Source organism: Hordeum vulgare, chromosome 6H, assembly GCF_904849725.1.
Source record: "Hordeum vulgare subsp. vulgare chromosome 6H, MorexV3_pseudomolecules_assembly, whole genome shotgun sequence".
Taxonomy (NCBI): Eukaryota; Viridiplantae; Streptophyta; class Magnoliopsida; order Poales; family Poaceae; genus Hordeum; species Hordeum vulgare.
This window is the reverse complement of record NC_058523.1, coordinates 280471285-280615463: the sequence shown is the minus strand read 5'-3', so window position 1 is coordinate 280615463 and position 144179 is coordinate 280471285.

Below are 144179 nucleotides of genomic sequence, written 5' to 3'. Positions count from 1 at the left end.
GGGCAAGATGGCTGCAAAGAGAGGGAGGAAGTGAAGTGTTATGACCTATGTAGTATTCTGAGTGTTATGCTATTGTCTGTTGAACTATGAAGTTTTTATCTTCTTAAGTATGAAGTATGAACTATGAACTATGAACTACGTCTGTTGAACTATGAACTATGAACTATGGCTGTTGAACTATGAACTATGATGTTATGGTGACTGTTATGTTGTGAATTACGGTGTTATGCTGTGAATTATTGTGTTATGCTGTGAATTATGGTCTTATGCTATGAATTTACCTGTTGAAGTATAAAAATTCTGATCCTCGATGTTGAGGAGAATCATTCTTTGCAAGGGAGAATCATTCAGATTCTATATGTTTTATTTATGTCCTTACTAACTATAAGATTAGGCTTTCTTCTCTTGCACTTTACCTCATTCTTTTCTTTCTGAAGTGCTATGTTCTTAAGAAACGCCAGCCCCCCTGGCGTTTTGAGGTGAGGCAGAAATGCCAGCCCCCCTGGCGTTTTGAGGTAAGGCAGAAACGCCACACTAGCATGGCGTTGCAGGGAAATGAAAACGCCACAGTAGACTGGCGTTTCAATGGTGGTAAGAAACGCCACACTTGAGTGGCGTTTGGTATTAGGGCTGTAATGCAACGGCTTATAGCGTTTCAAAAAGGGTTAGATCGTGAAATCATTTCAAACTGGGTTGATTTTGTGCTCAACTTCAAACAATAGGTTAGAACAGTGAAAAAATCCGGGGATGAGTAGAGTGCGTACTGTATTCCTTTTTTTATATAAAGATAGAAGCCACATAGACTGCCTCTCCCAAGTCGAAGCAACTTCACCTTCCCGAGACGCACTATAGAGAAACTGCTTCACCATCAATGTGCATCATTGGAATGTAGTAAAATTCATTATAACCGCAGGGAATTGCGGTCACGTGTGCATGTGCACTATTTTTGGGCCTAGACCAACAATGTCATGGACACAAGTGTGGCCCAGCCCCGGGGACTACTGTCGGTGTAATAAGAAATGGGACAATCCCGGCCTCCAACCTATAAGAAAAAGCAACAAGACCAAGCCCCGACAAGTCACCTTATCGGGAGAGAGAAGACTAAGGAGTTATTGCACCCCAGCACGACCCCTCCATATCCTTGCCGCTCCACCTCATCATGATGGTTGTCAATATCAGTGAGGTATGGAACGAGCAGGAGGTTAGGTGGGTCTCGTGAGAGGCCCATGACAACGGTTAGAGACATGCAACAACTTCAATAACACCCGTCCCACGACTTGTAAAGAGAATAAGATGTAGCTGGGTGAACAATACAGAAGGAGAGGCAATCCTTGTATGGGAACATCGCCCGTGCATCACGACTCATTTTATGCGCCTGGACCAGTTTGTCATAGTTAGGTATTTCCCACTATAGCTCGTGTGAGTAGTTTTTGGAAGCTATCGTGTGGACTATTTTAGCCACTCTGGTAACCCCTTGCACTATAAAAGGAGGTCCATGTCGGAATGGGGACTTCGCAGACCCAGAAAGGTTCGAACTCTGGGGTACACTCGCTCTCCTACCCTGTTCTACCTCTCAACTTCACTACGAATCTCCAACGGCTCGAGCTAACGAAAGCAACTAAGAACACACGAGCAGTTTACCGAGGTTCAGGCCACCTTGAAGTGTCAAACCCTACTCCTTTTCTAGAGTGCTTGAGGTGGAAGACGAGTATAAAGGCGGGTTTTGGCCCTAGTGGAGATGATGGATCCTCCCCCCTGCTATAGAGGCCGGGCCTCTCTTTTATACTGGCCTTGGTCCTCTTCCCCCGAGAACACACTTGGCGGGAAGGGTCACCACAACAACTATTTTGAAAGGGGACAGGACTGGATCCTACCAGGACAAAGGTGGTCTTCTCCTGCAAAATCCCTTCGTCATCACGCGCCAGTGGGCTCGGGGATGACCTCCCTCATGCCGAGCCCCGAGACTTGGACATCTTGCACCAATCAGGACACCTTTTGGGGTTTGTTTGGAAACCGCGGGCTGGCTCGGCTCCGTTAACACCAAAGGGGAAATCTTCTCTGTCTGTGCATGTTGGCACCGACCCTGGCACCGTGCTGCGTGGTCACCCCACCCACATGAGGAAGTTGGACCGTGCGACCCTAGCAGGCCGCCCTTGGTAGATGTGGGGACCCCAACTTACGAGTCCATATCGTCGAATGAACGTGCTCACTGATCCCAGAGATCAATGCTCACCGAACATAAAAATACTGAATATTAAGAGTCTTACATCCATACATACCGTTTGATACAACAAATGACCGTTGCGGTTAAGTCTTACATATATAGGGCCTTGAGGGCCAACACACCCAACTGGACCAATAGCGAAAATATTGGTCGAAAGCGTGAACGCATGCCACGAGCCTTAACCTACAAGCATTCTGACTGGGAAGCGTCCTAGCTCGCAAGAACGTCACCGAGTTACTCTTCACCAAATCCTATTCTCTCATACATGGTCAACGAAATAACCAGTGGCAAGCCAATGAGTACTTTGAATGTACTCAAAAACGGCCCATGATATGGATAATGCAGTTTGTATGGGATCAAGTAATATGCAGTATTTGTGGATAGCAGTTTAACTGTAAATAAACATGATCATGGATATGCAACATAAGTTAAATGTTGATTTGAAGAACAGGTTACAGATATCAACATATCTGTCAAGGGCTGAACACTCCGGGTTCAACCTATATGCCAAGTCACCAAACTTGGTCATATCAACTGTTTCATAAAACACCATTTACCACATACTCACACACACTTGGTTTATGCGGAAACGACTGGACGTAGTTTAAGCAGCACCACCCAACTGTCCTAGATCATCGACATGACTTTTCGAATAGTTTTACACTCTAGAGAGGTAGTACGCTCGACCGACCAGATCCGCGAAACTTCCGTGTCATCCACGACTCGTGGTATATACCGTACCCGAGGTAAGTACTCGATCAATGCCTTTCCCCTAACGATACTAGACAAAAAGGTCCACTCGATTGGTACCCAGCCACATGTTGTACGTCTTACGAGCACCGACTCTAGACAGTATCAACCATGCGGGGACCAACTGTGTGCCTGGAACATGTAAAAACGGCATAGCCGCCCTACCTTGCATGACCCCATCATGAGAGTGGCCACACATCACTCCCGCCACTAGTAATGTGGGTCTTTCCTAGCACCAACTAGAGTAATCAATAAAGCCCCGTCCCATAAAGGGGTAACATGGTCGTACATGTAAGGTTGGGACGATCGACACATCATAAATCTAATCCCATTTCCAAAACCATACACACACAAAATACTCGGTGCACCACTTCTCCGAAAGTGGCCACCTAACTCATCATCACCCTCGGGCATTAGTGGCACCCGACGGGGTTTTTATAAACCTTTGATTTTCATACCAACATCGTGCTCATGCTACTATGCTTAGCTCTACTTGTCAACATGATATTAGCATGACCCCCATAGGTGGTAGGATCATGCTCGAAATGCAAGTGCTCCAGAGGAGCCATATGTAACATCACTTCAATGATTTACCGATGCTAATGATCACATGCAAAAGAAACATTTTATCTACTAGCATGCAATGTAACATATGTTCAAAATATGGTAAAAGGGGTGCTTGCCTTTTCTCTCATAGTTCTCGTGGTCTTAGGGGTCTTCCTATCCATCTCCGACAACTCCGTGTACTCGTCAACTATCGTTGGAAATGATCATAGTTAGCCACACAGCTAGCAGAACAAAATTGCTATATAAAATAGAAGTTTTATTTTTCTTGGACCTCTGTGATCATAAGAAAAATACATGAAGATTGCTAGAGGAGAGTTGGAAGATCAACAATTTTGAATGGACGAAAGGAGGAATAGATGATCTCTAAAGATGCCTACAGAAAATATCATGATAAAAATGAGTGGAGGCACTCATTTAATAGAGCATAATTTTAGAAATATTTAGGAAGGTGTTTCACAGGATTTGGAGTTGAATTGAATATACTAACGATTTTATAATATGTAATAAATAGCAAAAGGAAGCTATTTATTTAATACAACAGAATATTGCGTGACAAAATGTTGACCAAAGCTTCAAAAATAGGGCAAGCTATAATAAGGCTTTGGAATTTGGAATCACTCAATTTGGAGTTGATTTGAATGTTGTAGGAATTTTGAAAGGTGGGCTAGGAGCATCTAAATCTACATTTGTATAATAATGCAACAGAAACGTTGCTTGGAGAACTTTGCGAAGCACATATTTGGATAGCCCTGAATTTTAGGAACCTGTAGGAGTTTGAATCTAACAAATTGGAGTTAAAATGAATTTACTAAGGATTTATGAATTTTATCATAAAACAATAATGGAAAGGGTTTTCTTCCTCACGCTATTCTGGGCGCGCACGCGCCAGATAGGCTGATCGGTTGGCCCAATTGCCCTGGCCACTAGTAGGAAGGCCACGGAGGAGGCGCACCGGCCGAGTACCCCTTCGGCGAGGGGGAGGCACAAAGCGCGTGGGCGCCTCTACTTAAACGGGAGGGGCCCAGCTCCTGGCTCGCTGACAAAGGGGCCCCGCCCACAGGTCTTCTCCTACCACCCGCCGGGGAAGGCAGAAGCAGCCTCACCGGCTCTGCGGGCGCTACTGGCCACCGGCTTGACTGCCCGAGCCACTGTAGGAGGCACGGAACGGCGGGGGCTTCACCACCACACGGATAGCCGTCGAGGTCCATGCGGAAGCGCTCACGACGGCGGCAGATGGAAGGCGGCGATGGCGAGCATCGGTAGGGCGAGTCTGCAGGGGAGAGAGGGAGATAGGTTGAGGAGAAGCTTCAGGGAAACGAGGGGGACGCCCAAGTGTTGCAGAACAGAGGGGAGGGGCTCGGGAGAGCTGGGATTTAGGTGAGGCGAGGCGGCTCCTTTGCGGCCATGAGAGGCATGGGGAGCTCAGGAGCTCAAATGGCTCGGTCCAGGGGCTGTTGGGAGGAGGGGAGAAGGATATGGGGACATAAAGGGCTCGGGGGAGAGGATAAAGGAGAGGGGCGACGCGGTGGAGCTCGGGAGCTCTCTGGATGTTCTGGGCGCGGCGAGAGCACGCATGCCAGAAGGGGTTTCGAGGCAAGCTGGCGTCAGGGAGGGGTTGGACTGGTCAAGGGGAATCCCATGGCATGCTGAGATAGGCTGTGGTCGCATAAATCGACCTGTAGGAAGGAGACAAGGTGCAGAACACCGTTCTTGCATGCAAGGGTGGTGGTCACCACCCCACTTAGTTCCCTGGGCCACCCCTTGGCCAGGCTAAGGTGTCAAGCATACAAGGCTTGCATGCCACGAAGCACTGGTGGAGTTTGAACCCAAGAGGACTGGTTCAGATTCGGGTTTGACCGCTGTTAAGTTTGCATCAACAAACTTAGGAGCGATTATGAGGGCACTTACTCGAGAGATAATGGGGGAAAAGCATGTCTAGCAGTCTTAGCTATGGAAGGATTACATTTACACAAAGTTTCAGCTCAAAAGGAGGTGTCTAGCTGGCAGTTGCAGTTCAAAGCTATATTTCAGCCAGAAATGAACTTGTAGATGTGCTGCTCATTTTCTCCACATGAGCATCCACCCCTTGGTTTGAAATGAAGCATTGGCATACTAGAGAGGCTCTGGAAAGAATTGGGGGCCTTAGCTCAAGCAGAGGTGGGGCAAGAGGGGTAAAGATGTGGATCCTAGGGTAAAATTGAGTAATAGCTACAAGGGGTCTCCCTCCAATAATTAACCAGTTGCCATGAAAATTCTACTGGAGTAAAAAGGTAACTAGGGGAGGCTCTGGTAGAAAGTTGAGCTCAAGGGTAAAAGTGGAAGGGGCCAAAGTAGCCACTTTAGTGCGTGCACACAAGGTGTTTGATGACTGTCAGGGCAACCAAATGAACTTCAATGGATACGAAACTTAAAAAGATGAAATAATAGATGAAAATAAGCTTGGACACCGAATTTGGGATTTGGAGGAGAAGGTTTCCAATATAGACTTGGAAAACAAATGAAATGCGAAGAAATAGCTTTCTACTTACAAAACTATTCAAATAAATTCCCACCAATGCAATATTTGGTGTGGGCCATTATTTGAGCATTAAGGCATGCCCGAAAACTTTGGGGTCAATTGGAGAAACTTTATAATGTAAAGTTTCCCTAAGTCAGAAATCAACAGAGAGGGTTTTGAGGGTCTTGGGACACGTTCTTCTATTATCCTTGATGCACCACTTTGGGTGGATGCATTATTGGAGAATGAGAACATGTCTACCAAATTTGAGCACAATTGGAGATACTTGAGAATGAAGAGTTGCTCAAATTTGGATTTGGACAGATAGGGTTTTAGAAATATTAGGGGAATCAAATCAACTTGGATTGAGATGAAACTTGGTAAGATCATCACATATATCACATTAGACATGCTAGAATTTTAGTGGAATTTATGGAGAATATTTCTTATAGAAATATTCCAAAAGCTTGAAATAGGCAGGAAGGATTTTGAAGCGGTTTGCCCAATATTTTGAACAAGACCATGTGTTGAAACTCATATATATGGAATATATATGTCCACTGAGTTTCCGTAAATCTTATTAAATATTTAGAAAACAATAAAAATAACTTTCCTTCATAAGAAACCATTTCTGGCCTCAAAGGAAGGCATTTAAATATAATATAAAAATAATTTTCTAAAATAATAATATTGTGGTTTTGTGAATCTATTTTTATAATTGGGTTTTAAATAAAATAATTGGTGCAAAATAAATTACCTAATTTGAGGACTTGTAGAACAAATCCTATCTCACGGGTTTTGAAAGCTTAATTCAAAGAAATGATTTTTGGTGAAAATAATATTTGGTAAAAATAGTTTTTGGTCTTAAACACATGGCATGACCATTAGGCAGGAGTTTTGGGGCTAAGGAGGTGAGTCTGGAGAGTAACAGGAATTATTGAGGATCAACCACACGCATTCAAGCAAGCAAGCAAACAACACTCACTTCAAGAATCACAAGCATTCACATTTTTTTAATTGGTCCTAATTTTTGAAATAAATAAATTAGTCAAGAAAACTAAACACAGGGTGTTACAGACCTTACCCCCTTAAGAAAATCTCGTCCCCGAGATTTCTAGGCTAGGGGTTGGAGAGATACAAAATCTTGAGTCGCAGGTAGTTTTCATGTCACCATGTTGTTGTTGTGGGTCTTGAGGTGCTTGATGAGACAACTTTGAATGCTTCGCACGTCCTTGCCTGACTGAGCGGGTTTTGGCAATAAGTGAGGCTTGACCGAGGGTCGAGGGCTTTTCAACCATGTTCGTGCAAGGTTCTGGCTTGCAACTGCATTCCAAGGTAGGAATACGAGGTAAGATAGTGTGTGGGTTTTGGTCTCTGGGCTGCTCAAGCCGGTTAGTGACATCTAGATGTCTCGAGTTAGAACATAAGGGTCAAGGCCTTTGTGTAGCTTCCTGTGGACGAGGAAGTCCTTGCCTCCCTTAAGGCAGGCAAGCTATGGTCGTGGATGGTCTTCATCATCGTGGGTGTTGCAGTAGTTTGGGTTCGGTCTCGCCCATGAGCCAAAGCTCGGAGGCTCAGAGTATAGAACATGTCCTACCATCTCGGAGGGCTCGTGTGGGGTTCTGGATGAGCTGGCCACCCAAGGGTATAGACCAGACATCCACTCCCAAGGTTTGCGGCTCGGCAAGAGGGTGAATCACCTTTTGCGGGTTTTCACCCTGATCCAATCAGGACCCTTGTCATTGGTTTGGACCAAGAAGAAGCCGTCTGATTCTCTCTCTGTCCAAGGGCTTCATCTTCTTGATTCGTTGAGGCTTCTTGACATCGTTGATGTAGTTGGTGCAGGATTGGTGGTTGACGTCTTCTACTTCTTCGTCACTGTCGTGGCTTCCCAACCATGGCGGTTCTTCATCTTGTCTCGAGTAGAATAAACTTTCCATGTCTTGAGGTTGCTTCGAGAATCCCACCTTCTCGAGATAACATCTCCTCTCGAGGGGCATAGTGATCGGCGTCCTTGGGGCTCGGCCAAATAGGACTTAGGTGTTCATCCTCTTATTGGGTGAATAAGTATGCCATCCGCGAGGATAACAACGTAATTTCCCCAAGCATGACATGAGCATGGTGCTCATGAGAGAGGTGAGGAGAACGGAGACTTGCTATGGGTGGTTGTTCGCCGAGGGGTTTGTGGTCCAACCTGACCTAGTGCTTCATGCCCATGTTCGACATAAACATACTGGGTGGTGGTCGGGCGGAGTACTGGCCATATTCCAACGACTTAGAGTCATTTTTCTATGGTCGTAATATGACCACCCTATGGCTGGATGAAGCTTTAGGGTCTCAAGGAACTTAGGATGTGGGTGAACCATTATCATCTTATCTCTAAGCACATTCCTTGGATGCCAATAATGTGACCTATTTGTTTGGACAAAATCACTCTATTTCACCGAAGATACCATCTCACATAAGTCAACCCCACACTATCATGCTAAACAACATGAGGGTTGAGGGGAGAACTAAACCCAATCACTACAAGTGTCATACATTGCACATGCGTCCCTATGCGGAAACGTCCGGAAAGCATACAAGTTGCTAAGCTTGAACTAGGATGCCATGGATCCATATGTCCAGGTAGATCATCCAATGGACAGGGTACTGCATTACTATATTAAGGAAACCCGTAGTGTACAAATCCAAGATTTTGTTTCCTTTCTGTGAATACGATCAAGTGGCCCATCAATCCGATCGATCACCACATGACTCATCATTCTACAAATCCAATGTTGATGGGGTTATACACACTTATTATCCACCGACAAACATGGTATCAAGATCGAGAACGTCGGGCTAGATCCAATTTACTCCCAACCATGTGGCCACATACATCATTAATAGCCTGTGGGGCTACCTATTTAAATCCAAAACTCAAATCCCATAAGAAATCTTGCTCGATACTCCAAGTCATTATGGTAAAAACATCAAATCATGTCAACCACTTGAAAAAGTCAATTATACCACCAAGAATTATTATATGTGATCATAATCGTCCTACTGAATCCAATCTTACTCTAGGAATATATAGGTTGTGCTTCTATATCAACATTGTTCCACCAAATTCACCTACCTTTATAAGGGTATTATGATCCACCAAGATAGTCTAGCTATATCCTCAAGACAACTACCATCATCACAACAATCTTAGTCTAATACTCTATATCCGAGAACGGTCCTTCTTATGGCATCAGGGTTATGGTGCTGGCTTAAGGACGAAGGATACCTGTTCACTGTGATCACTCATTCCATAAAGGACCCGGGGCTAAGCGGGGGTTTTAATCGGGGATCGACAGGTGTTGTGGAAAGTCCGTGTATTAGACACGTGACAAGAAATTTCAGCCAGAAAGGCTTGTGGAGGTTAGTCTGGTCTAGAGAGGGTTTCCGATCTTAAGGTAAAAGCATAACTCCTACGGGTGGCGTGTGGTTAAGCATGGTATAGTCCATGTCTTCAGTGTCAGCTATCCATCGAAGTGGATCCCTGGTGCATCTTGTCTTGCTGGTATTCAGTTGTCGAGAGGGTTGAGAGAGAGAGAGAGTAGCACAGAGGGGAGTGACTAAAGTGCTATAGTGCAAGTGAAATCAAACAAGTGTTTGGAAAAGTCAACTCAACATCAAGACGATGCAGGTGATATAACCACATGCTTGTTGCTTAAAGCAAAGGTGCGACTTATATCATAGCACAAACAATAAAACAAACATCATACAAGATGGTCCCATCCGAACTATTTCATGGACTCGACTTCACGTAAGGGATTTACGACTCATCCTACTCTAGGGATTCTCGAACTCGACAGTCGTGCTTGCTTCGTGCCCTGAAGAGGAGTCTGCTAAGTCTTCTAGACTTCTCAAGGTGTTGCTATGTCTCTTGTTGGTGCTCGCCGAACGTCTCGGGTTGAGTTGAAAGAATACTTGATGACTTCTCGTGTGGCGAGTTGCCGATGAAGGTGGTTCTTCATGGCTGTCGTTGACACGGTCCTCTGTTGTCTTCATAATCTTGGCATTATCTTCTTGTCCTCTAAGGCTTCGAGAGTCCCAAGTGGATGACCTTTATGCAATGACATCAGCATGGCATGATAGAGTTCTGACCCGTCAGTCACGTTGATGTGACAGCCTGATGCCGAGGTTCCAAAAGATTCCCCTTCTATTCCGTTTTCGTCGTGTGTCTATTTTCTTTTGTCACATCATCATCGCATCATGCACATCATCAGCATTGCATCAGCGTTCCGTTGCCGCCAGTTTTCAAACTAGCATCCGTTGTTAGATGCCGGTTCTCCTCGTTCTCCGTTCTGAGCCCGACCACACTCGCACGCGCCCGCGACATCGTTTAAATCTTGTTTTTAAAAAGTGCGTGTAAAACTTTCTCTGATTGGGGTGAGATTTGACGTGCGGTGTTATTTTAATATAGGTAGGCCGCCTGTCAAGTTTCGTCGCAATCGGAGTTTGTCTGGTACCCAAACGTTCGTCCATAGTGGCACCGTCTTCGGTTATTCGTCGGACGTTTGTCGGTGTTTTAAAAATCGTTGCCGCGCCGCCCGTTTTCCCTCTCGTCTTCGGTAAACCACTCTTCACAGCAACATACCCGTTCCTGCATGTGGAATCGTTCGAATCTGACCGCACGGTTGGATTCGGAACGAAATTACGGTTAACCTAGCCCCCCATATATCAATAAATAGACCCCCTCGTATTTGTAGACACCCCCCTCTCCTCTCTCCTCGTAAACCGTACCCCCGAAACCCTAATCCACCCACTCTCTCTCTCCTCCCTCCCTCCGCTGGGCAGCCACCGGGCCCGCGAGGCCTTGATCGGACCCGGCCAAGCCCAGATTCGCCGCCGCTCGCGAGCCCCGCCTCCCAGCCGCCTCCCGTGCCTCACCGCTCCTCCCCGTCGGCCGCCGCAGCTTCTCGCGTCGCCGCCGTGCGCCCCGTCTCGCCGGAGCTCCCCTTTTACCGGTGTCCCCGCTGGCCGGAGCCCCACCCGGTTCCCCGCAGCAGCCCTGCCCTTGCCGGGGACTGCAGCGCCGGCCACCTCAGCGCCAAGGTATCCAAGCCCTCGTGCTCGCCGCCGAGTTCCTCGGATGCCTAGATCCGTTGGAGCCCCACCGGGATCTGGCCTCCCTTGCCCCCGCCGTCGGGTTCCCGTGCTCATCGTCGGCCGCCGCCAGGTCATGCCCTCGGGTACGACGAGGAGGACGTTGCCCGTGGCACCACCACCACCCCTCAGCAGCTCTTGGGCCGCGCAGGAGCAGAGAGGCAGGCCGAGCTGGCCCAGGCCAGGGCGGCCCTCTAGGCCCAGCTGGCTCCTTCGCCCGCGGCCGACATCCAGGCCGACCCATGGTAAGCCCTGCCCCTATCCCTTGCTCCGAGTGCCCTTTAGTCATCATTCCCTCCCTGTAGGCCAGGTTAGATTAATTAGTAATTTTGGAATTAATATATATTCCAGAGAATAAACCGTATATTAGAACGCGTGTAATTTTTAATCCGTAAGTCGTATCGCGATGAGTTGTATATGGTTTTGGTGTAGAATTTCGCGTAGAATCCGTATTTATAACTTGCATATTTGTTTGACGTGGTTTGTCGTGCCAAATGTATAGTTTTACATGCTGTCGCAATAGGATATTGCCCGTGTTTATTTTCCGTGTGTGCCCGGATTGCTCGAATGCCTTAGATAAAATGTCCATGTTTTAGGAACCCCTTTGCCATGTATTTTAGAGTAGTCGGTATTATTTGTGCGAGTAGGGATTTGCCGCTAGTTTATTTTCCGTGTTTAGGATTATATCTCGCATTTACGTGTGGCAATATTTTTGTGTTGCAACCCCACATGTTTTATATGTTTTCGGGGTAGAAAAATCCATAGGATTTTTCTGTGTAGTTAGTTTTAGCTTTAGAGCAAGTTATTTCGCGTGATTTTTTTGCATGTTGCCCTCATGTCTATTTCGTAGGATTTATTTCGTGCGTGCTATGATCAAGTTGTCAACTAGGGAGTTGTTCTTTGATGTTTAGTCTAGCCCCTGGTATTTTTAGTTGCAATAGAAATCCATGTTTAGTTGTGCTTTGGTTGATCTTTACTTGCTAGGAAATAGTGATGTTTTAGAGATGCTGAAATATTTCTATGTTTGGAATCTGTTATTTTTTCTTGCTGTCTTTGCAAGAGTGTAACTTGTGATCTGTTGCTCCTTTGAGGTTGGTCCAATAGAGTTAGTTGTAGACTTTGTGTTTACTAGCATGCCGTGAATTTTCATCCCATTTGGAGTCATGTAGCTTATGGTTTTTCTGCTGTCAATATGCCTTCAGATTGAAAACTGCAGCTTCATAAACTGGTATTTTCACAAAGTCTTAAATAGTGTGTGAGAAGCCATTTTGTGACTTCTTTTCCTAGTGATCCATGCTCCCATGCCAGTTGTTGTTGGTTGTATGTTGTAGTGATTCTTGCCCTCTATCGTGTCATGTCTTGGTTGAGTATTTTGGAGTTGTGTAGCTCGTAGTTGTGGGGTGTAGGAAATGCTATGTGGCTGATTTTGGCAGATTGTAGTGATTTTTTGTTTTGCTCGTAGTTGTTGAACCGTAGCTCCGATTTGATCGTGTCCTATATGGTACTTGCTTAGAATCTCGTGTAGTTTCATTTTCCCTTTCTGGTTCTATGTTTTCAAGTGCTCGTGACCATCGTTGCACACATATTGCATTCATGCCATCATATCTTGCGGTGCTTGTATCTTTTGATCCGTAGCTCCGTTGGAGATGATCTCTATGTGTAAATTGCTTGTCATGATGCGTAGAATCACGTGAACCTATTTGATTTTCTGTTTAACAACTAATTAAAGGTGTTAGTTCAGATCTGTACAGAATTGTAAATTAACATGTGAGGTCGTCTCGGAGATGCTATATGTCATTTCCGACCTCATTTAAAATGCCTAGATAGGTAGATTAAATTACGCTTCACCTCTTTCCATGTTTAACCACATTTAATATTGCCGTGTATCTAATCGGGATAGAACTAAATAACTCGTATGTGGAGTTTCGTCAATATGCAACCCGTTGCATATTGAACTTCACTTAATGTGTAGTGTTGAGTGTTGTGAATTGCCATGCCGTGTCTTGCATGTGTTCAGCTGTTCATGCATCATATGTGTTGTGCATCGTGTGGTGAATATCGAGTGTTGATTTGTGTTTTCGGTTTGCTTCGTCTCGATAGAGTTCTGCAGCGTGTCGGATTGTGAGGACCCGTTCGACTACGTCGGTTCGTCTGCTTCACAGAGTCGTTCTTCTTCCAAGCGGGATCTCATGCAAGATGACCATTTCCCTAGATAACATTACTACCATTGCCATGCTAGTTTACCGTTTCTATCGATTATGTCTCGTTGCCTACCACATGTTAAATATCGGCCTCTCAACAATGCCATGAAAACCTTCAACCTGTTCAACCTAGCAAACCACTGATTGGCTATGTTACCGCTTGCTTAACCCTGTGTTAGCGTTGCTAGTTGCAGGTGCAGTTGCTTCCATGTGATTACATGGGTCCCTTGTCATATCACCCTATTAAATGCTATTTAATTTAATGCACCTATATACTTGGTAAAAGGTGGAAGGCTCGGCCTTTCTAGCCTGGTGTTTTCTTCCACCTTTGCCCCCTTAGTTTCGGCTACCGGTGTTATGTTCCATAATTGAGCGCTCCTAACACAATTGGGGTTGTTATGGGGACACCCTTGATAATTCGTTTTAGACTAAAGTTGGTCTGGCAAGGCCCAACATTGGTTCTACATTTGCCCAACATAACAATTTTGATAATATTGAAGTGCATAGGGAGTTAGCGCTACCCCAGGAATAATTCTGCGTAATACAGGGAGGGCCAATGCTGATGGTGCTGGTCCAAAACAGAGCACTATGCGGGGCCAACCCAGGGAAACTTGGGTGATTTCTATCAGGCCACCATACGCATCGCTCATCCGTCGTGTCGTGAGAACGACATACGCGGCTCCTATCGGGATCGTCGACACGCTGGGCGGCCTTGCTGGATTAGTTTTACCTTTGATGCGATCTCTTGTGCATCGGGATTCCGGTGATGCTTTGGGTAATCTCAGAGTTGAGGTTTTCCACTAAGGTGTCCAACGAGATCGCGAGTTTCGTGATCGAGGATTTCTATGCGGCTTGTGGTAATTTGTGATGGACTAGTTGCAGCACCCGTGCAGGGTTAAATATTTTCGGAAGCCGTGCCCGCGGTTATGTGGCAACGTGGAAACTTTGTTTAACACTGGTTCTAGATAACATGAAGTTAACTTAATTAAAATATGCCAACTTTGTGCGTAACCGTGACTATCTCTTTCGTGAGTTCCTTCTCCGATCGAGGACACGGTGGGGTTATGTCTGACGTAGGTAGGTGTTCAGGATCATTCATTTGATCATCAGTAGTCACGTCCGCTATGCGTAGATCTTCCCCCTCTTTATTATTTTACTCGCAAGTTAGCCACCAAATATATGTTTAGCCGCTGCTACAACCTCAACACTTAAACATGCCTCACCCATTAAGCTTTGCTAGTCTTGATACCTTTGGAAATGAGATTGCTGATTCCCCTACGGCTCACATATTACTACAACACCAGTTGCAGGTGCAGGAAAGGTTACTTGGCGCGAGCGCATTGATTGTTCATTTGGAGTTGCTTCTTCTTCTTCTTCTTCATCGATCTAGGATGGGTTCCAGGCCGGCAGCCTGGGATAGCAAGGATGGACGTAGTTCTTATTTTCTCGTTTGTTTTCGTCCGTAGGCAGACCCTGCTCTTATTCATGATGATTATGAATTGTACTGATGGGACTCTGATGTAGCTTGTGGCGAGTGTAAGCCAATTCTATATATATATCTCTTCTTTTTAGTACATGTACATGTAACCATATCCATTCTTGCGATACGACGAGATGCGCTTCTATCCCTGACGAGGCCCTCGTGCCAAATAGAGGATAGGGTTGCATCTTGGGCGTGACAGTTGATCACGATATCAACACCTAGAGCGGGGGATGAAGAGAACCATTTTCCTGCTGACTGAGGTGAGGCAGACCAAATGGCGAGATTCTCATCCACAGGTGGTGTTCGACACAATCCTTAATGTTGATAGGTCGCTCTATTAGCGATGCAGATCATGGCTTGCATATATTACGTCGTGATTATCGCAGGTGTAGGTGGCATGACCTCGGAACAATGTCGAGGGTGTCGCCATCTTATGGGTCTCGATATCCTTGTTCCTCATGGAGATACTTTAGTTGGTGTCGTCTAGTTGTTGCTTGTCATTCGGGTTCTTCAGTACATGGGTGGTTGGTTGGAAAGATTGCTTCATTCCAAGTTGCCCACGAGGACTTTCAAGTAATCCCTTGGTCAGAGGGCATAAAGGTGCTAGCGACCATTTGCAAGTTTTGAAAAAGTAGGTGAGGAGTGTCAGAGAATAAGGGTGGAAGGCTAAAGTATAACCTTCATTTTCTTTGAAGATTTAGGAGAGGCGAGAAAATATATAGGTTTTGCAAGTACTTTTGAAGGGTCTGGGAAGCAGTTTTATCCTAACTAACGTCCATGCTAACTAAGGGCTTCCTACAGTCAGGATGGCTCTGATACCAGCTCTGTGGGGCCCCCGACTTACGAGTCGAGATCGCCGAATGAACGTGCTCGGTGATCCCAGAGATCAATGCTCACCGAACACACAAATACTGAATATTAAGAGTCTTACATCCATACATACAGTTTGATACAACAAATGACTGTTGCGGTCAAGTCTTACATATATAGGGCCTGGAGGGCCAACACACCAAACTGGACCAATAGCGGAAATATTGGTTGAAAGCGTGAACCCATGCCATCAGCCTTAACCTACAGGCATCCTGAGTCGGAAGCATCCTAGCTCGCAAGAACGTCACCAAGTTACTCTTCACCAAATCCCGTTCTCTCATACCTGGTCAATGAAATAACTAGTGGCAAGCCAATGAGTACTTTGAATGTACTCGCAAACAGCCCATGATATGGATATTGCAATTGGTATGGGTTCAAGTAATATGCAGTATTGGTGGATAGCAGTTTAACTGTAAATAAACATGATCATGGATGTCCAACATAAGTTAAATGTTGATTAGAGGAATAGGTTACAGATATCAACATATCTGTCAAGGCTTGAACACTCCGGGTTCACCCTATATGCCAAGTCACCAAACTTGGTCATATCAACTGTTTCATAAAACACCATTTACCACATACTAACACACACTTGGTTTATGTGGAAACGACTGGACGTAGTTTAAGCAGCTCCATCCAACTGTCCTTAACCGTGGACACGACTATTCAAATAGTTTTACACTCTGCAGAGGTAGTACGCTGGACCCGTGAGGTCCGAGAAACTTCCGTGTCATCCACGACTCGCGGTATATAACATACCTGAGGTAAGTACCCGAACAATGCCTTTCCCCTAACGATACTAGACAAAGAGGTGCATTCGATTGGTACCCACATGTTGTACATTTTACGAGCACCGAATCTGGACAGTATCAACCATGCGGGGACCAATGGTGTGCCTGGAACACGTAAAAACGGCATAGTCGCCCTACCTGGCACAACCCCATCACGAGAGTGACCACACATCACTCCCGCCACTAGTAATGTGGCTCTTCGCTAACACCTACCAAAGTAATCAGAAAGCCCCATCCCATAAAGGTGTAACATGGTCCTACATGTAAGGTTGGGATGGTCGACACATCATAAATCTAATCCCATTTCCGAAACCATACACACACAAAATGCCCGGTGCACGACCTCTTCGAAAGTACCCACCTAACTTATCATCACCGTCGGGCATTAGTGGCACCTGACGGGGTTTTCAGAAACCTTCGATTTTCATACCAACATCGTGCTCATGCTACTATGCTTAGCTCTGTTTGTCAACATGATATTAGCGTGACCCTCATAGGTGGTAGGATCATGTTCGAAATGCATGGGCTCCGAAGGAGTCATCGGTAACATCACTTGAATGATTACCGATGCTAATGATCACATGCAACGGAAATATTTTCTCTACTAGCATGCAATGTAGCATATGTTCAAAACATGGTCAAAAGGGGTGCTTGACTTTGCTCTCATAGTTCTCGGGGTCTTCGGGGTCTTCCGATCCAACTCTGAGAACTCCGTATACTCGTCAACTATCGTTGGAAACAATCACAGTCAGCCACACAGCTAGCAGAACAAAAGTGCTATATAAAATAGAATTTTTATTTTTCTTGGACCTTTTTGGTCATAAGAAAAATACCTGAAGCTTGCTAGAGGAGAGTTGGATCATCAGGGATTTTGAATGGACGAAAGGAGGAATAGGTGATCTCTAAAGATGCCTACAGAAAATATCATGATAAAAATGAGTGGAGGCACTCATTTAGTAGAGCCTAATTTTAGAAATATTTAGGAAGTAGTTTCACTCGATTTGGAGTTGAAATGAATATTCTAGGGATTTACTAATATGGAATAAATAGCAAAAGGAAGCTATTTATTTGATACAATAAAATATTGCGTGATAAAAATGTTGACCAAAGCTTCACAAATAGGGAAAGCTATAATAAGGCTCTGGAATTTGGAATCACTTAATTTGGAGTTGATTTGAATGCTGTAAGAATTTTGAAAGGTGGGCTAGGATCATCTAAATCTACATTTGAATAACAATGCAACAGTAAAGTTGCCATGAAAAATGTGCAAGGCACATATTTGGATAGCCCTGAATTTTAGGAACCTGTAGGAGTTTGAATCAAACAAATTGGAGTTAAAATGAATTTACTAAGGCTTTATGAATTTTCTGATAAAAGAATTATGGAAAGGGTTTCCTTCCTCAGGCTATTCTGCACGCGCACGCGCCAGATAGGCAGATGGGCGGGCCCAACTGCCCTGGCCACTGGGAGGCTGGCCACGCAGGAGGTGCAACACCCGAGTACGCCTTCGGCGAGGGGGAGGGGCAAAGCGCCAGGGCGCCTCCACTTAAACGGGCGGGAGCCCGGCTCCTGGCTAGCTGACAAGGGGGCCCCACCTGCAAGTCTTCTCCTACCTCCCGTCGGGGAAGGTAGAACCAGCCTCGCCGTATCTGCCAGCACTACCGGCCACCGGCTCGACTGCTCGAGCCACTGCAGGAGGCAGGGAACGTCGACAGCTTCACCACCACACGCATAGCCGTCGAGGTCCACGTGGGAGCGCTCTCGACGGCCGCAGATGGAAGGCGGTAACGGCGAGCGTCGACGGGGTGAATCGGCAGGGGAGAGAGGGAGATAGGTTGAGGAGAAGCTTCGCGAAAACGAGGGGATGCCCTAGTGTTGCAGAACAGAGGGGAGGGACTCGGGAGAGCTGGGATTTAGGTGAGGCCAAGGCGGCTCCTTTACGGCCATAAGAGGCATGGGGAGCTCGGGAGATCAAATGGCTCGGTACAGGGGCTCCTGGGAGGAGGGGAGAAGGATTTGGGGACAGAAAGGGCTCGGGGGGGGAGAGGATAAAGGAGAGGGGCGACGCGGTGGAGCTCGGGAGCTCTCTAGATGTTATGGCGCGGCAAGAGCACGCGTGTCAGAAGGGGTTCGGTGGCAAGATGGCGTCGGGGAAGGTTTGGACGGGTCAAGGGGAACCCCGAGGCGTGCTGAGACAAGTTGTGGTCACCTGAATTGAGCTATAGGAAGGAGACAAGGTGCAGAGCACCGTTCTTTTACGCCAGGGTCGTGGTCACCACCCCACTTAGTTCCCTGGGCCACAACTTGGCCAGGCCAAGGTGTCAAGCATGCGAGGCATGCGTGGCACAAAGCACTAGTGGAGTTTGAACCCAAGAGGACTGGTTCAGACTAGGGTTTGTCTGCTGTTAAGTTTGCAACAACAAACTTAGGGCTAATGATAAGGGCACTTACTAGAGAGATAATGGGGGAAAAGCATGTCTAGCAGTCTTAGGCATGGAAGGATTACATTTATGCAAAGTTTCAGCTCAAGAGGAGGTGTCTAGCTGGCAGTTGCAGTTCAAAGCTATATTTCAGCGAGAAATGAACTTGTAGATGTGTTGCTCATTTTCTCCACATGAGCATGCCACCCCTTGGTTTGAAATGAAGCATTGGCATACTAGAGATTCTCTGGAAAGAATTCGGGGTCTTAGCTTAAGCAGAGGTGGGGCAAGAGGGGTAAAGATGTTGATCCTCGGCAAGCGTCCCAAGTGCACATCCTTCAAAACTTCGGATGAGATCGTCAAGTTCCACATACACCCAACAGACCCTAATAAAACAACATCTATCAGAGCACAACTGGAGCCCGCAATTGACAAAGCACTATGCGCCTTCTTCCGTGAAAATTGGGGCATATTTGTCTGGCACCCCTCAGACATGCCTGGAATCCCTCGGGAGTGGGTGGAACATAACCCGAACATAACCGTTGGTTTCAAGCCTGTCAAAGAAGCCCTATGTTTTGATTTTCCGAACCAAAGTGTCAAGCTATGGGTGAGGAACTTGCCAAGCTACTGGAAGCGGGGTTCATCAGGGACATTAAACACCCTGAGTGGTTGGAAAACCTAGTCATGGTACCAAAGAAGGACAAATCCTGGTGGCTATGCATCGATTTTAAGGAACTAAAACAAAACTTGCCCTAAGGATCCTTTTCCGTTGCCCCAAATAAACCAAATTATTGACACAATAGCCAGACACAAGCCAGGGGGCGCGGCCTACCACCCTGGGCGCGCCCTGCAGGCTTGTGGGCACCATGGCAGACCTCTGGTGCACATTTTCCTCTATACGAAGGGTTTGACCTGGAAAAAAATCATATGAGAGCTTTTAGGACGAACCGCCGCCATCTCGAGGCGGGACATCGACAAAACCAATCTAGAGCTTCGGCAGAGCTATTCTGCCGGGCAAGCTTCCCTCCCGGAGGGGAAATTGAAGTCATCGTCTTCACCAACAATCCTATCATCGAGTGGGGGTCAATCTGCATCAACATCTTCATCAGCACAATCTCCTCTCAAAACCCTAGTTCATCTCTTATATCCGATCTTTGTCTCAAAATCTCAGATTGGTACCTCGGGTTGCTAGTAGTGTTGATTATTCCTTCTAGTTGATGCTAGTTGGTTTACTTGGTGGAAGATCATATGTTCATATCCTTAATGCTTATTAATACTCCTCTGATTATGAAGATGAATATGCTTTGTGAGTAATTATGTTTGTTCGTGAGGACATGGGATAAGTCTTGTTATAAGTAATCATGTGAATTTGGTATTTGTCCGATATTTTGATGAGATGTATGCTGTCTCTCCTCTAATGGTGTCATGTGAACATCGACAACTTGACACTTCAGCATTATTTGGGCCTAGGGGAGGCATTCGGAAGTAATAAGGAGATGATGGGTTCCTAGAGTGACAGAAGCTTAAACCCTAGTTTATGTGTTGCTTCGTATGGGGCTGATTTGGATCCATATGTTTCATGCTACGGTTAGATTTATCTTAATTCTTCCTTCATAGGTTCGGATGCTTGCGAGAGAGGTTAATCATAAGTGGGATGTTTGTCCAAGTAAGGGCAGCACCCTAGCACCGCTCCACCCACATATCCAATTATCAAAGTAACGAACGCGAATGATATGAGCATGATGAAAACTAGCTTGACATAAATTCCCATGTGTCCTCGGGAGCGCTTTGCTTTATATAAGAGTTCGTCCAGGTTTGTCCTTTTCTACAAAAAGGATTGGGACACCTTGCTTCACCTTTGTTACACTTGTTATTTGCTACCCATTACGAATTACCTTATATAAAAACTACCAGTTACAGATAATTTCAGTGCTTGCGGAGAATACCTTACTGGAAACCGCTTGTCATTTCCATGTGCTCCTCGTTGGGTTCGACACTCCAACTTATCGAAAGGACTACGATATGTCCCCTACACTTGTGGGTCATCAAGACTCTTTTCTGGCGCCGTTGCCGGGGAATGAAGCGGCTTTGGTGAGTGGAACTTCGTAAGGAAAAATTTATATGATGTACTGAAAATAATCCTTTGAGGGGCTTGTTCGGGGTATCTTCACCCGACCGGAAGTACAAAGAGATGCACCTCAACCTGTTGCACTTACTGAAAATATGTATTATGAAATTCCTTCGGGTATGACAGAAAAACTTCTAGCTAATCCTTATGTAGGAGATGGAACACTACATCCTGATTTGCATCTAATCTTTGTGGATGAAGTTTGTGGATTATTTAAGCTTGCAGGTCTGCCCCAGGATGATGTCAAGAAGAAGGTCTTTCCTTTATCTTTGAAGGAGAAGTCATTGACGTGATATAGGCTAAGTGATGATATTGGATCATGGAACTACAACCGATTGAAATTGGAATTTCATAAGAAGTTTTATCCTATGCATCTGGTTCATCGTGATCGGAATAACCTCTCAAGTTTTTGGCCTCGTGTAGGAGAAATAATCTCTCAAGTTTGGGGGAGGCCTAAGTCAATGTTATATTCATGCCCCAATCATGAGCTCCCGAGATAAATTATTATTCAGAATTTTTATGCTCGGCTCTCTCGTAATGATCAATCCATGCTCGATACTTCTTGTGCTGGTTCCTTTATGAAGAAAGATACTGAATTTTTTATTCAAATGGGACTTATTTGAAAGAATTAAATGCAACTCTGAAGATTGGGAACTCGACAAAGGTAATGAGTCAGGTATAAGCCTTAAGTTTGATTGTGTTAAATCCTTTATAGACACCGATGCATTCTGTGGTTTTAGCACTAAATATGGACTTGACTCAGATGTAGTAGCTTCATTCTGCGAATCTTTTGCTACGCATGTTGATCGCCCCAAGGAGAAGTGGTTTAAATATCATCCTCCCATTGAAATTAAAGTGGTTGAACCTCTTAAAGTGGAAGAAGAAACTGTTATTAATAATGCTGATCCTGTTATTCCTACTTCTTATATTGAGAATCCACCCTTTCGTGTTAGGATAAGAGTTGTGCTAGATGTGGGGACCCCGACTTAGGAGTCGAGACCGCCATGCTCAGTGATCCCAGAGACCAATGCTCACCTAACACATATACCGAATAAAAGAGTCTTACATCCATACATACCGTTTGATACAATAAATGACCACCTCGATCGAATCTTACATATATAGGGCCTTAAAGGCCTAGACTTCAAACTGGAACAATAGCGGGATTATTGGTTGAAAGGGTGAACCCATGCCATCAGCCTTATTCTACAGGCATTCTGACTGGGAAGCGTCATAGATCGCATGAACGTCACCGAGTTAATCTTCCCCATATACTATTCTTTCATACCTGGTCAATGAAATAACCAGTGGCAAGCCAATGAGTACTTTGAATGTACTCGCAAACAGCCCACGATATGAACGACGAAGGTGAAGGATAACAATATCTTGCATCTCTAGTGTAACTCATCTGGGTGGAATGATCATGAATATGCATCAAGTTAAAGAATTACTCTTGAAGAACAGGTTACATATATCAATATATCTGCCGATGGCTGAACCATCCGGGTTCACCCTATATGCCAAGTGACCGAACTTGATCATATCATTGCTATTATAGAAACACCTTTCTCTTCACCACCCACACACACTCACTCACGCACACTTGGTTTATGCGGAAATATCAGGACGTAGTTTAAGCAGGATTACCCAACTGTCCTTGACCGTGGACACGGCTATTCGAATAGTTTACACTCTGCAGAGGTAATACGCTGGAACCACGAGATCCGGGAAACTTCCGTGTCATCCACGACCCGTGGTATATCACATACCCAAGGTAAGTACCCGATCAATGCCTTTCCCCTGACGATATTAGACAAAGAGGTCCACTCGATTGGTACCCAGCCCACATGTTGTACGTCTTACGAGCACCAACTCTGGACAGTACCAACCATGCGGGGACCAACGGTGTGACTGGAACTCATAAAAATGGCATAGTCGTCCTACCCGGCACGACCCCATCACGAGAGTGACCACACATCACTCCCGCCATTGGTAATGTGGCTCTTTGCTACCACCTACCAGAGTAATTAACATAGCCCCGTCCCATAAGGGGTAACGTGGTCGTGCTGTCAAGGTTGGGACGGTCGACACATCATAAATCTAATCCCATTTCCAAAACCTTACTCACACAAATACCGGGTCCATCACTTCACCAAATGTGACCACCTATCTCATCATCACCCTTGGGCATTAGTGGCACCCGACGGGGTTTTAGTAAACTCTTGCTTTATGTCAACAACATGCTCGGGATAATACTACTTCTATCTTTACTTGTCAACATGGTATTAGCATGACCCTCAAGGGGTAGAGTCAAGCTCAATGCAAAATACTCCGGAGGAGCCTTCGGTAAAATCATATCAAATGATTACCGACACTTATGATCATATGCAACAGGAATACTTGCTATTTTAACATGCAAAGTAACATATGCTCAGTCATGGTCAAAGGGCTGCTTGCCTTGCTCACGTAAGTCCTCGGGGTCTTCGAGGTCTCCCGCTCCAACTCCAGATACTCCGTCTACCCGTCAACTATCGTGAGAAACAATTACAATAAGCCACACATCAAGCAGAAACAAAAGTATTCTATAAATAAAAGTTTTATTTTTCTTGGACCTCTGTGGTCATAGGAAAAATACCTGAAGCTTGATATAGGGTATTTGGATCATCAGGGAATTTTGAATGGATGAAAGGAGGAATAGGTGACCATTGAAGAAGCCAACATAAATCATTCTGTTAAAAATGAGTGGAGGCACCCATTTAACAGAGAATGATTTTAGAAATATTTAGGAAGTGGTTTCACTGGATTTGGAGTTGGTATGAATATTTTAGGAATTTTCTACTATGGAGTAAATAGCAATAGGAAGGTATTTATTATAAGCAACAAAATGATGCTTGATAAAAATGTTGACCAAGGCTCTAAAATTAGTACATGATATAAGAAGGCTCTGGAAATTTGAATCACTCCAATTGGAGTTGATTTGAATCCTCTAGGAATTTGCAAAGGTGGTGTTCAAAATATCTAAATGGGCATTTAGATATTATTATCACACAGAAGTATTTTGGAAAAAGGTGGAATGCTCAAATCTGGATAGAACAAGATTTTAGAAACATGCAAAATTTTGAATCAATGCATTTGGAGTTAGTATGAATTTGTGATGTAATTTATAAGTTATGAGAAAATAAAAATGAGAAAGCTCAGCCTCTCGGAGGGGTTATCTTGCGCCACCAGCGCCGGATAGGCCTTCGGGCCGGCCCAGTGGCTTGGGCCACCAGCGAGGGGCCACGCAGGACGCGTACTTCAGAGAAGGCGCCACCACGCGAGGGAAACGCCCGTGAGTCGGGGCACGACCGCTCACTCCAGCTGGCCGGCTGGAGTGGCTGACCAGGGGGCCCCGCCTGCAGGGTCGTCCCCTTCCTCTCGCCGGCACGGGAGAGCAGCGGGGTGGAGGTTGCCGCGCGGGCGCCGCATCTCGGGCCACCCCCTGCTCAGGTTAGACCGCCGGCGAGCTCAGGAGGCTGCGCCGCCTCCATTCCCACACACGGCGCCCGCGGAGGGGCTACAATAGGGGAGCCGGCAGCACATCTGTGGGAAGCCGACGACCTCTCCACCTCTGGCTCTAGCAGCAAAGGGAGGGAGATGGAGGCAAGGGGGAGGAGCTTCTCCGGCTAGGAGAAACTCCAGGAGGGCTAGAGGTGAGGGGGAATCCCAGTGGTTGGCCGGCTTTGAGAGGAGGCCTCCGGTGGGGCTTTGGCCATGGCAGAAAGAGGAGGGAAGGAGGGAATGGGGAGCTCGAGGGGACCCGGGATGGATCCCAGGAGGAGAGGAGAGATGCCCCGGGTGCTAATGCTCAAGGGGAGGAGGAGATGATAGAGGGAATGGAGAGAGAGAGAGAGCTCAGGAGCTCTTTGGAGCTTCGATGTACGGCTAGAGCTTGGCTGCTTCTAGGCGTCGGGATGGCTTGGAGTGGTCAAGGGGAGCAATCTGGCGCGCTGGGGCAAGCTGCTAAGGAGGGGACCGAGCTGCAGAAGGAGAAGAGGGTGTAGAGCACCAATACTACAGGCCAGAGTGGTGTTCACCACGTTCACCTGTGCCTACGTTGTCCAAATGGCCAGTCAAACATGTCCAGCACTCAAGGCACACACACAGGAGAATGACTCTGGAGTTTGGTATCTAGTGGAGGTGGTTTGATGAGGTTTGGACTCTGGTTAATTTTGCAGCAGCAAACTTGGGGCTGGCATAAGTGGTTTTCACAGGAAGGGATGGGAGGGGAAACCATGTCCTGGAACATGTGGTATGGAAGGACTACACATCTGCAAAAATTCAGCTCGGGCAAAGAAGTGCAGCTAGCACTTGCTGTACAAAGCTATATTTCAGCCAGAAATGAAGTTGTAGATGTGCTGCTCATTTTCTCCACATGAGCATGCTACCTCTTGGTTTGAAATGAATCCATGACACACTAGAGATGCTCTGAAAAGAATTGGGAGCCTTCTTGAAGAATGGGAAGAAGGGTAAAACAGTGTTGCCAAGGTGAAAATGAGAAGTAGTTACAAAGGGTTCTTCTCCAATAATTGACCAATGGCCATGGGAATGTTACTTGAGGTAAAATATAACTATGTGAGGCTGTGGTAGAAAGTTGAGCTCAAGGAAAAAGGGGGAAGGGGTCAAAGAAGCCAAATTAGTGAGTGCACACAAGGTGTTTGATCTGTGCTTAGGCTACCAGATAGATTCCAATGGCTATGAAACTTAATAGGGTCAAATAATAGATGAAAATAGGCTTGCACACCAAATTTGGGATTTGCTAGAGAAGTTTTCCAATGTAGACTTGGAAAACACCAAAAATGGGCAGAAATGGATTTCTGCTTACAACCCTATTGAAATAAATTCCCACAAATCCAATATTGGGTGTAGGGGCATTATATGAGCATTAAGGCATGCACAAAAAGTTTGAGGTCAATTGGAGAAACTTTATAATGTAAAGTTTACCAAAGTCAGAAATCAACACATAAGGTTTTGAGGGCCTTAGGACAAGTTCCTCTATTCTCCTTGATGTACCACTTGGTGTGGATGCCTTATTGGAGTATTAGAACATGTCCACCCAATTGGAGCATAATTGGAGACACTGCACAATGTAGAGTTCCTCAAATTTGAATCTGGACACATAGGGTTTTAGGATAGTTAGGGGAGTCAAATCAACTTGGATTGAGATGAAACTTGGCAAGATCCTCAATAAATATCATAGACGACATGCTAGAATTTTACTGGAATTTATTGAGAATATTTCTTATAGAAATATTCCAAAATCTTGAAATAGGAAGGTATGGTTTTGGAGGGGTTTGCCCAATATTTTGAACATGACCATGTGTTGAAACTCATATATATGGAATAAATATATCTAGTGAGTTTCCCTAAATTTTCTTAAATATTTTGAAAGCAATAAAAATAACTTTCCTTCATAAGAGACCATTTATGGCCTCATAGAAAGGCTTTTAAATAAAATAATAAAATAACTTTTAAAATAATAATATGGTGTTTTTTGGAAGACATTTTGATAATAGGTTTTAAATAAAATAATTGGTGCAAAATAAATTCCCTAATTTGAGGACTTGTAGTACAAGTCTCATCTGAGGGGTTTTAAGGTTTAATTCAAGAAATGCTTTTTGGTAAAAATAATATTTGGTGAAAGTAGATATTTGTCCTAAACACATGGAATGATCATTAGGTAGGAGAATATGGGATGAGGATGTGATTAGGAGGATCGCAAGAATTAATGGGGAGCAATCACATGCATTCCAGCAACAGGCAAACAATAGTCACTCCAAGCATCACAACCATTCACAAAAAAACTTAATTGGTCCTAAATTTTGAAATAAGTTAATTAGTCAGGAAAGCTAAACACAGGGTGTTACACTAGAACACCTATACCACGTGAACAAATTAAAGTTGAACCTAATATTGCTATGGATAAAGATATCTTAGTTGATAATATTGACGGGCATGTCATTCATTTCTGTGATGAAGCTGCTAGAATTGCTAGACATCATACTAAAGCTAAACATGGACATATTATTGGTGTTCCTGTTGTTTCTGTTAAAATAGGAGATCATTGTTACCACGTCTTATGTGATGTAGGTGCTAATGTGACTGAAATCCCCTTTACCTTATACCAAGAAATTATGAATGATATTGCACCAGCTGAATTAGAAGAAATTGATGTTACCATCAAGCTTGCTAATAAAGATACTATTGCACCAATTGGGATTGTTAGAGATGTTGAAGTCTTGTGTGGGAAAATAAAGTATCCTACTGGTTTTCTTGTTCTTAGTTTCCCAGAAGATGATTATTCTCGCATTACATTCAGTAGACCCTTCTTGAATACTGTTAATGCTAGGATTGATTGTGACAAAAAACAGTTACTGTAACTTTTGGGGATGTGTCTCATGAGTTCTATTTCTCTAAATTTCGTAGACAACCCCATGACAGATAATTGCCTAGTAAATATGAAATTATTGGTCTCGCTTCTATCGCTGTGCCTCCTACTGATCCCATATAACAATATTTGCTAGACCATGAAAATGATATGGATATGAATGAAAGGAATGAAATAGATAAGACTTTCTTTGTTCGGCAGCCTATTTTGAAACACAACTTGCCTGTTTAAATACTTGGAGATCCTCCTCCACCCAAGGGTGAACCTGTGTTTAAGCTTATCTTGATGAAAAGGATATATATCCTGTTATTATTAGTGCTAACCTTCTAGAGCATGAAGAAAAGAGATTATTGAAAACTTTCAGGAAGCACCATGCCGCTCTTGGATATACTCTTTGTTGGAGAAATCGACACCTATGGGAAACTCGAGGAGTACCTTGATTGTTCGGCAGGGAGAGAGAGGTACGGCGTCGAGAGCAGAACTAGCGATCAACACCGGCAAGGCCTTTTTACCCATGTTTGGGCCGCTTGGTGCGTAAAACACTACTCATGCTTAGTTTGTATTGTGTGATTACTGTAGGGTGGTTTGCTACAGTAAATTAGTAGGTCTTTAGGGAGTCTATGATCCCAAAAAGTCCAACCCCTGAGAATGAGCTTTGGGCCTCCTTTTATACGCAAAGGGGTCACCAACAGTGTGCTCACGGGGTGCACAGTGAACAATGTTCACCGCTCTACTTCTTCGGTGGTGTCAGGGGCAGTAGATGCCTTGTCTGACCCCTGACCTTCCGCAAGGTGGTCACGACACGTACCCAGGTGAATTGACACATGGGTCTTGTCCTAGCACATGAGGGATGTGCCGGCACGGTCGGATTGTGGTAGAAATGGGGGAGGACACATGGCAAGAGGAAGGGGCTTGCTAGGCTGGAGTCTGTGTCGGATGACTTGGTCAGCTTCCCGGTAAGGAGGGCTTGCCGGGGGCTTGAACACTTTCCCGGCAAGGAGGGCTTGCCGGGGGCTTTGCCAGTCTGTGCGAGCCTCCCGGGCAAGGGAGGCTTGTCGGAGTCTTGCTAATCTTCAGGAGTCTTGCCGGTGCAATGAGCTTGCCTGGGCCTTGGGAATCTTCCCGGCAAGGAGGGATTGCCGGGGCCTTGCATCTAGAACCCTTTTACTCCACGCCCATGGAGAGATGGAAAGGCGTGGCCTTGGTGGGTCTTCCGTTGCCTTCCTGCAGTTCTCCCCTGTGTACTGCTATCAGGGGCGTCGCCGATGCCCGTGCACAAGTCTTGGGCACGAGGGACCCCAGTCTCTAGTGCACCTATAGGAGACCCCGGGACTGGGATAGACATGCGCGTGGGGCGTTGCTTGGCCAGGTCCAAAGTAGTACACGAGTTTCCTTGGCAAGGGACTCTTTTTCTTCGGAGCCGTAGTAGACGGTCCTTCCCCACGTCGTGCATCCCGCGTGAGGTGGACGAGTGCGCGCACAGTAGCCTCCCCACCTCCTGACGCGTTACTGCCACGCATGAAGCATGCCCAGTAATGGTCAGGCAAGTGGCGTTCGTGGCCATAAAGGATGCAGTCGTGGCACGGCCCACACCCACATGCATTGGTGCACCAGGGCGATTCCCTATTCACCCGTGATCATGGGTGATTGGGCGAGAGGGGCAGCGGTTTTGGAGTGAGGAGAGCTAGCCCGCCGCGCCTCGTCCTATAAATTAGGAAGTTTGCGAGGGTTTTTTCTCATCCATCAACTCCTAAAACATCCACCACCCCTAGCTTGCATCTGCGGAATCTTCTCTAGTTCCGGGTGGCGCTCGTCCCTAACCATGGATAGGGGACGAGGGAGGACGCCATTGGCCGCCAGGACGGCAAGGGGATCCCACTCAGATCAGGCCACAACATCAGGGGCCGCATCTGCGGAGGGCGGCACGAGCGCCCGTGGTGTCGGAGGGCGAGGGGCCGCGGTCACCGCGGAGGTTGTGGCTGGGGGAGGCGGAGTGCTACTCCAGCACCTCCGCCTTCTCCTTCGCGGGACCGACACTCGGACGGTACGGCGCTGGAGTTCGTCATGGAACTGCACGACATCCCTCTGGGCCATTTGCACCTCCCTTGCCCTTTTGCTAGAGTGTTGGAGGCCGCCAAACCCCCCGTCCTTTGGTTGCGGGCGTACGGTGGCTCCCATGACGTTATGAAGGTGCACATGGAGTACCCGAAACGCCGCTCCATGTTGCTCGGGCGGGGCCGGAAAGCCTTCGCCCGTGCCTACAACCTGGAGGATGGGCATATCCTCCGCTTCAATCTAGCGGGGGATAATATTCTATCCGTCAAATATTATGGGCGCTCAGGTGTGCGTCTCGGCTGCTGCGAAGAGAGATCGAGCGGTGCCGAATGTCCCTCCTCGAGCGATAACGACGAGGAGGGCAGCAGTGGCAGTGGCGCTCTTGGCAGCTCAGGATCTCGGGGCGTCAAGTCGGAGTACGACTCCCCGAGCTCCAACTGACTGCTGGGCCTGCCGCCGGGGCCCGCCCACACCTCTCCCCCCTGGCGGGGTTATCTTGCCGGAGCTTGCGTCTGTGCCTCCTGTTCGAGAGGGAGGCACCTCCGAAAGCTCTGACTTCTCCATGCCCTCTGCTTGGGCCACCTCACCGGATTGGGTGTTGGTGCCCCGGCCCCAGGAGGAGGCGCGCTCGCAAGCTCCGGCTCCTTCGCCCCCTCCTATGCCCTGCCTCTGGTATCAAACCAGAGGGGGAAGGCAATCCTTGTCGGGGCTGATCCCGTTCTCGTCGGCACAGTGCTGGTCCTGGGGGAGCCAGCCGTGACCTCGTCGTGAGCTCCACCTTTTTGTATTCTTGAACTTCTGTCTGGCGAGCATGTCCCTCGCCAAAATACAGTAGCATATGTTAGAGTAGCAAAAATCATCCATGTAATATGTCTAAGTTTGCTTCAAACAAATGAATGAAATATTCTTTCCCTTGCGACTAGTCCTTCTCCTTGTATGATACGCCTTTTGCATTTTGCGGATGCTTGCCGGCATGACTGGTCCTGCTGCTAGTGCTTTGAGGAACGGATCCTTAGCAGTTCGCTTGAGGGGTCGCTACTGGCAAGGCTCCTTGACGAACTCAGTGCAACCGTTAGATCATCGAGCGCGGCTCGAGGTGAAATAAGGTAACGTGTAGCCACTTAGACTGTTGAACAAGTTCGAAACAGTGTGAAGGCGCTCTGTGGCCATTTAGGTCGTTGAACTAGTTTTAAACAGAACTAAGGCACACTGATCCTGACAAGGTTCCATCTACGCGCAGGTTTTTCCAAAAAGGTTTGGGATCTTCAAGAAAGGAAACAACATATCTACTCTGAAATCTCATATGAATTTTTTATCACTTATCTCTCGTGTCGTGGCACTTCTCCCCATGGCGCTTGAGTCCTTTGCCGGGGCCTCAGGTCCCCGGCAAGCAGCAGACTATACTTTCCCAGCAACTTTCCCTCCGGCAAGGTACTCGTTGATAGTTCTTGACTATCGTACGGGAGGGGGTTGCCGAAGCAAAACTCCTTTTCCTGTTTTGCCATGCCGTGTTGACGGAGCCCCCGAGCGCATCTCTGGCGATGATGCGATGCTTCCAGGGGGGAAAGCATTTTGTCTGGAGTGCGTGCCTGGGTTCCAGGGCCTGTAGGCGCATTCTCGATGGCTATGCATTACGTCGTGGAGGTGCGTCGGCCTGAGTATGCGCCGGAGGCCTCGCCGAAGCCCCCAGGCACACCCTCGATAGCAGCGCACTGTCCTCGTGCGACGCGTCAGCCTGATGTCTCCAAACTCGAGGTCTGTGTCTCCCTAGCCTATGTTCGTTCAGCGGTATGCCCGCGCAGGTGCTAGGAGGCTGTGGCGAAGCACAGCGACCACCGCTGCGCCCTGCTTCGAGGAACCGCAGTGGTGCGTGCTACATCCCAAGATCTGATGCGGAACCGACTTGAATCCGTGAAAAAGCGCTCAACCACCGCTCCCTCGCCCCTACCTGGGGCGCCAAAGATGTCAGGGAAACCGACACCTATCGCAAACTCGAGGAGTCCCTTGATTGTTCGGTAGGGAGAGAGAGGTACGACGTCGAGAGTGGAGCTAGCGATCAACACCGGCAAGGCCTTTTTACCCAGGTTCGGGTAGCTTGGCACGTAAAACCCTACTACTTCTTAGTTGTCATAGTGTGATTACTGAAGGGTGGTTTGCTACAGTAACTCAGTAGGTGATTAGGGAGTCTCTGGTCCCAAAAAGTCTAACCCTTGAGAATGAGTTTTGGGCGTTCTTTTATAGGCAAAGGGGTCACCAACAGTGTGCGCTCACGGGGTGCACAGTGAACAATGTTCACCACTCTACTTCTTCGGTGGTGTTAGGGGCAGTAGATGCCTTGTCTGACCCCTGACGTGCCGCAAGGTGGTCGCGAAATGTACCCAGGTGAATCGACACCTGGGTCTTGTGCTGGCACATGAGGGATGTGATGGAGCGGTCGGATTGTGGTAGAAATGAGGGAGGACACCTGGCGAGCGGAAGGGGCTTGCTGGCCTAGAGTCTCTCTCGGATGACTTGATCACCTTCCCGGCAAGGAGGCTTGCGTGTATCTTGAACAGTTCCCCGGCAAGGAGGGATTGTCGGGGGCTTCGCTAGTCTGTATGAGCCTTCGTGGCAAGGCAGGTTTACCGGGGTCTTGCAAATCTTCGGGAGTCTTCCCGGCGCAATGAGCTTGTTGGGGCCTTGGAAATCTTCCCAAGAAGGAGGGCTTGCCGGGGCCTTGCATCTGGAACCCTTGTACTCCACGCCCCTGGAGAGAGGGAAAGGCGTGGCCTTGGTGGGTGTTCTATTTCTTTCCTGCAGTTCTCCACTGTGTACTGCTGTTAGGGGCGTCGTTGATGACCGTGCACAAATCTGGGGCACGAGGGAACCCAGTATCTAGTGCATCGACACTCTTGATGATCTTAAGGGTATAAGTGGTAAGAAATGAAATACTAAAGCTTCTGGAGGCAGGTATAAGTTACCCTATTGATGATAGTAGATGGGTTAGTTCCGTCCATTGTATCCGTAAAAATGGAGGTATTACCGTTGTTCCTAATGATAAAATGAATTGATCCCACAAAAAATTGTTACAGGATATAGAATGGTAATTGATTTTAGGAAATAAGACCATTACCCGGTACCTTTTATTGATCAAATGCTACAAAGACTATCCAAACATACACATTTTTTCTTTCTAGATGGTTATTATGGTTTCTCTCAAATACCTGTGTGCAAAGAGGATCAAGAGATGAACACTTTTACTTTCCCTTTCGGTACCTTTGCTTATAGACGTATGCCTTTTGGTTTATGCAATGCACCTGCTACTTTTCAAACATGTATGATGGATATATTCCCTCACTTTTGTGAAAATATTGTTGAGGTCTTCATGGATGATTTTTCCATTTACGAAACTTCTTTTGATAACTGCTTAAGCAACCTTGATCATGTTTTGCACATATGTGAAGAAACTAATATTGTCTAGAATTGGGAGAAGTGTCACTTTATGGTTAATGAAGGCATTGTCTTGGGACACAAAATCTCCGAAAGAGATATTGCAGTTGATAAAGCCAAAGTTGATGCTATTGAAAAAATGCAGTGTCCAACAGATATCGAAGGTATAAGAAGTTTCCTTGGTCATGCTAGTTTCTATAGGAGATTTATTAAAGACTTCTCTAAAATTTCTAAGCCTCTCACTAATCTTTTTCAAAAGGATGTTCCATTCATTTTTTATGATGATTATCTAGAAGCATTTGAAATTCTTAAGAGAGCCTTGATCGCTGTAGTTGTTGTCCAACCACCTGAGTGGAACCTGCCCTTTGAAATTATGTGTGATACCAGTGATTACGTTGTTGGTGATGTTGTAAGGAAAAGTGTTGATAAGAAATTAAATGTCATCCATTACGCTATTAGAACTCTAGACAATGCTCAAAGAAACTATGCTACCACTAAAAAAGAAATTTTAGCAGTTGTGTTTGCTTGTGATAAGATTAGAATTTATATTGTTGATTCCAAAGTAACTGTTCACACTAATCACACTTGTATTAAATACCTCATGGAAAAGAAAGATGCTAAACCTAGACTTATTAGATGGGTTCTTCCGCTACAAGAATTTGATCTGCATATTATTGATAGAAAGGGCGCTGATAACCCCGTAGCAGATAATTTGCCTAGACTAGAGAATGTTCTTGATGACCCACTACCTATTGATGATAGCTTCCCTGATGAACAATTAGCTGTTATAAATGCTTCACGCAGTGCTCCTTGGTATGCTGATTATGCTAACTACATTGTTGCTAAATTTGTACCGCCTAGCTTCACATACCAACAAAAGAAAAAGTTCTTCTATGATTTAAGACATTAGTTTTGGGAAGATCCACACCTTTATAAAGAAGGAGTAGATTGTATTATTAGACGTTGTGTACCTGAGCAAGAACAGGGACATATCCTACACAAGTGTCACTCCGAGGCCTATGGAGGACATCACGCTGCAGATAGAACTGCACACATGGTATTACAATCTGGTTTTTGTTGGCCTACTATCTTCAAAGATGCTCGTAAGTTTGTCTTATCTTGTGATGAAAGTCAGCAAATGCCTATGAATTACTCTCTTGTTATGGAACCATTTGATGTTTGGGGTTTTGATTATATGGATCCTTTTCCAAAGTCCAACGGGTATACTCATATTCTAGTTGTTGTTGATTATGTTACTAAGTGGGTAGAAGCTATTCCAACTAGTAATGCTGATCATAACACTTATATTAAAATGCAGAAAGAAGTTATTTCCCTAGATTTGGAGTTCCTAGATATTTAATGACTGATGGTGGTTCACACTTTATTCATGGTTCTTTTCGTAAATTACTTGCTAGGTATGATGTTAATCATAGGATTGCATCTCCTTATCATCCCCGGTCTAGTGGTCAAGTAGAATTGAGCAACAGAGAAATTAAATTGATCCTGGAAAAGACCGTTAATAGATCCAGAAAGAATTGGTCTAAGAAACTTGACGATGCATTGTGGGCTTATAGAACCGCTTGCAAAAACCCCACGGGCATGTCTTCGTATATAATGGTTTATGGTAAAGCATGTCACTTACCTCTAGAGCTAGAACATAAAGCTTATTGGGCCATTAAAGAGCTTAACTACGATTTGTAACTTGCTGGTGAGAAGAGCCTATTTGACATTAGCTCACTTGATGAATGGAGAACCTAGACCTATGAGAATACTAAGTTGTTTAAAGAAAACGTCAAGAGATGGCATGATAGAAGGATACAAAAGCGTGAAATCAATGTAGGAGATCGTGTCTTGCTATAGAACTCTCGTTTAAGATTTTTTGTAGGAAAACTTCTCTCTAAATGGGACGGGACTTACATTATCGAAGAAGTATATTGCTCCGGCGCCATCAAGATCAACAACGCCGAAGGCACAAATCCGAAGGTGGTAAATGGGCATAGAATCAAACATTATATCTCACGTACTCCCATAAATGTTGAACGCAATATTATCAATACCATAACTCTAGAGGAGTACATTAGAGAGGCCTATCAGAACGTTCCTGACTCTGAAAAGGAATAGGTATGTATTACGAAAACCGACTCCAAAATGTTTCCAATTGCAATTTTTATCAGTTTTGGAGTATTTTAAAAATTAGGAAAATTTAAAGCAGTCCGAAAAGTGCACTAAGAGGAGACAATCTAGGGGTGTGGCCTACCCCCTAGGTGCGCCCTGCAGTCTTGTGGCCACCTCGTGTACCCTCCGGACTCCGTTTTCTTGTGGAACACTCTTTCGGGTCGTCAAAAATTCATTATATAATCTCCTGAAGGTTTGTTCCTTCGAATCATGACAATATCTCCTGTTTCATTTTGAGTTGTTTCTGCAGCAGATTTAGATCAACATGACGTCTTGATGTGCTTTCAAGGACGAGTTCTTCGAGAGGGTCATCAACCCCTACCTTGCGGAGGTGCTGCAACACCCTCAAACCACTGAGATGCATGATGGGTGCTGCACATCTGTGATGTTGAGGGGTCAAAGAAGTCTGTAAGCGTGGACACAGGGCTCAAATTAATGGAGCAACAAGTCTTCAAGTGCCAAGGGATGGTGGAATGAGGACTAAATGCCAATCACCTGATGATCGTGGAGTTTACCCATAAGCACAAGCTAGATGCCAAGGATTTCTGGGATCATGTCTTCAAGATTTACAAGAAAATCGAGCACCTCTAAGCCCAGATCTATGACCTGCAAAACCAAAACTATGAGTATGAATACAGATTTAAGAAAACGAGTTTGGCTGTAAACTTGAGGATCCCGGAGACTCGTTCATCTTTTTACGATGGTGATCCCATGCCTTGGAAGACGGAGGACAAGCCTTCAATCCCACCAACAACTCCGACATCACCACCTGCGGACAAAGACAACTAAACACATGGGTATGGGCACTCCGCTTCGCTTGTGCCAGGATTGGGGGAGCTTCCCTGGTATCGTATCACCATCACACCTTTCACTTTCTTCGTTTTTCTTTGTTCGAACCTTTTGGTTATATCTTGATCTAGTAGAATAAAGTTTTAGTGTGATCTAGTTTTGAGTTTTTCTTTATGTTCCCCCCTATGTAAGCAAGTCCAAGAGTTATATAATAAAGAGTAGTTTTGAGTTGAGGGATTTTCTTGCTGGCTATGATCTTGAGAAATAGAAATATAAAGAAATATACAATAAAAGCAAAGAGTATATATAATGATCTTACGGGGAGTGATGACTTCACATATAAAAAGTATGTCGATTGAAATTTGTTGTGAGTTGACAAACAAAGTTATTGGTCATTGTTGCAATTAAGAGGAAGTAATAAAAAAAGAGGTTTACATATAAATATATTATATTAGACATCTTTTTGTTAATTTGAGAATTTACGAAAATATTATATGTAAATAAGTTGATGTTGGACAAGGAAGACAATATAATGAGTTATGTTTGCTTATTTCGGAATAGAAGTTATATGGTTATAGATCCTTCAATATGTGTCGCTTGCTTCCACCCCATATTAACCAAAAACTTCCGCACCAAGTAGAGATACTACTTGTGCATGCAAACACGTTTAACTCAGTTTTGCCTTGAGAGTCAACCATACCTACCTATGGATTGAGTAAGATCCTCCAACTATGTTGTCATCTGTGCAAGCAATAAAAATTTCTCTTTAAATATGTGTGATTTATTAGTGTGCGGAAAATAAACTTTGTACGAACTTGTGATATAGAAGAAATAAAAGCGACAGATTGCATAATAAAGTTCTTTATCACAAGTGGCAATATAAAGTGACATTCTTTTGCACTACGGGATTGCGCATCCAACTATAAAAGCGCATGACAGCATGTGCTTCCCTCTGCGAAGGGCCTATCCGTTACCTTTACTTTCTAGTTTTTACCTTTTTGCAAGAGTCCTGGTGATCTTCACCATTTCCTTTATTTCTCCTTTATCTTTTGGCAAGCATCATGTGTTGGGGAATGATCTAGACAAATATATCCACTCAAATGTGGGTGATCGTGGGTTATTATTGTTGACATTACCCTTGAGGTATATAGTTGGGAGGCAAAACTATAAGCTCCTCTCTTTCTTTGTGTACGATTGAAGCTTTGACCTCATAGGTACCGCGTGAGTGTTAGGAATTATGAAAGACCATAAGATGATTGAGTATGTGGATTTGCTTTACAAGATCTTATATTGACTCTTTCCTACGTTGCGATAAATTGGAATTGCTTCGAGGACTGAAATCATAGTTTGTTTGTTCTCAATAGAGTTCTTGGTTCATATTTTACCTTGTGAATGAGTTTTTACTCTAGCATAAGATATTCCATGTCAATATGTGTTGTTATTCTAAAGATAACCATGATGCCTTCATGTTCGTATTTTAATTTGATCGAAACCTCTATCTCTAAACATGTGGGCATATTTATCGACCTCGGTTTTCGCTTGAGGACAAGCGAGGTCTAAGTTTGCGGGACTTGATACGTCCATTTTGCATCATGTTTTTATATCGATATTTACTGCATTATGGGATGTTAATACACATTATGGTACAATACTTATGCCTTTTCTCTCTTATTTTACAAGGTTTACATGAAGAGGGAGAATGCCGGTTGCTAGAATTCTGGACTGGAAAAGGAGCAAATCTAAGAGACCTATTGTGCACAAGTCCAAAAGTACTGAAAACTTATGGAGAATTATTTTGGAATATATAAAAAGTATTGGGCGAAGGAAATACATCACGGGACCCCCCAGGTGGCCACAAGCCAGGGGCGCGACCTACGCCCCTAGGCGCGCCCTATAGGCTTGTGGGCCCCCTGGCAGGTCTCCGGTGCCCATCTTCTGCTATATGAATGGTTTTGAGTGGGAAAAAATCGTATCAGAGCTTTCGGGATGAAGCGCCATCGTCTTGAGGCGGAACCTTGACAAAACGAATTCACAGCTCCAGCGGAGCTATTCTGTAGGCGAAATTTCCCTCCCGGAGGGAGAAATCGAAGCCATTGTCATCGCCAACAATCCTCTCAGAGAGAGGGGGTCAATCTCCATCAACATCTTCATCAGCACCATCTCCTCTCCAAACCCAAGTTCATCACTTGTATCTGATCTTTGTCTCAAAATCTCAGATTGGTACCTGTGAGTCGGTAGTAGTGTTGATTACTCCTGGTAGTTGATGCTAGTTGGTTTACTTGGTGGAAGATCATATGTTCAGATCCTTAATGATTATTAATACTCCTATAATTATGAACATGAATATGCTTTGTGAGTTATTACATTAGTTCCTGAGGACATGGGATAAGTCTTGTTATAAGTAATCATGTGAATTTTGTATTCGTTTGATATTCTGATGAAATGTATGTTGTCTCTCCTCTAGTGGTGTCTTGTGAACTTCGCCTACATGACACTTCACCATTATTTGGGCCTAGGGGAAGGCATTGGGAAGTAATAAGTAGATGATGGGTTGCTAGAATGAAAAAAGCTTAAACCCTAGTTTATGCATTGCTTTGTAAGGGGCTGATTTGGGTCCATATGTTTCATGCTATGGTTAGATTAATCTTAATTCCTCTTTCGTTGTTGAAGATGCTTGGGAGAGAGGTTAATCATAAGTGGGATGTTTGTCCAAGTAAAGGCAGCACACAAGCACCAGCCCACCCACATATCAAATTATCAAAGTAACGAACGCGAATCATACGAGCATGATGAAAACTAGCTTGACATAAATTCCCATGTGACCTCGGGAGCGCTTTGCTTTATATAAGAGTTTGTCCAGGCTTGTCCTTTGCTACAAAAAGGATTGGGACACCTTTCTGCACCTTTGTTACATTTGTTATTCGCTACCCGTTATGAATTACCTTATCATAAAACTATCTGTTACCGATAATTTCAGTGCTTGCACATAATACCTTACTGAAAACCACTTGTCATTTCCTTCTGCTCCTCGTTGCATTTGACACTCTTACTTATCGAAAGGACTACAATAGATGCCCTTTACTTGTGCGTCATCAGCTGTGTGGCGGTCTTAAGACTATTTATATCTTGCCTTGACGAGAAGGCCCTACCGCTGTATTGGTTGTGGAAGAAAACTAAGAACTTCAAATGGACCGATGCGACCACTACAACCGTGGAAGAAATCAAGGCAATACTAGCCAGCAACCCGATCCTTGCAGCACCCTACATAGGGGAGCGGATGTTGCTATACATCTCAGCCACCAATAAAGTGGTCATTGTGATTCTCATCATAGAACGATAAACCATGGGTCAACAACTCTGGATACAAAAGGCGACCCATTACGTATCTGAGGTGCTTACCCCATGAAAAACCAGATACCTGCAATACCAAAAGATGCTTACACAATATTTATGGTATCACGCAAACTTAGACAATATTCCTAGGAATGTGCGGTCACTCTGACCTCGGAAGTACCACTTAGTGACATCTTTAACAATAAGGACGCCACCAGAAGAATTGCCAAATGGGCCATCGAGCTCGTGGTGTTTGAGATCACCTACAAGACGTAATGATTGATCAAATCTCAAGTCTTGGCCGACTTCGTCGCTGAATAGACTGAGGCCAAACTCCCAGAGAGTATAGCACTTAAAGTCATTAGACTATGTATTTTGACGGGTCCAAGACTCTCGTCGATCTAGGGGCTGGAGTGATTCTCACATCCCCTATAGGGGATAATGTTCGGTATGTACTACAGATCATGTATGCCAACTCGAACAACGTAGAAGAGTACGAGGCGCTACTACACGGTCTCCCGATGGCAACCTAAATGGGCATACAACGACTCGAAGTACAAAAGATTCTAACCTCGCCATCTCAGAAATTAACGGTAAATTTGATGCAAAAAAAACAAAGATGGCAACATAGAGAAACGCCATTCTCAAGATTTTAGCACGATTGGAAGGGTTGGAGTTCCACCAAGTCTCATGAGCCGTCCCCCAAACGTTCTTGCCCACCTAAGTGCAATGCACGACCCTGTCCCTAGCAACATACTCCTAGAACGGTTATTCAAGACATCCATAGCATGCCAGGACGAAGTGGGTAGCACAGGAGTCGATGGTGCATAGTAGGTTATACCACGTGCAGCCCAACAGGATGATCAAATCATCAGCGGAACTTCAGTTGAAGAAACACCCTCGGCCCACGAGGTCATGGAAGTAATCGCACCATGGACTGAACCCTTCCTTGCTTATCTTCTGCGCAGGGAACTCCCCAAAGACTAGACCCAGGCACGACATATCATTCGCCAATCAAAGGCTTACAAGGTTCACTAGGGCGAGCTATATAAAAGAGCACCAGACGAGTCCTCCAATGGTACATATCTGAGGAGGAGGGAAGGCAGCTTCTGGCCGAAGTACACGCTGGTATGGGCGGTCACCACGCAGCAGCTAGGGCCCTGGTCAGCAAGTCTTTTCGAGCTGGTTTCTTCTAGCCGACCACCTAAGAGGACGCCCACGCGCTCTTTTAGCGTTGTACGGGGTGTGTACTCTTCATGAAACAAAGCCACATGCCCCCAACAACTCTTTGGACAATCCCGATCATGTGGCCCTTTACGGTTTGGGGTGTGGATATGGTCGTCCTACTTAAAGTGGGGACCAAGAAAAAGAAAGACCTCCTCGTCATGGTCGACAAGTTTACCAAATGGATTGATGCAAAACCTGTTACCTCCGCCAAAGCCAGGGCAATAATCGACTTCGATTCCGGTGTCATACACCATTATGGTGTCCCACATAGCATAATAACATACACCAGAACCAATTTCACCGCCCAGGAGGTAAAATATTGGTGCGCAAATTTGGGCATCAAGTTCGAATATGCCTCTGTATACCACCCGCAGACCGATGGACAAGTCGAATGATCCAATGAGCTAATCATGAGCGGCATTAAACCTCGGCTGGTTCGCTCTCTTGAAGAATCCGACTGCCAATGAGTGGAGGAGCTCGACTCCATACTTTGGGGCTTGCGTGCCATCCCGAATTGTTCCAAAGGGTACACACCATTTTTCATGGTGTACGGGGCTGAAGCAGTCCTCCCCTGCGACATTATCCACGATGAACCTCGGGTGCGTATGTACGTGGAAAAAGAGGCCAAGTTGGATCGGCAAGACGACTTCGACGCATTGGACGGCGAGCGCGACATAGCTCGGGCTCGGTCTGCTTTCTATCAACAGCAAGCTTGGCGCTATCAGGGCAGGGCAGTTCGGGCAAAGGCATACAACATGGGTGAATGTGCCCTATGCCTTCCATAGAAGCATAAGCATAAACTTCACCCAAAGTGGGAGGTCTCTTTTGTAATTGATGAAGTCTTAACAGGAGGAGCCCCTCGCATGCGCAACTCCTAGGACAATTGCCTCGAGCCAAACCCATGGAATGCAGCTCGGCTTCGGCGTTTCTAGGGCTACACCAACGTCATTACCTTCTTCTCCATCGTTACCTTTTTATTTTTGCCAAAATCTTTTTACTATTACTTCTGTAGGGCTTATTAGACGGTCTGAGGATATGTTTAGCTTAACCGAACCACTTCGAGCATTTATGAGAACACCCGTGCTAGATGGAATAATCAAATGGCACCTGGGGGCTTCATCAAGAAGTCGTTCAATGTATTCGTCACACCTACTTGTTTATATATAAACCTCGACTTAAACATCGATCCTTTCCATTTATGCATCAATTGGACTTAAGATTCTTGCAATGTTGGGTTGCCTAGCTCTTGTGCTTATTATCTACATTATCGATATGTTTGGCTAAAGGGTAAACGGAGCATCGCTGCGATTGTTATGACCGGTTCACCCGGATACGTACCTCAGATGGGTAAAGCCAAAAGCTAGCGTTTCTTAAAAGATAATTTGGTCGGCTACGAACAATGTCCATCTAATCGACACTTTTCATCGCGTATAACAGTTTTCCGTACTACACGAAGAAACGGCTACTCCGACTACAACTTATGTAGCAGCCCAGAAAAAGGAACCCATCGAGGAACTATTTTTCCCGGAAGATGGTTCTTACGTCGCATCGTAATGTAACATAATCCTCCGTGTACTCTTTGTCTGTTAGCACCAAATGGACGGATTGCCTTGTTATCGGAAATGAATTCCTATTATCACAGGATACAAAGTACGAAACACTCCCGAGTTGTTAACAGGGAGGTAAAAGACGACGGCCGGTTAAATACAAAGTTTTCAAAACATGAAGGGAAGTGCATTAGCGCACAAATATAACATTACATATGATCACACGCTTGGTGGTTGGTCCAGATGGTCTATTATAGCATCTAAAGTGCAGTTCTCCCGCGACACGCGTGTGGCCGGCATCACTTGATCATACACCACGTGTAGAGAAATTTCTTTCCCAGCTAACCCCGTCGACCCAACCCGGGCCATGTGCTCGGGATCTAGACGGGCAAAGTGGGTCTTCACCATAGCCCACACCTCCTGAGATCCTTCTCAGCAGGCCGAAGTATTCCACAATTCAAAGTGTCTTTGGGGTCCTTTAAACAGCTCGGCTAGCTCGGCCATCCCTTGAGGACGGGTTTTTTCGCCATAAAGCTCGGACCATACTCCTCATAGCCTTTCGAGCCCGCTCATGCACAATAGAAAGTTCCTTCAACACATCCTCCCAAATGAACTGGCTTCCTCTTCAGGACGTCCAGTTCAGAGACCTAATCAAAAGAGGCACACATTTTCACAATCAACGCAAAAAATCGTGATCTATTACAGGTCGGAGTTTTACTTACAGAATATGCCTCCTTCCAATTTCTCACTCTCTTCGCAGTTCTGCGCCAATTGAGCTTTCAAACTCTTAATTTCATCAACTTGCTTCTTATTCTCTTCTTTGAGATTGTTATTTTTTGCACGGCATCGCTTCAATACGCAATGAACGGCCTCAAACTGAGATTCAGCGTACCGCTGAGAATCTCGAGTTGCATCTATATCCTTTTGCATCTGGCTTATTGGTTCGCGTGCTATAATGAAATTCTTGATTATTAAATCCAACTGCATATAGCATATCACAAATAAATTCCATTCCGATGTGCTTCCCTAGTGAATTGTTTCACATATTCCTGTTCGGCCCTGCTCGCTTGAATATCGGCTTGGCTTAGCTAAAAATCTTAGGATAATTTTTTATTTTCCTGCTTTAAAACCTACAGATAGGCAGGATGTCAAGTCGATCCCTAATTCAACCGTCCCGCCCAAATTAAGGCTCGGGGGCTACTTCGTCCAAACGTTTTTCAGATATGCAGACACTGATGACTTACTAGCAGATGGGCAGACATTTGCCTTGCAACTTTGTTAAGACCGGCCCGTGCAGCTCCAAGGTATGCATTACCCGAGTTGAGAGTGACTCTTTCCATTGCATATGATTCATCGAGCTTTTGTATTCGGAGTTAGTAACCGACAAACCTTCGGAACCTTCAGGGATCGGAGCCGTGTTCGGGACTCCTGCATCGTCTGAAGATCTTTGGTTTTGTTGACTAACTAATACTTCGACGCTGTCCTCGGGCGGGGAAGGTTCCGCAAGTCTCCTGAATTTCTTATCAAAGAGCGATGAGTATTTAAGAAGATAATTACTACTATAAGGATAAGGATTGGTCTATGCACCTCTTGGCCAAAGGGACAACTGACGAATTTACCGCCACCGCCTCTTGTTTGGGGGTTCTGTTCTCATTCGATGGGACCCCTACTAGTACAGCTTGCGAAGCAATTCGACGCATACTTCAACGACCCCTTGGCATGGCCCCTCGTCGGGCAGTTGTTTTCCTCTTGCTCCATGAAGATGGAAAGGATATGGGGTGGTCGTCTTGAAGGGATACCTTTTTCTCGTCAACGTTTTCTTGATAAAACATCCCGTCCTGAAAGATAATCGAAATCTCTGGTTCCTCGTGAAATCGGGGGTCATCATCACGAGCGGAGTCTTTAGGCTGGGGTGCGGGACAATTTACCCTGTCGATCGAGTGCCTCCATGTCTATGGAGGGGGAGCAGGTATTATTGGTTAACAATGATGGATGATACGTCTCAAACGTATCTATAATTTTTTATAGTTTCAAGCTGTTATCTTGTCAACTTTGGAAGTTTTATGTACCTTCTATATCTTTTTTGGGACTAACTTATTAATTCAGTGCCAAGTGCTAGTTCCTATTTTTTCTGTGTTTTTGACTCTTTTCAGATCTGATTTTGGAACGGAGTCCAAACAGAATAAAATCCCCGAAATAATTTTTTCCAGAACGGAAGAAGATCAGGGGACTTGAGGGCCAAGGCAGGAGAGCCATAGGGGGCCCCCAAGCCCTGTAGCCGCCACTAGGGTGGCGGCGGCTACCAGGCTTGTGGCCTCCCTTGCGCCCCCCTGCCCTAGCTCCGTTGCCTATATATTCCCTAAAATCCAGAAAAAAATAAGGGCATCCACGAAAACACTTTTCCGCCATCGCAATCTTCCGTTTCCGCGAGATCCCATCTAGAGACCCTTCCTGGTGACCTGCCGGAGGGGACTTTGGAGTTGGAGGGCTTCTACATCAACATCGTCGCCTCTCCAATGACTCGTGAGTAGTTCACTTCAGACCTACGGGTCCGTAGTTAGTAGCTAGATGGCTTATTCTCTCTCTTGGATCTTCAATACAAAGTTCTCCATGATCTTCATGGAGATCTACGCGATGTAATCCTCTTTGGCAGTGTGTTTGTCGAGATCCGATGAATTGTGGATTTGTGATCAGATTATCTATGATTATATTTGAGTCTTTCCTGATTTATTATATGCATGATTTGATATTCTTGTAAGTCTCTCCGAGTCTTGGGTTTTGTTTTGTAAACTAGATCAATGATTCTTGCAATGGGAGAAGTGCTTGGTTTTGGGTTCATACCGTGTGGTGACCTTTCCCAGTGACAGAAGGGGTAGCAAGGCATGCATCGTGTTGTTTCCATCAAGGGTAACAAGATGGGATTTTATCGTAGATATGAGATTGTCCATCTACATCATGTCATCTTGCTTAAGGCGTTACTCTGTTCTCATGAACTTAATACACTAGATGCATGTTGGATAGCGGTCGACGTGTGGAGTAATAGTAGTAGATGCAGAAAGTATCGGTCTACTTGTTTTGTACGTGATGCCTGTAGATATAATCATTGCCTTACATAACGTCACGACTTTGCGCGGTTCTATCAATTGCTCGATAGTAATTCGTTCACCCACCGTCTACTTGCTTTCATAAGAGAAGCCACTAGTGAACACTACGGCCCCCGGGTCTATTCACAACTATCATTTCCACTTTCGCTTTAACTTTGCTTCGTTTCTTTTTGCTTTCAGTTCTCACTTTGCAAACAATCTATAAGGGATTGACAACCCCTTCATAGCGTTGGGTGCAAGCTCTTTGTGTTTGTGCAGGAACTTGTGACAATCCTTCACTGGATCGATACCTTGGTTCTCAAAACTGAGGGAAATACTTATCGCCGCTGTGCTACATCACCCTTTCCGCTTCGAGGGAACACCAATGCAAGGCTCCAAGGCAGTCCTTTGCATATTTGCCAAGGAAGTCCCTAAAGGCGTAGCCGTAGAAAAAGGATTCCTGGTGTCGTTGCTGAGGAGTATCAAGACAAGAATAGTCTCCCGTCAACACGCTTGTTTTTGGCGCCGTTGGAAGGTCTTTTGTTGCACTAGCAAAAGTATTTCTGGCGTCGTTGCCAGGGAAGGAGAGATCTATCCAAGTAGGTGTCACAAACTCATCTCTTGCATTTACCTTTTTTGCCAGTTGCCTCTCGTTTTCCTCTCCCCCACTTCACATTTGTCGTTTTCATTTGCTTTTCTCCTTTGTCGTTTCCTTTTGCCTTTTTGCCGTTTTCCTTTGCCCGTTTTCCTCGCTTGCTCTTAGGCTTGTTCGTCAGAGATCTTTCCTCATGGCCAAACCAAACTATTTCAGAAGGTTGGAAGAGATTGAAACTAGTGTCAAAGGTTTCATGTCTTCTCAGTTTGACCAAAATAGTTACATCCGTAGGAAATTAAAGGAGAAAAATTCTTTTATGGCCTGTTTGGATAAGGAAGTTGATGATATGGCAAAAGAATTCCTTGCACTAAATTCTTTGCTTGCTCACCTTGAAAAATTGGTGGGCCAAATTTCTCACAAGCAGGCTACCTTAGTCAATAAGATGGCGGCTAAACCTGAAATTTGTGATGCAGATCACAAAGATCTTAAAGTGCTTGGTGTTACTCCTCTAGAATCTTTGTTTTCGCGTGTCAAACCTATTGATGAAGGGGCTGGATATGAATCCACTTTGGTTGAAAAACGCCCCAATGATTCGGAGCCCACCTATCTTGATGATAAAGGTGTGGAGAGTGGAGTAGAAGAAATCAAAATATTGGGTAGTAATGAAACTCCCACTTTGGATTTCAAGGGATTCAATTATGATAGTTGCTCCTTGTTTGAATGCATTTCCTTGATGCAATCCATTGCAGACTCTCCACATGCTTATAGCAAAAGCAAAGCCTTTACCGCGCATATCGTAGATGCTATGATGAAATCTCTTGAAGAGAAGCTCGAACTAGAAGTCTCTATACCTAGAAAACTTCATGATGAGTGGGAACCTACTATCAAAATCACGATCAAAAACTATGAATGCAATGCTTTGTGTGATTTGGGTGCTAGTTATTCCGCGATTCCAAAGTCTTTATGTGATATTCTTGGTTTTCATGAGATTGAAGAGTGTTCTCTTAATTTGCATCTTGCGGATTCTACTGTCAAGAAACCCATGGGAAGGATCGATGATGTTCTTATTGTTTGCAAATAAGAACTATGTACCCGTGGATTTCATTGTACTTGACATAGATTGCAATCCTTCATGTCCCATTATTCTTGGTAAACCTTTCCTAAGGACTATTGGTACTATCATCGATATGAAGGAAGGGAATATTAGATTTCAATTTCCTCTAAAGAAGGGCATGGAGCACTTTCCTAGAAAGAAAATAAGATTGCCTTATGAATCTATGATGAGGGCTACTTATGGTTTGAGCACCAAAGATGACTATACGTCATTCCATCACCTTTTGTCTAGCTAAGGGCGTTAAACAATAGCGCTTGTTGGGAGGCAAACCAACGAATCTATCCTTTTTCTTTCTGTTTTGTGTTTTCAACACTTTCATAATTCTGTTCTGATTGTGTTTTTCGTGTTTCTTTTTGCTTTTGTGCCAAGCAAAACCGTTATGATTAGTCTTGGGGATGATCGTTTGGTCATGCTCGAAAACACAGAAACTTTCTGCTCACGAAAAGAATTTTCATTTTTTTCTGTAAGAGCTTTTGAGATGATTCTTTTTGCTGCTGATTGCTAAGAAAATTCTTCAGACTGTCATAATGTTTCCAAATTTTTGAAGTAGTAGAAGTATACGAAGTATACATATTGCTACAGACTAGTCTGCTGTTAACATATTCTGTTTTTGTTGAGTTGGTTGCTTATTTTGATGAAACTATGGATAGTATCGGGGGTATTAGCCATGAAAGATTAAAAATACAGTAACCCAACATCAACATAAGTAGAATTTTAGTTTTCTACAATACCTAAGGAAGTGGTGGTTTGCTTTCTTATACTAATGTTACCACGAGTTTTCGTTTAAATTTCGTGTTGTGAAGTTTTCAAGTTTTGGGTGAAGTTCTTATGGACAAAAAGATAAAGAGTGGCAAGAGCTGGAGCTTGGGGATGCCCAAGGCACCCCAAGATTATTCAAGGATGCCATAAAAGCCTAAGCTTGGGGATGCCTTGGGAAGGCATCCCCTATTTTGTCTTCCATACATCGGTAACGTTACTTGGGCTATATTTTTATTCACCACATGTCATTTGTTTTGCTTGGAGCATCTTGTATCGTAGGAGTCTTTTATTTTTGTTGTGTCACAATCATCCTTGTTGCACACCTAGAGAGAGAGACATGCACTCACCGTGATTTTGTCGAGCTTCACTTATATCCTTTGGTAGACAATTCAGCTCACATGTGCTTCACTTATATCTTTTGAGCTAGTTGATTTTGCTCTATGTGCTTCACTTATATCTTTTAGAGCACGGCGGTGCGTGGCTTGGTAGTTGATCTATGCTATGAAAGTAGTCTCAAAAGGGGTAGTTATCCAAAGGGATATGAAAACTTCCACCTTCATGTGCATTGAATAGTTAGAGAAGTTTGATTCATCTCAATCAGTTTTGAGTTGTGGTTGTAGTAATATTGAAGTAATATTAGTAAGGTGTTGTGGATCTAGAAATACTTGTGTTGAAGTTTGTGATTCCTGTAGCATGCACATATGGTGAACCGCTATGTGATGAAGTCTGAGCATGATTAGTCTATTGATTGTCATCCTTTGTGTGGCGGTCGGGATCGCGCGATGGTTTATACCTACCAACCCTTCCCCTAGGAGTATGCATTGAATGCTTTGTTTCGATTACTACTAAAACTTTTTGCAACAAGTATATGAGTTCATCATGACTAATGTTGAGTCCATGGTTTAGATGCACTTTCACCTTCCACCATCACTATCTGCTTAGTGCCGTGCAACTTTCGCCGGTGCACAAAACCCACCACATAGCCTCCCTCGAAACAGCCATCGTACCTGCCTACTATGGCTTTTCAAAGCTATTCTGAGATATATTTCCATGCAACTACCACCATGACATATGCAACCACTTCTACATTGCCATTGCATGATCGTAAGATAGCTAGCATGATGTTTCTATTAATGTCTATGCCATGCTAGATCATTGTCACGGTACACTACCGAAGGCATTCCATATAGAGTCATCATTCCTCTAAGTTTTGAGTTGTAAGTGTGATGATCATCATTGATGGAGCATTGTCCCATGTGAGGAAATAAAAGAGGCCAGCGAAGCCCATATACAAAAAGAGGCCAAAGATGCCCACCAAAAAAATATAAAAAAGAGGCCAAAGATCCCACAAAAAAATTATGAGAGAAAAAGAGAGAAGGGGCAATGCTACTATCTTTCCACACTTGTGCTTATTAAGCACCATGATCTTCATGATTGAGAGTCTCTCGTTTTGTCATCACCATATAGCTAGTGGGAAATTTTCATTTTATAACTTGGCTTGTATATTCCAGTGATAGGCTTCCTCAAAATTGCCTTAGTTCTTCGTGAGCAAGCAAGTTGGATGCACACCCACTAGTTTTCTTTAAGAGCTTTCACATACTCTTAGCTCTAGTGCATCATTTGTATGGCAATCCCTACTCATTCACATTGATATCTATTGATGAGCATCTACATAGCTCATTAATATGCCTAGTTAATGTGACCATCTTCTCCTTGTTTGTCTCGCAACTTTGACCACACTCCATTCCACTTATAGTGCTAAAACCATGGCTCACGCTCATGTATTGTGTGAGAGTTGAAAAGGTTTGAGAAAGTAAAGGTGTGAAAAAAATTACTTGGCCAATACCGGGGTTGTGCATGATTTAAATTCCTTGTGCAAGGATGATAGAGCATAGCCAGACTATATGATTTTGTAGGGATAACTTTCTTTTGGCCTTGTTATTTTGAAAGTTCATGATTACCTTGCGAGTTTCCTTGAAGTATTATTGTCTCCACATCATTTGCAAACTATTGTTTTGAACCTAATGGATCTGAACATTCACATCACATAAGAGGAGTTACAAAGGCATCTATGCTAGGTAGCATGAAAGCATCAAAAATTCATTCTTTATCACTTCCCCACTCGAGGACGAGCAGGAGTTAAGCTTGGGGATGCTTGATACCTCTCAAACGTATCTATAATTTTTGATGGTTTCAAGTAGCTATCTTCTCAACTTTGGATGTTTTCTATACCTTTTATATCTTTTTTGGGACTAAATTATTAATTCAGTGCCAAGTGCCAGTTCCTGTTTTTTCTATGTTTTTGACTCTTTTCAGATCTGATTTTGGAATGGAGTGCAAACGGAATAAAATCCCACAAATAATTTTTTCCAGAATGGAAGAAGATCAGTGGACTTGAGGACCAAGGCAGGAGAGCCACAGGGGGCCCACAAGCCCTGTAGCCGCCACCAGGGGGGCGGCTACCAGGCTTGTGGCCTCCCTGGCGCCCCCCTGCCCTAGCTCCTTCGCCTATATATTCCCTAAAATCCAGAAAAAAAATAAGGGCATCCACGAAAACACTTCTCCGCCGCCGCAAGCTTCCGTTTCCGCAAGATCTCATTTGGATACCATTCCCGGTGCCCTGCCGTAGGGGACTTTGGAGTTGGAGGGCTTCTACATCAACATCATCGCCTCTCCAATGACTCGTGAGTAGTTCACTTCAGATCTCAGGGTCCGTAGTTAGTAGCTAGATGGCTTCTTCTCTCTCTTAGATCTTCAATACAAAGTTCTCCATGTTCTTCATGGAGATCTATCCGATGTAATCCTCTTTGGCGGTGTGTTTGTCGAGATCCGATGAATTGTGGATTTATGATCAGATTATCTATGAATTATATTTGGGCCTTTGCTGATTTCTTATATGCATGATTTGATATCCTTGTAAGTCTCTCTGAGTCTTGGGTTTTTTTTGGCCAACTAGATCTATGATTCCTGCAATGGGAGAAGTGCTTGGTTTTGGGTTCATACCGTGTGGTGACGTTTCCCAGTGACAAAAGGGGCAGTAAGGCACACATCGTGTTGTTGCCATCAAGGGTAACAAAATGGGATTTTATCGTAGATATGAGATTGTCCATCTACATCATGGTATCTTGCTTAAGGCTTACTCTTTTCTCATGAGCTTAATACACTAGATGCATGCTGGATAGCGGTCGATGTGTGGAATAATAGTAGTAGATGCAGAAAGTATCGGTCTACTTGTTTTGGACGTGATGCCTATAGATATAATCATTGCCTTAGATAACGTAACGACTTTGCGCGGTTCTATCAATTGCTCGGCAGTAATTTGTTCACCCACCATCTACTTGCTTTCATGAGAGAAGCCACTAGTGAACACTACGGCCCCCGGGTCTATTCACAACTATCGTTTCCACTTTCGCTTTTACTTTGCTTTGTTTCTTTTTGCTTTCAGTTCTCACTTTGCAAACAACCTATAAGGGATTGACAGCCCCTTCATAGCGTTGGGTGCAAGCTCTTTTTGTTTGTGCGGGTACTTGTGACAATCCTTCACTGGATCGATACCTTGGTTCTCAAAACTGAGGGAAATACTTACCGCCACGGTGATACATCACCCTTTCCGCTTCGAGGGAACACCAACGCAAGGCTCCAAGGCCACGGGGGAATCCTTTGCATATTTGCCAAGGAAGTTCCTAAAGGCGTAGCCGTAGCAGAAGGATTCCTGGTGTCGTTGCTGAGGAGTATCAAGACAAGAATAGTCTCCCGTCAACACGCTTGTTTCAGGCACCGTTGGAAGGTCTTTTGTTGCAGTAGCAATGGACATAAATATTCAGGCTATGAATGTAAACACACTTACACATTCGATGGGGTTATATGCCGAATAACCGTCCTTGGTGGTGAGGTGGAGAAATCTTATTTTTTTCCCTTGAAAAGATCGGCTAGAATAGTTGCCAAGGCTTTCTTATCGTCCAATCCATGTCGCCTGGATCGGGTAGAGTCGCTAGTGCCGCTATAGCGCCACAAAGGGTGTGTACATTGTTGGAGCGGTTGGACGAACTAGGTAATCGTCGTGGCCATCACGTCAATGATTTTCATCCCACTGTGGGTAAGTATCCTAACCTTGAAGGTTACGTGCTTCACTTCGGAGCTCCCCTCTTGGGAAGAGCTCCCCTGTCGCCAACCAAGATGCTTCTTTAGAGGGGGCGCACAGTATTCAGTAAGACCCCTCCGAACTGGTTTGAACAAGGGACCTCGATATAAAACCACTCTAAGGGCTACTCGTCGATTTGCTTCTTCGGTGTCTTGGCCGAGTATCCTGTGGCAGCTATGCGCCATACCTCGGCTCCACCCACTTCCCTAATTATCGTTCCCCTAGTTAGAGGAACGATACAGAAGTACTTTCTCCATAAATCAAAGTGTGGCTCGCAACCCAGGAACTATTGTGGAACGTAGTAATTTCAAAACAATTCCTAGGCATCACAAGGATTTATCTATGAAGAAACCATCAACGAGCAATTAAAGTGGTAGAGCGTCTTCATACCTTTGAAGATCGCTAAGCGGAAGCGTTGCTAGAACACAGTTGATGGAGACGTACTCGCAGTGATTCAGACCGCGGTGTATTCCGATATATGCATCGAAAGATGGTGCCTCCGTGTTCAACACACGTGTAGCCCGGTGACGTGTCCAATGCCTTGATCCAGCAAGGAGGGAGGACGGGTTGAGGGAGAGCTCCGGCAGCATGATGGCATGGTGACGATGGAGCTATGTGGCACTCCGACGGGGTTTCGCTGAGCACTACGGAGGAGTAGGGCTGCGCCGAGAGAGAGAGAAAAGTTGTACCAAATCAGCCCAAAACCCTCACTATATATAGGAGGAGTGGGAGGAGGGTGCCCACCCTTTAGAGTTTCCCACCCTAAGGGTGCGGCATCCCTAGATGGCTTTGGGCAGTGGCGAAGGTGGTGGATGCGCCCTAGGGTGGGCCTTGAGGCCCAAGGTGGCGTCCCCACACCTAGGGTTTTTCCTCCTCCACCCTTGTTGAGCCTTGGGCTGATTGTGGTGGCGCACCAGCCCACTTAGGGGCTGGTTGCCACCCACTTTTGGCCCATCACAGCAGGAATCAGAGACTTTCCCGTCGGCCATCACAGACGGCAAAGGGGAGCACCCCAGACGACAAAGGACTTTGTCGTCCATCTGTAGATGGCAAACTGGACGGCAAAAAAATCCGGTAAAGGGGTTCTTTGTCATCTACATTGGGCCTATGGACGTCAAAGGAAATTTACCATGGGGGGGGGGGGACGTCAAAGACCATGGACGGCAGATCCGCGAGAGAGAGCCGTCAAGTGTTAACAGCAGCCTTCGTCGTCTGCTGGGCCCACCTATCCTTTGTCGTCTGCCCTCGGAGTCCTTTTCCATCCGCCCACAGAGATGGCCGACGGCAAAGGGGGCATCCAGTCTGCTGCAGCCCAGGCCTGTGGGCCCTTTGTTGTCTGCTGGGGCACCTTTGCCGTCGGTGGGCGGACGACAAAGGCTCCAAAATGCCCCCTTTTATTTTATTTTTATTATATCCAACAATTTTCACAGGAATCAGGGATATATATATATATATGTGACAGAAATAATGTTTTTTCCATACTGATAGCCATATTAAAACAAGTTTCATCCATCCATACATACATATTATGCAAGTTTCATCCGTACCAAACCATATATTACACTAGTTTCATCCATAAATACAAAGTTTCATATCCATATATTACAATAGTTTCATCCATACATATTGTCCAAAAAATTACAAGTAACCCAAGCACTCCATCAATCCAAGTTTCCTGAAGTGAACGTAATCTGCAAAATATCAAAAAAGGAAGTTCGAAGAAGAAGACTAAATTAAGAAGAGAAGTATAGGTCATTTCGGAGCTAATTAAGCTTACTACATCATCTAGGAGGAAACTAAGCTAAGTATATGTCATTTTGGAGCTACTTAGGTAAAAATATGTCATTTAGGAGCTAACTATGCTTATTAAGCCATTATGCAGCTAACTAAGCTAATTATAGGCCATTTAATAGCTAAGTTAGGTAAAATAGGTCATCTTGGAGCTACGTAAGCATATTATGTCATTTAGGAGAGAACTTGGCTAAGTATAGGTGGTTTTTTCTTAAATAGGCTATTTCGGAACTAATTAAGCTTACTACGTCATCTAGGAGGAAACTAAGCTAAGTATATGTCATTTTGGAGCTACTTAGGTGAAAGTAGGTCATTTAGGAGCTTACTATGCTTATTAAGCCATTTTGGAGCTAACTAAGCGAACTATAGGCCATTTAATAGCTAAGTTAGGTAAAATAGGTCATCTTGGAGCTACGTAAGCATATTATGTCATTTAGGAGAGAACTTAGGTAAGTATAGGTCATTTTTTATTAAATAGGCCATTTCGGAGCTAATTAAGCTTACTTCATCATCTAGGAGGAAACTAAGCTAAGTATATGTCATTTTGGAGCTACTTAGCTAAAAGTAGGTCATTTAGGAGCTAACTATGCTTATTAAGCCATTTTGGAGCTAACTATAGGCCATTTAATAGCTAAGTTAGGTAAAATATGTCATGTTGGAGCTAGGTTAGCTTGTTATGTCATTTAGGAGACAACTTAGCTAAGTGTAGGTCATTTTTATTAAATAGGCCATTTTGGAGCTAATTTAGCTTACTACGTCATCTAGGAGGAAACTAAGCTAACTATATGTCATATTAGAGCTACTTAGGTAAAAATAGGTCATTTATGAGCTAAATATGCTTACTAAGCCATTTTGGAGATAACTGAGCTAACTATAGGCCATTTAATAGCTAAGTTAGGTAAAATAGGTCATCTTGGAGCTACGTAAGCATATTGTGTCATTTAGGAGACAACTTCGCTAAGTACAAATCATTTTTTATTAAGTAGGCCATTTCGGAGCTAATTAAGCTTACTACGTCATCTAGGAGGAAAATAAGCTAAGTATATGTCATTTTGAAGCTACTTAGGTAAAAACAGGTCATTTAGGAGCTAACTATGCTTATTAAGCCATTTTGGAGCTAACTAAGCTAATTATAGGCCATGTAATAGCTAAGTTAGGTAAAATAGATCATGTTGGAGCTAGGTTAGCTTATTATGTCATGGGGAGAAGTATAGGTCGTTTTTTATTAAATAGGCCATTTTGGAGCTAATTTAGCTTACTACGTCATCTAGGAGGAAACTAACTAACTATATGTCATTTTAGAGCTACTTAGGTAAAAATAGGTCATTTAGGAGGTAACTATTCTTATTAAGCCATTTTTGAGCTAACTAAGCTAATTATGGGCCATTTAATAGCTAAGTTATGTACAATAGGTCATTTTGTAGCTAAGTAAGCTTATTATGCCATTTAGGAGAGAACTTAGCTAAGTATAGGTCATTTTTTTATTACATAGTCCATTTTGGAGCTAATTGTATGTCATTTCAGAGCTAATTATACGCCATTTAGCTTACTACATCATCTAGGAGGAAACTAAGCTAATTATATGTCATTTTAGAGCTACTTAGGTAAAAATTGGTCATTTAGGAGCTAACTATGCTTATTATGCCATTTGGAGCTAACTAAGCTAATTATGTCATTTAGCGGGAAACTAAGCTAAGTATAGGTCATTCTAGAGCTAACTTGGATAAAATATGTCATTTTGGAGCTAAGGTAAGGTAAGTAAACATCATTATGCGGTTGTTCAGCAAAACACTAGAAAAAACATACCATTCTCCTCAGCACGGTAGTGAAGCACGGTGGCTCTGGCTTGTTTCACCTGAAGAAGGCTCCACTTTAGAAGGGTTGTGCGATGCGTTTCGGGAGATATTCTGCACCAAACATCGTTTGCAATGTGTCGTTAGCATGATGACACTCAAAAGATCACTGCATTGAAATGAAACTCACCGTCTCCGCCATGTTAATGAGTGGCATCGCCGGAGGGACGTGGCCGGTCTTCTCGCACATGGACTGTACATTTGGTTTCGACAAGTCTAACTTTTTAGTTATTAATGAAACAAACATTAAAATGCAAGACTTGACAAATATGAAGAAGAAACTTACCACGAAGAGCTCTTACATGGCCCTGTTAGACGCATCATTCCGTTCCCTCTCCGCCTCCACCAACGCAGCCGTCCTCTCCTCCAATTCCTTCATCTTCTTATCCTTCTCCGCCAAAAGCGCCTGCATTGCCTCTCTCTCTTTCAGAATAGCAGCCTGCAACACAACTCATTGTTAGCACTGTAATCATATTGGTTCGCACACACAACGTACTGCGAAAAGATAGTTGAGTCCATTAAACTAACCTCGATGGCGAGCTCAACTGCCATGGACGAGGTGTTATCTCAGGACAGGAGCTCGTTTGACATGCCTTTATCTGCCGGAGAGTGCTAGGACAACGTATAAGGCCGTCTCCAATGGCGATCGAGCCATGGGGCCTCCCGTTGTCATCTATCATCACCAGCTCGGGATCAATAGGCCCCTAGCTAGGGTTAAAGTCCTCCCCTTTCCTCGCCTTCCCATGATCTCTGTACTTCACGAGCTTGTGGTGGGAGGAGATGTTGGTGAAGTTTTCAGGATGCTCGAGGTCAGACTCGGAGAATGCCTTGACCTTCTTGTACGAGGCAGTATGGGCCATCACATAGAGGTCGTACATCTGTGGCACCCCCGTCTTATTGTGACGCGCCTAAAAGAGAGAGAGAGGAAAAATGTATTAGTAAAGGGCTCAAGCTAGCATTAAGAATGAATTTCATGAGTCATGAAGCAAACCACATATGTAGTTCACACCAAATTGGATTAAGTTGACGCTCCCTTGATGGTGTGGCACACCAACCATTTTGCCACGCCTCTCCATCGCGTTGTTGTGGCTGGCCTCCCACTTTTCGGAACACCACTGATCAACCAAAGCCTCCCAACATTCCATATTATCCACACACCATCTCCGGGGCACCTAAGTTAATAAAGAGAAATTTGAGCGCTACGCATAAGAATCAAATCAAGGAAACTAACTACATGGCCTTAATAATATGTAATTACCTTCATGTAATGCTCCTTCTCCATCTTAGAATCGTGACACTTCTCCTTTTCCTTCCTAATATGCCGCGAGGCATAGTAGTCTTGAACAACCTGCACCCGAGCCTTGTGCTGAAATTTTTGAAGTAGGTGGCGACATTCGGTTTCTATAACCTTTGCCGCGTCCTCCTCATATCCCTCCTCACACGTGTTGAAGGGCTGCGAACGAGATAACACTGATTAGTACAATACCTAGTTATTTTTGATTTGTAATTGTGTAAAGGAGAAATTACCCAGAACTGTCTGACCGCCATGTCGGCCCTCGTGTGGCAAAAAACACTATCGATCTCCACCTCCCGCGGGGATGGGGTACCCAAGTAGTGCTCCCAGGTCATTCCTACCTCTCAACCCCGACCGGACAACGTAACAAACCCCGGGAAGTTTTGCCGGCAAAGCACACCAAGGACGCTGTTGGGCTTGCGGACACCCTTGGCAACAATCCAACCCATGCAGTATGACAAATTAAAGCCAAAACATTAGATATTTGAGAAAACGTGAAGGCAAAAGGTTAAACAAGAGTAAATTAACTTACTTCTCCCCATTTGTCTTAATAGACCACCTCTGCTCGTGGGTCGCCGACACGAGCGGGAGCCCCGTAATACCACGCTGGTAGACGGTGGCCCCCTCACCTAGGTCCTTGTCTCTATCAGCATGGACACTTGGCTCAGGCTGACCCAGATCAGGCCAGGTATCCTAATGGGTCTCTAGGGACATACCCTCATCCCTGCTTTGCTCCGGAGTCTCGTGGAATGAAGCCTCTGGGATACGAGTCTCGTGGGTCGAAGGCTCGTCGACCTGAGGCTCGTGAATCAGATACCGTGTAGCCTCGACCTGAGACGACTCCACCCTAGCAGTCCTATGCTGAGGTGAATCAGCTTGGGGGCAGCGAGGAAGGCGTGGCAGCCACCCTACCTCTCCCGTGACCACGTGTACCTTTAGTATCTCTCGGCTTCGCGGGGGGTCGACCTCCTCTCACGGGGGCCGCGAGAGTCAAAGAAGCGGCCACTCCATGCAGAGTAGAGAGCAACGCTCTCCAAAGAGGCGAGGCAGGAATGGAAGTACCAATCCCACCACCCGCCGACGAAGAAGGAGCCGCGGAGTGCTTTCGACCCTTTCCCACCATCTTTCAACACCTGCCATGACAAAGAGTAAATGAAATTAGTACAACATAAATACCAACATGAGTAATAACAAATATATAATTTAAGTGTATCATCCTCATAAATACCAACATGACTAATAAAATTTGAATACCTAACAAGAACTAATAAAAATTGAATACCTAACATGAACTAAAAATTTATGTATGAATATATAGTAATAGTTGAATACCTGACATGAACTAATAACAATCGTGCTCGTCTATGTATGCTTTGGGGTCAATAAATTCATCATGATCATCACTATCATCAATAAATGCAGCATCATCATTACTATCAGGAAGAACATGTGGAAGGACACCATTATGTAATCGGTCAAGAAGTGATCGGTCATCCGCAGCAGTAACCTCTTCTTCCGGCTCTTCCTGTTCGGGCACAGGGGTTAAGATGGATTCACTGTCGCTGTCTACTTCAATGTTCTGGGGTGAAGTAGAGCTGTTCTTGAAACATTTCTTGGACATACATGTTTCTTGGAAGAATTCTCCTTCATATGTGTCTGGGTTAATGTGAGGTTCGTAATCCTTTTCATTGAGGGTAGGTGGTCTAAAACGTGGTGGCACTTCATAAACGACAACCAAACCTTTCAGCTTTGGATCAGTTTGGCAGGCCCACGGCAGATAGTAAACTTGTGTCGCCTGTTGAGCTGTAATATAGACATCCGGAACATCTAAGTGGCTGTTTTGGTTGATTTCAACTAGTCCTGTATGTTCATGAGTCCTTCTAGTCTCCCTCGGCTCAAACCAATAACATTTGAAGACTACGACGGTCGGTATGTTTTCACCATAGAATAGAAGTTCATAAATTGCATCCACTCTTCCATAATACTCGGTACCTCCTTCGCCGATTGCTGAGAGAGAACAATTTGTAGTCTTTAGGTCGGGCATAGATAGCTCTTTGCCAAAGCTACGAAAGTGATACCCTTTGATGTTGTATTTGTCAAATGAACGGACCTTATAGTCAAAAGCATTAGCGACTTGTCTCAACTCGGCGTCCATAGACTGTGCATCAGCCTACAAGTTTAATATGGAAGAATGGATGCATTAGCCGCAAGTAAGACTAAGAAATCAAATGGCCCATTAATGGTAATTAATTACCCGTTGTTTGAAACAAGAGATGAAACCGGGATAGTCACCTCCATGCTTTGCCGGAAGCTCATACTCTTCGACGGAATCCTTTTCGATGACCGCTCCATCCGAGAATTTGGCGACGTATCGACTATATCAAATATCTGGGGATAAGAGCAGTTCAAAGGAATTAGAAGTTGCGACACAATAATTTACCGAGAACTATCTAGATGTTCGGCCGCACTTCTGTTAGGTTGTTGAAGATATGCAATGAAATGGTCAGGCATTCTTCAACATCCAAGGATTTCCCTTTCGAAGCACCGGATGTTGCGAGCTTCCCTTTGAATAGGCTGAGGTAGGATCGACATTATTTAGGATCGCCATCATTGTATCGAGGCTTCGGGTTATGCAAATGATGATTTTTGGCTTCGTAGTGTGTTGTCACGAAGTTTGCCGCCTCCTCAGTAATGAATGCCTCGGCCAACGATGCTTCAATTCTATGTTTATTTTTTACATTTAGCTCGAAGCGGCTTCTGCATCCTCTCAGTTGATAATCACCATCGATTTTCAACGCCCCCCCCCAATCTTGCCTCGGTTGGGAGATGCAAAATCAAATGTTGCATTGGATTTAAGAAGCCCGGTGGAAAGATCCTTTCTAATTTGTAGATCAACTCCGCCGCCAACTCTTCCATTTCATCTAGCACGCCAAGCAATAGTTCTTTCGCACAAAGAGAATGGAAGAAATAGCTCAGCTCAACCAGTACTAGCCATTCATCCTCAGGGATAAAGCCACGCAACATCACCGGCATTACCCTCTCAATCCATATGTGCCAATCATGACTCTTGAGACCTAATATTTTCAATTTCTCAAGACTCGCTCCCCTCTTTAGATTCGCAGCATACCCATCGGGGAACATCAACCGCATTTTCACCCACAATAGCATTTCCCTCATAGCTGGCCTTTCAAGATTGAACCATGCATTTGGCTTCGCTACGCTTTCCTTTCCTTTCCGTTGTTGCAAGTTTTGTAACGGTCTATCACATAGAGCCTCTTGGTCGATTCTAGCCATAGGATTATCCTTTGACTTCCCCTCTATGCCGAACAATGTACCAAAAATGGCCTCCGCAATATTCTTTTCAGTGTGCATCACATCGATGTTGTGTGGGCAAATGAGGTATTTGAAGTAAGGCAGATCCCATAAGCATGACTTGTGAGTCCACGCATGTTCCGTACTATACCCTTTGAAATACCCTGGACGCAAAGGATCATGCTCGAGAGCGTTTAACTGATCAAGGGTGTGTTGGCCTGTGAATGCAGCTGGTGCGGTGTTTTTGACAACTCTACCTTTGATGAAATTCTTCTTGTGTTTTGTGAACTTATGGTCATAATCCAGGAACAGTCTATGCATGTCGAAGCAAGAAAACTTGTGACCTGCCTGCAGCGAACGGAACTGAAGAACTGCCTTGCATGTGGCGCACGGGAACCTTCCATGCACACACCATTCAACGAATAGCGCATATGCCAAATAGTCATGCGTCGAGTACATGTACCACACATGCATTTTGAAGTTTTTTTGGTAGCGGCATCGTATGTCTTGATCCCATTATCCCAGGCTTCTCGCAATTCATCCTTAAGCGGCTGTATGTACACATTCATATTCTTCCTCGGATAGTTGGGCCTTGGAATTATCAACGTCAAGAAAATGTTCTTTCTTTTCATAATCTCTCCAGGGGAGATTGAGTGGAATGATAAATACAGGCGAACAATTGAATTGTGTTGCCATCATACCATACACATTGAACCCATCTATGCTGATGGCAACTCGAGGATGCCTTGGATCTGCCAATTTATCCTTATGTAATGCATCAAAGTGCTTCCACGCAAAAGCATCTGAAGTGTGTACCAACAACTTGTTCCCATCCGCATCTAGTTCGGTTCTTTTGCCCAATTTGTGCCATGTCATCTGTCTGGCCGTCTCTTCGACCATGAAAAGACGTTGAAGTCTTGGTACGATTGGCAGATACCAAAGAACATGTATGGGGATTTTGGTCTGAATCTTCTCACCCATACCATTGTCTACCAGAATATACCTGGAAGAGCTGCAAATGGGGCAATAGTTCAAGACCGCATACTCAAGCCTAAATAAGGCACATCCATTCTCACAGGCATGTATCTTCTCATAGGGCATCTTAGGTACATGGAGGATTTCCTCTGACTGGTACAGGTTTGCAGGCAGAACATGGCCTTTGGGTAGAAAGCATCCAAATATCGTCATCATCATGTCGTAGCATTCTCTGCCTAGGTTGAATTGAGCCTTCAGAGCCATTACTTGCGCGATAGCATCCAGCTGACAAAGCTCAGTGTGCTCGTGGAGAGGATGTTTTGAAGACTCCAACATTTCAGGCCTTTGCAAATCCTCCATCTCATCGTCTGAATCCCGAGCATCATCAAAGTCTTGCACCATGTCTTCGATGTCGGTACCATGCTCGTCGGTGCGACGACAAATCACCTCAGCTCTGGCATGTTGGTCAGACTTACCATGAAAATTCCACACCGTATAATTAGGCGTAAAACTCCACTTCTGCAGGTGTTTACCCATTTCAAACCTTGTCTACTTTTTCAAGTTGTCGCAGTTGGGACAGGGGCACCATGTGTTTTTGCTAGCCACTTGCAAATGCGGCTCTCACAAACCACCTGGTTTTTGTTAACCATTCATTGGTCATGTCTTTCTGACTAGGCTGACTAGTGTACATCCAAGCACGATCACTCATCTTGCCTAGCTACCTATGGGCACAAAAGAGATATATATATAATTCATCATCTATATTCATCCGCTAATCAAGTTTGTTAGTTTTATTATGTCCATGCAACCTACACTCTAATAGGTAAAGATAGGTCCTAATACCACCCAAGTATATGTAGATTGGGTTCGTTTTCCCATGTTGTGCTCCAGATCCAACGCAGGATTTCGGTAGCACCTCCCCGCTGTTCTCTTGATACACGTCTCGGTAATAAGCAAAGAGGATGTGTACCAGGAGAACAACAGGGAGGCACTGACAAAATTCTGCATCCGATCCGGAGTAGAGCATACGGGAAAACAAACCCAATCTACACATACTTGGGTTGTACCTGGATAACGTTGGACAATTAAAAAAGGATGGCGGTTATAAATATGCAAAGACATGCATATTTATAGATGCCGCCCTTTCGAATGGGAGACGCATACTGGTCATGCATACTGATGATTGAAGAAACCTATACCTAGCAAGTTTCATCGGCACGAAGACCAGAACAGAGCAAATTAAAGGGGTAGGAGGAGAAGTCATTTGTGCTCACTAACAAACGCAAGGGCGGAGCTCGTCCAACACACGGGTAGGTCGTCGAACAACTGCACATTGAAATTCACCCGATCAACACAAATATGATGTTTTTATAACATAATTGTAAAATATGTGACCTAACACATAATTTACAAAACTATGACCCCGTCGGCCTGTGGAAGGCTGAAAAGCACCTTCTCATTCAAAAGGAGGCAGAAGAGGTGTCGGGGTCATGGATTAATGGCGTCGGGAGTCAGTGCCGTCGAGGGTCGGTGTGTCGGGTGTCAGTGGCGTGGGGGGTCGGGGGTTAGTGGCGTCGGTGGTCGGGGGTCAGTGTCGTCGGGGGTCCAGGGTCAGTGGCATTGGGGGCCTTTTCGGTCAACAAGAGGCCGAAGAGGTGTCGGAGGTCGGGGGTTGGGGGTTAGTGGCGTCGAGGGCGGCGTATTAAAAGCTGCGCAGAGTTTTCTGCCAGGGTGTCGTCACGATGTCGTGTCGGGGCGTCGTGTCGGGGTTCAGGGCATCCTGTCGGGGTGTCGGGGTGTTAGGGTGTCATTTTCTTCTTCATCATCTTCTTTTTTTCCTCTTCTTCCTTCCTTTTCTTCTTCTTCTTCCTTCCTTCCTTTTCTTCTTCTTCTTCTTCTTTCTTCTTTTCCATTTTCCTCTTCTTCTTCTTCTTCCTTCTTTTCCTTTTTCGTCTTCTTTATTCTTCTCCTCTCTCCTCTTTTCTTCTTCTTCTTCTTTTTATTCTCCTCCTCCCCCTCTCCTCCTCCTCCTCTTCTTCTTATTCTTCTTCCTTTTTCTACTTATTCTTCTTTTATTCTTCATCTTTTTTCTACTTATTTCAATAATGACTATGTAACTAAACCTAGCACTAAACCTATCACTAAACCAATCGCTAAACCTATATAGCACTAAACAACAAAAAATAACAAAAACAGAATCTACAAATCATTAACTAAAAAAGAATCTACCACTAATTAACAAACAAAATTTACCTCTAAATTAACAAATAACAAATAACCTAGCACTAATTAACTAAACCTAGGACTAAATCTACTATTTAACTAAATCAACTAACTAAACTACCACTAAATCAAATAACGAAATGAACTAACTAAATCAACTAACTAAATCTAATCAAATAACAAAAAACAAACTCACCTATTAGCTTGAACCGGAGAGGAGGGCAGTGGGTAGCGGGGGCGGTCGGTGGCCGAGGCGGTGGGGGACCAGGCCGCTGGTGGTGGAGGGCGAGCTCCGGTGGCACGGGGAGGAGGGGAGAGCAGCTCCGGTGGCACGGGTAGCAGGGGCGCGAGGAGGAGGGGAGGGCGAGCACCGGCCGTGGGCGGCAGTGGTGGGCCGGAGCGGCTCTAGTGGTGGTGGCGGTGACACTGGGGTGGGCAGGGCGCGGGGAGGATGGGCGCTGGGAGGAGGGGTGAGAGGAGGATGGGCGCGGGGAGCTCCGGCCGTGGGCGGCGGTGGTTGGCTGGAGCGGCTCAGGTGGTGGTGGCTGCGACGCTGGAGTGGGCAGGGGGCGCGTGAGAGAGAGGCAGGGCTTGAGAGAGAGAGGGGGTGAGTGTCTTTAGGGGAGCGGGGGTGGGGGCTGACTGCCGCTAGGGTGGCGCCCCCTTTGCCGTCCACAAAGGTTGGGAGGCAGACGGCAAAGGGGTGGGTGGGTGGGGTGGGCTTCGGACGTTAGGGTGGCGCCCTCTTTGCCGTCCACCTTTGGTGTCTTTGCCGTCCGCTGGCAGATGGCAAAGGGAAGGCTGACGGCAAACATCACCTTTGCCATTAGGCTTCTCTTTGCCGTTAACTTTGTGCCAGCTGAAGACAAAGAGGATCTTTGCCATGTGTCAGCGGATGGCAAAGACATGGCAGACGAAATTTTTCAGGATTGCAGTAGTGCATGTAGCAGCTTGGAGCTGGTGGCCCTTGCGGTGGACCCACGAACCCTTCCGGTGGTCCCGGTACATTACCGGTGACGCCCGAAACATTTCCGCGACGAAATCCTCACCTCCTATATATGAATCTTTACCTCCAGACCATTCCAGAACTACTCATGAAGTCCGGGATCTCATCCTGGACTCCGAAAAACCTTCAGTAACAACATACACTATTCCCCATATACCCCTAGCATCATCGAACCTTAAGTGTGTACACCCTACGGGTTCGGGAAGCATGCAGACCTGACCGAGACACCTCTCCGGTCAATAACCAACAACGGGGTGTGGATATCCATGTTGGCTCCCGCATGTTCGATGATGATCTCATCGGATGAACCACGAAGTCGAGGATTCGATCAATCCCGTATGCAATTCGCTTTGTCTACCGGTATGATACTTGCCCGAGATTCGATCATCTGTATCCCTATACCTTCTTCAATATCGTTGCCGTCAAGTTTCTTTACTCATTATGTAACACATCGTCCCGTGGCTGACTCCTTAGTCAAATTGGGCTCAGTATGATGATGGATTACCGAGTGGGCCCAGAGATACCTCTCCATCACATAGAGTGAGAAATCCCAGTCTCGATTCTTACAACCCAACAGACATTTTCGGAGATACCTGTAGTGGACCTTTATAATGACCCAGTTATATTGTGACGTTTGATACACCCAAAGCACTCCTACGGTATCTGGGAGTTGCACAATCTCATGGTCTAAGGAAATGATACTTGACATTAGAAAAGCTTTAGCAGAAGAATAACACGATCTAGTGATATGCTTAGGATTGGGTCCTGTCTATCACATAATTCCCCAATGTTGTGATCCCGTTATCAATAACATCCTATGTCCATGATCAGGAAACCATGATCATCCATTAATCAATGAGCTAGCCAACTAGAGGCTCACTAGGGACACATTGTGATATACTCGCACATATATTACGATTTCCGTTAATACAATTATAGCATGAATAATAGACCATTATCATGAACTAGGAAATATAATAATAACCAATTTATTATTGCATGTATGGCATATTTCCAACAGTCTCCCACTTGCACTAGAGTTAATAATCTAGTTACATTTTGATGAATCGAACACCCATAGAGTTCTGGTGTTGATTATGCTTTGCCCGTGGAAGAGGTTTAGTCAACGGGTTTGCGACATTTAGATCAGTATGTACTTTACAAATATCTATATCCTCATACTAGATGTATCCACGAATGGAGTTGAAGCGGCGCTTGATGTGCTTGGTCTTCTTGTGAAGCTGGGCTCCTTTGCAATGGCACTAGCTCAAGTGTTGTCACAAAACAGAGCCATCGGGCCCGACGCACTAGGAATGACTCCTAGGTCGGTGATGAAATCCTTCATCCAGACTCCTTCCTGTGCTGCTTCTGAAGCAGGTATGTACTCGGCTTGACATGTAGATGCCGCCGCGATTCTTTGCTTGCAACTGCACCAGCTAACTGCCCAATTATTCAAAACATAGCGTATCCGATTTGTGGCTTGGAGTCATCCTGATCTGTGTCGAAGCTAGCATCGACGTAACCCATTACGACGAGCTCTTCAACACCTGCATAAACGAGAAACATATCTTTAGTCCTTTTCAGGTTCTTTAGGATATTCTTGACCGTTGTTTAGTGATCCACTCCTAGATAACTTTGGTACCTCCCTACCAAACTTATGGCAAGGTTCGCATTAGGTCTGGTACACAACATGGCATATATAATAGAGCCTATGGCTCAAGAATAGGGGGTCGTACTCATCTTTTCTCTATCTTCTGCCATGGTCGGGCGTTGAGTCGTACTCAACCTCACACCTTGTAATACAGGAAAGAAACCCTTCTTAGCCTTATCCATATTGAACTTCTTCAATATCCTGTCAAGGTATGTGCTTTGTGAAAGACCTATGAGGCATCTCCTTCTATCTCCATAGATCTTGATGCCTAATATGTAAGCAGCTTCTCCAAGGTCCTTCATTGAAAAACTCTTATTCAAATAGGCCTTTATGATTTCCAATAGTTCTATATCATTTCCATAAGTCTCTATGAGAAATGCTAGTGAGCTCCAACTCACTCTCTTGTAAATATAGGCTTTTCCATAAGTCAGCATAAACCCAAACGCTTTGATCACCTCAGCAAAGTGAATGTTCCAACTCCGAGATGCTTGCACCAGCCCATACATGGAGCGCTGGAGCTTGCATACCTTGTAACCGTTGGTACGATCGACAAAACCTGTTGGCTGTATCATATACAATTCTTCCTTAAGAAAGCCATTTAGGAATGCCATTTTGACGTCGATTTGCCAGAGTTCATAATCATAAAATGTAGCGATTTCCATCATGATTCAGACTGACTTCAGCATCACTACGAGTGAGAAGGTCTCATCATAGTCAATCCCTTGAACTTGTTGATAATCCTTAGCAAAAAGTCGAGCCTTATAGATGGCCACATTACCATCCGCGTCAGTCTTCTTCTTAAAGATCCATTTATTTTTTTATGCCTCGCCGATCATCGGGTAAGTCCACCAAAGTGCATACTTTGTTCTCATACAAGGATCCTATCTCGGATTTCATAGCCGCATGCCATTTGTCGGAATCCGGGATCACCATCGCTTCTTCATAGTTTGAAGGTTCACTGTTGTCCAACAAAATGCTTTCGATGACAGGGTTGCCGTCCCACTCTGGTGCAGAATGTGTCCTTGTTGACCTTCCAGGTCAAGTAGCAACTTGATCTGGAGTTTCATGATCATCATCATTAACTTATTCTCTAGCCGGTGCAGGCACCTCAAAAACATTTTCTTGTGCTGCGCTACTCTCTGGTTCGAGAGGAGGTACAATTACCTCATCAAGTTCTACTTTTCTCCCACTTACTTCTTTTGAGAGAAACTCTTTCTCTAGAAAGGATCCATTCTTGGAAACAAAGATCTTGCCTTCGGATCTAAGATAGAAGGTGTACCCAATAGTTTCCTTAGGGTATCCTATGAAGAGCATGTTTCCGCGTTAGGTTCGAGCTTCTCTGGTTGAAGTTTCTTCACATAAGCATCACAGCCACAAACTTTCAGAAACGGCAACTTAGGTTTCCTGCCACACCATAATTCATACGGTGTCGTCTCAACGGATTTAGAATCTGCCCTATATAAAGTGAATGCGGCAGTTTCCAATGCATATCCTGAAAATGATAGCGGTAAATGGGTAAGAGACATCATAGATCACACCATATCCAATAAAGTGCGATTACGACGTTCAGACACACCGTTACGCTGCGGTGTGCTAGGCGGCATGAGTTGTGAAACAATTCCACATTTCCTTAGGTGCGTGCCGAACTTGTGACTCAAATATTCTCCTCCACGATCAGATCGTAAGAACTTTATTTACTTGTCACGATGATTCCTCACCTTACTCTGAAATTCCTTGAACCTTTCAAAGGTTTCAGACTTGTGCTTCATTAAGTAGACGTACCCATATCTACTTAAATCATCAGTGAGGGTGAGAACATAACGATAGCCTCCGCGAGCCTCAATGCTCATTGGACCACATACATCGGTATGTATTATGTCCAATTAGTTGGTAGCTCGCTCCATTGTTTCGGAGAACGAAGTCTTGGTCATCTTGCCCATGAGGCACGGTTCGCATGTGTCAAATGATTCAAAATCAAGAGACTCGAAAAGTCCATCTGTATGGAGTTTCTTCATGCGCTTAACACCGATATGACCAAGGCGGCAGTGCCAGAAGTATGTGGGACTATCATTATCAACTTTACAGCTTCTGGTAGTGACACTATGAATATGTGTAACATCACGATCCAGATTTATCAAGAATAAACCATTGACCAGCGGAGCATGACCATAAAACATACCACTCATATAAATAGAACTACCATTATTCTCAGATTTAAATGAGTAGCCATCTTGCATCAAGCGAGATCCCGATACAATGTTCATGCTCAAAGATGGTACTAAATAACAATTATTAAGGTTTAAAACTAATCCTGAAGGTAGAGGTAGAGGTAGCATGCCAACGGTGATCACATCGACCTTGGAACCATTCCCAACGCGCATCGTCACCTCGTCCTTTGCCATCCTACACTTGTTCCACAGTTCCTTCTTGGAGTTGCAAATGTGAGCAACAACAACGGTATCAAATACCCAGGACCAACTACGAGCGCTGGTAAGGTACACATTGATAACAAGTATATCACATATACCTTTGACGTTTCCGGCCTTCTTATCCGCTAAGTACTTGGGGCAATTCCGCTTCCACTGACCCATTCTCTTGCAGGAATAGCACTCATTCTCAGGCTTAGGTCCTTTATTTGGATTCTTCCCGGGAACTGGTTTACCGGGTGCGGCAACTGCATTGCCGTCTTTCTTGAAGTTTTTATTACCTTTGCCTTTCTTGAAACTAGTGGTCTTATTCACCATCAACACTTGATGTCCTTTCTTGATTTCTACCTCCGCAGATTTCAGCATTGAATACAACTCGAGAATAGTCTTGTTCATCCCTTGCATGTTGTAATTCATCACAAAGCCTTTATAGCTAGGTGGAAGCGATTGGAGGATTCTGTCAATGACCGCATCATCCGGAAGTTCAACTCCCAACTGAGTCAAACTGTTGTGCAACCCAGACATTCTGAGTATGTGCTCACTGACAGAACTATTCTCCTCCATCTTACAGCTAAAGAATTTTTCGGAGACTTCATATCTCTCGACCCGGGCATGAGCTTGAAAAACAAGTTTCAGCTGCTCGAACATCTCATGTGCTCCGTGTTTCTCAAAACGCCTTTGGAGCCCCGGTTCTAAACTGTAAAGCATGCCGCACTTAACCAGAGAGTAGTCATCACTCCACGACTGCCAGGTGTTGCTAACATCCTGGGTTGCCGCGGGAACGGGAGGATCACCTAGAGGTGCATTAAGGACATATGTCTTCTTGGAAGCCGTGAGGCTGAGCTCTAAGTTACGAACCCAATCCACATAGTTGCTCCCATCATCTTTCAGCTTGGTTTTCTCTAGGAATGCGTTGAAGTTGAATGAGACATTTGTGTTGGCAATTTGATCTACAATATTTGTGAAGACAATTTTAGACTAAGTTCTTGATAATTAATTTCATCTAATCAAATTACTAATGAACTTCCACTTGGATCGACATCCCTCTAGTCATCCGCGTGTTACATGTTCCACGTCGACTAGCCCGTGTCCGATCATCACGTGAGACTGACTAGTCATCAATGGTGCGCATCTGCATGCTGATCGTATCAACCATACGACTCATGTTCGAACTTTCGGACTACCGTATTCGAGGCCATGTTTGTACATACTAGGCTCGTCAAGTCAACCTAAGTGTTTTGCGTGTGTAAACTGGCTTACACCCATTGTATGCGAATGTTAGAATCTATAACACCCAATCATCACGTGGTGCTTCGATACAACGATCCTTCGCAACGGTGCACACTTAGGGGAATACATATCTCGAAATTTTAATGATCGATCATCTTATCTTTTCTATCGTCGTTCTAAGAAATAAGATGAAAAATATGATAAACATCACATGCAATCATATAGTGACATATATGGCCAATTTCATCTTGCTCCTTTGATCTCCATCTTCGGGACGCCATGCTCATCATTGTCACCGGCATGACACCATGATCTCCATCATTGTGTCTCCATGAAGTCGTCACGCCAACTATTACTTCTACTACTATAGCTAACGTTTAGCCATAGAGTAAAGTAATCACATGGCGTTGCATCTCAGACAATAAATTAAGACAACTCCTATGGCTCCTTTCGGTTGTCGTACTCATCGACATGCAAGTCGTGAATCCTATTACAAGAACATGATCAATCTCATACATCACATATGTAACATCACATCCTTTTGGCCATATCACATCACATAGCATACCCTGCAAAAACAAGTTAGACGTCCTCTAATTGTTGTTGCAAGTTTTACGTGGATGATTAGGGTTTCTAGCAAGAAAGCTTCTCACCTACATGAAATCCACAACGTTGATATGCCAATCCTATTTACCCTTCATAAGGACCCTCTTCATCGAATCCGATCCGACTATAGTGGGAGAGACAGACACCCGCTAGCCACCTTATGTAACAAGTGCATGTCGGTCGGTGGAACCAGTCTCACGTAAGAGTACGTGTAAAGTTGGTCCTGGCCGCTTCATCCCACGATGCCACCGAATCAAGATAAGACTAGTAATGGCAAGCACTTGAGAAAATCAGCGGCCACAACTTTTGTGTTCTACTCGTGCCTAGAATCTACGCATAGAACCTCGCTTAGATGCCACTATTGGGGAAGTTAGTAATTTCAAAACAATTCCAACGCCTCACAAGGATCTATCTATGGAGAAAACAGCAACGAGCAAAGGGGTAGAGAATCTTCATACCTTTGAAGATCTCTAGGGGAAAGCATTGCTAGAACACGGTTGATGGAGACGTACTCGCAACGATTCAGATCGCGGTGGACTCTGATCTATGCACTGAATGACGGTGCCTCCGCGTTCACACATGTGCAGCCCGGTGACATCTCCAATGCTTTGATAAAGCAAGGAGGGAGGAAAGTTTGAGGGAGAGCTCCTGTTGCACGACGACGTGGTGACGGTGGAGCTATGTGGCACTCCGACAGGGCTTCGCCGAGCACTACGGAGGACGAGGAGGAGGAGGAGTAGGGCTGCGCCGAGAGAGAGAGAGAGAGAAAAGTTGTCTCGAATCAACCCAAAACCCTCACTATATATAGGAGGACAGGGAGGAGGGTGCCCACCCTTTAGGGTCTCCCACCCTAAGGGTGCGAGATCCCTAAATGGCTGTGGGCGGCGGCCAAGGTGGTGGAGGCGCCCTAGGGTGGGCCTTGAGGCCCAAGGTGGCCTCCCCACGCCAAGGGTTTGGGCTCCTCCACCCCTTGCTACGCCTTGAGCTGATTGTGGAGGCACACCAGCCCACTTAGGTCATGGTTCCGACCCACTTTTGTCCTATGTAGCAGCTTGGGGCTAGTGGCCCTTGGCGGTGGACCCCCGGAACCCTTCCGGTGGTCCCGGTACATTACCGGTGACGCCCGAAACACTTCTGGCGACCAAATCCGGACTTCACATATATGAATCTTTACCTGCAGACCATTCTGGAACTCCTCGTGACGTCTGGGACTCCGAACAACCTTTAGTAATGACATACACTATTCCCATATAACCCTAGCATCATTGAACCTTAAGTGTGTAGACCCTACGGGTTCGGGAAGCATGCACACATGACCGAGACACATCTCCGGTCAATAACCAACAGTGGGGTCTGGATATCCATGTTGGTTCCCACATGTTACACGATGATCTGATCGGATGAACCACGATGTCGGGGATTCGATCAATCCCGTATGCAATTCGCTTTGTCTACATGTATGATACTTGCCTGAGATTCGATCGTCGGTATCCCTATACCTTGTTCAATCTCGTTGCCGGGAAGTCTCTTTACTCGTTCCGTAACACATCATCCTTTGGCTAACTCCTTAGTCACACTGAGCTCAGTATGATGATGAATTACCAAGTGGGCCTAGAGATACCTCTCCATCACACGGAGTGACAAATCCCAGTCTTGATTCGTACAACCCAACACACACTTTCGGAGATACCTGTAGTAGACCTTAATAATCACCCAGTTACGTTTTGATGTTTGATAAACCCAAAGCACTCCTACGGTATCCGGGAGTTGCACAATCTCATGGTCTAAGGAAATGATACTTGACATTTGAAAACCTTTAGCAAACGAACAACACGATCTAGTGCTATGCCTAGGATTGGGTCTTGTCCAAAACATCATTCCCCAATGATGTGATCCCGTTATCAATGACATCATATGTCAATGATCAGGAAACCATGATCATCTATTGATCAACGAGCTAGCCAACTAGAGGCTCACTAGGGACACATTGTGATATATTCACACATGTATTACGGTTACCGGTTAATACAATTATAGCATGAATAATAGACAATTATCATGAACTAGGAAATATAATAATAACCATTTTATTATTGCCTCTAGGGCATATTTCCAACTGTCTCCAACTTGCGCAAGGTATGATAGAGTAAGATATCCCTGAGTTTCGAGTTCACGTAAACAGAGGAGGGAAACGGAGCAACTAGCCCAATCCCCCGGAAGGGGATCGATGGGGCATGAGAAGGAACTTGCCATGGCTCTGGGGTGATGGAACCCTATGCTTTCTTGGTTACTCTGGAAAGACGATGGAGTCTCGGAGGGGGTTTTGATTTGTTTATAAAGGGTGTTGCCTCCACTAGATATGGGGAGCGGTTTCGTCACGGACAACCAAAAGCATTTGCCTTTGTAAAAGCATGTGAAAATCGAGAATTATTATTATTCTTTGTGCAGAGTTAAAAGTTGTCGGCCCCGTGACGCTTCGATAACCTTGATTCGGTTGGGGGCTGAATCATCATTCTGTGATTGGAAGAGGCAGGGGAACTCGCCTTCCAAGCCCAACATTCTCGGCGCAAGCATCAGAAGACCTCGCACATCGGCATTGAAGGCTAGTTCAGGGGCTACTGAGGGAGTTCGGGATTAAGTGGTCCTCAGGTAGCCGATTAGCTATGTAAAGGACGGCTTAATGGGCCGCATTAATTGGAGGCTGATACGTGTGGTCATCGCACATTCAATGAGGAAAACATCCGAGACTGTCGTGGTGTCCAAGTAAAGTAGACTAAGTCGGCCTGACCGCTGTCGGTAGGAGGTCGTTTGTATGTAACCCTAGGTACCCTGGTGTCTATATAAAATAGGGGTACTCGTCCATGTAGACAGGTTATCTCATCTAGGGTTTAGCTCATACAATCTCGAGGTAGATCAACTCTGTAATTACCATCCACATCAATGTAATCAAGCAAGATGTAGGGTTTTACCTCCTCATGAGGGACAGAACCTAGGTAAATACTGTCTCCCCCTCTCCTCCTCCAAACCATTGCTCCAAGGTCTATAGTTCGGGATCCCCTAACCGAGGTCTGCCGGTTTTGACACTGACAGCGTCCCCCTTGGGTCCTCCCGAGAAAACCTCCAGGTGGATCCACAAGAAGCTCACCGACCCGAGGGCAATGCTTGTCTTGGAGCGAATTTCCTCCCCCACGAATGCCCGCCTGACGGAAGAGATGGTTATGAAGGAGTTCCTGGGTCATTGCATCATGCCCTTCAGATGCACTCGTGCCCCTTGTGGGAGTTCCCTGACGGGGGGGGGGGAGCTGAAGCAGCTACGCGTGAGCAGCCTGACGCACGACGAGCTGGACGAAGCATCGGGGACTCTAACAGGCCTCAGCCCTGAGGAACTCCCACAAGCCGCGTCGCTGTTGTATGCCCACGACGATGTGGATGGACCGGTTGAGGAGATGCCCGTCTTCGATGAGTGGGGCTCGTCGGGTCGCACAGGGGATCCCCATTCACAGCGTCATCCTCGGGTGATGACTCCACCGATCAGGACTCGGAGGCAACGGAAGGGGAGGAGGACACCGTCTAGATTCCACTGCTCAACCTCCATCCGTCCTTGCGTGACCTCGAGGATGACATTGCTCCGGATGAATGGTGCCACGCTATTCCCCTGGGCCCGTGGCCTCAGGAGAAGGAGCAGGGTCGGTCCCCATGTTGAACGGTGCCACACTATTCCCCCTGGGCCCGTGGCCTCAGGATAATGGTGCGGCGAATAAACTGGCGGAGGTCGTACATCACCAGGGCACCCCTCATGCCCCCAGGAAGGAGGGAGGATAGGGCGAGCTTGATGGGGAAGATGTGGAGAGCCCCTCTGGTGGCGTCAGCGCAATGCGTAAAGGTGGCGTGGGCGCATCGCCCGTCATCGAGAAGAAGAAGAAGTGGGCTGTCGGGGACGAGTAAGTACCTTAGCGCATCCTCATATTCACTAGTGGAAAACGGGCCTTTGGCCTGGACCCTTTAGTCCCGGCCTGCCTCTTGGCCGGGACTAAAGGCCCGGCCACGTCGCCCCAAATCGTAACGCCTCCCACGAGGCTTTGGTCCCGGCCCGTAAGGAGCCTTTAGTCCCGGTTTGTGTCCCAAACCGGGACTAAAGGGCTACGCGGTGTGCAGCCCGCATGTGCGCCACCTTTAGTCCCGGTTTGTGTCTCAAACCGGGACTAAAGTCCTCTGCCTATATATAGCACAGCCCCCCTCTCCCCTCTTCCTTGCATTTTTCTTGGATGGAAGAGTGTGGGTGTGTGCTAGCTCTCCATTTTTTTATGCACTAGAGGTGTTTGTTGAAATGTGTGTTAGAGCGATGCCGCTTCAGTTCACCGAACACAACTACGATATGAGATGCCTGAGCCACGCTTAAACCTCTTCCTCTTTATTTCTACTTATTCTAAAAGGTTAGCAACTATATTTCCTCGTTTAGACCATGCGGTACTAATTTTTAGGATCATGATTGTATTTGATATGCTGTCGTATAACGCAGATGAGCCATCCATCGATGTACGGTGATCGACGCACATCCGCTTACAGAGAAGGTGTGCATTCTTTTCGAGATGCAGCCGATGCGAACAAGCATGGTGGTGGCTTAATGTTTTGTCCATGTGTTGAATGTTGGAATGAGAAGGATTACACTTCCTCAAGAGTCATTCAGAGCCACCTGCTTCGGTCCGGTTTTATGTCGGGCTATATTGTTTGGACCAAGCACGGAGAAAGAGGGGTTATGATGGAAGATGACGATGAAGAAGAAAAGAACAATGATGAAAACTACCGATCTATGTTCCCTGAGTATGCTGATACCGCAATGGAAGACAATGAAGAAGAAGATCAGGATGAAGAACGAGAACCATATGAGCCCGCTGATGATCTTGGCCGGGTCATTTCTGATGCACGACGAGGTTGCGACACAGAAAAGGAGAGGTTGCAGTTTGAGCAGATGTTACAGGACCACAACAAATTGTTGTACCCAACTTGTGAAGGTGGCCAGAAGAAGCTGGGTAGCACACTGGAATTGCTGAAGTGGAAGGCAGAGACCGGTGTGACTGACTCGTCATTCAAAAAGTTGCTGGTACTGATGAAGAAGATGCTTCCAAGAAAGAACGAATTGCCCGCCAGCACGTACGAAGCAAAGAAGCTTGTCTTCCCTCTAGGATTAGACGTGTAGAAGATACATGCATGCCCTAATGAGTGCATCCTCTACCGCGGTGAGAAGTACGAGAATATGGATAAATGCCCGGTATGCACTGCATTGCGGTATAAGATCCGAAAAGATGACCCTGGTGATATTGAGGGCGAGCCACCCAGGAAGAGGGTTCCTGCCAAGGTGATGTGGTATGCTCCTATAATACCACGGTTGAAACGTGTGTTCAAAAATAAAGATCATGCGAAGTTGTTGCGATGGCACATGGAAGATCGTATGAAAGACAATAAGTTGAGGCACACCGCTGATGGTCGGCAGTGGAGAAAAATTGAGAGAGAGTTCCCGATATTTGCAGCTGACGCAAGGAACTTATGGTTAGGTCTGAGTACAGATGGCATGAATCCTTTTGGGGAGCAGAGTTGCAGTCACAGCACCTGGCCCGTTACTCTATGTATCTACAACCTTCCTCCTTGGTTGTGCATGAAGCGGAAGTTCATTATGATGCCAGTGCTTATCCAAGGTCCAAAGCAACCCGGCAACGATATTGATGTGTACCTAAGGCTATTAGTTGACGAACTTTTACAGCTGTGGGCCGAACCAGGTGTACGTGTGTGGGACGAGCACAAAAAAGAGGAATTTGACCTTTGAGCATTTCTTTTCGTAACCATGAATGATTGGCCTGCTCTTAGTAACATTTCCGGACAGTCAAACAAGGGATACAATACATGCACGCACTGTTTGGATCAGACAGAAAGTATATATCTGGGAAAATGTAGGAAGAATGTGTACCCGTACAATCATCGTTTTCTTCCGCCCAAGCATCCCTTAAAGAAAAAAGGGAAGCATTTCAATGGCAAGGCAGAACCCCGGGGGAAGCCTGTCATCTGTACTGGTGCTGAAGTCTTTGATATGGTCAAATATTTAAAAGTAATCTTTGGAAAGGGTCCTGGCAGCCAACCTATTCCTAACGGCCCTGATAAGCGCGTACCCATGTGGAAGAAGAAATCTATATTTTGGGAGCTACCCTACTGGGAAGTCCATGAGGTCCGCTCGGCAATCAACGTGATGCACGTGACGAAGAATCTCTGCGTGAATATTCTAGGCTTCCTGGGCTTGTATGGGAACTCAAAAGATACACCGGAAGCACGGGAGGACCATGAACGTCATAAAGGAAGAGATGGCATACATCCAGGGCAGTTTCAAGGGCGTGCCAGCTACGCTCTTACTAAGGAAGAGAAGGAAATCTTCTTTGAAGTCCTTTTCAGTATCAAGGTCCCGACTGGCTTCTCGTCGAATATAAAGGGAATCGTAAATATAAAAGACAAAAAATTCCAAAACCTAAAGTCTTATGACTGCCACGTGCTTATGACGCAATTGCTTCCGATTGCATTGAGGGGAATTCTACCGGAAAATGTTCGCCTGGCAATTGTGAAGGTATGTGCATTCCCCAATGCAATTTCTGAGAAGGTAATCGATCGAGAAAGTCTATCAGGGTTCAGATTGATGTGGTCCAATGTCTGGTCAGCTTTGAGTTGTTGTTCCCGCCATCCTTCTTCAATATAATGACACACCTCCTAGTTCACCTAGTCCAAGAGATTAGAATTCTCGGTCTTGTGTTTCTACACAATATGTTCCCCTTCGAGAGGTTCATGGGAGTCTTAAAGAAATATGTTTGTAACGGTGCTAGGCCAGAAGGAAGCATCCCCAAGGGCTATGGAACAGAGGAGGTCATTGATTTTTGTGTGGACTTTCTTCCTAACCTTAAGCCGATTGGTGTTCCTGAATCTTGGTATGAGGGTAGGCTGACAGGAAAAGGCACACTAGGAAGGAAAGCAAAAGTATGTATGGACGGGCATTTTTTCTCTCAAGCACACTACACAGTTCTACACAATTCCACCGTGGTGGTGGCTCCGTAATATTCTACGCTCCGAAAACCCGGGGAAGGCTGACTCTTGGATTAAAGGGGAACACGAGAAGACTTTCGGCAGTTGGTTGCAGACACATCTCATGAATGACGACACCGTTGGAGATCAGCTGTACTGTTTGGCCAGGCCACCATCTTCGACTATATGTACTTCCCGAGGGTATGAGATAAATGGGAATACATTTTACATGGTTGCCCAAGATAAAAAGAGCACCAACCAAAATAATGGTGTCCGCTTTGATGCAACAGACGAGAATGGGCACTGTTTGGAAACATATTACGGGTACATAGAGGAGATATGGGAACTTGACTATGGACCTACTTTTAAGATCCCTTTGTTTCGGTGCAAATGGGTGAAGCTGACAGGAGGCGGGGTAGTTGTAGACCAAAAGTACGGCATGACAACAGTGGATCTCAACAATCTTGCGTACATGGACGAACCATTTGTCCTAGCCAATGATGTCGCTCAGGTTTTCTATGTGAAGGACATGTCTACAAAAACGAGAAAAAGAAATCAGCAAAAGAAGATATCGTCCGATGAGCCAAAACGCCACATAGTTCTTTCAGGGAAAAGAAACATCGTCGGAGTAGATGATAAGACAGACATGTCAGAAGATTATAATAAGTTTCATGAAATTCCGCCCTTCAAAGTGAAAACTGACCCAAGCATCCTACTGAATGATGAAGATTCTCCATGGCTACGACCCAGAAGAAAACAGAAATAATAGATAGGAATATTGGTGCAATAATGTAATAATGTATTAAACCTTTTATGTAATGCATGTATGGAATGTACTAAATTTCAAACACTTTTCATTTTCATAGTTTTGTCAAATTCTCAAATATGCAAAAAGAATTTTAATAAACCTTTGTAAGAGATGAGTTCTCGTTCGAAACGCTGATACTTCGAGACAGATTGTCCGTTTTCTACACGAAGTGCATCCAGTTTTTGTCGTAGCCCTCGCAACTTTTTAACACATGCTATGTGGGTGAAATGATGATAGCATGCCAACTTTCAACATTTTCACAGTTCATTTGTAGTGCTTTTCAATTTCAGGGTCAACTAGCTAAAAAAAGTAAATGCACGAAAAATACCAAATTAAGTCAGAAATTGTTGAAATTTTGTGATGTGCCTTTGAATGGTGCATTTTGAACACACAAAAATTATGGAGTTCAAATAAGTTAAAAAAATGAAATCCCTTTGTAAGAGATGAGTTCTCGTTCGAAACCCTGATACTTCGAGAGAGATTGTCCGTTTTGTACAGGAAGTGCATCCAGTTTTTATCGTAGCCCTCTCAACTTTCTAACACATGCTATGTGGGTGAAATGATGATAGCATGCCAACTTTCAACATTTTCAGAGTTCATTTCTAGTGCTTTTCAATTTCAGGGTCAACTAGCTCAAAAAAAAGTAAATGCACGAAGAATACCAAATGAAGTCAGAAATTGTTGAAATTTTGTGATGTGCCTTTGAATGGTGCATTTTGAACACACAAAAAGTATGGAGTTCAAATAATTTCAAAAAAATGAAATCCCTTTGTAAGAGATGAGTTCTCGTTCGAAACCCTGATACTTCGAGAGAGATTGTCCGTTTTGTACACGAAGTGCATCCAGTTTTTGTCGTAGCCCTCTCAACTTTTTAACACATGCTATGTGGGTGAAATGATGATAGCATGCCAACTTTCAACATTTGCAGAGTTCATTTGTAGTGCTTTTAAATTTCAGGGTCAACTACCTCAAAAAAAATAAGTAAATGCGTGAAGAATACCAAATGAAGTCAGAAATTGTTGAAATTTTGTGATGTACCTTTGAATGGTGCATTTTGAGAATACAAAAAGTATGGAGTTCAAATAAGTTCAAAAAAATGAAATCCCTTTGTAAGAGATGAGTTCTCGTTCGAAACCCTGATACTTCGAGAGATATTGTCCGTTTTGTACACGAAGTGCATCCAGTTTTTGTCATAGCCCTCTCAACTTTTTAACACATGCTATGTGGGTGAAATGATGATAGCATGCCAACTTTCAACATTTTCACACTTCATTTGTAGTGCTTTTCAATTTCAGGGTCAACTAGCTCAAAAAAAAAATAGTTTTTAATTGAAAATAACAAAATAGTTAATAGTTTGGATAGTCAAAATAATTACTTTTGAAATAGAAAATAGTTTTGAATTATTTATTCAATTTCAAACACTTTTCATTATCATAGTTTTGTCAAATTCTCAAATATGCAAAAAGAATTTTAATAAACATACTTTTTAATTGAAAATAATAAAATAGTTAATAGTTTGGATAGTCAAAATAATTACTTTCGAAAATAGAAAATTGTTTTGAATTATTTATTCAATTTCAAACACTTATCATTATCATAGTTTTGTCAAATTCTCAAATATGCAAAAATAATTTTAATAAACATAGTTTTTAATTGAAAATAACAAAATAGTTAATAGTTTGGATAGTCAAAATAATTACTTTTGAAAATATAAAATAGTTTTGAATTATTTATTCAATTTCAAACACTTTTCATTATCATAGTTTTGTCAAATTCTCAAATATGCAAAAAGAATTTTAATAAACATAGTTTTTAATTGAAAATAACAAAATAGTTAATTTTGAAAATAGAAAAAAATTGAAACTATATGAGAATTTATAAATAAAATTAAACCTAAATTCAAAGTGACCTCACTTTGAATTCAAGTTTAATTTTCTCCATAATTTCAAATATAGTTTCAATTTTTAAATTTACAATCAGTTTAGGCCCGTAAGCCAGCTTTAGAGAGGAGCTCGATGGATTTGCTGCGACGGGGCTTATAAACAAGTGTTAGTCCCCCTCGCTGGGGAGGTGGGACTAAACTTATCGTGCAACCGAGGAGGGGCTTTAGTCCTGGGTGGAGCCACGACCCTGGACAAAAGCCCCTCGCCTGCAGCCGAGGAGGGGCTTTAGTCCCGGGTCGTGGCTCCACCCAGGACTAAAGGGTGTCTTTAGTCCCGGTTCGAGCCCCGAACCGGGACTAAAGGCCCCTGCTTCCCGCCTTTTGGTCTGCCGAAAAAGGGCCTTTAGTCCCCGGTCGTGGCTCCACCCGAGACTAAAGGGTGTCTTTAGTCCCGGTTCGAGCCCCGAACCGGGACTAAAGATCCACCAATATAAGCGGGAGTTAGAAAATTTCCAACCCAAATCGCATTTCGTTCTCCTTCTTCCTCGTTCTCTCCTGCCCGGCGCGACACACCGACGAACTCGACGACGCCGTTAGGCTGCCCGCCGTCCTCCTCGCTGCCGCCTGTCTTCCTCCTCGCCGTAGCCGTCGTCCTCCTCGCCGCCGCCGTCGTCCTCGCCGCCGCCATCCTCCTCGCCGCCGCATGCCGTCCTCCTCTCCGTCGTCGACGCCTCCGGCCGGTAAGCCCCCCACCCCCTCCTCCCCAACAGTCCGGCCGATAGAAGAAAAGAAGAAAAAGGAGAAGAAAAGAAGAAAAAGGAGACGAAAAGAAGAAAAAGGGAAGAAAAGAAGAAAAACGAGAAGAAAAGAAGAAAAAGGAGATGAAAATAAGAAAAAGGAGAAGAAAAGAAGAAAAAGGGAAGAAATGAAGAAAAAGGAGAAGAAAGGAAGAAAAAGCAGAAGAAAGGAAGAAAAAGGAGAAGAAAAGAAGAAAAAGGAGAAGAAAATAAGAAAAAGGGAAGAAAGGAAGAAAAAGGAGAAGAAAGGAAGAAAAAGGAGAAGAAAGGAAGAAAAAGGGAAGAAAGTAAGAAAAAGGAGAAGAAAGGAAGAAAAAGGGAAGAAAGTAAGAAAAAGGAGAAGAAAGGAAGAAAAAGGTGAAGAAAGGAAGAAAAAGTAGAAGAAAGGAAGAAAAAGGAGAAGAAAGGAAGAAAAAGGACAAGAGAAGAAGAAAAGGAGAAGAAAATAAGAAAAAGGGAAGAAAAAGGAGAAGAAAGGAAGAAAAAGGAGAAGAAAGGAAGAAAAAGTAGAAGAGAAGAAGAAAAAGGAGATGAAAAGAAGAAAAAGGAGAAGAAAAGAAGAAAAAGGGAAGAAAAGAAGAAAAAGAAAAATATTTTTTTGTCATTTAATTCCTATTGTTATTAGGTTTGTGCTAGATTATTAGGGTTAGTAATATTTAGAATTAGGTTAGGGTTACAAGAAGAAGAAATATGAACAAAAATAAGAAAATAAGATTAGGAAAAAGGAAAATAAGAAGAGGAGGAGAAGAAAAGAAGAAAAACGAGAATAAGAAGAGGAGGAGAGGAGAAGAAGAGGAGAAATAGAAGAAGAGGAGAAGTAGAAGAAGAGAAGTTGAAGAAGAAGCAGAGAAGAAAATAAGAAAGAAGAAGAAGAAGAAGAAGAAGAAGAAGAAGCAGACATTTCTACGTATATGGATGCTTAATTAGTGTTTCTTAGATTATTTCTTAATTTTGCTATTGTATAAGCTTAAGTGTTAATAGTTTAATTTTGCTATTGTATATGCTTAAGTGTTAATAGTTTATTTTTAGCAAGAAAATTAATAGAACTAGTTTATTTTTTTAGTTCATTTTACGATGCCTATCCCGCATCCTCGTCGTCGACTCGGCGGAGGACACCTGCTTGATCAGAGGGGCCATGTCCGGGACTGGGCTCCGCCCGGCTGGTATTGGGAGGTGCTACCTTCCGAGGGGCGTAGGTTGGTGAGGAGCCAGCCCGTTGTTAACCCGATCCTTGTTTGGAGGCGGTCGCGTGGGCCAGTGACGGTGCCGAGGCTTCCGGACACCGCGGAGGTGGTACGTCACCGTGTCAGCGAGGAGGATGAGCACGTTCGTCGCTACATGGTTGCGCTGGAGGGCAGGTTCGAGCATACCTGGCAGGTTCTTCGGGGATCTCACTGGAGCTATGATCCTATGTTGGTTCCTTCTCTTTGGGTGTCCGCCGCCTGTGACGATACCCGTCGGGCGCTACGGTTCTAGCTGTATCAGTGATGCTATATGTATGATAGTATTCGAGGAGTATTAGTGATAATATTCGACGATGTACGAACAAAAGAGATGATGTAGTTTTTCTTATAATTGAATGCATGCTAATTTGAATACTACTTTATTTTACAATTTGGTTTTGCTTATTGAATCCTCAAATTGGAAAAGTACTCCTACTTTGAATACTATGCAGAAATCTAGGAGTCCCGGGTGGAGCCATGACCCGGGACGATAGTTGTTTTGGAACGGAGTTCGTGATAGAATAATTCTTTTTTGGTACAAAGTTCAACAAAGTCCTTTGACACTAGACAATGTGACATATAGAAGGGTAGATGAGATCAGGAAAAATAGGATCATTTTCTACACATCTAGAATGTCGCCATTTTGCTAAATCCTTAAAGGTTAAGAGAATCCGTTAGACATATTTTAGAGTTTAGGTTCTAGCCAAGACCCGGGACTAAAGGTCCTCCTATATAAAACGACACTTCGAAGTTTCCAACCCCTCTAATATAGTTTGTTAGTTTATTAGTTAATCAAATGTCCATTTTTGGCAGAACTATGGATCCAGATATCAGGAACCTCGAAGAGGAAGAACTTCTCGAAAATATAATCAAAGACGGCCCCGACGTTGAACCAGCTGAATCTCCGTCGTCATATCTAAACCCCTCCGGATATGGAATGGAGGTCGACCGACACGAAGATGAAGCCGATGGGGCAGGAGATAGGTCCAATGACGGAGAAGGTGATAGCTCCACTAATGGAGAAGCCGGTGGAGAAATAATAAAGTCCGGCGTGTATTCATATGAAGTTCGACAATCACTTGTAATATGTGAGAAATATTGGAGATAGCTCTATATTGTATACATATACATTCATTTGACGAATGTTTCTCCCTCTTAGGCCTCCACATCGAGCAAAGCTACGAAACGAGGCCCGACTAGAAAGTTGGATGCACGGACGCATTACACCTTTGAGGTGATATTGCGTACGGGCGAACCCAAGCTTCCTAAGAATGCTGCTGACACATTCAAGAAGCAATGCGGAGTTCTTGTTAGGGATCGCGTCCCGATCAGCGTTCGGGAGTGGAACAAGCGCAAAGGGGCAGCCGATAGTGACTACGTCGCCGAAAGGTACAAAGATCATCATTGGAATGATCTCATGTCACATTTCAACCTGCCAGAGTGTGAGAATGAAGACGCCGTAGACAAACTGAGGGCCAAAGTCAAGCAGTGGACTCTAAAGAAGATGGCCGAACTGTTCCGTAGCTGGAAGAAGAAGCTATGGAAAAACTATCTGAAGACAAAGAAAGTGCCAGTATTCGAGGGGTATCTAGCCAAGAAGGAGAATCACTGGAAGGCATTTCAAGAGTACAAGGAGTCAGAAGGTGCCCATGCATTATCAGAAAAGAACAAGATAAATGCCGACAAGAAGAAATATCACCACAAGCTGGGGCCAGGGGGCTATGAGACTGCCATCCCAAAGTGGGATAAGAAAGAGCAAGATCTGCTAGCTAAAGGCATCATACCTGAACCACTCCGTGATGAGTGGGAATTGAGAGCAAGAAATTGGTTCCTTGCGCATGGTGGTTCGTACGACGAAGAAACAGGGGACCTCATCTGCAGTGACGGTCTTAGGATACCCAGGGATAATTGGAAAAAGATAGTGAAAGAAATTAAGGAGGGAAAAAGAAAGTTCACTTCAGATAGAGAGAAAGATTTGCTCACACTGGTCCTCGACAATAACGAACATGGAGGACGAACGCGAGGCTTCGGTCCTTCTTACCCGTGGTGGCTTGGGTTTGCCAGAGACCAAGACATTTACAGAAGCCGAACGAGAGCAAAGAAGCGGCAGCAGGATGAGGAGAATGTCAAGTTCAACCTGTTGCTTGCCAGGATTAACGAGCAACATAAGCAGATTGATGAGCTTAGAGGAGTAGCGTGCCAGGAAGATCCTGCACTTGATATTACCGGCGCCCCATCTAAGCGGAAAAGCAGCGTGGCCGAATCTGAGGCCCCGCCCGACGATGCAAGAAGAATGATAGAGGGCGGTCCCGACTACCCCGTGGATGGAATCAAGGAATCAACATCATGTGAACTCCATCACAAATTCAAGAACATATCCATGAAGGTGGACGTCGGACAAGCTTTACCTTCTGGGCCTGATGCACGCTCGCATGGCCGTGAGACTCCAGCTGGCTTTGCTAAAGTCGGGGTGGATGAAATCATGGCGGGGTTTCATGATATGGAGCTCGACATAGCTGGACCCGAAGATGAGAGGACACTCGGAGAAGTACTGGGTGGAGTCATCCTATGGGACAAGAACTACATCAAGCTTCTAAGCTCGGCCCTAAGGACAACACCGCCTCCGAGTCATCGCAGGTCACCTACACCTCCATTACCTCCAAGCCCTCCACATGACGTCGGCCATCACAACACAAGTCCATCTCGATCACCGCCGCTGGACTTGGGTCATCCGTCTCCGCCGCCGCCCGCTCCGGATACTAAGCGGAAGCGTGCCAGCAAGAACGCTCCGCCGATGATTTCTAAGCAACGGAGCCCCCCAAAGCGCAAACTGTCGCCCCTTCCAAAGGTACCTCATGCTAATCTTCCTATCAGACCTTATGATCGTACCCCCGAGGAAAACACCAGGATAGCAAAGGAACATCATGATGCGCAGATGAAAAAGAAGAAACCCGAGCCCTGCCCGGAATACACCGAGAAGCAAATAGCATATGCAACATACTTCACGACCCTTCCATCACAGTATGACTTACACCATAAGCCTGATGACTATACACGCACATTGCAGAAGGAAGTGAAAAAGAGCAGATCACTTGCAAGTGCAAGTGGGAGAAAATCAAGTTCAACTACAAGCAAAAAAAGATCATATGTTCCTCAGCTTGGACAACAGGCCAAACAGTCGATCCCACCCCTCAGGGTGTTACCTGAGAATGTCCCCCCTTTGGTGCAGGGGCAATATTTGGAATTAGCAAAGAAGTGGGCGAATGAATGGGGTATCCCGGTTGAAGACATTCTGGCTTCCCAAGACGACAGGTTACCTAAGGCTGTGGTAGCCCCTAAGCCACAGTTTGTCATGGGAGCGCCTTTGGTCAACAAAGATGATCTCCCAACAAATATGCATTACTTGCATACATGTTACTTAAGTGAATCAAAGTATGGGAGAACGATGATCGTGGTGAGTGTCCCACGGGAGTACTACGGCCGCCCCAAAGAAATCCATATCGACTTTGATGAACTCTTCCAGATGTACAATGCCGACGCCCTCGACAAATCGCTTATGAGTTGCTATTGTCTGTAAGTTTTTCAACTCGTTGTCTACATATAACTTGTTTAGTTATTTCAATTCATTGTCTATATATAACTTGTACTCTATTATGCAGAATGAAGATTCTGGATTGTAAAAATAGGAACATCCTAAATATTGGGTTTATTGACCCAGATAAAATACATATAGCGACGCTAACTGATAAACCCAAGGAGACGGAGGAAAACCTTCTAAGGTTTCTAACAGATCAAAATTTCTGTGACCACATACTGTTTCCATACAACTTCAGGTGAGGGTCTTTACTCTGTTGTGTGCATTCACTTATAAGTGTAATTGGTAAGTTACTCACACACATATATATATACATGTGCAGCTTCCATTGGATTCTATTGGACATTCAAATTAATAAGGGAAGAGTTGATGCCTTCGACCCATTATCGAGACCCTTGGAACAGTTCCAAAGCCTGCAGGACATGCTCCAAGGGTAATTTCAATTATTCTTGCGCTCTATCGGTCTCTTTCGATGATTTTCTGATATATCAATTAATGAAAAACTTAGCAAATCATTATCCTTGTCGGGCAGGGTTTGGAAGCGGTTCAAGTGCGTGACTCCCGGTATCGAGCCCTAAGAAGCTGACCTTTAGAGCGGCTCAGGTAAGTAGTAGTATAATATACTTCTATTTTCAATACATTTATGATGCTAGATTATTATTTTGATTATATATATTCTATTCTCGTAAAGTGCGACCAGCAGCCACGGGGGACGCATCTATGCGGATACTATGTTTGCGAGACCGTTCACACGTTTACCTCTGAGCACAAGGATCACAGATTCGACGTAAGCAATGAACATTCACACCTCTATTTTTACCCGTCATTCTTTGTTATCATGATTGATATTCATATTCATCTCCTCTTCTTATATAGTACATGGCCATGAGGGAGAAGTCCCTACCAGAGCAACGCGTGATTGCTGTTGCAGAGGAGCTTGCGACCTTTCTGAGGACGGAAGCTATAGATGACAAAGGACGATTAGTGTAGCTAGGGGCCATTACTGATGTTGGTCCATGTAATCGAATAGACGGGCTCTAGTCCTGATAATTCAGATCTCCATCAAATTGTATATATATGCTCGCTTGTAAGATAAGTTAATCTTATATATATATGCATAATTATTTCTATTTAGAATTATATGAAAACTAATTCCCGAACACCAAACGAGGCATCACGTTAATCTCCCAAACACCTAAACCCTAAAACCCTAAAACCCAAAAATAAACAATATCTGAAACTCTTTAGTCCCGGTCCGTGTAAAGACCCGGGACTAAAGGGCCTGCCCCTGAGGCTGCCCCAAGGCGCCCACGTGGAGCACCTTTGGTCCCGGCTTGGAAGAGGGCCGGGACTAAAGGTTAGGCCTTTAGTCCCGCCCCTTTGGTCCCGGTTGGTGAACCGGGACTAAAGCCCCTTACGGGCCGGGACTATAGGCCCTGTCCCCACTAGTGATTGTTCATCCATGATTGGTTTACTCACGCCATCCCTTCTTCGGTGTAGGCTCCCTAGCGCTGGCGAGGAGAAGAATAAGAAGGCCGCCATTGTGGTGAAGGTAACACAAGTCTCTAAGGCGCCCTCGTTCGTTGGTCGGGGTCTCCGCAAGCCGGGCACCATGCTCGGGAAGACATGGGCCACCTCAGCTCCAAGAGACCCCTACGTGCAGCGAGGGAGCATGAACATCAAGGTCGTGATGGCTCAGCCTCCAGCGCCACAAGCCAAGGCTGTGGTGGTCCAGCGCCTGGTGTCAACTGTCGAGTTCGCGACCATCCTTTGGGCCCTTGAGGTTGATGAAACTGCCTGCGCGAGTGCGTCGTGGATGCCTGATGCGGCGGAGAACCCAGAGGCCCTTGTGCCTCAAGCGGAGGGCATCGGGGCCACTCTGGTCATGGCAGCGGGTAGTGCCAAGGCGGTGGCACCTCCAAAGTCCATTGCCCTGGTTGGCCAAGACGAGTTGCTCAAGCATGGGGCCCTATCCAACGACCTGGACATGCTCGCCCAGCTAGAGGAGGATTTCTGGGATGCCGAGGTGCGGGTGACCGTGGAGCGCGTGAGGTTGGCTGCAGGGTAGCACCAACTAGAGGCCTCCGCTAAGGAGGCCCGAGCTAAGGCCGAGGCCGTTCGCATGAAGGGCCGACAGGGGGCCACCAAGGTGAAGGCCGTGTGTGCTAGCACCCTTGCAAAGAAAGAGGAGCTTGCCAAATGTTGTGAAGAAGAAGAGGCCCACTTCAAGGCACTTTAAGAGGCCATAAAGGCCCGCGAGGAGAAGCTAGCAGACCGTTACTCTCAGCCGGCGAAGGCGGCTGCCGAACAGGTTGCAGAGCGCCAAAAAAATTTGAATTTTGTAATAACTATTTCTGATCCATAATTTCTTTTTCCATGCTTGGTTTTCCTATTGATTGCCTTTGTTCTCTACGTCGGCAGGGCCCAGACCTGCGCGTATCTCAGCCGTCACTGGATCACCAGGAGGCGAGAGGCTACATGACTAGTGAAGGTTCTTGAGACGCGATGCTCCAGATCCCCCTTAACGCGCAAACGACTCTCTTGAGGGCCTTCCTGTTCATTGTTGGGAGTCTCCACGCTCTGTGTTGGCAAGGCCTAGCCCTGCACATATCTCAACAACCAGTTGAATGTCACGGGGTGAGAGGCTACATAACTAGTGAAGGTCCTTGAGTCACGATGTTCATTGTCCACCCCTTGATGCGCAAGCAGCTCCCTCTAGGTCATTAGTACTCACCGTCGGGAACCTTTGCACCCTGCGTTGGCATGGCCCAGCCCTCCGCATATCTCAACCGCCACTCCAACGCCAGGGGGTCAGAGGATACAGGGCTACTGAAGGTCCCTGAGTCACGATGCGCATGATTCCCCCTTGACACACAAGCGGCTCCCATACGAATGAATTGGTCATATCACCGTGTGCCCACGTGCTTGCGCTTGGGTGTCGTGCGGGGAACTAGACATCAAGGACCCTAGGAGGTGATGTGCATGGGGGTGAGCCCGCGAGACAAAGCTCGATCGCTTGGATTTTTCAGCGTTGTAGGGACGAACCCAAGCATAGGCATCATGTCCTAGCCGTCGCTCGTGCGAGGTAAGAGGGGAAGCAGGCGAACGTGGAGCTCTGACGATCCCCCCAGCACGACGCAAGGGGCTTCCAGTTATCCGTGGGCATAGTCACGGTTCAATAGTAATTCCTCCAGTGCGGAGCATGGGGACTTCCACTTAGGCGTGGGCGGGAGACCTCCCCGGAGGCCACGACGAGGCTCTTAGTGGGTTTCTACTTAAGAGGCTCCGAGGCGTGTACAACCCCAAAACTCATTATTATGTGAGAGCATCATGTGCATCGATTACAGAGGTGTTGGATACCATAGGCACAAGTCTCATAAGATCCTAGTCTCAGTCTTGAGGCGGGTTGTACCTCATTCTTTGCACATCAGTGCGCTTGCGGTACCTAGAACATGGGGTGATACGCATCGGGTGATCATCGAGAGGCCACTACACGAAGATGTTTGGCACCAAGGACCCGAGGAGGTGATGTATATAGGGATAAGCCCTTCAGAAAGAGTTCAGTTAGTTGGATTTAGCGAAAATCACCCGCCGCATAGCGCCCAAACCCGAGAACAGATGTCATGCCAAGTTCTTTCATGGAATGACCAAGCGAAAATCACCCGCCGCATAGCGCCCAAGGCGACGAAGCACCAAATCAGAAGTGATTCATTTCAAGCAAACAGCATAAGTGTCACAGCCTAGAATAATTGCTTGAAATTATTTTCATCATCATCTTTCATCATGTTAAATTCAAATTAAATTGAAATGGGGATTAACAAACCCTAGTGCCCCACTTGATTAAGCCAATTCCAATATTTTGTTTTTTGAATGAACCCGAAATGGCTTTCAAAAATGTCTACCATCCCTAATAAATGTTGGAAACAACATGATATGGGCGATTTACTTTTTATGAACCTTTTGGAATTTTAAATAAACTAGCCAAGTTGCTGAAAATGACAAATAAAGGACTATAATTATTTTAGTTTCTTCAAAAGTGTTGAATATTTCATGGGACTTCGGAATATTCAGAGTATATTTTATAAATTATTTCAAGGTTTTTGGATTTATGAATTTTGCCCAAACAAAATAAAAGAAAGAGCGTTTATTAGAAAACAGAAACAAAATAAAAAATGAAAGGAAACAAGCTTACCTTCGTGGGCCAGCACTGTTCCTCGCCCAGCCAAGGGACACACACGTCTCTTCCTTGTGCCAGTAGGCACAAGGGCGTGTGCCCGCGGTGCGCCCCGCCACCTCCTCCTTGTTTGCTGCTGCTGGAGGTTGCTGAGAGCGCCACGGAGATGCCCAAAACCCCCTGAACGTACCTCCCTCCCTCTCGCCTGATTCCCCTTCTCCTCGTCACTCTTACCCTCGGTCCCGAGAGGAACCCAGGGCACCTCTTTCCGCAACTACAACCACCGACCACACCTCGCCGTGTTTGTGTGTCCATAGGATTCACATCGTCTCCCTGAAGTTGTCCGTGAAAGCACGCAATCTCGGACGCCCTACATCCTTGCCCTCAAGCTCTTCTTCCAAACCACAGATGACGGATCGCCGCCGATAACGCGCCGGATTCAGGCCGTCCTCGAGCCTGCCGACCAGTTCATCGTCCTTCATGTGAGATCTCCTTGCTCTTCCCCCTAGCACTCTGGTCTTTTGTTTGTCGTACCGCCATTCTCCGTTGTGACCAAAGGTCGCCGTCTGCCATGGCTGATGAGGTCCTTGCCCCGAGCACCTCCGCTCAGTCCAGTGGAACCATCGTCCTCCTCGTGCAGGAGCCCGTAGCGCGTTGTTTTCGACCCCCTCGTGCTTTGGAGACACACAGCCGGGAAAGCCGTGCTCTGGCCGCTGCTAGAGCTCATTGCCATCGCCACTACAAGCCGTCCCAGACAGCCTGAGACCACCAACCGAAGCGCCGCAGACCCGTGAACACATTCCGCCCTTCCGCGCATCGAATGGACACTTGAGTCGCGATTCCGGCGTAGTTTTGACGCTCTATTTGTCGCCGACGTTTGCCTGCTGGTGGCGATAATGTCGCACTGTCATTAGCGCTAATGAGGTGGCTAACTAATCTCCTGTGCCACTAACATGTGGACCCCATGGGCTAATAAATCCCTAGTTTAAAATTAAACCTTTTAATTAAAGCTGAGCCACTGGCGTGTGGACCCCACATGTCAGGTTTGATCTGACGGGTCCTCTTGACTTGCTCACGCTAGCATGATGCAGAGATGACGAAGTAATCCATTTATGAATTTATTGAATTATAGAAAATAACCTAAACTTCTAAAAATCATAGAAAATAATCTATAATTCCAATGAAAAAAATTATATATGAAAAATTATCACATAAATGCAGGCAATCTATTTATGACATGTTCATGCTTGTTTGAGGAAGTAAACATCACTATTTAAGACAAATCGTGATTAGGAAAATTTATGAAATAACATTTGGAGTTTGAATTTAGTATATATTTGAATTCCACTACAATTAATATAGCTATCTATTGCATTAGGTGAATTCAATGTTTTAAGATGACATATCATCCATCTGGTTGTGCATTACATGAATTGAATGTCGTTCCCTCTTGTTTGCCAGTGGTTGTTCTCCCTTGGTAGATGGTTCCAATGTTATTATAGTTGCCACTAATGAAGAAAAGAGGTATCTTCAGAAATGTCAGGCAAGTAAGCCCCTTTTGAGCATTCTGATACAATATCACTCTCTCGGTCCTTCTCTCTTTTACTTCATTAGGACAACAAAGATTCAATTGCTACATGTTTCACTAGTTGAACTCATTCCTCTGCATGACATATTTTTTCCACAGTAAATAGTTGAAACCACTTAGCATGAGTAGCAACTGCTTGAGCCTTGATGTGTCTACTCATCCATGTTTGCTTACTGTTCCTGCTATGCTTAGAGTCATGTTGGGTTTGATCCATATGCACAATGAATCGAAATGGTTGCGTTCATGTCCTACTGTGTGAGGATAAACTGTGTGAATCCGATTTAGTAAAGCTAGCGATGCGATGCCATGTAGGAGTACATGACGGGTTGTCTCTTTGCTCCATCCGTAAGAACTGAGTTTTGTCTATGCTATCCAAAACAAGATACTACCACGCATTGGGATTCTTAATTGACCCTCTCGACTTATTAATCGCCTAGATCTATTACCAGGAGTAGCAGCTAGTTTCTGGTGTTTATAGGAAGACTGTTGGTGGCCGTGTTTAGCTCTACCCGATGGGGTAGGCTTGAGTGTGGTAGATACAGAGTGGCATAGTGTACCGAGTGAATCCCAGATGGTGGGCTTATGGAACCTTGCTCACATCGTTTGAGGCCATAGAGGAAACTTCATCCGGACTTCCTTGCGGGTTCAATCTCAAATAGGTGTTAAACTAGGACTAGGTTATGGTTGTTGGAATTATGCCCTAGAAGCAATGATAAAGAAGTTGTTATTATAATCCCTGTATCAAGATAATCGTTTATTATCCATGCTACAATTGTATTGAATGAAGACTTAGATACATGTGTGGATACATAGACAAAACACTCTCCCTAGCAAGCCTCTAGTTGGCTAGCCAGTTGATCAAGGATAGAGAGGGTCTTCTGACTATGTAGAAGGTGTTGTTGCTTGATAACTGGATCACATCATTGGGAGAATCATGTGATGGACTAGAACCAAACTAATAGATGTAGCATGTTGATCGTGTCATTTTGTTGCTACTGTTTTTTGCGTGTCAAGTATTTATTCCTATGACCATGAGATCATATAACTCACTGACAACGGAGGAATTGTTTGTGTGTATCAAATGTCACAGCGTAACTGGGTCACTATAAAGATGCTCTACAAGTATCTCCGAAGGTGTCCGTTGAGTTAGTATGGATCAAGACTGGGATTTGTCACTCCATGTGAAGGAGAGGTATCTCGGGGCCATCTCAGTAATACAACACCACACACAAGCCTTGCAAGCAATGTAACTTAGTGTAAGTCACGGGATATTGTATTACAGAACGAGTAAAGAGACTTGCCGGTAAACGAGATTGAAATAGGTATGCGGATACTGACGATCGAATCTCGGGCAAGTAACATACCAAAGGACAAAGGGAATGACATACGGGATTATATGAATCCTTGGCACTGAGGTTCAAACGATAAGATCTTCGTAGAATATGTAGGATCCAATATGGGCATCCAGGTCCCGCTATTGGATATTGATAGAGGAGTCCCTCGGGTCATGTCTACATAGTCCTCGAACCCGCAGGGTCTGCACACTTAATGTTTGGCGTTGTTTTATGCGTATTTGAGTTATATGGTTGGTTAACGAATGTTGTTCGGAGTCCCGGATAAGATCACGCACGTCACGAGGGTTTCCGGAATGGTTCGGAGGCGAAGATTGATATATAGGATGACCTCATTTGATTACCGGAAAGTTTTCGGCATTACCGGGAATGTACCGGGAGTGACGAATGGGTTCCGGATGTTCACCGGGGGGGAAGCCCACCCCGGGGAAGCCCATAGGCCTTAGAGATGCCGCACTAGCCCTTAGTGGGCTGGTAGGCAAGCCCAAGAAGGCCCCTGCGCAGGATAAGAGAAAATCAAACAGAAAAGAAAAAAAGGGGAAGTGGGAAGGAAGGGAAGGATTCCACCTTCCAATCCTAGTTGGACTAGGATTGGAGGAGGCTTCCTCCTCCCCCCCCCCCCCTTCGGTCGACCCCCTTGGGGCTCCTTGAGCCTCAAGGCAAGGCCCCTCCCCGCCCACCTATATATACGGAGGTATTAGGGCTGAGTTGAGACAACTTTGCCACGGCAGCCCGACCACATACCTCCACGGTTTTTCCTCTAGATCGCGTTTCTGCGGAGCTCGGGCAGAGCCCTGCTGAGATTAGATCACCACCAACCTCCGGAGCGCCGTCACACTGCCGGAGGACTCACCTACCTCTTCATCTCTCTTGCTGGATCAAGAAGGCCGAGATCATCGTCGAGCTGTACGTGTGCTGAACAAGGAGGTGTCGTCCGTTCGGCACTAGATCGGTTCGGATCGTGGGATGGATCGCGGGACGGTTCGTGGGACGGTTCGCGGGGCGGATCGAGGGACATGAGGATGTTCCACTACATCAACTGCATTTATTAACGCTCCTGTTGTGCGATCTACAAGGGTACGTAGATCTAAAATCCCCCTCGTAGCTGGACATCACCATGATAGGTCTTCATGCGCGTAGGAAATTTTTTGTTTGCCATGCGACATAACCCAACAGTGGCATCATGAGCTAGGTTCATGCGTAGATGTCATCTCGAGAAGAACACAAAAGTTGTTGTGGGCAATGATGTGTGATTTGCTGCCCTCCTTAGTCTTTTCTTGATTCCACGGTATTGTTGGATCGAAGCGGCTCGGACCGACATTACTCGTACGCTTATGAGACACTGGTTTCATTGCTACGAGCAACTCCATTGCTCAAAGATGACTGGCGAGTGTCGGTTTCTCCAAGTTTAGTTGAATCGGATTTGACCGAGGAGGTCCTTGGATGAGGTTAAATAGCAATTCATATATCTCCGTTGTGGTGTTTGCGTAAGTAAGATGCGATCCTACTAGATACCCATGGTCACCACGTAAAGCATGCAACAACAATTAGAGGACGTCTAACTTGTTTTTGCACGTTATTCTTGTGATGTGATATGGCCAACGATGTGATGTAATATATTGGATGTATGAGATGATCATGTTGTAATAGTTAATATCGACTTGCACGTCGATTGTACGGCAACCGGCAGGATCCATAGGGTTGTCTTTAAACTAATGATTGTGCTTGCACATGCGTTTACTATATTGCTAGGATGTAGCTTTAGTAGTAATAGCATGAGTAACACGACAACCCCGATGGCGACACGTTGATGGAGATCATGGTGTGGCGCCGGTGACAAAGGAGATCGTGCCGGTGCTTTGGTGATGGAGATCAAGAAGCACGTGATGATGGCCATATCATGTCACTTATGAATTGCATGTGATGTTAATCCTTTTATGCACCTTATTTTGCTTAGAACGACGGTAGCATTATGAGGTGATCTCTCACTAAAATTTCAAGACGAAATTGTGTTCTCCCCGACTGTGCACCGTTGCTACAGTTCGTCGTTTCGAGACACTACGTGATGATCGGGTGTGATAGACTCAACGTTCACATCTAACGGGTGCAAAACAGTTGCACACGCAGAACACTCGGGTTAAGATTGATGAGCCTAGCATGTGCAGACATGGCCTCGGAACACATGAGACCGAAAGGTCGATCATGAATCATATGGTTGATATGATTAGCATAGGGATGCTTACCACTGAAACTATCCTCAACTGACGTGATGATCGGACTTGAGCTAGTGGAATTGGATCATGAACCGCTCAAATGACTAGAGAGATGTACTTTTTGAGTGGGAGTTTAGCAAACAATTTGATTAAGTTAAACTCTAATTATCTTGAACATAGTCTAAGTCCACTTTGAATATATTTGTGTTGTAGATCATGGCTCACGCGACAGTCACCCTAAATTTTAATACGTTCCTAGAGAAAGCTAAGGTGAAGATGATGGAAGCAACTTTGTAGACTGGGCTCATAAGCTTAAGTTGCTCCAGCAAGCTGGGAAGAAGGATTGTGTCCTTCATGCTGCACTAGGAGATGAACCACCCGCTACGGCTGACCAAGATGTTAAGAACGCTTGGTTAGCACGTAAGGAGGACCACTGAGTAGTTCAATGTGCAGTCTTGTATGGCTTAGAGTCGGGACTTCAACGTTGCTTTGAGCGTCATGGAGCATATGAGATGTTCCAGGAGTTGAAATTTATCTTTCAGAAGAACACCCGGATAGAGAGATATGAGACCTCCGATAAATTCTATGCTTGCAAGATGGAGGAGAATTCGTCTGTCAGTGAAGATGTCCTCAAAATGTCTGGGTACTCAAACCGTCTAGCTGGGCTGGGGATTGAACTCCCGCAAGAGGCTATCACTGACAGAATTCTTCAATCACTGCCACCAAGCTATAAGGGCTTTGTGTTGAACTACGACATGCAAGGGATGAACAAGTCACCCGGCGAGTTGTTCGCGATGCTGAAAGTCGCAGAGTCAGAACTCCGTAAGAGCATCAAGTGTTGATGGTGAATAAGACCACTAGTTTCAAGTGAAACGGCAAAGGAAAGAAGGGTAGTTCGAAGAAGAGCGGCAAGCTTGTTGCCAATCCGACGAAGAAACCCAAAGCTAGACCTAAGCCAGAAACGGAGTGCTATTATTGCAAGGGTATGGGTCACTGGAAGCACAACTGCCCCAAGTATCTGGCTGATAAGAAGGCGGCCAAAGAAAAATCAAGTATATTTGATATACATGTTATTGATGTGTACTTAACAAGCTCTCGTAGTAGTGCCTGGGCATTCGATACCGGTTCGGTTGCTCATATTTGCAACTGGAAATAGGAACTGCGGAATAAGCGAATGCTGGCGAAGGATGAAGTCACGATGCGCGTGGGAAATGGTTCCAAGGTTGATGCAATCGCCATCGACACAGTTTCACTTCAGTTACCATCAGGATTAGTTATGAACTTAAATAATTGTTATTTAGTACATGCGTTAAGCATGAACATTATATCTGAATCTTGTTTATTGCGAGACGGTTACTCGTTTAAGTCAGAGCATAATGGTTGTTCTATTTCTATGAGTAATATCTTTTATGGTCATGCACCCAATGTGAGAGGATTGTTCATATTAAATCTTGATAGTGATAATACACATATACATAACATTGAGACCAAAATAGTTAGAGTTAACAATGATAGCGCCATGTTATTATGGCACTGCCGCTTAGGTCATATTGGTGTAAAGCGCATGAAGAAACTCCATATCGATGGACTTTTGGACTCACTTGACTTTGATTCACTTGACACGTGCGAACCATGCCTCTTGGGCAAGATGACTAAAACTCCGTTCTCCGGAACAATGGAGCGTGCAAGTGACTTGTTGGAAATCATACATACCGATGTGTGTGGTCCGATGAGTGTGGAGGCACGCGGCGGATATCGTTATTTTCTCACCTTCACTGACGATTTGAGTAGATATGGTTATGTCTACTTGATGAAACACAAGACTGAAACATTTGAAAAGTTGAAGCAATTTCAAAGGGAAGTTGAAAATCATCGTAACAAGAAGATCAAGTTCCTATGGTCTGATTGTGGGGATGAATATCTGAGTTTCGAGTTTGGTGCTCACTTAAGACAATGTGGAATTGTTTCACAGTTGACACCGCCTGGAACACCACAGCCTAATGCTGTGTCCGAATGTCGTAATAGTACTTTATTAGAGATGGTGCGATCTATGATGTCTCTTACCGACTTGTCGTTATCGTTTTGGGGTTACGCATTAGAAACAGCGGCATTCACTTTAAATAGGGCACCATCAAAATCCGTTGAGACGACACCATATGAACTGTGGTATGGCAAAAGACCAAAGTTGTCGTTTCTTAAAGTTTGGGGATGTGATGCTTATGTCAAAAAGCTTCAGCCTGAAAAGATGGAACCCAAAGCGGAAAAGTGTGTCTTCATAGGTTACCCTAAAGAGACAGTAAGGTACACCTTCTATCTCAAATCTTAGGGAAAATTGTTTGTTGCTAAGAACGGAGCTTTTCTCGAGAAGGAGTTTCTCTCGAGAGAATTGAGTGGTAGGAAGATAGAACTTGATGAGGTTGTCGAACCTCTCATCCCTCTGGATGGTGGCGCAGTGCAAGGGGAAACCCCTGTCGTTGCGACGCTGATTGAGGAGGAAGTTAATGATGATAATCATGAAACTCCAGATCAAGTTCCTGTCGAACCTCGCAGGTCGACGAGACCGCGTACTACTCCAGAGTGGTACGGGAATCCCGTCTTATCAATTATGTTTTTGGACAACAATGAGCCTGCGAATTATGAAGAAGCAATGGTGGACTCGGATTCCAACAATTGGCTGGAGGCCATGAAGTCCGAGATAGGATCTATGTATGAGAACAAAGTGTGGACTTTGGAAGTACTACCTGAAGGCCGCAAGGCTATTCAGAACAAATGGATCTTTAAGAAGAAGACGGACGCTGACGGTAATGTGACCGTTTATAAAGCTCGACTTGTGGCAAAGGGTTTTTCACAAGTTCTAGGAGTAGACTATGATGAGACGTTCTAACCCGTAGCGATGCTTAAGTCCGTCAGAATCATGTTAGCAATAGCTGCATTTTTCGATTATGAAATCTGGCAGATGGATGTCAAAACGGCGTTCCTTAAAGGTTTCCTTAAGGAAGAGTTGTATATGATGCAACCCAAAGGTTTTGTTGATCCTGAAAATGCTAACAAAGTGTGCAAGCTCCAGCGATCCATTTATGGACTGGTGCAAGCATCTCGGAGTTGGAAGAAACGCTTTGATGAGGTGATCAAAGCATTTGGGTTTATACAAGTGGTTGGAGAATCTTGTATTTACAAGAAAGTGAGTGGGAGCTTTGTGGCGTTTCTACTATTATATGTGGATGACATATTGCTGATTGGAAACAACGTGGAGTTTTTGGAGAGCATAAAGGATTACTTGAATAAAAGTTTCTCTATGAAGGACCTAGGAGAAGCTACTTACATTCTAGGCATTAAGATCTATAGGGATAGATCAAAACGCGTGATAGGACTTTCACAAAGTACATACATTGATAAAGTTTTGAAGAGGTTCAAAATGGAACAGTCCAAGAAGGGGTTCTTGCCAGTTTTACAAGGTACGAGATTGAGTAAGACTCAGTGCTCAGCAACTGATAAAGATAGAGAGCATATGAGCACCGTCCCCTATGCTTCAGCCATAGGTTCTATCATGTATGCGATGTTGTGCACTAGACCGGACGTTAGCCTGGCCATAAGTATGGCACGTAGGTTCCAGAGTAATCCAGGAGTGGATCACTGGACGGCGGTCAAGAATATCCTGAAGTACCTGAAAAGGACTAAGGAGATGTTTCTTGTGTATGTAGGTGACGAAGAGCTCACCGTCAAAGGTTACGTCAATGCAAGCTTTGACACAGATCCGGACGACTCTAAGTCGCAGCCCGGATACGTATTTATTCTTAATGGGGGTGCGGTAAGCTGGTGCAGTTCCAAGCAAAGCGTCGTAGCTGATTCTACATGTGAAGCGGAGTACATGGCTGCCTCGGAGGTAGCTAAGGAGGGTGTCTGGATGAAGTAGTTCATGACGGATCTTGGAGTGGTGCCGAGCGCACTGAATCCAATAACCCTGTTTTGTGACAACACGGGTGCCATTGCCTTAGCAAAGGAACCACGGTTTAACAAGAAGACCACGCACATCAAACGACGCTTCAATCTCATCCGCGACTACGTCGAAGGGGAGGATGTAAATATATGCAAAGTGCACACGGATCTGAATGTGGCAGACCCGCTGACTAAACGTCTTCCACGGGCAAAGCATGATCAACACCAGAACTCTATGGGTGTTAGATTTATTACAATGTAATTCGCATGGTGATGTGAGGGATATATTATTGACTCTAGTGCAAGTGGGAGACTGTTGGAATTATGCCCTAGAGGCAATGATAAATAAGTTGTTATTATAATTCCTGTATCAAGATAATCGCTTATTATCCATGCTATAATTGTATTGAATGAAGACTTAGATACATGTGTGGATACATAGAAAAAACACTGTCCCTAGCAAGCCTCTAGTTGGCTAGCCAGTTGATCAAGGATAGTCAGGGTCTTCTGACTATGTACAAGGTGTTGTTTCTTTATAACTGGATCACATCATTGGGAGAATCATGTGATGGACATGACCCCAACTAATAGACGTAGCATGTTGATCGTGTCATTTTGTTGCTACTGTTTTCTGCGTGTCAAGTATTTATTCCTATGACCATGAGATCATATAACTCACTGACACCGGAGGAATGCTTTGTGTGTATCAAACGTCGCAATGTAACTGGGTGACTATAAAGATGCTCTACAGGTATCTCCGAAGGTGTCAGTTGAGTTAGTATGGATCAAGACTCGGATTTGTCACTCCGTGTGATGGAGAGGTATCTTGGGGCCATCTCGGTAATACAACATCACACACAAGCCTTGCAAGCAATGTGACTTAGTGTAAGTCACGGGATCTTGTATTACAGAACGAGTAAAGAGACTTGCCGTAAACGAGATTGAAATAGGTATGCGGATAGTGACGATCGAATCTCGGGCAAGTAACATACCGAAGGACAAAGGGAATGACATACAGGATTATATGAATTCTTGGCACTGAGGTTGAAACGGTAAGATCTTCGTAGAATATGTAGGATCCAATATGGGCATCCAGGTCCCGCTATTGGATATTGTCCGAGGAGTCCCTTGGGTCATGTCTACGTAGTTCTCGAACCCGCAGGGTCTGCACACTTAAGGTTCGGCGTTGTTTTATGCGTATTTGAGTTATATGGTTGGTTACTGAATGTTGTTCGGAGTCCCGGAAGAGATCACGGACGTCATGAGGTTTTCCGGAGTGGTCCGGAGACGAAGGTTGATATATAGGATGACCTCATTTGATTACCGGAAAGTTTTTGGCATTACCGGGAATGTACCGGGAGTGACGAATGGGTTCCGGATGTTCACCGGGGGGGCAACCCACCCCGGTGAAGCCCATAGGCCTTAGGGGTGCCACACCAGCCCTTAGTGGGCTGGTGGGAAAGCCCAAGAAGGCACCTGCGTAGGATAAGAGAAAATCAAAGATAAAAGAAAAAAAGGGGAAGTGGGAAGGAAGGGAAGGACTCCACTTTCCAATCCTAGTTGGACTAGGATTGGAGGAGGATTCCTCCCCCCCCCCTTCGACCGACCCCCTTGGGGCTCCTTGAGCCTCAAGGCAAGGCCCCTCCCCTCCCACCTATATATACGGAGGTATTAGGGCTGATTTGAGACAACTTTGCCACGGCAGCCCGACCACATACCTCCACGGTTTTTCCTTTAGATCGTGTTTCCGCGGAGCTCGGGCGGAGCCCTGCTGAGATTAGATCACCACCAATCTCCGGAGCGCCGTCACGCTACCGGAGAACTCATCTACCTCTCCGTCTCTCTTGCTGGATCAAGAAGGCCGAGATCATTGTCGAGCTGTACATGTGCTGAACGCGGAGGTGCCATCCGTTCGGCACTAGATCGGAGCGTATCATGGGACGGATCGTCGGACGGTTCGTGGGACGGTTCGCGGGGCGGATCGAGGGACGTGAGGACGTTCCACTACGTCAACCGTGTTTGTTAACGCTTTTGCTATGCGATCTACAAGGGTACGTAGATGTGAAATCCCTCTCGTAGATGGACATCACCATGATAGGTCTTCGTGCGCGTAGGAAACTTTTTCTTTCCCATGCGACATAACCCAATAATTGCGTGGTTAATGGTTGTGGTCGCAGCCCAGGCCAGTGCTTCTGCTTGAAGGTTGCTGAGATGGATGACATGCATATGGTGATAAGTGGTGAGAGCGTGTGTGAAGAATTATACCCTTGTAGGATGAACTAATTTGTTTGAATAGTCGCGTCCTTGGATATGGACTACTTGGTAACATTATGGGGTACATAGACAACTTGAAATGGATACTCTAGAGAATGCAAGATAAGTGTGAGTGCTATGGATGCCTTCCTTGTAGGATGACGGGAGTGGATCCATAGTGGTGTATTGATTTGGTGTACATGTGGACTCATGTGCGCTATCCCACCTTGAAGATACTACTTGTAGTCGTAGTACGGGTTAGCCAAGAGTCAAAGCTGGCTTTCTGCAAATAAACCCCACAACCCCCTTTCTTGATAATGATGCATATGTAGATAGTTCTGATGTAAGTCTTGCTGGATACCTGTGTACTCAAGGTTGCTTAATTATGTTTTTGTAGAGGCGACTTTGTCTCGTTATTGGTTTTCTACGCGAAGTTCGATGTTGACTGGATTAGCTTGGGAATCCCAGAGAGAGGTTTGGCTCCTTTGGTAGGGTCGTTGTAGCTTTTCATGCTCTTCCATCCATTTCTAGTAGATGTGTGTACCCATACATGTAACTTCCTCTTGCTGATTGTATGCTCTCAATGTTGGGTCATGTGGCTGTCACACCATGTGTTTTCACTCTCCTGGCTATATTAATATAACTTAGAAATTAGCATCAATTAAAAAATTTGTGAGTGCATGTGATGCTTAATGTGGTTGTTGTGTGCTTGTTTGCTTGTTGTGCTTTAAATCATAAAACTTTCCCCTACTCTCTTGACTCACCTCCTTGCCCAAGTCTTTGCCGAGTGACCATACCATGTGTATAGGACCTAAGAATATTTGTTACCAAATATTATTTTGACTAAAAATCATTTATTTAATTTAGGCTTTCAAAAACCGTTGTGTTGGGATTTGTACTACAAGTCCTCAAATTAGGGACGTTGTTTTCCCCAAAATATTTTATTTAAGTCCCATTATCAAAAGACTTCCCAAAACCACAAAGTTATTATTTTATAAGTTATTTTACTATTTTGTTTTAATACCTTTTCTGAGGCTAGAAATGGTCTTTTATGAAGGAAAACTTTTTTCTTGCTCTCAAAATATTTGAGAAAATTTAGGGAAACTCAGTAGGCATATATATTCCGTATATAAGAGTTTCAACACATGGTCATGTTTAAAATATTGGATAGAACCCTTCAAAACCCTTCCTGCCTATTTTAAGCTTTTGAAATATTTCTACAAGAAATGTTTTCAATAAATTCCAAGAAAATTATAGAAAGTCACAAAGGATGTATGTGATAATCTTGCCAAGTTTCAACTTAAGCCAAGTTGATTTGGTTCACCTAGATATTCTAAATCCCTATCGGCCGAGAACCAAATTTCCGCAACTCTACATTGCCAAGTGTGTCCAATTGTGCTCAAATTTTGTGGACATGTTTTGATACTCTAATAATGCATTCACACCAGGTGGTGCAAAAAGGAGATCAGATGAACTTGTCCCAAGCCCATCTAAACCACCCCTGCTAATTTCTAGAATTGGGAAACATGACATTATAAAGTTTCTCCAATTGTGCCCAAACTTTTTGGGCACGCTATAATTCTCAAATGATGCCACCACACAAAGCGGTGCATTAATGGGAATTATTTGGCATAGATTTATGTACAGAAAGCCATTTATGCCCATTTCTAGGATTTTTCAAGTCTACATTGGAATCTTTCTCCAGCAAATCCAAAGTTTTGTATCCTATCTCATTTCACCAAACATGTGATCCTCTTAAGTTTCATATCAACTGGACTCCATCTGCTAGCCCTAACACCGATCAAACAGCTTCTGCTCACTTACAAAATTGTTTGCTTTGGCCACTTTAACTATTCTCCTTGAGCTCACATTTTTACCGCAGATTTGGCTAGCCCTCTACCACCCCCAATAACTTTGCCATGGCCCTTGATCAATTATAGAGGGTAGCTCCCTCTCTTACCCTCTCCTTTTCACCATGGCAACACCTCTTTTACCCCTCCTCCATTATTTCTGCTGATGCAAATGCCCCTAAGTCTGTTCACAATACCTCTAGTGTGCTAATGCACCATTTCATGCAAAGATATGGCATTCTCATATGCAAAATATGAGAAGCCCTTCTAAAATTTGATTTTTGACAGAAATGTGACCTTGAACTACAAGTGCTAGCTACACTCCTCTCCCTGAATTGAAACTTGGTAGTCTTGCAGTTCTTGCATAGGCATGCATGCTAGATATGGTTTCATACCAATGTTCCCCGAGTAAAAAAACTTTTTGCTAGCCCCAAGTTTGTTGTTGCAAACTTAAATAGAGATGAAACCCCTCCTACACTACCCCATATGAGACCAAACTCCCCCTTCACTCTCCTGCATGTATGCCTCACATGTTAGACATGGTGGGCCGACCTAAAATTTCCCCTGGACATCAGTTTGGCATGGTGACCATGCAACTAACCTGCAAAAGTGGTGTTCTTCAAGGAAATATTTTCCTACAACTCATGGAAGGCTAGGCCAGGTGCCCGAGCACGTCAGAGCATCTTACTTCGACCTCCCATGCCTCTCCCCGACACTAGCTCACCTTCAAACATCTCTAGCGCACCTGCTCTCCAAGCCAAAGTGCATTCATAGCACGCCAGAGCACCTCCTACGTTGTCGTCGCTGAATCCTTCCCCCTGAGTGCCTTGACCGCTAGTTCACCCTCCTCTCCCTCCAAATAACCTCTTGGACCTCCCCGCCTTCCCTCCCGTGGGCCTCTGCTCCTCCCTCAAACACCATTGTCATCGCTTGTCTCCGCTCAAGCTCAAGCTGACCGGCTCACCCTCGCCTTGTCTAAGTAGTCCTGCGGATCACCGTCAGCAAGACGAGCTCCCTGGGGCGCCCAGGATGCCATTCCGGCTACCTAGTCGTGCCCCCACATGACGCCGGTGCCGTCGTCTACACGGGCTGATCGGCCTCTCGCTATGTACGCCTCCGTGGCTCACGCAACCGCCCCCGGGCGTGGCGTGGATCGGGGCAACCACCCGGACCATCGGCTCGGCGATCGCTACGGCGGAGCAGCTAGGGCTGCGATGGTCGAAGACATCTATGCCCCCCTGACGCGAGGTGGAAGAAGGGAGGGGGAGAGAGAAGGGACCAGCAAGCCCCGCCTGTCCACCAGAGGGAAGCCACAGATAGGTGGGCCTGCCCCTTTAAGTGAAGACGGGTTCCCCTAGGAACCGCTTCCGCCACCAGAAGATGTATTCCAGATAATATGCTTTCGACATGGCCGGCGCTTCGAGCGGCCGTGCTACCGGGCTAGTTCAACTGCTACCTAACGCCCCGTGTGCCACGTTGCCCTCAGGTATATAATATTTTTTACTCTTTTCTTTTAATAGAGGGGCAAAAAGTTCATAAAAATTCATCTTTACTCCAAATTTGGTGATTCTAATTTCTTCGAGTTTCTAAAATCAATAACTATCCAAAAATGTGCATTGCACATTTTTTCCAAGAAACTTCTGTGTAGCGATAGTATTCAAATTCAAATTTGAATATTTCAAATCCCTCCTTTGAATATCCCTAGAGGGTCCAAATCAACTCCATATGGATTGATTCAAATTTCTAGAGAATCCAAATATCATGCACTATTTTTCCATCCTTAGTCAACATTTTTCTCTGCATTATTTATGTTCCACCAAATAAATAGCCCTTTTTACCATATGTTCCGTATTAGAATATCCATAGGAAATTCATACCAACTCCAAATCCATTGACACCACCTCCAAAAGACTTCTAAAATCATGCCCTATCAAATGGATGCATCCACTCAATTTTATGAAGATATTTTCTGTATACTTCTTGTGGGGCCAGTGATGCCTCCATTTCCATCGTCCAAAATTCTCTCATGGTCCAAATCTCTTAGAACGAGCTTTAGGAATTTTTGTTATGACAATAGATGTCCAAGAAAAAATAAAACCCATATTTATAGAGAACTTTGTCTTTCCGCTTCTTTTGTGGCTTATCGTGGTTGTTTCCAACAATAGTTGATGGAGTAGACTAAGTGCTCAGAGTTGGACGAAAAGCAGGAGAAGGCCTCGAAGACCTTGCTGAATTAGGCAAGCAGCCCTTGACCATGTCTGAGAAACTACTTTTATGCATGTCAAATAGCACTTCGTTTTGATGCATTGGATCATGTTCAATCGGTGACCACCCTAGTGGGTTTTCTCCGGTAACTCCTCGTTCATACTTGCAATTTGGCATGACCATACCTTCGTATGAGGGTTGTGCGGGTGGGAAGTAGTTAGGTTGCTGGTAGTGCTACGCATGGGATCGGGTACATGCATGGAGATAGTAAAAAGAGCTGATTTTAAATGTTTTGTAAAAATACCGTCAGGTACCACTAATGCTCGAGGGTGATGTGTTGATCTAGGTAACCACTTGATGAGGGAGTGGTATACCGAGGCCAACTATGTGAGTGGTTTCTAAAAAACGGATTAGATTTAAGATTTGACGAATCTCCCAGCTTTACATGTACGACCACATTACCCCTTATGGGACGGTGCTTTGCTGATTACTATGGTCGGTGCTAGTAGAGAGCCCACATTACTAGTGGCGGGAGTGGCATGGTCACTCTTGAGATGGGGTCGTGCCAAGGAAGGGCGACCACGGTCTGTTTTTATAGACACCGGGCACACCGTTGCGTGCCCTCGTGGATGATATGTGTGATGTACATCACGAGGGATTGTCACCAACAAGTGGACTCTTTGCTAGTATTGTCATTGGAAATGTGATGTTCGAGTACTTACCTCGGGTATGATAAATACCGCGAGTCGTGTGCAGAAACAGAAGTTTCCCGAATCTTGTGGGTAATGTGTGCAACCACTTCGAAGTGTAAAACTATCCACATAGTCGTGTCCATGATCAAGGATAGTTTGGTGGAGCTTCTTAAACTACGTCCAGGATTTTCTGTATAAACCAAGTGTGTGTGGGGGTAGGAGGGGGTATGGTGGTAGTATGAATGATGAGCTCAGTTTGATGACTTGGCATGATGGGTGAACGTGGGTTGTTCAACCCATAGATGATATTGATACTTGTAGCATGTTCGTATGGACATCATTTACCACTTATGCATGCTCTTACAAGATGATTGATCATGACATTGCACTCAAATTATCTTTCCGCAAATTACCTACTTAGTGCTATATCATGCATTGTTATTGCATCATTCCAAACATGGGTTGCTTGCAAGTACATTCAAAGTACTCATTGGCTTGCCACTGGTTATTTCGTTGACCTGTAAGAGAGAACATGAGATTGTGAAGAATACCTTGGTGACATTCTTGCGAGCTAGGATTCTTCCCAGTCGGAATGCCTGTAGGGTTAAGGCTGATGGCATGGCTAAACACTATCTTTGAAGATTTATGTTGCAATGTATATGAAGACTTCACCATAAGGGCCATATCCGAGCTAAATGGTATGTAATGGATATAAGACTCTTGTTATTTAGCTTCTGTCTGTTCAGTGAGCATTGATCTCTGGGATCACTATACACGTGCATTCGGTGATCACGACTTACTAGTCGGGGTCCCCACAATGACCCCCTGCTTGTAACATTATACTATGTTGGCTCTTCGGAGGCTTCTAAATGAATGTTATATTGTAGAGTTATGTTGTGATGCCATTTTGTATCTACACATATCATATATATTGCGTGTATATTTGAAATGCATTGGTATGTGTGGGATTCGACGCCTAGTTTTATGCCTTTAGTAGCCTTCTTTACGGGGAAATGCCTCTTTGTGCTTCCACTGAGCCTTGGTAGCTTGCTACTACTCTGGGCACATTGATTGACCAACATGTATCCTTCTTAGTTGTTGTGTCTATCCCTATGGGCAAATGACACATACTGTAATGGAGTCCTTCTAGCTTGCTACGACTCGTCTACACACACTGATGACCGACACCTGCATTGTTGGGTTATATATGCCTGTCCTTGTACGGTTGTGCCACCTGGGTCTATAACTAGTCATGTCGACTTGGGTTCTTTGCCATATGGATGCTAGCGACATAGTCATATACGTGATCCAAAAGGTGCAAACGGTCCAGCCAAGGTAAGATGCCAGCCATTTTGTACTGTGCATGCGGGCACAAAGCTATATGATGTGTCACATGCTAGATTTGTATTGCTTAGGATCGGGGTCCCGACAGCGTTCGTATTAGAGCTTGACTGCATGTAGGATTACCAAGTTAAACTGGTCGATGTTGAGTCTAGAACTACTTTAGTTACATAAGGGAAATGATTGTGGAAGGGAACGTAAGACTTTTTTTACTCCTTTCCTTGTGTCATTCTTATTCTATGTCACCCTCTTATTTCTTCTATGGGCTTTAAGAATTTGGCTTCTCATTTATCTACGAGGATGACGAGTTACTATGCGAGATACCTATAAGAAAGTTGTTTTCTTCCTCGATCAATGTCTCCATAAGAATTCAGTTGTTATGTTGTCGGTTTCATGCAGGTTGTCCATATTTCATGCCCGTATAGCCGTTATGTTGTCCGAGTTATCCAAGGGTTATAAAATTTGATGCAATTACAAACTCCTTCCTGCTGTTCCTAATGTATTTTGGGCCAGACAAAGCAAACTAATTATTCTGTTGAGGTACTCTATTACCTCGATGTAGTTGTTGAAGTGTTAGGAAACCATGTTATCACAGAGAACCATCCAAAAGTGTAGTTGTGTTTTATGTTTCTAGTGTGATATTTCTAGCCTTCTTTATCGAAAGTATGCTATGATGCTACTTATTCAGTAGATATTATGTTTCTAGGTTCAAGACAATCATTCTTCTCACTCCTATTGATTGTTTTTTCTCGTTCCTTCAGGATATTAGTAACCTTTGTGGTAGTCTTCAAGGTTCATGGTATATCGTTCTTCCACTACCATGAACCAATTGTGGCAGAAGTTCTACATGAACTAAATGATCATAATAAGAGTGCTCTTGATGAGTTCTCTATTCCATATTGTGATGGTTCCAATCCTTCCTTTCTGCATGGGTTATGCGGAAGAATTATGTTGAACTCGTTCGACATGCTAATTTATGCATCTACAACTTAGGAAAATCATGTTCTCTTGAGTTGCCCCCTCCGTTATATTCTAACCATGAGCAGTCAGTCGATAGCCAAGAGTAGTTGTGCATACGTGTTCATCGATGTGTGATATTCTTATGGTCTATCAAGCCATTCTATGTCAGAATGACTGGGAGAAACAAACTCCAGTACCTCATCCATATCTTGGATTGGTTGAAAGCAGTTGTATTCCGTAGATCAAAATATCAATCCAGCCTTTGCTCTATTTCACCCTGAAGTATTATCCTCTTTATGTCATGAGAATTGCACAACCTGTTATGAATTATTGATATAGTGGTACTTCTCGCCATCATTATTCATTTCTTGATCTCCGTGCTTGTTGTAACCGGAACACTCATTGGTAAACCGTGATGTGTGAAATCAATACTTCTAGCAACCCTATTGCTTGGAAGTTAATGGACAATAATTTTATTCTAGCAACCCTTTGTTCTAACGGAGGACGAGGAGGAGGAGGTGTTGGGCTACGCCGGGAGAGAGAGAGAGAAGTTGTCTCAAATATGCCCAAAAGCCTCCCATATATATATAGGAGGAGAGCGAGGTGGTGCCCACCCTTTAGGGTTTCCCACCCTAAAGGGTGCGGCAGCCCTAGGGGCCAAGGAGGGCGACGGCCAAAGGGTGGAGAGCCCTAGGGTGGGCCTTTGAGGCCCAAGGTTGCCTCCCACGCATAGGGTTTGCCCCCTCCTCCCCTTGTTGCGCCTTGGGCTTCTTGTGGAGGTGCACCAGCCCACTTAGGGGCTGGTTCCCACCTACTTTTAGCCCATGTAGCAACTTGGGGCTGGTGCCCTTGCCGCTGGACCGCCGGAACCGTTCCGGTGGTCCCGGTACATTACCGGTGTCGTGCAAAACACTTCCGGTGACCAAATCCTCACTTCCTACATATCAATCTTAACCTTCGAACCATTTCAGAACACCTCGCGATGTCCGGGATTTCATCCGGGACTCTGAATAACCTTCGGTAACCACGTACACTATTTCCCTATAACCCTAGCGTCATCGAACCTTAAGTGCGTAGACCCTACGGTTTTGGGAGACATGCAGACATGACCGAGATATCTTTCCAACCAATTACCAATAGCGGGGTATGGATATCCATGTTGGTTCACACATGTTCCACGATGATCTCATCGGATGAACCACGATGTCGGGGATTTGATCAATCCCGTATGCAATTCCCTTTGTGTATCGGTATGGTACTTGCCCGAGATTCGATGATCGGTATCCCTATACCTTGCTCAATATCATTGCCGGCAAGTCTTTTTACTCGGTCCATAACACATCATCCCATGACTAACTCCTTAGTCACACTGATCTCAATATGATGATGGATTACCGAGTGGGCCCAGAGATACCTCTCAGTCACATGGAGTGACAAACCACAGTCTTGATTCGTACAACCCAACAGACACTTTCAGAGATACCCGTAGTGCACCTGTATAATCACCCAGTCACGTTGTGACGCTTGATACACCCAAAGTACTCCTACGATATCCGGGCGTTGCACAATCTCATGGTCTAAGGAAATGATACTTGACATTAGAAAAGCTTTAGCAGACGAACAACACGATCTAGTGCTATGCTTAGGATTGGGTCTTGTCCATCACATCATTCCCCAATGATGTGATCCCGTTATCAATGACATCCAATGTCCATGATCAAGAAACCATGATCATTTATTAATCAACGAGCTAGCCAACTAGAGGCTCACGAGGGACACATTTTGATTTATATATTCACACATGTACCATGGTTTCCAATTAATACAATTATAGCATGAACAATAGACAATTATCGTGAATAATGAAATATAACAATAACCAATTTATTATTGGATCTAGGGCATATTTCCAACAGTCTCACACTTGCACTAGAGTCAATAATCTAGTTCACATCACTATGTGATTGCAATGAATCTAACACCCATGGTGTTTGGTCATATCTTGGTTGTGAGAGAGGGTTTTTTAGTCAATGGGCCTGAACCTTTCAGATCTGTGTGTGCTTTACAAATCTCTATGTCTTCCTATAGATACTGCTACCATGCACCATTTGGAACTATTCCAAATGACTGCTCCACTATACGAATCCGGTTTACTACTCAGAGTCATCCGGATTAGTGACAAAGCTTGCATCAACGTAACATCTTTACGACAAACTCTTTAATCACCTCCATAATTGAGAAAAATTCCTTAGTCCACTAGTTACTAAGGATAACTTTGACTGCTGTCCAGTGGTCCATTCCTGGATCACTCTTGTACCCCTTGATTGAGTCATGGCAAGGCACACTCCAGGTGCGGTACACAACATAGCATACTATACAGCCTACGGCTGATGCATAGGGGATGACCTTCATCCTTTCTCTTTCTTTGTCGTGGTCAGGCTTTTGAGTCTTACTCAAATTCACACCTTACAACACAGCCAAGAACCTTTTCTTTGCGAACTATTTTGAACTCCTTCAAAAAACTTGTCAAGGCATGTATTTTGTTGAAAGTACTATTAAGCACTTTGATCTATCTCCATAGATCTTGATGCTCAATGTTTATGTAGCTTAATCCAGGTTTTCCTTTGAAAAACGCTTTTCAAACAACCCTATATGCTTTCCAAAAATTCTACATTATTTCCGATCAACAATATGTCAACCACATATATTTATCAGAAATTCTATAGTGCTCCCACTCACTTCCTTGGGAATACAAGTTTCTCATAAACTTTGTATAAAACCAAAAACTTTGATCATCTCATCAAAGCGTATATTCCAACTCCGAGATGCTTGCTCTAGTCCTTAGAAGGATCGGTGGAGCTTTGCGTACTTGTTAGTATCCTTAGGATCGACAAAACCTTCTGGTTGTATCACATACAACCTTTCCTCAAGGAAGAAGTTTTGGAAACTATGTTCTGACATCCTATCTGCAAGATTTCATAAATGATGCAGCAACTAATAACACAATTCCAACAGACTTTTAACATCGCTACGAGTGAGTAAGTCTCATCGTAGTCAACTCCTTGAACTTGTCGGAAACATCTTTGTGACAAGTCGAGCTCTTCTTAATAGTGACGTTTCACCATCATTGTCCCTCTTCCTTTTAAAGATTTATTTGTACTTAACAGTCTTACGACCATCAAGTAGTTCTTCCAAAGTCTACACTTTGTTTTCATACATGGATCCTCTCAGATTCCATGTCCTCCAGCCATTTGTCGGAATCCGGGCCCACCATCGCTTCTCTATAGCTCGTAGGTTCATTGTTGTCTAGCAACACGACCTCGAAGACATGATTACTGTACCACTCTAGAGTAGTACGCGTCTTTGTCGAGCTACAAGGTTTGGTAGTGACTTGATCTGAAGCTTCATGATCACTATCATCAGCTTCTATTTGAATTGGTGTAGACACCACAGGAAAAACTTCTTGCGCCCTGCTACACACACTAGTTGAACTGATGGTTTAGTAACTTCATCAAGTTTCTACCATAGTCCCACTCAATTCTTTCGAGAAAACTTTTCCTCAAGAAAGGACCTATTTCCATAAACAAACACTTTGCTTCTGGATCTGAGATAGGAGGTATACCCAACCTTTTTGGGTGTCCTATGAAAATGCATATATCCACTTTGGGGTGGAGCTTATCACGCTGAAACTCTTTCACATAACCATTGCAGCCCCAAACTTTTAAGAAACGACAACTTAAGTTTCTCTAAACCATAGTTCATATGGTGTCATCTCAACGGAATTACGTGGTGCCCTATTTAAAGTGAATGCGGTTGTCTCTAATGCCTAACCCATAAATGATAGTGGTAATTTGATAAGAGACATCATAGTATGCACCATATCTAATAGGGCATGACTATGACATTCGGACACACCATAAGACCATGGTGTTCCAGGTGGCATGAGTTGTGAAACAATTTTCACTTGAAACAATTTTCACATTGTCTTAAATGTTTACCAAACTCGCAACTCAGATACATATGTTTACCTCCACGATCAAATCATAGACATATTATCCTCTTGTCACGATGATCTTCAAATTCACTCTAAAATTACTTGAACCTTTCAATAATTCAAATTTGTGTTTCATCAACTAAATATACTAGTATCCACTCAAATCATCTGTGAAGTATGAAAATAATGATATCCACTGTGTGCCTCAGCACTCATTGGACTGTATACATCAAAATGTATTACTTCCAACAAGTTACTTTCTTGTTCCATCTCACTGGAAAATGAGGTCTTCAGTCATCTTTCCCATGTGGTATGATTTTAATATCTCAAGTGATTCAAAATTAAGTGAGTCCAAACGATCCATCTGCATGGAGTTTCTTCAAGCGTTTATACCAATAGACATGGTTCGCATGTCTCAAACTTTTCACAAATGAGTGAGTCCAAAGATCCATCAGCATGGAGCTTCTTCATGCGTCTTATAATAATATCATTCAAGCGGCAATGCCACAAGTAAGTGGTACTATCATTACTACTTTGTGTCTTTTGGCAACAATATTATGAACATGTGTATCACTATGATCAAGATTCAATAAACAATTCATTTTAGGTGCAAGACCATTGAAGGTATTATTCAAGTAAACAGAATAACCATTATTCTCTTTAAATGAATAACCGTATTGTAATAAACAGAATCCAATCAAGTTCATGCTCAACGCAAACACCAAATAACAATTATTCAGGTTTAACACTAATCACGACGGCAAAGGGAGCATGCGATGTTTGATCACATCAACCTTGGAAACACTTCCAACGTACATTGTCACCTCACCTTTAGCTAGTCTCCGTTTATTCCGTAGCTTTTTTTTCGAGTTACTAATACTTAGCAACTGAACCGGTATCTAATACCATGGTGCTACTAGGATTACTAGTAAAGTACAGATCAATATCATGTATATCCAATATACTTTTGTCAACTTTGCCAACCTTCTCATCTACCAAGTATCTAGGGTAGTTCCTTTTCAATGATTGTTCCCCTCATTTACAGAAGAACTTAGTCTCGGGTTTGGGTTCAACCTTGGGTTTCCTCACTAGAGCAGCAATTGGTTTCCTGTTTCATGAAGTATCCCTTCTTGCCCTTGCCCTTCTTGAAACTAGTGGTTTTACTAACCATCAACAATTGATGCTCCCTTTTGATTTGTACTTTTGCAGTGGTCAAATTATGTGAATTGCTCAAGGATCATCATATCCATCCCTGATATTTTATAATTCTCCATGAGGCTCTAGTAGCTTGGTGGCAATGACTTTGGAGAGCCATCACTATCTCATCTGGAAGATCAAGTCCCACTCGATTCTAGTGATTGTTGTATTCAGACAATCTGAGCACATGCTCAACGGTTCATCTTTTCTCCATTACTTTGTAGACAAAGAATCTTGTCAGAGGTCTCATACCTCTCAACAACGGAATGGGCATGAAAGCCCAATTTCATCTCTTGGAACATCTCATGTATCCCGCAACGTTTGAAATGCCTTTAGCGCCTCAATTCTAAGCCATTTAAGCAATATGCATTGAACTATCATGTAGTTATCAAAAACGTGTATGTCGGATGTTCGCAACATCCACAGACCACCCTTCGGGTTCAGCACACCGAGCGGTGCATTAAGGACATAAGCCTTCTACTCAACAATGAGGACAATCCTCAGTTAACGGACCTAGTCGCATATTCCTACTTCTGTCTTTCACCTAAGTTTTCTCTCGGAACATTTCAAAAAACCCGTAGAGCTATAGTGCAAGTTACAACATAATTTGTAAAGACCTTTTGACTATGTCTGTGATAATTAAGTTCATTTAATCAAATTATTTAATGAACTCCCACTTAGATCGACATCCCTCTAGTCATCCAAGTGACACATGATCCACGTCGACTAGCTCGTATCCGATCATCACGTGAGATGGACTAGTCAACAATGGTGAGCATCTCTATGTTGATCGTATCAACCATACGACTCATGTTTGACCTTTCGGTCTCCCATGTTCGAGGCCATGTCTGTACATGCTAGGATCGTCGAGTCAACCTAAGTGTTCTGCGTGTGTAAACTAGCTTACACCCGGTGTATGCGAACGTTAGAATCTATCACACCCAATCAACATGTGGTGCTTCGAAACAACGGACCTTCGCAACGATGCACACTTAGGGGAATACATATCTCGAAATTTTAATCAGGGGTCATATTATCTTTGCTACCGTCGTTCTAAGCAATAAGATGTAAAACATGATAAACATCACATGCAATCATATAGTGACATGATATGGCCAATATCATCTTGCTCGTTTGATCACCATCTTCGGGGCACCATGATCATCATCGTCACCGGCATGACACCACGATGTCCATCATTGTGTCTCCGTGAAGTCGTCACGCCAATCTATTTCTTCTACTACTATAGACAACATTTAGAAATAAAGTAAAGTAATCACATGGCGTTGCATCTCATACAATAAATTAAGACAACTCCTATGGCTCCTGCCGGTTGTCATACTCATTGACATGCAAGTCGTGAATCCTATTAGAAAAGCATGATAAATCTCATATATCACATATGTAACATCACATCCTTTTGGCCATATCACATCACATAGCATACCCTGTAAAAACACATTAGATGTCCTCTAATTGTTGTTGCAAATTTTACGTGGCTGGTTAGGGTTTCTAGCAAAAACGTTTCTTACCTATGTGACAGCCACAACGTTGATATGCCAATGCTATTTACCCTTCGTAAGGACCCTCCTCATCGAATCTGATCCGACTAAAGTGGGAGAGACAGACCCCCGTTAGCCACCTTATGCAACAAGTGCATGTCGACATGCAAAGGCAATGTAGACGTGGTGGCACATATCATGGTAGTAGTTGCATGGCAATATATCTCGGAATGACTTTGAAAAAGCCATAGTAGGTAGGTTTGGTGGCTGTTTTGAGGGAGGCTACTGGTGGGTTTTGTGCACCGGCGAAAGTTGCACGGCACTAAGAAGACAGTGATGGTGGAAGGTGAAAGTGCATCTAAACCATGGACTCAACATTAGTCATGAAGAACTCATATACTTGTTGCAAAAGTTCTATTAGTAATCGAAACAAAGCATTCAACGCATACTCCTAGGGGAAGGGTTGGTAGGTATAAACCATCACGTGATCCCGACCGCCACGCAAAGGATGACAATCAATAGACTAATCATGCTCAGGTTTCAGCACATAGCGGTTCACCATACGTGCATGCTACGGGAATCACTAACTTCAACACAAGTATTAATAGATCCACAACACCTTACTAGCATGACTTCAATATTACCATAACCACAACTCAAAACTAATTGAGATGAATCAAACTTCTCTAACTAATCAAGTTTTCGTATCCCTTTGGATAACTACCCCTTTTGAGACTACTTTCAAACCATAGATCAACTACCAAGACATGCACTGTTGTGCTCTAAAAGATATAATTGAAGCACATAGAGCAAACGTATCTAGCTCAAAAGATATAAGTGAAGCACATGTGAGCTGAATTGTCTACCAAAAGATATAAGTGAAGCTCGACAAAATCACGGTGAATGCATGTCTCTCTCTCTCTAGGTGTGCAGAAAGGATGTTTGTGACACAACAAAAAAATAAAAGACTCCTACGATACAAGACGCTCCAAGCAAAAACACATAACATGTGGCGAATAAAAATATAGCCCCAAGTAATGTTACCGATGGATTGAAGACGAGAGAGGGGATGCCTTCCCGGGGCATCCCCAAGCTTAGGCTTTTATGAAATCCTTGAATCTCTTGGGGTGCCTTGGGCATCCCCAATCTTGAGCTCTTGCCACTCTTTATCTTCTTGTCCATGAGAACTTCACCCAAAACTTGAAAACTTCACAACACGAAACTTAAACAGAAACTCGTGATAACATTAGTACGAGAAAGCAAACCACCACTTCCTTAGGTACTGTATAAAACTTAAACTCTACTTGTGCTGATGTTGGGTTACTGTACTTTCAATCTTACATGGCTAATACCTGCCGATACTATCCAAAGTTTCATCAAAATAAGCAACCAACACAACAAAAACAGAATCTGTTAACAGCAGACCAGTCTGTAGCAATCTGTATGTTTCGTATACCTCTGGTCCTTCAAAAATTCTGAAACATTACGACAGTCTGAAGAATTTCCGTAGAAATCAGCAGCAAAAAGAATCAACTCAAAAGCTCTTACATAAAAAAACTGAAAATTCGTTTCGTGAGCAAAAAGTTTATGTCTTTTCCAGCATGACCAAACGATCATCCCCAAGACTAATCATAACGGTTTTGCTTGGCACAAATGTAAAAATAAACACAAAAAGCACAATAATAACAGAATTATGAAAGTGTGGAAAACACAAAATAGAAAGAAAAACGATAGATTCGTTGGGTTGCCTCCCAACAAGCGCTTTTGTTTAACGCCCTTAGCTAGGCGAAAGTGATGGAATCTCGTATAGTCATCTTTGGTACTCAAACCATAAGTAGCCCTCATCATAGATTCTTAAGGCAATCTTATTTTCTTTCTAGGAATGTGCTCCGTGCGCTTATTTAAGGGGAATTTAAATCTAATATTCCCTTCCTTCATATTGATGATAGCACCAATAGTCCTTAGGAAAGGTCTACCAAGAATAATGGGACATGAAGGATTGCAATCTATGTCAAGTACAATGAAATCCACGGGTACATAGTTCTTATTTGCAACAATAAGAACATCATCGACCCTCCCCATGGGCTTCTTGACGGTAGAATCCGCAACATGCAAATTAAGAGAACGCTCTTCAATCTCATGAAAACCAAGAATATCACATAAAGACTTTGGAATCGCGGAAACACTAGCACCCAAATCACACAAAGCATTGCACTCATAGTTTTTGATGTTGATTTTGATAGTAGGTTCCCACTCATCATGAAGTTTTCTAGGTATAGAGACTTCTAGTTCGAGCTTCTCTTCAAGAGATTTCATCATAGCATCTACGATATGCGCGGTAAAGGCTTTGCTTTGGCTATAAGCATGTGGAGAGTTTGCAATGGATTGCATCAAAGAAATGCATTCAAACAAGGAGCAATTATCATAATTGAATTCCTTGAAATCCAAAGTGGGAGTTTCATTACTACCCAAAATTTTGACTTCTTCTACTCCACTCTCCACACCTTTATCATCAAGATAGGTGGACTCCGAATCATTGGGGCGTTTTTCAGCCAAACTAGATTCATATCCAGCCCCTCCATAAGTTGGTTTGACACGCGAAAACAAAGATTCAAGAGGAGACACACCAAGCACTTTAAGATCTTCGTGATTTGCATCACTAGAACGCACCCTTTTAAACCATTCATGTCTAGCGCGAATTTGGGCGGTTCTTTCTTTGCTCTCATTCATGAAGATACGCATAGCTTTCAAAGTTTCATCCAAGTTGATCTTGGGAGGAGCGCATCTAACTTTCAAAGCATCAATATCACAAGACATCCTATCAACGGTCTTAGACAAATCGTCTATTTTGAGTAGTTTTTCCTCTATGGACGCATTGAAAATCTTTTGAGAGTTGATGAACTCTTTGATATTACTCTCTAAATCAGAGGGTAATTTGTTGTGATTTCCATAAGTGTTGTCGTGGGAATTGCCATAATTGTTAGAGGAGTTACTAGGAAAAGGCCTAGGAACATAGTTTCCTCTAAAAGAATTATTGTTGCCAAAATTGTTCCTACCGACAAAATTCATGTCCAGACTAGCGTTGGTACTCTCAATCAAAGAAGATAGTGGCAAGTCATTAGGATCTAAGGTAGCGTTTCTACTAGCAACCAGATTCATCAACTCGTCCAACTTAGCACTAAGCGAGTTAATCTCTTCTATAGCGTGCACCTTTTTGCTAGCAGGCAACCTTTCAGTGTGCCACTGAGAGTAGTTGGTCATGATATTGTCTAGGAGTTTTGTAGCGTCTCCTAACGTGATTTCCATGAACGTTCCACCTGAGGCGGAGTCCAAGATATTGCGAGAAGCGAAATTCAAGCCAGCGTAAAATATTTGTATAATCATCCACAAACTCAAGCCATGAGCGGGACAATTTCTAATCATAAGCTTCATCCTCTCCCAAGATTGTGCAACCTGTTCATGATCAAGTTTCTTGGAATTCATGATATCGTTGCGTAAGGAGATGATTTTAGCCAGCGGAAAATACTTGGATATGTAAGCATCTTTGCACCTATCCCAAGAATCGATACTATTTTTAGGCAAAGAAGAAAACCAAGTTTTTGCGCGATCTCGCAACGAGAAAGGAAAAAAGTTTCAACTTAATCACGTCATTATCCACATCTCTTTTCTTTTGCATATCACAAAGCTCAATGAAGGTATTGAGATGGGATGCGGCATCTTCACTAGGAAGGCCTGAGAATTGCTTTTTCATAACAAGATTCAGCAAAGCTGCGTTGATTTCATACGATTCCGCACTAGTGGCGGGAGCAGTCGGAGTACTAATAAAATCATTATTATTAGTGCTCGAGAAGTCGCAAAGTTTGGTGTTTTAAAACATGATGTTTTCAACAAACAAACAAGCACACAAGGAAGCAAGAAACCGGCAAAGGAAAACGACAAGGGAAAAAGAAAATGGCAAATGAGAAAGGCGAATGGAAACAGCAAATGTGAAGTGGGGGAGAGGAAAACGAGAGGCAACTGGCAACAAAAGTAAATGCAAGAGAAGAGTTTGTGAGACCTACTTGGATAGATCTTGATTTCTCCTCCCCGGCAACGGCGCCAGAAATACTTCTGATGTTTGATGTGTATCCCTTGCAACAGCGCAAGAAATAGTTGTGTCAATGGGACCAGGAATCCTTCAACTACGGCTACGCCTTAAGGGACTTCCTAGGCAAGTATGCAAAGGATTTCCCCCGTGGCCTTGGAGCCTTGCGTTGGTGTTCCCTCGAAGCGGAAAGGGTGATGTAGCACAACGACGGTAAGTATTTCCCTCAGTTTCAGAACCAAGGTATCAATCCGGCGGAAGAGTATGTCAAGATCCTGCACAAACACAAAAGCTTGCACCCAACGCTATGAAGGGGTTGTCAATCCCTTATAGATTGTTTGCCAAGTGAGAACTGAAAGCAACAAAGTAAGAAAGCAAAGTAAAAGCAGAGATGTAAACGATGGATGTGAATAGACCCGGGGGCCGTAGTGATTACTAGTGGCTTCTCTCATGAAAGCAAGTAGACGGTGGGTGAACAAATTACTGTCGAGCAATTGATAGAACTGTGCAGAGTCGGGACGATATCTATGCAATGATTATTTCTATAGGCATCACGTCGGAAACAAGTAGACCGATAATTTCTGCATCTACTACTATTACTCCACACGTCGACCGCTATCCAGCATGCATCTAGTGTATTAAGTCCATAAGAATAGAGTAACGCCTTAAGCAAGATGACATGATGTAGAGGGATAATCTCAAACCAATGATAAAAAACCCATCTTTTTACCCTTGATGGCAACTGCTTGATGTGTGCCTTGCTGCCCCTACTGTCACTAGGAAAGGTCACCACATGCCAGAACCCAAAACCAAGCACTTCTCCCATTGCAAGAATCATAGATCTAGTTGGACAAACAAAACCCAAGACTCGGAGAGACTTACAAGGATATCAAATCATGCATATAATAAATCAGCAAAGACTCAAATATATATCTTAGATAATCTGATCACAAGTCCACAATTCATCGGATCTCGACAAACACACCGCCAAAGAAGATTACATCGGATAGATCTCCATGAAGATCATGGAGAACTTTGTATTGAAGAACCAAGAGAGAGAAGAAGCCATCTAGCTACTAACTACGGACCCGTCGGTCTGAAGTGAACTACTCACGAGTCATTGGAGGGGCGATGATGATGATGAAGAAGCCCTCCAACTCAAAAGTCCCCTCCGGCAGGGTGCCGAGAAGGGTCTCTAGATGAGATCTCGCGGAAACGGAAGCTTGCAGCGGCAGAAAAGTATTTTCGAGGCTCCCCTGATTTTTTGCGGAATATTTGGGAATTTATAGGCCAAAGACCTAAGTCAGGGGGCGGCCAGGGAGGCCACAAGCCTGTCCACCGCCGCCTCCCCCTGGTGGCGGAGTGGGGGCTTGTGGGCTCCCAGGAGCCCACCTGGCTTGGCCCAAAAGCCCCCTGGACTTCTTCCGTTTGGAAAAATCATTTCGGGGTTTTTCTTCCGTTTGGACTCCGTTCCAAAATCAAATCTGAAAAGAGTCAAAAACACGGAAAAAACAGGAACTGGCACTTGGCACTGAATTAATAAGTTAGTCCCCAAAAGATATAAAAAGGTACATACAACATACAAAGAAGGCAAGATAACAGCGTGAAAACATCAAAAATTATAGATACGTTTGAGACGTATCATGCCTCTAGGGCATATTTCCAACAGTGACTTCTAGACAAGTTATTTTGTTTCTTTTGGAATCATCGCAAGTCAGTCGTGCATGTCCGAAGTATGCAATGGTTTTATAGGTTGGCCACCTCCATTCCATATATATGTCCTAGCACACTAAGCGAGTGATTGATTTCTCCAAGGAAAGTAAGTTCTTTCTCAAGAGCTAATCATATGACTTATGAAAGGATTTGGTTACCTCCAATGATGGTTCGAAACCAGAACTCGGTAGTGTTTTGTTGTAAGATCACTATGTGGTCACATTTGTCTTGGACAGTTTGTTCACGTGGGTCTTGCAATCGAGCTCATGCTTTGGAGCTGTCTTCCGTAGTTCACTTTTCGAGAATCTCACAATGTTATCTCGTCAAATTATGTTGCAAACTTTCCTTTTTAGAAATGTTGAGTCTGAAATATCCTGTCACCAACCAGATCTGAATCTCAGGCATATACGATGGTTGGAACATTCCCAAGAATTCTAATATTGGTTTGTGTGTAACCCGGTGAGTTCATGTCATGGCTAACACACCTAGCCAAAAGACCTATTATTTTAATATCTTATGTCAGTAACATTAGCCACTTCCCCATGAGGACTTCGTATGAATTGTTCTAGAAGTTGTTTGTCATGGATCCCTTGTCCTCCCAAAGTCCGCCCTTTACCGATGTTCTAGATACTAAGCAATATCTATAACTTGGCTATGTTAGTACATGAAGGAGAACATTAGAAGCAGAGTGATAAATGTCTCTTGGGCAATCATACAGATTTCGTTTCCTCGGCATAGCTAGGGTGAAATCTAAGAAAGTGGTGTCTTTCTTTGTATCTGCATCCTCCATCATTATTCATCATGGTAGTATGATTTTTTGCCAGGATCCTTGGCATGGATGTAGGTGAAACCCTGATGAATATGAAAATGCTCATGTTCTTGAGAGCATGCTCAGAAACTGCGTTATATCCTCGGTATCAATTGAAATCTGCCTTCCATTTGCCGAGTTATCTTATAACTCTTGTTCCTTTTCCAAGCTGAGTATGCCATTTCTTCGAACTCCTTGAAATGATCATTTGTGAATTGACTTACTCTCATATCAAGCGTTTCAATGATCTTTGTATCAAAAGAAATTCTTTTTGCCACTTAAGGTCACAATTCTACAAGTCACCCTCTGTGTGGACCCCGACTAATAAGTCGTGATCACTGAATGCACGTGCATATTGAACCCAGAGATCAATGCTCACTGAACACACAGAAAATGAACAACAAGAGACTTACATCCATTATGTATTATTTTACTTGATCATGGCCTTCATGGCCAAGTCTTCACATATGTTGCAGCGGAATATCATCATCGATAGCATGAACCCGAGACATCTTCCTTAACCCTACACGCATTTTGACTGGGAAGCATCCTAACTCGCATGCACGTCACCAAGGTAATCTTCATATTATCATGTTTCTCTCATGCCTGGCCAATAAAATAACCAGTGGCAAGCCAATGAGTACTTTGAATGTACTTGCAAGCAAACCATGCTTGGAACTAGGCAATAACAAACATGATATAGCACTAAGTATGTAATATGCAGAAAGCTAATTATGAGTGAAATGACATGATCAATCTTGTAAAAGCATGCACCAACGTGTTGCAGATATCCATATGAACAAGTTGTAGATATCATCATAAGTAGGGGTTGAAAATTCCACGTTCATTTGCCATGTCAAGTCATGTGACTTAACTCAACTATCATTGTAAGGAGGGGTTGAACGTCGCACATGTCTTTGTCATGCCAAGTCGTCTAACTTAGCTCGAATATTATCTTACACACACAACCATCTTTCTCTCTCTCTCACACACACTTGGTTTATGGCGAAAACAATTGTATGTAGGTTAAGTAAGATTACCGAAATCTCCTTGACCGTGGACATGGCTATTTGAATTGTTTTACACTCTATAGAGGTTGCACGTTGTACTCACAAGACTCGGGGAGCTTCCGTGTCATCCACGACTCGCGGTATATTACATACCCGAGGTAAGCACCCGAAAAGTGCCTTTCCCCTGGTGATACTAAAAAAGTCTACTCAATTGGTACCCCACCCTCATGATGTACAGCATACAAGCCTTACTCTAGATTGTACCATGCATGAAGGGACCAACGGTGTGCCCGGTGCCTGTGAAAACAGATCATGGACGCCATACCTGGCATGTCCCCGTCTCGAGAGCATCCATGCCACTCTCACCAATAGTAATGCAGGCTCTCTGCTAGCATCGACCAAAGTAATCAACAAAGCCCTGTCCCATATAATAGGTATCATGGTCGCACATGTAAGGTTGGGATGGTTAGCAATTCTTAAATCTAATCCTGTTTTCGAAATGGCACACACGAAACCTTTCTTGGTACACCCCTTCTTTCCCAAGTGGTCACTCATCTCAACACCATGTCCCTTGGGCATTAGTGTCACCCAAAAAGTTTTTTGAAATCATTTGAAATCGTTCCTTTAATCGTCACCATGCATAGTCCCATCCCATTTGCATAGCAGCTACTAGCAACCTAACTACTTCCCACCTGCACAACCATCATAGATTGTAGGGTCATTCCCAAGTGCAACTATCAACGAGGAGTATCTGGGAGACAACCTACCAAGGTGGTCATCGACACGTCATGAATCAAATGCAACAACATATAGTGCTATATGACATGCAAAAATGGTTTCTTAGACATGGCCAAAGGGCTGCTTGCCTCGTTTAGCAACTCTTCTAGGGCTTCATGAGCTTCTCATCAACTCTGAGCACTTGGATCGCTTACAGGTGGGGCGCGGGTGTTAGGTTCGTCTCCCTCCTACTGCTCGCGCAGAGGAGGGGCAGAGGAGAGCGGCACATGCCAGATCTTTCTCCATCAGCCACTTCCGGCAGGGCTGGGCATGCTGGCGGGATCAGGAGGTCGCCCCGCCTCCATTCCCGCGCATTGCGCCTGTGTGGAGGGCTGGAGCGGCACGAACATAGGAGGCCGCGGAGGGGACCTCTGGCCACCATTATCATTGAGCACAGGCGTCTCCGAGGAGGAACGACGGTGCTGAAGTCCTTGGCGACGGTGGTGAGTGGGAATTGGAGGGGTTAGGGGGAGAGGACAGGCCCAACGATGGACGAATTCAAGTCGAGGCTATTGGAGACTCTTCAGTGATGGCAAGGGAAGCAGGGCAAGAGAGGAAGAATTGGAGGGTCCGGGGTGCTTCTGGGAATGAGAGGGAACGAAGGGAGAAAAGAGGGAGGGGCTCGTGGTGGATTGTATGCCTGGTGCTCGAGTCCACCCGGGACGGGGAGCAAGGCGAGGCTTAGGCCATAGGGCCGCCCTAGGTCATGTCTACGGTGTTCGTGGATTTGGTGTCGGACCACGGGAGGGAAAAGGAGGAAGGGGGAGCTCACAGGCGGGACCCATCCATGGATATAGAGTGGCCAAGCTGGGCGGCATCGGGCACGCACGACAGGGCCGTTGGAGAGAGTAGGAGGAGGGTGCCGATGATGTCGAGTTGATGGATATACTCATAAAAGGAGAACCAAATATATAACTCATCACAATCTGAAGATAATCTCATAATCCATCGGATCCTAGCAAACCAAGCATAGCAATGGTAGGAAAATTACATATATGCCATGATCATGTAGGGCAGCTCACAAGGGCTAAGCACTGAAGCACAATATTGGAGAGAAGACATCACATAGGTACTAGTCATGGACTCATGGTCCAAGGAGGACTACTCACGACACTTCCGGGAAGCGTGCATGGTGGTGGAGAGGTTCCCGGAGGTCAATCCTCCCTCCAGCAGGGTGCCGGGAAGAGGTCTCCTAGCGCTCCTAATCTCGGAAGCGCTGCGGCTGCGGAATGATGGAGAAATTCACGATTCTGGATCTTCTCCTAGGGTTTTCTATCGAAGAGGTAAATATAGGCCGAAGGAGGGCACCAGAGGGCGTGGGACCCACCCAGACGACCTGGTGGCACAGCCAGGAGGTGGGTCACGCAGGGAGGCCGCTTGGGCGATCCCTGGCTCCCCTCTGGCCCACCTTGATGCCTCGTGAAGCTTCCGTCACGCTGATTTTTATATATTTTTCTCGGGATTTTTGGGGTTGTCTAAATTGTGGTAAAAGTCCTTGCAAAAAAGATATCAGCAGACAGAAACTGGCACTGGATGCACAGAGTTAGTAGGTTAGTCCAAATATGTGTAAAAAGGTATGAAAGTGTAGCCAAACATATAACAATGTCACCCGAAAGAGCATGAGACAAACAGAGATTATAAATACATTTGGGATGTATCAACATCCCCAAGCTTAATTTCTGCTCGTCCTCGAGTAGGTAAATGATAACACAAATAATTTATATGGTGACATGCTAACACACATATAAGAACTTCAAAGTAAAGCAAGTAAGATATGCAATTCTAATCAATACAATAACAAGCAAGAGTCTATATTTAGTATTGAAAATAGCAAAGTAAGAACATAAAGGTGCAAGAGCTCTCACTATCAATTACTCGAATGTCTGCAAATGGTGTTTGTGTGCACGAAGTGGGAGATGTGTTTACATCACAGAAATATTGTATATTTTAATTTAGAACTCAATCTACTAAAACTTCACACTTGGTTTTCTTCAGAATCTTATTTTGACTCATCCCCTGACCACTAGTCAGGCACAAGTCAAAATGATCCTCTCCCTTTCGACTTTGAGCACTCATGCAATGGATGAGCACAAGCAAGATATATTGCCACTTAGGACGACAAAGAGAATAATGATGGGGAAGGAAGACAAAAGAAGTGTGAAAGGCTCACATCAATGAGGACAACCATAGGCGAGAGAAAGCCAAATGATAGATATGATGTGCGGAGTAGGGATTGCCATGCAACGGATGCACATATGAGCTAAGGTAAGCTCTCCAATGGAACTAGTGGGGGTGCATCCAACTCGCGTTCTCATGAAGACCTAGAGCTCATTTGAGGAGGCTCATCATTGGAATATACAAGCTAAGTTCTATAGTGTAAGGGTCCCCACATAGTTATGCATGAATGATAATCTCTATGGAGTACAAATATAACAATGTAGTATGAGTGTGGATCTTTCAAAAGGAATAGTAGTGTTGCCCCCTTCTCTCTTTTTATTTCTTTTTTGTGTGCCCTCTTTGGCTCTTTCTATTTATCTCTCATTTGTCCTCTTCGGGATCTTTTCATGTGTCCTCTTTTGGGATCTTTTAATTTGTCCTCTTTGGGATCTTTTCCTCACTTAAGGGCAACACTCTATGTTTTACAAGAATAAAATTAAGATCTTCACACTTTATAAGAAGTACTCAATATAAAGACAAATGAAAACTATCATGATGTATGCAAATGTATGCCTCTGCCAGTGTACCAGGATATGCAATGAAACTAGCGCGTCATGTAACAATAATAAGGGCAAAGCCCAACTAGCAGGCGGCTCCTCAATCAAGCAAAAGCATGTATGACATGAAGATCAAGTCATGAGATGGTGGATGTTGCATGACAATGTATCTCGGAAAGGCTATGGAAATGCCTTAATAGGTAGGTATGGTGGCTGTTTTGAGGAAGGATATAATGAGGCTTATGATTACAGAGCGTATCATGCCAAGGGTTTGGATTCACCGGCGAAGTTTGCACCAACTCTCAAGATGCGAAACGTCAATGCACGATACCGAAAAGGCTAGAAAAATATGGATGGTGGAAGTGCCAACAATCGTATACTCGCATTAGTCCGAAGAACTCATGCACTTATTATCGGTAACTCTCTATATAGTCAGGAGATACAAAAAGATACAAGTACCCCGATGAGGAGTGTTTGGGGGTTTGGTTATCCTTGCGCATCCTCGTCCAATGATAACGTGAGGGTACTCTATATATTCCAAGCCCTCCAGAGGTTAGCGATCCATCTAGTAGCTAGAGTTCTCAACTAATTTTTTTAGTTTTTGAAAATACACATGAATTTCCAAAAATACGACAACTATCACTAATAGACTCAAGCTCTTGACACCAATAGTCCAAACATTACTCAAATCAATACCTCAAAACTATTGCAGTTTACTACTATATTTAAATAGCAACCTCAATTACCTACTCATGCAAGACACACAACTCAGTGCAACAAGCCAACTCTCTAAACAAGATAAGCATGATAACTCAAGAGAGTTCCCAAATCAACCTAAATAAAAGCTCTTAAAAGGATAAAGAATGAAAACTAAGAGCTAAGCATGACAGCAGTTATGAAAAGATAAAGAACACACAAAAAGATAAGCATGAAAACCTAAGTTGTGTTTCTCTCCGAAACAAAGACGGCTAGGTTCCAAGTTGTTATTAACATCAAGAAAAACTAAAACAAACTAAAAAGTAAAGAGCGGGACGCTCCAAGCATAGTAGATAACATATGAAGTGATAAAAATATAGCATAGAGAAGGACGAACTGATGATTTTTTATGGAGAATGGGATGCACGGGGGCATCCCCAAGCTTACACGCTTGAGTCTCCTTGAATATTTCTTGGGGGTGCATTGGAGCATCCCCAATATTGATCGCTTGACACTCCTGGATCTTCTTTCATCATCTTCCATCACATACTTGAAAACTCCCTTCATACGAAACTCATCATAAGCTGATTAGAGTGGTTAGTGCCCATAATAAAATAATTTATTCTCTACTGGAAATAAGGATTTTCATGAAGAGCTACTATTTCTCAAGATTGACAAAAGGTTTTTGCAAAGAAAAGAAAACTTAAGATTTGCAAAACGATGAAAACGCAAAACGTGTCAGAATTTGTGAAAATAGACCAACAGGTAGTAAATAATTTTTTTGAGGCACTTCTGCAACTCAAATAAAAAAAATCAGAACACACGTGAGAAAGACAATTATATAGAGAGTACTGTCAAAACAATTGATATCAAAAAGATGATCTGGTGATTTTTGGCGAAGTTTTCCATCAAGCTGACAGAATCTGTTTCTGGACAGCATGTCACAACTTTTTAACTTTCTTGTAATTGGAGACTGAAACTTGGCACAAAGCTTGAAAATAAAGATACAATGATGTTGCTATAGTAGTAAAAAGCATCAAGAGCACTAAAACTGAAAGTAAAAAAAATTGGGTTGCCTCCCAACAAGCGCTTTCTTTTATGCCTTTGAGCTAGGCATGATGCAAAAAGATCAAGTATTATCAACTCCATAAGAATAACTTGCCCGAGTAATGGACCTATAAGGTAACATAACCTTCTTTCGAGGGAAGTGTTCCATTCCCTTTTTAAGGGGAAATTGGAATCTAATGATCCCTTCTTGCATGTGAATGACAGCACCAACGGTGCGGAGAAAAGGACGTCCCAAAATAATTGGACATGAGGGATCACACTCAATGTCCATAATAAGAAAATCAACAGGAACATAATTATCATTGACAACAATAAGAACATCATCAATTCTCCCTAAAGGTTTCTTTAAGGAAAACAAGACGAATAACAAAAGAACATTGATCAAAAGGTTTCAAATCAAGCATATCATACATTCTTTTGGGCATAACGGAGGCACTAGCTCCAACATCACATAAAGCAAAGCAAGAGAAATTATTCAATTTAATCTTGACCATAGGATCCCAACAATCTTCTAGTTTTCTAGGAATTGAAGTCTCTAGCTTGAGCTTCTCCTCCCTAGCTTTGATAAGAGCACTTGTAATATGTTCGGTGAAGGCAATATTGAGTGTACTAGTGTGGGGGTCTTTAGCCATTCTTTGCAAAAAAATTGATAACTTCGGAAAGACTACAATTATCAAAATCAAGATTAATACCATTAATTGAAGTGGTGGTGATGTCATCTAAGCTCATTCTTTTGGTAGTCTCTAAGTTCAAAGGACCTTCTTGTCCTAAAGTTGAGGTATTAGCATCACCATTAGTAGGTCCATTGGGACTAGGGATGTGATGGGTGCTAATAGTTTTGAGATCCTCAACAACTTATATAGTAGAAAGGGTAGTGTGTGTAGGAAGGCTCTTAATCCTATCTTCCTCTTCTTTTTCTCTAGCCCATCTATCCTTAATTTTGGCTAGCATTCTTATGTTCTCATTAATTTGGACTTGGATAGCATTCATGGGTGTGGTTTTCCTTTCCTCAAGGTGGGAAGTTCTAATTTTAAGCATCTCTACATTCTGAGCTATGTTATCTACCTTAGCAAGCAGGTAATAGTTCCCAATAAAAGCATCTTTGCACTTATCCCAAGAATCTATGCTATTCCTAGGCAAAGATTGAAGCCACACTTTAGCTCCTCCTGTCAAGGAGAAAGGAAAAAAGCTTAACTTTAACAATATCACCATCTACTTCTTTGTAATTTTGCATATCACAAAGCTCATAAAACTTATTCAAGTGCAAAGCAGCATCATCTCCATCACCGGAGAATTGATATTTCATAACAAGGTTTAGTAAAGCAGGTTTAATATCATAGGAGGTCGCCTCAGTGGCGGGAGCAGGAATAGGAGTGCAGATAAAGTCATTGTTGTTGTGACTAGTGAACTCACACAAGTTAGTGTTCTCACTGGAACCCATGGTAGCAGCAACAAGCTAGAACAAAGCAACTATTTTTTTTGTGGTTTTTGGTATAAGACTCTAAAGCAAAAACTAGAAAGCAAACTAACAAGACTAAAGAGCAAAGGTAAAAGATAGTGTGCAACTCCCCTATCTTGAAGTTTGGAGCCCCCGGCAACGACGCAAGAAACTTGCTTGATGACAAGTGGATGGATATACTTCTCGCCCCTCGTTGGTTACCCCAAGTGGAAGGTGGAGATGTAGTCAGCAGTAGATTTCCCTTGCACGGGGACTGTAAGGTTTATCGAACCAGGACGAATCCGAGGATCAACAAGTAGTTGTCCGCTTCTCTGGCGCTAGCTGAAGACGCGGACGTGCACACACAACAAATAACTTTGCTCGCAACGAGTTCAGAGAGGTTGTCAATCTCTCCGTCCTTGTAGTTTGCAAAGGATCAAAACACAAGCGGGAATAGTAATAGTGATTGCAACGGAAAAGTAAATAAAAGCAGTAAATGGTGGAGGTGTAAACAATGTGGTAATATGGACCAGAGTCCCATGATGTTCACTAGTGATGTCTCTCTCCCAAAAGACGATAAACAACTATGTTGGGTAAACAAAGTACATCTTGGCAATTGTCAGAATTATAAACATGCCGCAATGTTAATCATGCTACTAGAAAGTTAGAGGCTCAAAAGTAATAGGAAGTATGCCAAGACAAGTAGACCGTTTGTTCATCAGCATCTACTCTCTAATCATCTGCCTTGAGATATTTATCCAGAACATCTCGCTGGTATTAAGTTGCGAGCCCCAGCCAAAGTGTAAACTCAAAGCAATGGACAACTGCAATAACGAACTTTGCGTAAAGTAAACAATCCTTGCAACCGTGGTCACACGCATCGTTGTTTTCTCCCTGGTGGCAACAGCACATCGCCTACTCTCATATTTCTGTCACTCAAGCTAGACATCAGGGGGCATGAACCCACAATCATGCATAACGCTTCCTCTTGGAGTTACAATCTAAAACTCGGCCAAAGCAATCAAAAGCAACAGAGAACATGCATGAATTACTCAAGAACATAATATAAAAGGAGAAACAAATATATAACTCATCACAATCTGAACATAATCTGATAACCCATCGGATCCCAACAAACCAAGCATAGCAATGGCAGGAAAATTACATAGATGCCTTGATCATGTAGGGCAGCTCACAAGGGCTAAGCATTGAAGCAAAAGATTGGAGAGAAGACATCACATATGTACTGGTCATGGACTTGTGGTCCATGGAGGACTACTCACGTCACGTCTGGGAAGCGGCGTCCATGGTGGTGGAGAAGCTCCCGGAGGTCAATCCTCCCTCCGGCAGGGTGCCGGGAAGAGGTTTCCTGGCTCTCACGATCTCGGAAGCGTTGCGGCGGCGGAACGATGGGAAATTTGTGATTCTGGATCTTCTCCTAGGGTTTTCTTTCGAAGAGATAAATATAGGCCGAAGGAGGGCACCAGAGGGCGTGGGACCCACCCAAGAGGCCTGGTGGCGCGGCCAAGAGGTGGCCCATGCAGGGAGGCCATCTAGGCGAGCCCTGGCTCCCCTCCGGCCCACCTTGATGCCTCGTGATGCTTCCGTCACACTGATTTTTATATATTTTCTCGGGATTTTTGGGGCACTATAAATTTGGGTAAAAGTCCCTGCAAAAAAGACATCAATAGATAGAAACTGGCACTGGGTGCACTGAGTTAGTAGGTTAGTCCAAATATGTGTAAAAAGGTATGAAAGTGTAGCAAAACATATAAAAATGTCACCCAAAAGAGAATGGAACAAACAGAAATTAGTGATACGTTTGGGACGTATCAGCCGACAATATGGAGTGTTGCAGATGCCGAGGGGCCTCGACTCACGCACGGGAAGCGTCCTAGCTCGCATGCACATCACCAAGGTAATCTTCATCTTATCAGGTTTCTCTCATGCCTGGCCAATATAATAACTAGTGGCAAGCCAATGAGTACTTTGAATGTACTCGCAAGCAACCCTTGTTTGGAACGAGGCAATAACAAAGCATGATATAGCACTAAGTAGGTAATTTGCAGAAAGCTAATTTTGAGTGCAATGACATGATCAATCTTGTGAAAGCATGTATCAACGTGTTGAAGATATCCATATGAACAAGTTATAGATATCATCATAAGCACGGGTTGAACGTCCCACATTCATTTTCCATGTCAAGTCATCTGACTTAACTCAACTATCATTGTGAACAGGGGTTGAACGTCCCATATTCATTTATCATGCCAAGTCGCCCGACTTAGCTCGAGTATCATCTTACACACATAACCATGTTTCACACACACACACACACACTTGGTTTATGTGAAAGCAACTAGATGTAGTTTAAGAAGGATTGCACAACTGTCCTTGACCGTGGACATGGCTATTCGAATAGTTTTACACTCTGCAAAGGTTGCATAGTGTACTCACAATACTCAAGGAGCTTCCGTGTCATCGATGACTGGTGGTATATTACATACCCGAGGTAAGGACGCAAACAATGCATTTCCCCTGGCGACACTACAAAAGAGTCCACTCGATTGGTACTCGACCCTCATGATGTACATCATACGAGCCTCGGTCCAGATTGTACCATCCATGAAGGGACCAACGGTGTACCCGGTGCCTATAAAAACAAATCATGGTCGCCCTGCCTGGCACGACCCCGTCACGAGAGTTTCCACGTCACTCTCACCATTAGTAATGTGGGCTCTCTGTTAGCATCAACCAAAGTAATCAACAAAGCCCCGTCCCATAAGGGGTATCATGGTCGGACATGTAAGGTTGGGATGGCTAGCAATTCTTAATTCTAATCTTGCTTTCGAAACCACACACACGAAGCCTTTCTCGGTACACCACATCTTTCCCATGTGGTCACCCATCTCAACACCATCTCCCTCTGGCATTAGTGTCACCCGACGGTTTTTTTGGAATCCTTTGAAATAATTCCTTTAATTGTCACCATGCATAGTCCCATACCATTTTGTAGCAGCTAATAGCAGCCTAACTACTTCCCACCCGCATAACCCTCATAGATGGTAGGGTCATGCCCAAGTGCAAGTATCAACGAGTAGTATCTCGGTCACAACCCACCAATGTGGTCACCGACACATCATGAATGAAATACAAAAATATATAGTGCTATATGACATGCAAAAATGGTTTCTTAGACATGGTCGACGGGTTGCTTTCCTGGTTCAGCAATGTCTTCTAGGGCTTCAAGAGCTTCTCGTCCAACTCCGCGCACGTGGCTCGCTTACAGGCGGGGCCCGACCGTCAGGTTTGTCTCGCTCCTACCGCTCACGCAGAGAAGGGCAGAGGAGAGCAGCGCGTGGCTGATCTTGCTCCACCGGCCACCTCCGGCAGGGCTGGGCATGCTGGCAGGACTAGGAGGTCGCCCCACCTCCATTCCCTTAACTTGCACCCATGGGGAGGGTCGGAGCAGCGCCAACACTGCCATTGAGCATAGGCGTCTCCGAGGAGGAATGGCGGTGATGCGGTGCTTGGGAACATAGATGAGAGGGCATTGGAAGGGTTAGGTGGAGAGGACAAGCCATCCTGGGACAAATTCAAGTCGATGCCATCGGAGCTTCTTCGGCCATGGCAAGGGAAGGAGGGCACGAGAGGCAGAATTGGAGGGTCCGGGGCGCTTCTGGGAATGAGAGAGAGGGAAGGGAGAAGAGAGGGAGGGGGATCGGGGTGGCTTATATACTCGGTGCTCGAGTCCATCATGGACGGGGAGAAAGGCGAGTTCGAAGGCGAAGCTATAGGCCACGGGGCCTACCTAGGCCGTGTCTACAACATTCATTTATTTTATCTCGGACCTGGGGAGGGAAAAGGAGGAAGGGGGAGCTCATAGGTGGGGCCCAGCCATGGACAGAGAGTGGCCAAGTTGGGTGGCATCGGGCACGCGTGACAGGGGCCGCCGAAGAGAAAAGGAGGAGGGGCCTGATAATATGGAGTGATGTAGATGCCAAGGGGCATCGACTGGCGCACGGGGGGAGCCCGAGGTGGCCAGGGGTGCGAGGACAACCATTTGGAGCACGGCAGCATGCTCCAGAGCATGACCTTTGCCGACATGATTCCTCTTTTGGCGTTCTCTAGGGAACCCACTTACATCTACCAGCTGCAGGAGGACTTAAATAACTATGAAAGGGCCTTGGATGCTGTGAAGAGGCCCTGAGTGGGAGAGGACAGTGAGAGAAGATGGAAATGGTGTTGTCCAGAGAGTCCATGTGTGGTTTTCACCACCACAATCATGGAGCTATCCTTTCGGGTTGCTACTGGAGCTACTAGGGGTCTGGGTGGAGGTGTGGTAAAAATTGGAGGCCAAGGAGAAGTCATTTTGGGGCTCAATTATTGTACTTTGGATTCCACCAGAAGGTGTTTGATCACTGGTTGGGCTACCTTTGCTGCTCCATTGGTTTTGAAAATTAAGAGGATCAAATGGTGGTGATAAATATGGTTGGACACGAAATTTGGGATTTGTTGGAGAAAGTTTCCAATGTAGACTTAAAGAACCCTAGAAATGGACAAAAAATGTTTTCCGAAGATAAACCCATGCAATTAAATTCCCATGAATGCACCACTTGGTGTGGTGACATTTTTGGAGTATTAGAGCATGCCCAAATTTGTTGGGATCATTTAGAGAAACTTCACACTGTAAAATTTTCCCAATTCTAGAAACTAGCAGAAGTGGTTTTGAGGGGCTTTTGACAAGTTCATTTGTTCTCCTTGATGCACTACTTGGTGTGGATGAATTATTGGAGCATTATTTGAGCACAATTTGAGACACTGGCAATGTAGAGTTGCTCAAATTTGGTTTTGGACATATAGGTTTTTGGAATATTTAGGTGAAACAAATAAACTTGGATTGATATGAAACTTGGCAAGATCATCACATATATCATGTGTGACTTGCTATAACTTCACTAGAATTTATTGAGGATTTTCTTATAGCAATATTTCAAAAGCTTGAAATAGGTAGAAAGGGTTTTGAAGAGTTTTGTCCAATATTTTGAACATGACCATGTGTTGAAACTCTTATATATGGAATATATATGTTCGCTGAGTTTCCCTAAATTTTCTCAAATATTTTGAAAGCAAGAAAAATTACCTTTCTTCATAAAAGTCCATTTGTGGCTTAGAAAAAGGTATTTAAATAAAATGGGAAATAATTATTACAATAATAATTTTTTTGGTTTTGGGAAGTCTTGTTGATAATACGACTTGAAGAAAACATTTGGGGCAAGCAACTTCCCTAATTTGAGGACTTGTAGAAAAATTCCAACTCAGGGGGTTTTTGAAAGCTTAAATTAAATAAAAGCTTTTTGGTCAAAATAATATTTGGTTAAAATAGTTTTAGGTCCTATACACATCATATGGTCATTGTACAAGGCTTGGGTCAAGGAGGTGAGTCCAAAGAGTAGTAGGGATTTTAGTGATTAAAAACACAAGCAAACAACAATCAATTCAAGCATCAGATCACACAGAAAAAGTTTTGGTTGGTCCTAATTTCTGGGCAATCTTAACTTTAAAAAGTAAGGCAAAACACAAGGCATGACAGTCCTACCCCCTTTCAAGAATCTCGTGTCCGATATTCCTAGGCTAGACGTTGGAGAGATACAAAACTTTGGGTCCGAGGTAGTCTTCACGTTCCCATTTTGCTCCATTTTCGGTGTGGTTACTTCTGTGGGTATTAAAGTGCTTGATCATAAAACTTTGAATGCTTCGTTTGTCTTTGTCTGAATGTGAACGGGGGTCTAGCAGTAAGCTAGGCCTGAATAAGGGTCAAGGGCTTGGTGAAATAAGTTCTTGCAAGGGTCTAGCTTGCATGTACTCCAATGTCAGAATTCGGGAAAAGTTATTGTGACTATGTGCTGATTCTAGGGTTGCTCACGTTTGTTAGTGACGCATAGATGTCTCGTGTTAGAATAGAAGGGTCAAGCTCTTTGTGTAAGTCCCCACTGACGGGGAAGTCCTTGAATCCCTTATAGAAGGCAAGCTATGGTCGCACGTGTCTTCATCCTCGAGAGTGTGGAAGTGTGTCGTCGTAGGCTTTCGTCGAGATCTTCTGCTTGAGTTAGTTTCCCATGTACGTTCTTCACTTGTCTTCAACCATTTCCCTTCTTCATCACGGATGCATATTTACAGCATGGCCTCACACGTTTGGTCTTCTAGCCTCTTCGTAGCTTCTTGTGAGAAGGTCTGGTTCGGTCTCGTCCATAAGTCTAAGTTTAAAGACTTGGTGTTAGAATGGGTTCTATCATCTAGGAAGGTTTTGAGTGCCCTATATGAGCTGGCTACAAGACCATCCAAGGTTCGAGGCTTGGCAAGAGGGGTGAACCTTCTTTGATAGGGGTTTCAACATGGTCCTGTCACGCTTCATGTCCTTGATTTGAACCAAAAAGGGGCTTCATCGTGCTTGAACATCGATGCTTCTTGACATAGTTGATGTAGTTGGCAGAGGAGTGGTGGTTAACTTCCATAGCTCCTTCTCCTCCGTTGTGGCTTTCCGACTGTGGTCGTCTTTTGTCTTGCTTGGTAAGATTGTCGTCAGCTGCTTGGAGGGAGCTTCGGGGAGTCTAACTCTTCTAGGTAAAAACTTTAAATTTGAGAAGAGTGGAAATTGGAGCTTGTGGGGGTTGTCCAAATAGGACTAAGGTGCATTGGTTTGGCGCATTGGGGCGCGGCGCATCGGGATTCTCGTTGGGGCACGACCTCGAGTAGTTTAGTGACTGACCACAACCAAAACAGGTGACTTGGCCTGAGTTGCTATTGTTGGCACCACTCTTGTTGATCATCTTGCGTTTTCATGTGTCTTACATGGATGATGCTAGTCTTCAAGCATAAGAGCCTTGTTCTCCAGCTTGAAGAAATTCCGGCAGTCACATATAACAAGTTGATACTATAGGGCTTGCTAGAGCCCTTCCATGAAGCAGTCTATCTCGGCTGACTCAGTGCTAACGTCTTCAGGTGCATACCTTGACAGAAGGTTGAACTTCTGAAGGTACTCTTTGATAGAGCTACTTCCTTGCTTCAGCACTCGAAATTCCAACTTCTTGATAGCCATGATCCTAGAAGGGACGTGGGCAGTGCAGAACCCTTGCTTGAAATCATCCTAGGTGATTACACAATTGCCAGCTTATCCTTCTCTTTTTGGGTAAATAAGTATGTCATCCTTGAAGATAACAACGTATTTCTCCATGCACCACATAAGCACACTACCCATGAGGTATGTGAGAGGAGCAGGGATTTGTTTCGGATAATAACTCAACGAGGGATTTATGGCCCAACATAATCTAGTCCTTCAGGTCCACGTTTCTCATGCACATGGTTGGTGGTAGCCTGGGCGGAGTACTGGCCATGGTCTCATGACTTAGAGCCAAGACCTATGGTCATAATTCAACGAGATTACAACTAGGAAAAGCTTCGAGGTTTCAAGGAACTTAGGATGTGAGTGGACGTTTATCCATTTACCCTTGAGCACAGTTCGTAGATGCCAATAGTTCTACCTTTTCCTCCAAACTATATCATCAAGTATCACGAAAGGTACAACGTCATATAGGTCAACTCCAGCATCACTTATGCTATCCATATACGAGGTCTGGAAGAGGGTATGAACCAAAATCTCATAAGTATACTATAGCTAACTTATATATATATATTCCCTACGTAAAATTCCTCGGGTAATCTTACAAGCTACTAAGCTTGAATAAAACACTATAAATCCAATACTGTTGTGGTTCTACATAATCAACTAGAGTTTCTATTGTCCACAAATCATTGCAGGGATTGTATCACAATATATCCACCAACTGCCAATATCATGACTAACTAAACTCCAAGGTCAAGCTTACATATATTCTTAAGTCAATCCTGACATCATCCAGTTACTTCTACTTAGTCATCCACCGGGAAACATGGTATCGTGATTAAGATTATCAAACTAAATCCAATTTACTCCGAACCATGTGATCTCATTTATCATCAACACTCTATTAAGATTACCTATTTAAATCCAAAACTCATGTCCAATGGGATCCTACTTGTTAATCCAAGTTACTATTATGACATCATCAAATCATGACACTACTCGTAAGGATCAGGTTATCATACCACCAATAATTTAGAACGTCCTACTAAATCCAAACATACTCTAGGGATATGTTGGTTATGCTACTTTATCAACTTGTCCCATCAAGTCACCTATCACCATGGAAGTCCCGTAATCCACCGAAGGGGTCAGCTACATCCTCGATACACCTATTATGATCACCTTAAATCATTGTCTACAACCCGTATATCCATGGAACATTCTTCCTATAGCATCAAGGTTCTGGTGCTAGCTTAAGAATGAATAATACTTGTTCACTGTGACCACTTGTTCCATTATGAACCCATTGTTAAGCAGGGTTTATTGAATCTCAATGTTTTCTCTGGTAAATCCGTGTATTAAACACGTGACCAGAGTTCTGAGCTGGGGTAACTTGCGGGGTTTAGGTTGGTCTAGGGAGGGGTTTCCAATGTTGATGGAAACGCATAACTCTATGGGGTTACATCTGGTTGAGTATGTTGCAGTCAAAGTATTTAGTGCTAGTCGTCTGTTGAGGTGGGTCCTCGGTGCATCTTTTCTCGCTGGTTTTCAGCTATCGAGAAAAGGTGAGAGAGAGGAAAACATAGCATAGAGGGGAGTACCTAAGGGGGTGGTATAGTGCAAGTGCAATCAAACAAGTACCGAAAGGCCAAACATAGTCATCAAGATGAGGCACGTGATATAGTCGTGTACTTGTTGCATGGGGAAAAGTGCAACTTATATCAAAGCACAGACAAGCAAAAACAAGCAACACACAATACGATACCATTCGAACCATCACACGGACTCGACTTCACTTAGGGGATAGACGAGTCATCCCACCCTAGGGGTTCTCGGATTCGATAGTAGTGCTTACTTCGTGTCTTGCGGAGAAGTCCTTCAGTCTTCTAGATCTTCTTCCGGTGTCGCTATGTCTCTTATTGTTGTTTGTCTAAATGACTCGGGTTGAGATGGAAAGAGTCCTTGACAGCTTCTCATCTGGTAATCTGTCGACGAAGGTGGTTCTCCATGGCCGCCGTTGGACATGCTCTTCTATTATCTTTGTAATCCCGTCGATATCTTCTTGTCTTCCAAGGCATCGAGTGTTCTGAGTGGACGACCCTTTATCAATGACATCAACAAGGCATGGTAGAGTTCTGACCTGTCAGTTATGTTGATGACAATATTGATACCAAGGGCGGGGGATGAAGAGAACCATTTTCCTGCTCACTATGATGAGGCGGACCAAATGGCGAGGTTCCCATCAACGAGCGGTTCTCAACACAACAACGTCAAGGATAGGGTTGCTCTGTTAGCGATTCATATCATGATATTGCATATTTTATGTCGTGATCATCGTAGGCAAAGGTTGCACCATCCTGGGACAGTGTCGAGGGTGTCACCATCTTCTGAGTCTCAATGTCCTCATTCCTCAAGAACATAGCTTCTCTAGGTGTCGTCTTGTCACAACATTGTCAAACTTGTCTTCCAAGTATGTGGGTGATTGTTTGGCAAGGTTGCTTCCTTCCAGGTTACCAACAAGGATTTCAAGTAATCCAGTGGTAAGGGGCATAAGGGTGCTAGCGAACGTTTGTAGTTTTGAAAAAGCAGATGAGGAGAGTTAAGGGAATAACGGTGGAAGTGCTATGGCAAAGCCTACACTTCCTTTGGAAATGTAGGAGAGGTGAGAATATACAGGGTTTTTTAACTGATTTGAAAGGTCTCGAAAAACAGCTTTGTCCTAACTAACGTCCATGCTAACTAAATGCTTCCTACAGTCAGGATGGCTCTCATACTAGCTCTGTGGCGACCCCGACTCATAAGTCGTGATAAACGAATGCACGTGCACAGTGATCCTAGAGATCAATGCTCACTGAACACAGATAAACTGAATAACAAGAGACTTACGTCCATTACATAGCGTTTTATATGATCATGGCCTTCATGGCCAAGTCTTTACATATATTGCACCAAAATATCTTCATCGATAGCGTGAACCTGAGCCATTTGCCTTAACCCTACAAGCATTCTTAATGTGAAGCATCCTAGATCGCACCCACATCACCAAGGTAATCTTCGTCCTATCATGTTTCTCTCATCCATGACCAATAAAATAACCAATGGCAAGCCAATGAGTACTTTGAATGTACTTGCAAGCAACCCATGTTTGGAACAAGGCAATAACAAAGCATGATATAGCACTAAGTAGGTAATTTGTAGAAAGCTAATTTTGAGTGCAATGACATGATCAATCTTGTAAAAGCATGCATCAACGTGTTGCACATATCCATATGAAAAATTTAAAAATATTATCATATGCAGGGGTTGAACGTCACACGTTCATTTGCCATGTCAAGTCATTTGAATTAACTTCACTATGATAGGAAGTAGGGGTTGAACGTCCCACGTTCATTTATCATGCCAAGTCGTGTGACTTAGCTCGAGTATCATCTTACACACACAACCATCTTTCTCTCCCTCACACACTTGGTTTATGCAAAAACAACTAGAGATAGTTTAAGCAGGATTACCCAACTGTCATTGATCATGGACATGGCTATTCGAATAGTTTTACACTCTGGAGAGGTTGCATGTTGTACCCACGAGACTCGAGGAGCTTCTGTGTCATCCACGACTCGCAGTATATGTGGGGACCCCGACCTACGAGTCGAGATCGCCGAATGAACATGCTCAGTGATCCCAGAGATCAATGCTCACTGAACACACAGAAGCTGATTAACAAGAGTCTTACATCCATACATATCGTTTGTTACAATAAATGACCATTGTGGTCAAATCTTGCATATATAGGGCCTTGAGAGCCAACACACCAGATTGACCAATAGCAGAAATATTGGTTGAAAGCGTGAACCCATGCCATCAGCCTTAACCTACACGCATTCTGTTTGGGAAGCGTCCTAGCTTGCAGGAACGTCACCGAGTTACTCTTCACCATATCATGTTCCCTCATACCTGGTCAATGAAATAACCAGTGGCAAGCCAATGAGTACTTTGAATGTACTCGCAAACAACCCATGTTGTGGATAATGCAGTTGGTTCAGCAAAAAGTAATATGCAGTATTAGTGGATAGAAGCTTGACTGTAAATAAACATGATCATAGATGGATGTGCAACATAAGCTAGATGGTATTTTAGAAGAACAGGTTATAAATATCAATATATTTGTTATGGGATGAACACGTCGGGTTCACCCGATATGCCAAGTCACCAAACTTGGTCATATCAACTCTTTCACATAACTCCTTGAACACACACACACGCACTTGGTTTATGCGGAAATGACTGGACGTAGTTTAAGCAGGATTACCCAACTGTCCTTGACTGTGGACACGACTATTCTAATAGTTTTACACTCTTCACAGGTTGTAGGCTGTACCCACGAGATCCGGGAAACTTCCGTTTCATCCACGACTCGCGGTTTATAACATACCCAAGTTAAGTACCCGATCAATGCCTTTCTCGTCACAATACTAGACAAAGAGATCCACTCGATTGGTATCCAACCCACATGATGTACGTCTTATGAGCACCGACTCTGGATAGTATCATCCATGCGGGGACCAACGGTTGATAACCCACAAGTATAGGGATCGCAACAGTTTTCGAGGGTAGAGTATTCAACCCATATTTATTGATTCGACTCAAGGGGAAGCCAAAGAATATTCTCAAGTATTAATAGCTGAGTTGTCAATTCAACCACACTTGAAAGATTTAGTGTCTGCAGCAAAGTATCAGTAGCAAGGTAGCATGATAGCAGCAGTAGTAACAATAACGAATAGCAACAAAGTAACAGAAGTAGCAGCAAAGTAACGTAGCAAGGACCAGTAGGAAAAGACTCGTAGACATTGGATCGGTGATGGATGATTTTGCCGGATGCTATTCATCATGTAACAGTTATAACACGGACAGATATGTAACTAGCTCCAGTTCGTCAATCTAATGTAGGCATGTATTCCGTATGTAGTCATACGTGCTTAGGGAAAAGAACTTGCATGACATCTATTGTCCATCCCTCCCGTGGCAGCGGGGTCCTAATGGAAACTACGGGATATTAAGGTTCTCCTTTTAATAAAGAACCATACCAACGCATTAACACTTGGTGAATACATGAACTCCTCATACTATGGTCATCTCCGGGAGTGGTTCCGGCTATTGTCACTCCGGGGTTGCCGGGTCATAACACATAGTAGGTGACTACGACTTGCAAGATAGGATCTAAAACACACATATATTGGCGACAACATAATAGGTTCAGATCTGAAATCATGGCACTAGGACCCTAGTGACAAGCACTAAGCATGGCAAAGTAGTAGTAACATCAATCTCAGAACATAGTGGATACTAGGGATCAATCCCCACCAAAACTAACTCAATTACATGATAGATCTCGTCCAACCCATCACCGTCCAGCAAGCCTACGATGAGATTACTCACGAACGGTGAAGAGCATCAAGGAATTGGCGATGAAGGAAGGCTGGTCATGACGATGGCGACGATCTCCCCTCTGCAGAGCCCAAAACGGCTCGAGATCTGCCCTCCAGATGAAGAACAGGAGGTGGCGGCGCCTCCGTATCGTAAAACGTGATGAACTCTTCTCCTTGATTTTTTTCCGGGCGAGACGGACTAAATAGAGCTGGATTTGGAGGCGTTGGAGTTTTGTGGGCCCCACAAGCCTTCCAGGCGTGGCCAGGGGGCCCGGGCCTGGTGGGCTTGTGGGCTCACGGCTCCACTTCCTCCGCTGATTCTTGCGCCAGTATTTTTCATAAATTCCACAAAAATTCTCCATAAATTTTCAGGTCATTCCCAGAACTTTTTTTTGCGCAAAAACAACACTATGGAAATTCTGCTGAAAACAACGTTAGTCCGGGTTAGTTCCATTCAAATCATACAAATTAGAGTCAAAAACAAGGGCAAAAGAGTTTGGAAAAGTAGATACGACGGTGACGTATCAACTCCCCCAAGCTTAAAGCATTGCTTGTCCTCAAGCAATTCAGTTGACAAACAGAAAGAGACAAAAGAAAAACTTTTACGAACTCAGTTTGATCTTGTTGTTGCAACTATGTCTAACTCATAACCAGAATTTCAGCAAGATCACAAGCAAACCACAAAAGCAAATGACATCTAGGTCTCACGGTAAACTCATATCAATGGCATAATCAACTAGTGAGCAAATAATAATAAGTCTCAGACGTCAACACTTCAATCAAAACAACATGAAGCAGTACGAACAGATGGTATCTCGCTAGCTCTTTCGGAGGCCGCAAAACATAAATGCAGAGCACCATCAACGACCAAGGGTTGACTGAACATTGTAATTCAGGGCAAAGAAGACCCAGTCACAGTCATACTCAACACAGTTAAAAGCAAAGCATAAAAATGATAGAGGTGCTCTCTAATTGGTGCTTTTATAAGACGAGGATGACTCAACAGGAACATAAATAGATAGACCCTTCATAGAGGGAAGCATTGATTTGCAGAGGTGCTAGAGCTCAAGCTTTGAAAATAGAGATAATAATTTTGGGTGGCATGCTTTCATTGTCAACGCAATGACCAAGAGTTCTCACCATCTTCCACGGTACACATGCTATAGGAGGTTCCCAAACAGAAAAGTAAAATTTTGACTCCCCCACAACCAATCAATCACACTCCACGACTAGTCGAATACTCGGGTGCCGTCCATACTAACATCAATTCAGGGGGAGTTTTGTTTGCAATTATCTTTTCGATTTGAGCATGGAACTGGGCATTCCAATTACCGGCCCCTTTCTCATGAATGATAGTGAATAAACACATATCGAGGATAACACGCCTAGCATGGAAGATATTGATAGCCCCCTATCACCACATGAGCGGTTCGGGCATGCAAAACAGATTATTTCTTGAAGGTTTAGAGAGTGGTACATGCAAATTTACTTGGAACGGCAGGTAGATACCGCATATAGGCAGGTATGGTGGACTCATATGGAACAACTTTGGGTTTATGGAAGTGGATACACAAGCAGTATTCCCGCTTAGTACAAGGGAAGGCTCGCAAAAGACTGGGAAGCGACCAACTAGAGAGCGACAACAGTCATGAAAATGCATTGAGATTAACTAACATTGAGTGCAAGCATGAGTTGGACATAAATCACCAAGAACATGAATATCATAGAGGCTATGTTGATTTTGTTTCAACTACATGTGTAAACAGGCGCCAAGTCAAGCCACTTGAATCATTCAAAGGAGGTTACTATCCTATCATACTACATCATAGTCATCTCAAAATTCATGTTGGCATCCAAGGCAAACCATTATAAGCTCCTACCTAATTAAGCATGGCATCAGAAACTATGATCTCTAAGTTGTCATTACAAACATGTGTCTCTCACAACAAAGTTGAATCAGGAACGATGAGCTAGTCATATTTACAAAAACAAAATAGATCGAGTTCATACCAGCTTTTCCAGGCTTAGTCACTTCATCATAAATCGTCATTATTGCCTTTCACTTGCACGACCGCATGATGTGAACAATAATAAGAGTGCTAGTGCATTGGACTACGCTGGAATCTGCAGGCAAACACAAAGGAGAAGACAAAGTAATATGGCTCTTTAACAGATAAACAAATATGCATGCGAGAGCCACTAAACATTGTAACCATGGTCTTCTACCTTGACCCAAAGAAAAAGAAAACCATTTACACGGGAAAGCTCCCAACAAGCAAAAAGAAGAAAAGAAAATCTTTTTGGGTTTTCTCAAACTAGACAGACACACGAAAAGAAAACGAGAAAAAGAAAATAAACTAGCATGGATGCTAAAGTGGCAAAGTGTGAACACCAACTAACAAAGTGAAAGCATAAGCAAGAATATAAAGTCGGTGAGAAACACGTACTCCCCCAAGCTTAGGATTTTGGCCTAAGTTGGTCTACTCCCATGGATGGTCCGGGCGATACCCAAAATCGTAATGGGGGTTATACGGAAGTGCTGCAGCCACTGCCTGAATAGCTGCCTTACAGAAACGAGCAGCCTTTGCCTCCCTCT